The sequence below is a fragment of the Strongylocentrotus purpuratus genome, unplaced genomic scaffold (genome assembly GCF_000002235.5).
Source record: "Strongylocentrotus purpuratus isolate Spur 01 unplaced genomic scaffold, Spur_5.0 spur5_scaffold_21, whole genome shotgun sequence".
In the NCBI taxonomy this organism is placed as follows: Eukaryota; Metazoa; Echinodermata; class Echinoidea; order Camarodonta; family Strongylocentrotidae; genus Strongylocentrotus; species Strongylocentrotus purpuratus.
The window spans coordinates 14682232-14826410 of NW_022145607.1; the positions used below are offsets into that span (position 1 = coordinate 14682232).

The following is a 144179-nucleotide window of genomic DNA, read 5'->3' on the forward strand; positions in this document are numbered from 1 at the left end:
TGTCATGACTGTTCCGAGTCTTTGGTAAAACACATTGGGGAGGATACAACAATGAAAGGATTTTGAAAGATTCTGATAAAAGTTTAACAATTAAAAGATTTACATTTTAACAATTAATTTTACTCGCTATTCTGAATTTTTGTACAGGTTCGTTATTTCCCTCACACACGCTGACCTGATTCGAGGAGGTGTGTGTGTGTGTGTATGTGTGTGTGTGTGTGTGTGTGTGGGAGGGGGGGGGGTAGTTGTATTTTATTGGTTAATATTTTATAATTTATAAGGTTCGCTTTCCGCGAATTCCATGAGCTGTTGGATATTTGGAAGGGAAAAACAGGCGAGTTATGTCCGAAAACTAGACGGTGGACCATTTCAGTTACTTACTTATGGACATGAGTCTCGGGTCGTAGCCAATCATAGCTCCTTCAGGTAGTCGTCGGCCCCCATGGTAGCATCGATGCTGTCACTAATCAGCCATTCAGCTGAGCTGGGAACTCCTACCTCGCCTGATATCGAAGAAGGGCAGGGGAGAGTGGGAGAAGGAGAGTTATGCAATGGAAGAGAGAGACAGAGAGAGAGAGAGAGAGAGAAAGAGAGAGAGAGAAGGAGAGAGAGGGAGAAGCAGGGTTGGGGCGGAGGGTGTGATGATGAGAGAGGAGAGAGGGCGAGAGAGTGGGGAAGGTGTGAGAGAGTGAGATAGAGAGAGAGAGAGAGAGAGGGGAGGGTGGAGGCAGAGTAGTGTGCGAGAGTGAGAGTAAGAGTAACATAAATATAATTCAAGAGCACAGTAAGTTAATAAAACAAGTAAACAGGGAAAAGGATGAGTTCTGGTTAAACGAAAGAAAAAATGTTTTGTGTAAAACTGTCTCATTTTCAAAGGTATTGTTCTTCAAATGCCCTGAATCTTTACAAAATAACATCATTACACATACCCATTTCTGTGTGCAGCGCCGTTGGCTATAGATGTGTTTTCCAACTATATTTGGTCGATTTCTCAAAATCTTGATGATTTGAAAAAGCTCAGCAAGGACATATGTTTCCGTATATACAGATAATTTACCTTCCTCACAATTTGTTTTCTCACATTAAATTTCATGACCGGAAGTCTACATTATATGCCACTGTGCCACGTTGTATTCATCACTAAATCCTTATTGAAAAGGCTTCAAGATTATTTAATTGTTTCCAGTGCAAAATTAATCTATAGAAAATGTGGAAAGGGTTGTAATAGAGCTAATGAAGATCGAAAATGCGAAATTTAAAACATTGGTTCGAATCTTATAAGATGGGACGAGAAGAACAGACGAAAAGGGGGTGACAAAAGGAAAAGAGAAAGGGATAATTAAAGGGCTTTCAATTTGCCTTACCGCTCTTCATGAGCATCCATTCACAGATCATCTCGCGTTCAGCCTGGATGAAATAGCGTCCGTCAGTCCACACAGCAGACAATGTGCTGGTAATCACAGCCAGACCTAGAACAAGAGAAGTGCATGGTTGTTGGTACTGATATTCTGGTATTGGCGGGAAAACATGTATCGAATATTTCCACAAATTTACTCTGAATGTTGAAGACTATATGCTGGTAAACGGATTTGACAACAACAAAATATTTATGTTTAACAAGTTTAAGCAGAAAGGGAAGAGAGAGGAATTAGAAAATGATGTCTATACCTGCCGATCCTGAGAAGCCACTGATATAGGGACGTCTTGCGTCAGGTGCAGCGATGTACTCACTCTGGAGTGAGAAAAATGATAATATAGAGATAATGACTGCTATGAGGGGAATAGTTGTTTTATAGTCTCAAGGGGATGTTGCATCCTGATAATCACCCGAGGCGTGCCGAGGGGTGATACCAGGATGCAACATCCCCGAACATTTTCACACTTTAACCAAGGCGCATTCCACAAAGAACATTTTAACACGTAAACCAATGGGTATCGCAGCATCTTTTCTATTTTCAGGTAACCGGAATTTTGAGAGATCTCACTCTTGGACTATTAACCGGTTTGGGTATTTTACGTTAACTTACGGGAATGGCTAAAATCATGACTCCAATTTCGACCAATCAGATGGCTGGATTTCTAAATTAAGGTATATAATATTTGTTAGTTTCATTGTCCGACAAATCTAAGATTTAAATCTCTGGTCATGAAATCCAATTGAAGAAAAACAAAAGAATAACTGTTGTTGTTTGGGTTTCAAATCAAATTGAACAAAATCTTGCTGGGAACCAGCCATTCTGACAAGCGACTTTTGAATGGAATAGAATGTAATCTTTCGAGATGAGCTGATCTTAAATACAAACGAATAAGATGTTAACCAACTCCAGAATACCAAACAACGTCCTTTACAACCATAAATGAGTTGCAAATCTTTTATATGCGAAAGGTCCCTGTGGGCCTTTATCTCTATTTCTCCTTTGTTGTATATGGATTGTTTATATATACAAGATTTGTTTGAACAGTTAACCGAAACAAAAAGATAAACCTAGTATCTATCCCGATTTGATAATTTCAAGCTTACTGGCATAATTTGTACATCAAATATTCATACAATCATTGTAACAACGTTTATACTTAAAGTTAAATATCCAAGCCCACAAAACTGATTGAATCATTTTCATTGTTACGTTACATTTATTCTTGGGAACCTACATAAACAATTTAATGATTTCGAACTTACTTTGTCAACAATGTTCCTCATTGTACAAACGATTGATATGAAATGTAATACATTCGAATCAATCAATCATTTGTCTTAGCCTTTAATCATATGTGATATATGGTAGTGTGACCATAATTCATGGTCGAACTATTCGACCTATAAAGTTCATACACATTTCCATATCTCACAAAAATCGGTAAGATTTTGATAATCTGATACCATCAATTAAAAGAGGAACCTAAATAACCCAGATGGAGATATCATTTTTCTTTGACATTGGGTGTGGAATCTTGAAAATATTAACAAAAGATCCGCAAATTATTTGCATCCGTTCAGCAACAAAAATATTGAGAAAGATCTAGGAATTTTCATATCGAGAGAAAATGTCATCAAAATTTTTAAGTAAAAATTTACAACAATTTATTGATAATTGGCTTCCAAATTATGCAATTAACTTATATTTTGATGGATCAGTATTTTCATAAATCAGCTATTAACTCTCGTGCGCGAATTCAGGTTTCTTTTTCACTTTTCTCACTTTTTCGTCAGTTGAAGCGCATTTCGATCTGAAATCGCGATATATCCGAAATTCTTCGACAATGCATCCTTGTTGCATCAATTTGTTGTCAAAAAGTTTGCCGTCCATCTTTAAACAATTGAAATGAATATATCTATGTAGAATATGAGAAATCATGGATCGAATATTAAATTGCTAACATTTGTTTAAATCTCCACGATTTTTGATCATCCCATCATACTTACGCCGTGGGCGTCTTCACTAGGTACAATGTAGGCGTCGTAGCCATACTGTGCCATGTATTCTCGGATCTTAGCCAGCTGTGCTGTGGTGTCAACTGTAGTGTCTGGATAATTCTGTGGGAGAACATAATCAAAACGAAAAATGATTTGATATCAAAAGAATTGAAAGGATAACAATTATGATGATTATCTACTAGTAGTTTAGTAGTTTTAGTACTACTATTACTGCCGCAGCTACTGGTATAGTCTGTGAATACTTTTACTACACAAAGGAAGTCGACGACTACTACTAGTACTGACACTATACTGTACGCTGGCGGCAACTACTACTGCTGCTGCTGCTGATACTATATTATCCCATACTTCTCCACTCGCTGGGGAGCATTCCAGCCAGGCGTCATTTTTTTTACAAGCGCACACTTGCTAATCTAACCACATTAGCTTTCGCATCCTACCGGGTACCCATTTAACACCTGGATGGAGAGTGGCAAATGTAGATCAATGTCTTGCTACTACCATTACTGTTGCTTTTACTTTTAGTACTACTATAATTATTTCTACTTCTACTATCATGACTGATGCTACTACTAGTAGCACTACTACCAAAAACATTATAACCAATGGCTGGTAACTTCTTGTTATAACTAACAATTCTTTTCTAAATTTCGCTTATGCCACCGTATGCTTAATATGCAACCTCCTATAAAGTACCTTTCTCTGATTCATTTTATTCATGAGCAGTTCAGTCTGTTTTGCTCAAGTCCGAATTTGGGTAGCATAAAACTACTACGACGGCATAGCTCCAAAATTTGTCAGAACTGTAAAGTGCCCATTTTCTAATGGCACACAATTTGTTTCATGTGTAAAAAGATACATACTGAACAATATTAGATATGGAAGCACTTCGTAAAACGTATTAATAGGGTAAATGGTAAATGGTAAATTGTAAAATTTGCTCAAATGGATAAGTCGATCACCTCGATATTCAGACCCTGCATGTATAAAAGAAAGCCCCAATTAGAATAATGTGAAGGCGTTTGTTTTCTCTCAACTTGCAGATCTTCCAGATGAACAGATAAAAAAGGGGCCTATTCATTGAAGGAAAACAAAAGTTTTCAATGATATTTATCTGTGTGTGCTTTGTGCCTACCGGCGGTGAAGCAGAGCAGTCTCGTTCCCTATCACCATCAGCTCGTCTTTCTCGAGATTTGGCTCTGCCACGGACGAGAGGAACCTCATCGACGTCGAACATTGCGATCGGTTCTGCCCAGCATGGTGACAGAACTATGGATATGAGAGAGAGGGAGAGAGAGAGAGGGGGGATTGGTTTTTATAAAAGGTATAATAAGCAATCGTGTAGCCAAGGGGCATAAGCGCCGGCCCGGCAAATCCCAATCTAGAATGCCTAATAGTTCTATAATGTATATTCTTCTTCTTCTTCTTCTATGACTAGGTATGCTGACCGTATTCAGTGATATTCCGTGTATCAGAATTTAAGATCTGCTATTCATACATCTGTAATAAACAGTACGGAAAAAGTAAACAAATAAGACAAAATTTTCAGTGTAAACGGGAACGGAGACCAAACATGGAGACACAACAATACTGTCTGGCAGAGAAAAAGGTAAAAATAGATTATTATAAAATAAGTATTATGAAGGATAGTATAGTATTTATTTTCCGTTTTAAAAACAAACATATAATACAAGTATACATAGCGTTAATGAAACGGCTGGATAGCCCATATTCAGCTGTGCCAGGCACGACACTGCTGGGATTCCATGGGGTCCAGGAATCATATACATAAATAAAAAACATGACGTATAATTATTTACTAAATTAAAGGATATAAAGTAGGTACAATACACAGTTATAAATGCTTAAACTCTACAAAATGGTAGTTGTGCAATACACAGTTATAAATGCTTAAACTCTACAAAATGGTAGTTGTGTGAAAGGACTGCGAAAGTCCACCCCCCCCCTCCCGAGTCTGGAATAGGTCAATTTATTGTCAAGGTCTGGGTGATTGAGCATGTGAGTAGAACAACGTTAATTCGCGCTTAAAACTATTCAGAGTTGAGGCATTTCTTACAATTACATGGAGATTATCATAAGCAACAGCTCCTCTATACTTAAAAGTTCTTTTAAATAATCCAGTATTAGGCTTAGGCGTATAAAGTCTTCCACCAAAGCGTAAGTGGTATTCGTGCACATAGATATTAAAAAGGTCTGAATTGTTAACAGGGGTCATCTCATTAAGTGATTTAAACATACTGTATAAGTTAGCAAATGCTGATTTCTCCTGTCGTGTAACGATTCCCAGTTAAGGGCATTGCTAATTTCTGAATTGGGTATATGAGAGTCACGATTGATATGTAAAATCAAACGCCCAGCATGATTTTGGAGCTTTTGTAGTCTTTCAGTTAAATATTTGCAGGCCGAACCATATACAACATCTCCGTAGTCGAAGTGGGGAAGAACAACTGCATTATATCCTAGTTTTAATATAGATTCATTCAAGGTGCTTCTTAATCTACCAAGAAAGCTTACCATTTGTCCTATTTTTTTCACCATCTTATCAGTGTGAATTAATGCTCCATTTAATTTGCTCATCACAAATGACACCTAAGTACTTGACATTTTCCACTTGTTGAATTTTGCTCTGACAGAGGGTGACATTTAAGTTTTTTTTCTTTTGACAACATGTATCGACTACCAACAAGCATACAAATTGTTTTTTCAAAATTTACACTAAGTCTATTTTCCTTCATCCACTGGTGTAAAAGAAGTAGGTCACTGTTCAGAGTCGACTCAATTTTGCGTACTGAGGTATCGGAGGAATATATCACTGTGTCGTCTGCATATAACTTTAGACTGCTTGATTTAAGATATTTGGCAAGATCATTGAAGATAATGAAGCTCGAAAGACAGTTATTACATTTTTTGGTATACTGCTAATCTTACAGGTGTCCAGAATATAACAAAGTTAGGACGATGACCCCCCCCCCCCCCTTTTTTCGGGGGGGGGGGGGTCATGATTTATCTACTGAAGACCGAGATAATGTAAAGGATAAATGAGAGCATACTGGGTCGAATGACAGAGCTAGACCGAAATTGCTTAAATATGACTGACGAAAGTACAACAAGACCTCTTTGGGTCATGATGATATATTTTCGAAAATGTATATTATAGAAAGTTCTTCGGCATGTTTGGAGCAATTTGGACACTGCAAGCAATGTGGTTCTAAAGGTCCCCCGTCCGTGTCAACAATGTGCATCTGGGATTAATCAAGGGATTTCCTTTAAATCAGGGAAATCAGGGAACCGCCTCTTAAAGGATACTGTATACATTGCCTCGTTATTTACCCAGTATCATATGCATACAGTGTATCTAATGAATCGGTAATTAAAAAGGTTTATGGCAATAGGAGTGCTGAAAAGGAGGGGTGGGATATTGAACAACTTGGACTCCGATGTAGCCATCATGTATGCGTTCTGAGTTCGGCCATCGTGAGTTGAGTGATTTCAGTTGCCTTGTTGTTTTGTGAGGCAAACATACTTGGAATTTATGTAAGGCGCAGTGCCAGCCTTGTATTGTCTTTGGGTCTATGCACACGTGAATATAGTTGTACATGAATATTGATTTAGATTTAAAATCTGAAAATATTGTTTTTGTTTAAGTATGAACATGACCAAGGAGCGCGTACAGTAGAGTGTGGTAAACAAGACTAGTTGTTATATACGTGCACTTCATACAATGAGTTCAAAAGTCATCGTACAAAAACAAAACAAAAGTTGTATTTGCTTTCTTCAAAATAGCTAGAAGCGTGTAAAATATCTTCAAAATATTTCAATATGTTCTTTAGATTTTATGTAAACTTTCATCGCAGCCAGTGGTCAAATTTGACAATTTGTTTACAGAGTTAGAACGGAAATGTACGTTTCAAGTGTAAATTCATAAAATAAGTACAAACATAATCGTACAACGGAACTCTTTGCTCTAACACCGCCTGAAGTAATAATATGAGTTATCATGGGAATTAAGAAACCGTAAAATAAAACAGGGTGCCAGGATACACCCTAAATACCCTTGCAATGATCTTAGTGCGCGTTATCCTATCTCATTTTAAATCTTTATAGGTCGCCTAAAATACACAATAAAGAAGCCCGTATATATGGTTACCGCCCCTTTTAGTCAGGTAGCTAAGCGTCAAAATGATCAATTATCGTTACACGGCGGACAAAAGCGCCATTTTTGGTACAGGGCTTTTTAGGACCTTCTGAACGATGTTAAGGTTGGAGCCCCCAACAAAAAATGTATATAGGGGTGATTTGGGGGCGGGGGCGTCGTACCGGAGCCCCCATATCATATATCATGTAAGATCCCATTGGTTTGACTTTGTGGTTATACGACAGCCTGCTTTTGTAGAGTGCGTCCTTAGAACCTACTGCAAGATAGTGCCCCCTGGCAACAATTTCATATAAGGGTGTGGGGCGGGGGCGTCATCCTGGAGCCCCCAAATAATATATAAGGTAAAATAACATTGATTTTTTTTTTCGTGCACAAATGCAATTTCTGGTACAGAGCCTTTTAGGACCTCCTGAACGATGTTAGGGTTGGAGCCCCCAACAAAACATTTATATAGGTGTGATTTGGGGCGGGGGTGTCGTACCAGATCCCCCGTGTTAGATATCATGAAATATCACATCGGTTTGTGGTTATATTGGTACAGAGCTCTCTTAGGACCTACTGAATGAAATTAAGGAAGGAGCCCCGGCAAAACAATCACATAAGTGTGAAGAGGGTCGGGGCGTTTTTTCGGAGGCCCCACGTTGAAGTCTTGGAGGAACTCACACCACCGTTCTTTGCCTTGGATTATGTAAACTACTCACGGTGGATGCCAGTCCACATCAGAGATATGAAGTCCCTACCCGACACTATCAAGGATAAGTTTGAGAATTTTTTTTCATTGGGTCCTTTCCAAGACAAGTTACACTTTCTCTGCAATCCCATTTGATCAAGCTTATGAGCAGGAAAACAAGATTGTGAAAGGTTCTGGTAGAGCTGTTGGGCTCACAGAAAACCCTGTGGCTTTTCGTCGATGGATGCTTTCGGGACAAGAGATGTCCAGGCTGCTAAAGCAATTCGAAGAATAATACCTTTTTGATGATGACACAGAGATCCGGGAGAACTTCCAGCATCATGAGCAGGGTCTCTCAACACAGAAGACCTTCCAGCGACAGGTTGTCAGCCTCTCCGATACCATCAGACGAATGGGCAATCCCTTCTTGGATGATTTCTCAGATCTAGTAACTCTTGACAGTCGCAACTGCGTGGATGAATCAGTGGTAGCCGCATTGCACACATTGGAGGGTACAGGCAGGAAACAGTACAAGAACTTTGTCAGGAATGTGCTTGATGTTCGCAGCCACTCCATCCATGACCCAATCAAGAGAAATTCTCTAGCACTATTCAGTTAACCTAAACAGAAGGTAATATCTAAGCAGGGGAAGAAGATCAAAGTGCTTCAAAAGAACGTGGCACTCTTCGGCCAGCTGTACATATCTTCATGTATGTAGAACCGGAATGGTGACTTGGCAGAGTTCTTTGCACATGAGATACAGTCCTTCCCTCCTTCCCTCTCGGACTTTAACAAGCTTCATTTGCCCAGCACGAAGTCGGACCTGCTGAAATGTCTTGAGCAACCTGGTCAATCAGAGCCACCTTCAACCTATGACTGCAAAGTCCTGGATGGTTCCGTCATCGTACACTGTCTGCCCACTACAAGCGTCAGCTCCTTCCATGAGTATGCAGACCGGGAATTCATCACATACCTGGAGAAGCAGCTTCAGGACGCCACGAGGTTGGATGTTGTGTGGGACACATACATTCCAGATAGCTTGAAAGAATCTCCCCGGGAAAAGAGAGGCAAGGGTGCGCGCAGGAAAATATCGGGTGAGACCGAACTACCAGGCAATTGGATGGACTTTCTCTGTGACCCACTCGGCAAGAAAGACCTGTTTGCTTTTGACTTTCAAGATTGAAGATTTCAACATGCCGCCAGCCAAAGCTGTATATGTCACATCCGGGAAATCTGTGGCATCCATTGGTACTGGCATCCCCATGCAAAACTGTAATCACAAGACACCAGAGTTGTGGTTCATGTGCTACATTCTCTGAAACACTGGGGAAAGACTATCCTTGTGCGAACTGCGGACACAGATGTTGTTGTAATCCTTGCTGGCACATTCCATAATCTGATTTCAACTCAACCTTTGGCTGACATCTGTATGGCCTTTGGCATGGGCAGGAATTACAGGTTTTACCACATCAACGCCGTCTACTCGAGCCTAGGGCAGCAACAATCACGTGCATTACCCATGTTCCATGCATTTTCAGGTTGTGACACAACCTCTGCTTTCAATGGCAAGGGCAAGAAGTTAGTTTGGCAGGCCTGGCAGGTCTATAAAGACGTCACACAGACATTTGTGTCTCTAGCCGACCATCCTTTCCAGATGCTGGAACCCAACGACGACTCGTTCCTAAAGCTCGAGAGACTGACTGTTATCCTATATGACAAAACCAGTCCTTTGAACTCCGTCAACAAGACAAGACAAGAACTCTTCTGCCATAAGAATCGAGCAATGGACAAACTGCCACCCACCAAGGATGCACTACTCCAGCATGTCCGCCGTGCAGTGTATCAAGCGGGAACCTGGACGACCTGCACTCAAATACAGCCAGTGGTTCCTTCTCCAAAGAACTTTGCCTGGACCAAAGTATCAGAGTCTTGGGTACCAGTGTGGATGACAATTCCAGAGATTTCCAGATCATGTCGTAAACTTAACAGATGTTCATGCAAAGGAGGCTGCTCCAACTGCAAATGCGGCAAAGCAAATTTGGACTGCTCACCACTTTGCAAGTGCATTTGTACTCCATAGAACATTGTAAACTGTAAGTGATGTTATTATTAGACATCACTTAACATACCACATACTCTTTTTCTTTTACACTGCAATCCATGTCAACCACATGCAATAGTCTAATTTCCGTGATGTGAGATAGTCATGAAAATTAAGATTTTATTTTTTGCTGAAGCGCAAGTTTTAGTTATTAAGAACGAATGAATATTTAATAAAATGGGTGATACACTTTAAAGGTAAAGACCAGTTATGGTCAAGCGATTGCATTGTGAAAGAAACGTTGTGGAATCGATCAGAAAAGGTTGATCATCTAGCATCTAGCATCTGCACGTTTCTGGAATCATCAAAATGATAAGAAATTTGGCCCATTCTTCGTAAAGTTACAAGCACTATACACAGAAAGATGTATATGGGATTACCCTATATCTCTCACAAACCATGAGAGAAACAAATTTACCAAATATATGAATTAGTGGGCGGTTTCCCGGCAAATTTGTTATCATCATGTATTAGTCAAAACATATTCTTTCACATGAGAGCTTCCATTTCATTTTTTGAAATTGGGGCGTTTCCAATACTGGTCTTTACCTTTAACTTCAAACCAGTAAAGCAGACACTGATCCGGGGAGGTGGTGGTCAACGCGACCCCCCCCCCCCATGGGTTATACATGGTATGGGGTAAACGCTTGGAATAAGTGCTAGAAAGCATACTGCGCATATGATTTTATTTAGTTCATTTCTTCTGTGAAAAAAATCTGATGGGCTTGAACCGCCTCCCCCCCCCTCCCGCCTTCTTAAACAAATCTGGGATCCGCCCCTGGAGAGGGTGGATTTTTATTGAAAGTAGAATAAAAACGGTATATATAATAATTAAAAAATGTTTTGTTACTTTTATAATGTCCAATTATCTAAGAGTCACACATTTCAATGATTACTTTGATGAAACTGCTTGTAGCTAGTTCCATTTGTAGTATTGCAATTTATCCAAAATTGGATTAAGTTCGATCAGTGGCCTCTACACATATATTTCGTAACCATTTTAAACTTTTTATGATTCTCAGGAATGAGTGGATTTATGTCACAAATGTCGGCTAACTTGAAATTCTGTGTTTAACATGATTTTTTTCAGAAATTCTGAAAGGCTCCTAGGCTATGATTAGTTGATAGTAACGCTTAGCCACCTGACATGAGCGTGTTCTGTTGTTAGACTAATTACTGGCAACATTCTACCCCAAGAGTATGCAAAGTATTAAGGTTAAACAAAATCAACGCGGGGGGCTCCGAAACAACGCCCCGACCCTCTTCACATTTATGCGATTGTTTTGCCGGGGGCTCCTTCCTTAATATCATTCAGTAAGTCATTAGAAAGACCTGTACCAAAAAAGGCTGTCATATAACCACAAACCAATGTGATATTTCATGATATCTAACACGGGGGCTCTGGTACGACACCCCCGCCCCAAATCACACCTATATAAATGTTTTGTTGGGGGCTCCAACCCTAACATCGTTCAGTAGGTCCTAAAAGGCTCTGAACCAGAAATTGCATTTGGGCAAGAAAAAAAAATCAATGTTATTTTACCTTATATATTATTTGGGGGCTCAAGGATGACGCCCCCGCCCCACACCCTTATATGAAATTGTTGCCAGGGGGTCTTACCCTACTATCTTGCAGTAGGTCCTTAGGAAGCCCTGTACAAAAACAGGCTGTCGTATAACCACAAACCAATGTGATCTTACATGACATATAATATTGGGGCTCCGGTACGACGCCCCCGCCCCCCCCCAAATTACAACTATATAAAAAAAAATTGAGGGGACTTCAACCTTAACATCGTTCAGATGGTCCTAGAAAGCCCTGTACCAAAAATTACATTCGTACAACAACAGATCAATGTTATTTTAACTTATATTTTATTTAGGGGCTCCGGAATGACGCCCCCGCCCCTCACACCTTTAAATTATTTTCTTTGCCGAGTGCTTCTAGGCTATTATCGTTCAGTAGGTCGAAAGGAAGTCCTGTACCAAAAATGGCGCTTTTGTTCGCCGTGTAACGATAATTTCGCTAAGCCACCTGACTATTTTAGTCAACACTGAAACATAAGACCAGAAAAGTCGTGCCTGTCGCCAAAAATATATAAGTTCTCTTTTCAGTATTAAAGCTTATCTGCCGTAGTTTACAGGAGGGATAAGACTGCCCTGCAAGGTTACTAGACAGGTGGTTATCTCATCAACTCAGCTCTCAGTTAACATAAGAAAAAGAGGATCATGGGGGACCAATGGTCACCGATTAGGCATTGTTTGTTATATAGAGGGCGCAAGTAGCTACAAGTACTGCAGTGGGCCTTTAAAGCACGTTCACGAATTGAAAAGTCCTTCATGTAATATGAGATAAAATATGACCTTGTAAAGCGTGTTTGAATGGTTACAGTATATTATTACACTTCAGTCAATGCCATGTCCCATGGTGTCATTTCACAAATAAAAACGTGATGCGAAAGCGTCATGGACTCTAGAATTCACCTCTTGCTTTGAAGGTGTCACATTTAAGACAAACATTCGAGGTATATATTCACTCCCACACAGCCCCTCCACATAATATGTATAAGGTGGCCACTGTTAGACCATTAAGCAAGCATTCTATTAGAGGGACCGAAACGAAAATTGCTTTTTTATTTTGTAATCATTTCCATTTTTTATATTGAGTAAATGAAGAATTGTTGGCATCATTAGAATAAAAGAAAATGCTACTCTTTACATTTTTTTGTAATATATATGAGACATCATGATGGTTAAATGATGTGAAGGACTTGTAAATTGAGGATAAATGACCTTCAGCGCAGTGACTTCGGCCCCTGAACTTTCCAGTTACGAGGGACCACTAAGCCAACAATGCCATCACGCCTAGTTCTTTTAGGCCTATAGAAAAAGTTGTGTCAATGTTGTAAATAAATATATGAAATCCAGATATCAGCCACTGCAGCCAAAGGGTGGGCAGGTTTACGTTCTTTACACCTGCCCCCAAAACACTCGCGTGTTACGAACGTAAGCCCTCTATTAATGTGTTGTATCAACCCCCCCCCCCGAAAACGTATCGACACATCTTCACCTGTTATCAATTTAACATGGATGATTATCGGGGAAGGGTGTTCCTATCTAAACTCTTTGATACCCTTTCGCACAGTTCAACAACACAACTTAAGTGTAATTATAGGAGCAAATTGTTCTATCGACTTGTATTTACACATGAATACGTGATCTTTGCACCGCTTGATCTATCATAGAATTAAAACTGGAACACAAACCCTCTTTCTGATGATATTCAGTAAAATATGAAATCGACAGAAGTGTACTGCAGCTGTTACACATGACACGACAAGCACCGTCTTGGGTATTGTGGTCAAAGTGTAAATGACAGATTACAAGATCCTTATGTAGTAGCTGAAGTTACCTTTGTTTATCGTGTCCAAGGTTTTGACATTAATTAGAGTCATTAGACATGTTTCAATTCTTGGCACAACCTGCACCATCAGGCAAAGTTAATAGTTGAATTTTGCTATTTAATAACATCAAGTATACCTATCTAAAACTGAATAAAGATCGTTTTATTTAATGATGTTTGTAGTGCACTTGTACTTCAGTACTTGGCAGGTAATAATATTTGTTATAACCTTGATAACTATGCTTAAAATTGGTATCACCCAATCTATCTACGCATGCAAACAATTGATATAATACTTCTTGCTGAGTTGACGCCTGCGGAAAATATGAAAGATTGTAAATGTGTCGTTTATCTAGGCCTACGATTTTGTCGTGTGTATTATTATTTGTTTGAACAAAATAATTATAAGAATTCTAATACATTTGTCATGTTGATGTGTGCCCTTTTTTCAGGCGATAGGGTATTGATATTATATGTTTCATCGCTTTCCTGGCTTTATCATGTATTGAAATGACACCATCGAAACGCAACATAGGTATACCATGTATATACGTATATACCCGAGTTCTCTTTATAGATATTTCGTTCTCCTTTTTCCTTCGTTAAGCAAACGACCCCAGGGCATATCATAACTGATCGTCATCGCAATACCGAGCGGCCCGTGTGGAAAACTCCATTGGATCTCACCATGACCAATCCGCCCCTGCTAATATGAATATTCAAAACGCTGCAATAGTTCTTCTTTATCGGTTTATATTTACGCTTGCGTGGTACAAATTGTGAAAACAATATTGGCTCACAATCTTCCTTCAAAGATTGCGGTTCCCATTACTATGTTTGTGGTTTGTGGACAAGGTACACGTATGATTACGTAATTGAAGCATAACTAATGATCAGAACCAATGTGCAATGATAAAAAAGTAAACATATAATTATACTAATTAAATAGAAATGTCACGTGTTGGTTGGTTAATCACTTGACAACAATTTATGTGATTACAAATGTTAAATAAGCTTAGATTTAAGATTAATAAAAGGACAATTATGATCATTCAAATTGATACAGAACGTCCCCCCCCCTCCTAAAAGGGTCACCTGTTTGTTGTCTTTATTAAATGTTTGTGTGTGCGTTTGTGCGTTACTGTACGTTCATAGTAAGTTAGTTAGCTTATAGTTAGGTAGGTAGGTAGGTAGGTAGTTTGTTGGCTGGTTGGTTAGTTGGTTAGGTGGTCAGTCAGTTAGCTAGTTAGTTAGTTCGTTCATGTGTTTGCTTGTCCGGTAAGCTCGTTATTAAGGTGAACAAAACCGAGAAGTTTGATCAATTTTCCCTTCTTAAAACTTTCCCTTTTTGTTCCTCTTTAAGAATTTTCGGAAGGCATTTTATCAAGGGTTCCTCCGATACCCTGATATACTGTTGGACAATTATGGTTACAGATCACTAGATTAAATTAGCTAAGCGATACGATAGGGTCATTCGTATGGTACGAATAATGCGGCCGCGAAAAGTTTCAATAACGTTTTTGTGGCCTCGAAAAGGTTCAATAACGTATCCTTCATCACCATACAGTTTGTGACATGTAATCGAAGTTAAAGGAATAAGGCAGAAGTCTGTTGGCCGAGTATAAAATAACGTTCTTTTTTATGCCCCGTTATGGATGTTTCAGCCTCTAAAAGGTTCAATAACTTTTCTTCCATCACCGCGACGTTAGGAAGTGAAAGGACACAGACAGATGTTTATCGATTTATTAAATAAGCTTTACAAGAAGTTGCATCTGTTTCTCTATTTCAGGATATTCTGGCCTCTAAATAGGTTCAATAATATTGATTACAAAATGGACAAAACAGAGGTCAGTTTTTGTTTTGTTTCAATCAGCTTGACATAGATTCATATCATTTCTCCCTTTATGGACATTGTGGTCTCTAATATAGGTTTAATGACATAAGCATGAATTTCATCATTGTTACAGGAAGTTAAATGAACTGGACATAAGAAACAAAAAGAGGTCAATTGGTCAAGAAATGGACACTGCAGTCTGTAATATTGATTACAAATGGCCTCTAAAAAGTATAATAACGTTCATATCATCGCCAGTACGTTCATGGTAGTTAAAAAAAGTGAAATGATGTAGAAAGTAAGTTTATCGTTATACGAACAATATTATACAATTGTGTTTGTATTTGTTATATCGTTTTAATATATACATGTAAGTATATATATATATATATATGCAATCTATAAGATTATATTAAATTATTTCATTATCCCTCCCCTTCCCCCCTCTCTCTCTCTCTCTCTCTCTCTCTCTCACTCACTCTCTTTGGAATTCTAAAGCCCAAAATCTTAAAGATATTATACTGGAGCTGGTTTACATTACCATTAAGAACCGTTTAAATTGAGATATACTCTTAGTTCTATTTATTTGTAACTCTCAACATTGGGACCAACTTGGGAAAGCGGAGTATTAAGTCTGATCTTGATTTTCCACTTTCAGCCGATATTTGCATTCATTGTTTAAATTATATCTAGTTTATTGGTTTAGACATATCAGAGTGTAAGAAAACAATCGGGTCGAATTATCAGGAGAGGTGATCTATTTGTTTTTCAACATCTTTTAAATCCATCGCGGAAACCGATTGAAGGGCAAGAGCCATGGAAACAAATTGATACGGTTAAAGGGAAGAGCCCTTCCGATGGGATTACAGGGGTGTTGCGTTTTAATGAAATCATTGTTTTCGGCAAGTTTGATTCAACAAAAAGCACCCCAATGTATCTTTTTGTATGTGTGCTACTTGCACCAGGGAATTACAATTTCCAATGAACGTATAGACATGACTATATATTCCCCGTATGTATACGTGTTTGCGAACATGTATCTGTCGTCTGTTTCGTAATTAGCCCGCATTGATAGTTTACATGAATGTTCGTTCATATGAATGATTTTCTTTCCAGCTGTCTTTTATCTGGGTTAACATTTTGAAGAAGAAAAAAATGTACAAACTCTATGTCGTCTGTCTGTCTGTATCTCCCTCTTCCTTCCTCTTTAGTTATCGTTCTTATTTCCTAAGCTCCTCTCTTTATGATTGACTTTGCCTGTCTATTTGTAACTTTGTCGCCTGTCTGTATGTACATCTCTATACTCTCATTTCTCTATCGTCATATATTCTTTTATCATTTTCATCTCTTTACCATTTTACCATGTTTACAGTTCTCTTCAAATATTTACCTTTATCTATAAAACGTGTATCATACCTTTATGATTATTTCTTTCTTTTTCTCTCTTTCTCTCTTTCTCTTTATTTCTTTCATATAGCAATGGATCAATATATCTATATCTCGCTCTGCATTTTCAAAGATGGAATAGAGATCTAGTCATGAAGCTACATTGTCAAAGAAATGTCAGTGTCTGGAAACATTGGGAAAGTTAGATTATGTAGTACATGATAATTGTTGTATTCTACGAGAATTTGGAGTCACCCAAATAAAAAGAAGTTGATTCAGTTGTTAAGAGTGACATGCAGAGCAAACAGAAATAAACAGAAATTGGTGTTTGGGACTAGTAACACATGTGGCATGAAAGTTTGGTCCAAGATTTCAAGCTGTTTTTCATCATGTCCTAGTGAGAGCAATCCTTCAGTCAAGAGACATTTCCGCTATGATATTTTAAGACTTCCAAAAGATATTGAAATAACGAGAAAAAGCACAACATTACTTTTCACCTTTACGAATACTATAACTCAGCCTTCTCTTTAATCTACAGTATAGACTGGCGCCTCTTCCTTTTTTTTTTTTACCTGTTCACTGTTTGCTACATTTTCGGCCGACTTACGCGCCTTCATGACAACCATGGCCAAATAAATAATTAACAGCTTTTAAGAGCCTACCTGTCAGTATCGCAACGTCTGATTAACATAAATGGACAATTGCCTGGCATAGGAGCGTAAGCTGTCTCACTCTCATTGCCCCCCCCCCTTCTACCTGCCAATAGCAATTCTAGAGGGAGCTTAAGGGGGTCAAGCCTCCCCCCGGAAGATGTAGCGAGTGCGAGGCCCAACGTAGAAAGTGAATGCAAGAACCCCCTCACCCCAGCTCCCACCAAAGAGACTTTTCTTCTAGGACTGCCCCTACCCCCTCCTGCTCCGACATTTCTTACAAATATCGCCAGCCTTTCACAGTGGAGATTAGAAATCTCGGAAAGCAAAATTAAAAATAAAGTCTACATAGTATAATTTTCTGCACAGAAGTTATTAGAAAAAGCACCGATGGTAGGGTTGACATTAATTTGCAGGTCAAGAAATTCGGAATCATTCCTCCAAATTAAGAATTGTTGGCAGTTATACTCTACAAAGATTTAAATCCAGTGTATAATAATTCAAGCATATTTTCCATGGGAGAGAAAACGACAGGAAAAAAGTTCATTTCCTGGCTTGATGGAAATTTATATAACATCTGTAGAATGTGAAAAACAGCCAGGGAGGCTGTTCAGTAAAAATAAAAGGAGAAATGAAAAAAATGGTCGAAATGCAATTCGATTAAATTTAAAGTGAATTACTGTATAATTATCATTTTCTTATCTTCTCATACAGAGAAGGCCTATGGATTCACACATTCATAACATTTAGAAAACACGTTTATCATATTCACAGAAATCTTTTTAATATTTCTGTCTTTCTCGTTTCACATACGTGCTAAATTACCGGAAATTGTTATTTGTATTTGGGAATTAACAATTCACCTACGGGTATCGCGCATACTAGCATGATATAAACAAACAAACAATATATATATATATATATATATATATATATATATATATATATACATATATTTACATATAAATGCCTGTGCATTTTTATAATTGCTACACTACATCGATAACAGATACCCGTCTTCAAAATATCAATAATATATTATAATTATAAATTATAAAGTACTATAATATTATGATATATGCATAAAATTTTAAATACAATATTTAAGCACAAGGAAATACTTTATTCACAAATACATACATGTACGTTCTGAGACGTTTGCTTGCGTTTAAGAATGCCTATCTGGAAATAAGTCCAAAATAGTAGCAAACTAGAAGAAAAAAAGTTAGCTCAGTGTTCGTGTCGTACTTTAAAACAATTATTGTTGAGGCTCTGTGGGATTAAAGTGACATATGTCTAGATTTGATAAAAGAATGATGTAAAGGAGGAATTGGATATAGTTATCTTAGTTACAACTGCAATCGTCATGTAATTGTGTAATATATTATATCAGATTCAAATACCTTATCGTGAAACTTTAACTCATGGGTTTATTGCATCTGGTAGGGAATTTGTAACTTTTGATTACTTTATTAGTAAAATTCTTTCAAGGGTTATTCCAATCATGGGGAAACTCGCAAATAAGCTTAATGGCCCATTATCTCCTTTAATGACAGAAGATACATTATTTTGAGCAGATTAGTTAGGACTACTTTATTCCTACCTTTTCAAGCATTGGACATGAGACAGGTTAATTTACGAAGCTTATGCAAAAGAGGAAATGACGTATATTTAATTAAAACGTCTTGTAACCAAATTTATTGTGAAAGATATTTGTACCTATAAGTAAGAGCGAGCAGGGGGGAGAGAGAGAGAGATGGGGGGGGGGGGGGGGGGGAGAGAAAGAGAACTTTGTGTATAACGCATGTAAACGCAACGAATTTCTTCTTAGACCGATACATTTGAACCCTGTTTTCACGAAGTGACGGTAATGAGGAAAATCGCATATAATTTCACTTTTGATTTTTTTGCATTGTTGGACATCATTCACTAACATCTTGAACCTCACTTTCAGACCGTAATAACATCTAATTATGTCACTATGGTGATGACGTAAACAAGAAAATACCTAGCAAAAGGATTTCATGTTTTCACGAAGTGACGGCCAAGTACGCGCTTAACAGCCGTCAATTCGTGAAAACATCGTTTGCTCTTTTCCTGCTTTTAATATTTTCACGAAGTGACGGGCGTGAAAATTTCGCAGTTTGGAACAGTCACAGGCCATGAAAAGGTGAGTTTTTAAATATTTTTGTTAGGTAAATTAATATGGTAGACTACACTCTTTTTATTCATTCTGATTCTTTGTAAGCCATAAATAAATCCATGAGCACGGAAATGTGTGAAAATACACCGCCGTTCCACATATCGCCCCATATACCTTTTTTCATGTAAGTGAATAAATGAGTGAAGTATCATGTGATCCAAAAGTAAAAAGATCAACTTATGTCTTAACAAATATACATCTAGACTAAATAACTTGAGTGGAGAGTCTTTCTTATTTAGCTCCATACCAAATATTAATGCTATAAGGTTCTTTTTATATGTGCTTAGGTTATAAATTTGAACAAAGTTTTACAGAAAGTTAGAAAGTAGATCGAGTTTTACTTTTATTTTTGCATTAATTTACTATTTAGCTAATTATAAATTTAATTTAGAGTCTAGAACTCTAGTTACTCTACATCATCATTTTATAATTATCATTTTATGTCAGCCACTACTCATCAATCTAGAATCTAGAGGTGAGTAGATCAGGATCTAGACCAGACTGAGACCTTTCTTGTAAGGCGCGCGTGCCTGGGGTTTAAGAAACTTCAGGGCTCCAAGCCCAAGGTCAACATCAACATGGCCAAGGGCAAAGGGAGTTATGAAAATTATCATCATGCTGAGCTGGGATGTAGGCCCTCCTGGTTACATGTTAGGGAATTCAATGATTTGCCTTTCAAGGAAAGAAGGACATGAGTAAACATTTAATTAAAAAATGAAAAATGAATAAATGGTACCATCCGAAAAAAGGAATACTTTTTTGTTGAGCCTGAAGTAATCATGAGTATTCTATCTTGTGGGGAACAATGTCCACATGTTTAGCTTAGTTTCTCTCATTATCAGTACTCTGTGTCTGTTATATTCAAAGGCAGCACTGTACCCTTGGTCCCTCACCCTATACAAAAATTATTTTAAACAATTTTTCTTGATACCAGCAAATGTTGCCCAATTCCACTTCGTATTTGAAAAAATTTTCCAAGCAAGCACCATACCAGATCATGTACATGTCTCACTACCTACACTTCAGTGGTAATGAAATTGTGATGATGTTTTTGCTTTCACTTAGTTTCAGATGCAGTATATACAATTTGCACTTATATGAAGGAAGCACTGGGAAAGTACATCTACTTTTCAAGAATGCCACAGGCCAGAAACAAATCCAGGTGAGAATAGTTTCATGATCTGTTAAACAAAAATCACACTTTAGCAGCAAAGTACCAAGCACACTCACTTCGTATGTGCATTGGGGTGGTTGTTGTTTGGTAGGGGCAATTGGAAAATTCTATTTTGGGGGTAATAGGGGCAATTGAAAACTTCTGTTTGGGGTCAGTTATGCCTAGTAATTAATTTGATGTGCACAAGATAATATTGGATTCATTTCCTTACCTCTGCTTGCAAAAAAATGAAAGAAAATAACTTGTAATTATTTCTTTCATTCTACAAAATTAGATGTGTGAAGAAACTTGAAAAACTTGTCTTGAAGGGCATGCGTGAGAAACTAGACTCAATTACATTGATCGTTTTGACAATGCTTCAGTGTTTCAATACCTCAATCTTTCTTTTATACTGTTTGATTTTAAACATTTTGAATATCATAAATAAAGCAAACTCCACTCATAATTTTAATTGTGTGTACTAGTAATCGCAATGAAATGGATTGATCATAAAATCAATGAATTGATTTAAAGCAAACTGGTAACATTTTCCATTAGTTCTGAAACAATGAACTGAATGGTCGTACATGTGTCAGTTTTCTGTTACAGTATTGTAATGAACTCCTGCAAACATAAATCTTTTATATTCAAATGTATAACTCAGAAGAGCTATTTATCAGGTATACCTACCTCAATCAGTAATGCATATTAGAGTTTTCGATTCCAGTTCCATGAATCCTGATATCGTATCTTTGTATTGAAGAATTTGTTTATCTATTTTCTTTAAATGTTTGTATTCACAGGGGTTGATGCCTTAATTAGAACATGAATATAAGTTACATTTCCACAATTGGTTTTTCTCTCAAAACACAATGTTACTAGTTCACATTTAATGTTTTAATTTGTTACTTCTATAGTCATTCTCATCATAATTGTATTTGGTACTTCAAACTATCCTATAATCATACAATACAGTGCGTCCCAGAAAAAACGTAACCGAGAAGTATCGATGTTTTATCATAATTTAATCACAACCATAATTAATGAATGATACATATTTGGAAAGCTCAGAGTCTCCCCTTTCAGTTTATGCTACTCACGTGATGCATATTTTACGCATGGGTGATTAACCGCAATTTGAAGAGAGGAAACCAAAAAGTCATTTGGCGGGCAGTATCTGAATTTCAAGGAGAAAATCACATTTTTAGAAAGTTCAATTTCTGCCTTTTCATATGACACCTCAGTCAGGAAAAATGAGCCAGGAATAACAAAGTTCTGTTTTTTTAAAGGAATGCTTGCATTTCCATAATTTGATCGAACGGGTTCGTTTATACCGGCTTCTTGCCGTTGCAACGAACGGAATTGACAAAAGACTTAACTCCATTTCGTTGACGATCAGCCATGCACAAAGAAGACGAAAGACCTGATGCCTGGCTGATCTTCAACGAAATGGAGTTAAGTCTTTTGTCAATTATGTTTGTTGCTACGGCAGGTAGCCACTGAAAACGAACTCGTTTGATCAAATTATGGAAATGCAAGCATTACTTTAAACAAACAGAACTTTGTTATTCCTTGCTCAATTTTCCTGATCGAGGTATCATATAAAAGGGCAGGAATTGAAATTTCTAGAAATGTGATTTTCTCCTTGTCTTTTTTTCTTCTGTGTCTTCTCGGTCTATAAAGAACACAATACTTTCTCTATTTTTGCCTTGAAAGGTTTAGATATATATATATATATATATATATATATATATATATATTTATATTCGTATATATTTTAACAATTATGTGGCTCCGATTAGTTGTGAGCTGTCGAAGCACAGTCATATATTTTAGTTGGTGCTAATATTTCTTTTAAAAACCTCATACATTTGAAATGTTCCTCTTTGAGAATAAATTACACTGCATACATGATCGGCAATTACTTTCCTAAACGCAACATCTCTGAATAAAACGTCGCATGAAAACTTACCCAGAATACAGCATATGGATAAAAGGAGCGACTTCATTTTTGTTACCGGACTTGGAGAGGGAGGATCCAATAGTGACAACAGACGAGCAATCCCGAATCCGTTGTCTATTCAGTGGCGGATCCAGGGGGTGGGGGGGGGGGGAAGCGCCCCCTCCCCCCTTGAAAAAAAAAATCATGTAAAGACACGTGATTTTTTAGGTTGCCCCCCCCTCCCCCCTGGCGCCCAATTGGGGGGGGGGGGGGGTGCAAATTTTAAAATTTCGAGGACCAAAAAAAAAAATGTGCTCACTACCCCCCCCCCCCCCCCCCCCCCCACTGAGCGACTTTTCGGCCGGCGCGATTTTCAAATTTTCGGGAGCATAAAAAGTTGGACCCCCCCCCCCCCCCCACCCCTAAGAAATCCTGGATCCGCGCCTGTGTCTATTATTGGATTTGACGAGTTGGTGGCTTGTTAGCCTTCTGACTAGGTCAGTCGGCCATCCGCTTAACCGTGATTCGTGTCTACGCAGACTGAGCTGAGTTGAACTGTTACCACATGGTATTAGAGTTAGTGTAACACTTTAGCAGGTAACATCAAATTCTGTACAACTTTGCAGGAATTATGAATATGTCACGTATGCCATATCTGTGAAATGTAAACGTTAGCACTAAGCAGTGTCTTAGTATTCAAATTATGCAATGAAACCCGTTTACTTTCTAGACTTCACTGTCAGACACTATTGAGTGACTGACTTGCTTCTATTTTCGTTTGTAATAACATACATAAAAATGAGCTGTAAAGGGTACATGGAAATCAGTCTATTTAATTAAACGAGCGCGCTCACTAAATTTAATTTGACAACTAACGGTCGTTATTTTCCCACATAAAGACATTTTAAGCCCTTTTGTTTTGAAGGAAGTTCTAAATTAGTATCGTCTTTCGAATGCCGTTGGAATTTAATCCTTTCATATTTTGGTCTGCAATTGAGACATATAGTTCCTATAAGGGTAAAGTGTCCGCCGCCTGCGTCTAGTGCATGAATATCAGTGGGTAAAGTTTCGCAGTCAAATTAATTTATTCATGCTCATGGTTTTATTTCAGGTTACATCATACCTAAGGTTGCTTTTAATGTTCCAAATAAGACTAAGTTATGTCTCTCACACAGGCAGATTTTACCATTTATCAATATTTACCCCAAAAATGAGTTAAATTATTTGACTTTTTTCATTTGATCTTTTCGTAATGACAGAGACTTCCTTAATCATTTAAGACCCGTATGTTTATCTTCGTTGTAGCGTTATCATAGAACTCATATTATCCTTCTAACATCTGTCCAACTTACCAAAGCAATACGTCATAATTATCTATGATACAGGTGCTGCATTTTCGTGTATGTATACATTGCATATGCACACTTTGGAATCAAATAGGATGTAAACTGCAAAACTGCAAATTATATTTGAAATAGTTTTCTTTCTTTTTCTCAAAGCATTCAATCATTAGTATTTAGATGTACATGTTTATATTTGTATATATGCTATGTTTACAAATAATGTTTTGTAGCGTAGTATACATGCTGTTAGAACTGACAATATCTTATACAAGTATAGTGTTGATAGTTTTACTTAAGCATTTTTAGTTGTTCTTTAGTAAGATACAGCTATGTCTTTTTCTTTCTTTTTTAAATGTTTTAGTTGTAAGATATCTTTGTACCATTTATCTGAATTTCTTCCATGTCCCAGGTGGGGCCGTCTAAGAAATAAAGCAAACCGTTCAACTTTTCAATATTTTATGCATATCAATATGTTGTACATATTCAAACATATATAAATCAATACATGAAAGAAAATTGACAATACATTGGAAGTCAAACAACAATAGCTGCTCATATTTTGTATCGTATATAAGACACCGGAAGCCTTGGTAGGCCAATCAATGATCGAGTAACATCTTATTCATTATAATGTTGGTTTTTTATGTGTGGCAGAATCAATGTAAGATTATGAAATGCACATACCCAAGCTACAGGTAGGATGTATTTACAATATCTCATGCATGTTATTGTTATGGTTTACACAATTCTTTGTTGTACACCGGCTAGTCTGCGCTGCACATACTCTATTTTGTCACTTGCACAATATTCCATGAAGCTTTGAGCCTAACCTAGATTACTGATCAGTCTCTTGCGATTGTTGATCTGCAGCACAGGGCCTATGGAGTGCAGTTATAGACAAAGAAGTCTTCATAGTCTCATATTTCAGACACACTATTACGTATTACGACAGAAATTAATCCAACTAATACATAAAAGATCATTTAAATAATAACATGAAGGCTATCGGACGAAATTAAGAATTGAGGGTGTATAAACTACTTGAGAGAAATAAATGTTCAAAATCCTAAGGTATTTGTGAGTCTTTTTATTTTACAAGCACATTTGCATCAGGCATTTTCAAGTAGAATATTGTTCTTTAGCAAAGAACAAGAAGAATCTGTGGTCGCAATCAACAGGCAAACCATCCATTTCAACTTCACTGTGCACAAGCTACAAGCAGACCTATACCTTGTGTGGAATTTTCCAGACTCAGTATTTCAATTTCCGTTTAATATGTCCATCTTGAACAAAATGTCTTTACAATATTAAATATGGTCGTTATAGTATGACTTACTACCAACAAGGGGGAACTATATATGAAATGTCGATTATGCTCACTGACGAAAATGATACTGGGACGCACTCTGTGTCTTTGTATGACAATGAACGACCTCTTTGTTTCATTTTCCAACAATATGCATCGCCTGCATAATATTCTAATGAGTGCTAGATATATCCGTTACCATACTTTTAAGATACTTTATAATTAGCTTCTCTTCGCGAACGAAGATTTAAGAGGGTATTACTCGGTCTTCCTGGGGCCCCGTTTCACAAAGCCTTTTTTCAATGACAAATGACAAAAACCAGTGACGAATCTGTTGATAACCAATCAGAAGACAGGACTTCAGTAGCTTATAACAAAGACTGTCATTTGTCACTGATGACAAGCTTTGTTAAACGCCCCCAGTGGTCTGTGCAAGCCCGCCGGTGACTTGGACATACACATCTTGCCAGGTATATTTTGCCAGGGGTAGATCGGAGAAGATGCAGATGTTGTATTATTGTTCTGATTTTGTCAGCGCTGTCTCTTCTCAACTAGTTATTTTTTTTGTATTAGCCTCACAAGACTGAGAAACCTTGGTGAACTTACACCATTACTAAACTGATAGTTCAGCGGGTACATATTTATGTGTAATTACGAGTAAGTGCAGTTGCATATTAATACCAAACAATTCACAATCCCCTGCGATCTACGACATAAAGAAAGAAGACTTGTAGTACTGAATGGTAATTCAGTTGACGCTAAAACAATTCATCATCATAATTATTCATCATATACAATGTATATACATGTATGATTAAAAAGGGTCAATAATCTTGTTAGTTTTAAAAATATTTGGATATTTTGTGTCTTTCTCTTTATCTAAATGATACACAGACATTTACCCCCAAATATGTCATTGGTTGGTTTTCCCTGATCAAAAGTCATTTAATAATCACTTGATTCTATTGTAGAAACATGGCGACAAATGACGTCATAATGACGAAGATGAATGACGTAACTAGAGGGGCGGCAGCTCCCGTTTGAGGGTCAACGTACTTTGTCTTCATCTCCACCCATTCCTTCCCCCTTTGTGATAGCTCAGGTTTGATGACGGTATTGATTTGTTCGTTGTAAGTATTGTACCATTCGATCTGAAGAGAGAGGGAGAGAGAGAATCAAAAACGAAAGGTACTGTGACGTAATAAAGATATGATACGTGACGACAATGTGAGAAGAAAAAAATAATAATAAAGTGTAAAAGAGAAGGAAAAATGAATCATCGACACATTGGTAGACACCAGAAGAAAAGATTGAAGAGAAACAAACAATATCAGGAGACAGGCAAACAACAAACCAAAACCATTCAAAAAAGAGGAAAAGAAGAGTAAGGGGACGGAGCAAATTGAATTCGAAAAAGATAACTGCCCCTATGGAAAAAATGCTGGTAAGGGTGTCCCATCCCGCAAATGGTAAATAATTTAAATAGAATAAACACACCTCCTGTGCCTCCTTCCCCAATCCTCCATATTTGTGGTCTTTGTTCTCATTTGCATCTGAACCATCTAGTAAGAATACCCCCCCCCCTCCCCCTCTCCATGAAGCAAGAACCCCCTGGTTAATTAGGCAGACAACCAATACAGACAAACCATGCAAACAGAGAGGCCAAATAGCAAAATAGGTGATGAGCTGACATTAACTGCGACAACTGCTTCTTGGACTTTAATTCGTCAAAAGCTAAAGGGTTGGGGTTACAATTGGGTTTTAGGTTAGGGTTAGAGTTAACCAAGCGCGTAGCCAGGATTTCATTTTAGGGGGGCGGTAGTGAGCACGGGAAGCGTGCGAATCATTTACAAAGCGCTCCCTAGGGGGGGGGGGGCGTGGGTGCAGGGAGGGGGGGGGGGGGGAGAGACACACACGTACAAACATAGAGACGACAGGGGATGGAGAAAGTGATAGGGGTGTCTTACCTGCTTGGTGGTCATGAGGGTGAAATCGATCAATGTTGGCTCAAAAGGCACCATTGAGATCATCTCAAACGTCATGTAAGTGTAGTCGTTGAATTGGTGCTGAATAGTAGAAGAAAAGTATTCATGAATTAACTAGATTAGAGCAATTATGAAGATTGAAACAAAATTATGGCCTTTAGAAGATAGTAAGAGGACATACTTCCTAAAAGCAACAGCAGGAAATATACGTAAAAAGGAACACTTATCAAAGGGCAATGATAAGATAAGAAAAAGGACACTAGCAACATTACCAAGAGCAATTTATGCTCATTGACAGAGGCACTTATCAAAGGTAAAAAGGTGCATTAATTTTTTTTAAAGGGGAAGGAGCGCTTATTACAAAAGGAGATGGGGTATTTATCAAAAAGGAAAGCACTCATTAGACAAAAATAAGGGGCATGTGTCAACGTTAAAGGGGCACCTCTCGCACCTGGAAAGAAAGTATTTATAAATTAAAAAACAAAACTATATTAGAGCAGTGTTTTAACAGTGATATGGATTTATAAGTTATGGTCGTCTTGTGAAAGCGGTTTGTGACTCATATCATTTTTTTTTTTTACCAAAACAGCAAAAGGCCTATATGTTTGTTTTTTGTATTTCGAAATTCAACAACATTCCAAATTCAATTTTCGTATTTATTTTGTGGTTTTAACATTTTCTTGCCTTTTCTTTTCTTTTCATATATTTTTTTTCCTTTTTTTTTCGTTACCTTTTTTCTTCCCCTCAATGTTTTCCCCTTTCTTATCTTTACATTCCCTTCCTTTCCTTTTGTTCACCTTCTTTTTCCATATCTTTTTTTTTTCCTTTCGCTTCCTTTCAATTCATTTCCTTTCCATTTCTGCCCTTCCTTTCCTTCTCTTTTATCTTCGTTTTTTTAATGTTCTCCTGTCTTAAATTTGACTTTTGTTTTTTCAGATGCAGAATATAAATTTGATTTAACGAAAAGCTGCTTCATATACCTCTGTCGCGGCCTCCTTAGCAAACATGACATTTTCAATTCTAATTCCGAATTCTCCATCCTCGTAGTAACCAGGCTCTGAAAGCAGCAAAAGAAATTTGAAGAAAAATATCAAGTTTAGTTCATATAAGTATCTAATACCGATTCAGATGAGTTTAGATGCTACATTGTATCCTCCGTCACACTGAGAATATTTCACTATAAAATAGATTGAGAGACTTTGGCCTACCATCAATCAGTAAAACACCAAAGGTTAATGGATATTTAGTTCTTCAACGAGTTCTAGGAACATTTCTCTTTACCATACAATTTTAAAATACACATAAATTCATAGCTCAATACAAATCATTATTTATTTTCTAGAGGCCTTCAAACTTTCAAAGTTGTCAAAGTAATGTCCATCCACGACAAACTGATCATGCAGACTCACCCGGAGTCATTAAAATGACTCTGCATCGACTCCGAATCGACGGAATCCTGGCCTTCATGCTAATATGATATATTTAGCATCAATAAAAATCGAAAAATTCAGTTCTTAAAAGCTTTTAGAATGACGTTATACAAACCTACGATGGTGAACAGTTCTTCAAATTCTACTCACCATCAGAAAAGAACATGCCAGTATAAATAGGGTCGTGTCGGGAGCTGTAACCAAGACTAATACTCGCTGGACCTATGATATACAGAGAGGATATACAGATTTGTACTAAATAACGCCATGTTTTTTTCTTCCTATTTATACCTACCGTCTGAGAAGAACATGTTTTGATGAATAGGTTCGTGAGCAGCACTGTAGCCGAGATTAATGCGACCAGGACCTGGTGGGGAAAAAAGACATCAAACAAGCGATGGGCACCAATGATTTTTGCAACAAATATGAAAAGCATGATGAAGGTATTGGGCCTAGTTTTTGAATGAATCATCTATGCCCTGTGAATGATAAGTATCAGTGATTTGCAGATCTTGTAAACATGCATGCTTTGACGGCTTACGCTCTTTCGACAGTTGCTCCGTGGAAATTTCTTAAACATAACCCAAAACTAATTTGAAACCTAATTGCAACCCTAACCCTATATTTTTGAATAAATATAGGTTTTCCCGTTCAATTTTGCAGTTTGGCTATTTGGTTTAATGATAAGAGCATTCCCATCCACAATAGTTGTGATTGCCACGGCAAACTTATCGTTATTCATGCAACAAGCTCTTCAAATGAGTCGTGCATGTATATTTGTATAAGGAGCATGCAATTGAATGAATGGTCAGTCCATTTCTTTTTCTATCGTTCTACGTTGTTATCAGTGCAGACAAACAAAACATCTTCAAATGAGTCGACTGAATTAAGTAAATGAGCGTGCAATTTTAAAGGGGTGGGCATTTGAAATATCTTTTCCCTCGTGCGAATTCATCATATCCTTCCATTTTATTGTTTTCAAACGAGTCTTTCACATATAAACTGGGAGCATACCATTTAATAAATAGGCATTCAAAATAAGATGCCGATTGCCTCGGCTTTCCTTCAGTAATTTAAATGTTTTAAAGAACAAGCTTGTTTTCGATAGGGGCATTATATTTAAGAAACATGGTCCATGACCAAGTATTTTGAGTATGTACCGTATGTAGGCCTACCATGCCCATTTTTCATCAAATTGTGTTCATGATCACTTCACACTAACTATCCCCTAAAGGCCCCATATCAACATGGTGAAAATGAAGGGGAAAAAGGATGTTAACGTGAAGAATAAAAGCCGACATGTACCAGCCATGAGGTGTAAACAAAATTAAGAAAACATGCAAAATGTCATGCAATTATTTGAAATTGAAACTCCAGAATGTATAAAAAGAATATTGATGTAAACAAACAAAGAAATGAACAGTCATACTGTTTTTGTAAACATCATACAAATATGACAAGTTTCAAAATCTGATGACTTTGTATATGAAGCAGCGAGCAATCCCATGAACAAAAAAGGGATAAACATGATTAATGACACATCCAGCGTATGCGCGGTATGTTTCTTACACGCACACGAACTCGCGCACGCACACACGCACAACACACATATATACACGCACACACATACATATATATATATATATATATATATATATAGTATAGAGACAAAAGACACAAACACGCACACAGCGCATAAAAAACATACGGAATCCATGAAACCAAATGAACGAATCAATAACTTGAATTCCCCCAAAATGTAATTGATTGCCCAACAGGCTCTTCATGTCTTCTTTTTGATAATTTAAGATATCGTGAACGCGGGTGGAATGAAGATTACGAGTACAACGATAATATTCACATTTATTCTTATTACATGTTCTAAAATGTACATTACTTTACTTATTTTTTCATGTACATATATATTGATGTAATTACTTTTTCATTTATCATTCTATCACTCTTTATTTTCATGTATTTATTTACTTAGTGAGTTATTTCTCTTATACATTCATTCATTTTTGTGATCAAATCTTTTAGTCATTCATGTTATTCCAGCAATAATCTTTTTTAGTTTTGTTAGTTTTTTTTTCCTTTCCTCCTGTGTTTATCAGTATTGTTAATTTATTAAAACATGATATATGTATGGCTATCATATTAGTCTTTTTTCTGGAAACAGGTTCGAATGGGCTTTTGTGTATCAAATCAAATTTCATATCAAATCAAATCAAATTAATTCAAATCAAATGAGAACAAATCAAATCACATCACATCAATTCAAATCAATTCAAATCAATTCAAATCAAATCAAATCAAATTCAAATCAAATCAAATCAAATCAGATCGAACCAAAACAAACCAAATCGTATTAGATTGAAAAGAATCTATTCACATATTACCTTCATGGACATTAAGGAAGTGACCAATACCGTGTCCAGTACCATGGCGGTAGTCCAGACCTCCCTCCCATAGGGGCTGACGTGCATGGGCGTCAATTTCACGACCTTGGTGGATGATTAAAATGATAATAATAATAATAATAATAATAGTATGTCCATTTATATAGCGCAGCTACTATATGCATTATACTCCCCTGCATTATACAACGTATCACAAAATTACTCCGGCTGTAGCTTAGCCGCCATGATAAGCTGCTAAAGCATTCGAGGAATTTCCTCCAACCGGGTACCCACTTAATTCATCACACTGGATGGAGAGTGGAAAATAAAGATGAATGTCTTGCCAAACGACAGTGGTGGGATTCGAACCGCGAACCATGTGATCAAAGTCAGGACACGTATCAACTAGACCACGACACCTCTACAAAATGGACTATATATCATTAGGATTTAAGGCAGTATAGAAGAATTATTGGGCCAAATTACCAGTATTTTATAAATGTAATCAATAGGCTGTTCCTTATGGCATTGTGTTTATGACTTTTTATAGATTAAAGTTAACAACTGAACATAGAATGACGATGTTGCATTAAATTTATGCAAAGTCGGGCAGCCCTGGATCTAAACGTAAAGCACATCACATAGAGGGCTCAATCTGGACATTGTTTCACAAATCTTCTTGTCAATAAAAAATGCAAAATTTCTATGACTTATTTGCTCTCAATCTATCACATGCAGCGATTCAGGTAGCATATAGCAGTGATTGCAATTTGTTATTGTTTATGAAACAGGGCCCTGGGTGAGGAACTCTTTTACTAGGGACTTTTAGATTGAGTGGACGAGAACACGACGAACGCCGACTGACCATGCGTGTCAACGTACTCAACTGCCCATGTTGACTACAATTAGAAATCTTTTAGATTTCACTCGACGGTATACATGCATGCAGGAAGTAACACTATGAACATGACAGACAAGAAAGAGGACAAAATATACAGTTCCTCATTCTACCCTCAACAATAGGCCATTTTCGTAATGTAACCAAATTTAATGCATAGGTAGATCTAGCCATAATGTTTGTCCAACCTGGCAACAACTAATGTATGCAGTTCGGACTATGTCTATTGAAATACTATTATTCTTATCAGGTGAATGAAATAATCTGTATTTAGGCACTTCACAAAGACTTTTGCATTAAATTTGGTTACATTACGAAAATGGCCTATTGCTGTGGTAGAACATCCCTTCACTGCTATATAAAAATGTGTAGAACAGGTGAATATGCATGTGACACCTGTTCTACACATTTGTACATAATAGCAGGGAAGGGATGTTCCTTTGTCTACCTGAGGAACTGTATATTTTATGCGCACGCGGCATATATACTAGTACCGTACTAGATTTAGGAAAATCAAGGTTGACGCATTCTCTATCGCCGACCGAGACGACGTGACGCATGCGCAGTGCCTTAAAATGACGTCACACGTTGCAGTCAAAGCTGTTAACGTGCAAATCTAAAAGTCCCTAATGCCAACTTACCATACACTCCCGTCCTGAAAGTGGCCAAGACCAAATTAATATGACCCATGAGTACCCTCGTATAGGCTTCCTACAACATCATTAAATAATGAGAAGGAGACAAGAAGATAAAATAAGATTGAACATCAAATCAGTGTATAAACTTCTTATAATATCATTCACAAATAGGAAGAGTACAAAAGAATAGGCAAAACATACGTTTATATAGCAGTGCATAGGCGTAAACAAGACCATGAAGTACAAGAGAAGGAGGTATTACAAAAAGATGCTTTATTATAATCAAATTGATCGAAGAATGAAAACATTTCGACCAATGCTCGAAAAAGTTGTACGGATCTTATCTCAAAACCTAGTTTTTGCCAACGATTAGTGATAATCAGACACGAGTTCTCGTTTCGCACCATACATCGCGTCTAAGGTGCCCAAGTAGGCCTACAAATAAAATGCATCCGTCCCCAAAATGATACCAGCTTAAAATAGAAATAATTCTGCCAAGGAAGTATTTTTAACTCACCTTCATAAAATTTGTTGGTTCTCCAAAGTGGAAAGAACGTGTGATGTCACAGGTTCCCTGACTGCAAAGAAGGTGAATAAAAAAAATTGAAACTATCAGCATCTACAGGCCTTTCACCGGGGCATCGCTGGAGGGGTGTAGAGTCGGAAGTCGCCCCCTTCTAGGTATTATGTAGGCAAATTATGTAATTCGCAAATCTTTCTTCCACGAAATGCAACTAACGGTCTTTTTTTAAATTAAATGTACACACCTATCTTGTCAACAAATTTGGTCCGAACAACCCCCCCCCCCCCCTATTTGCAAATGGTGACACCTTGTGACAATGACCTAACAAAAACAATTTTGATATCAGATAAGATGTCTCTACATCATCGAGTTTTCACAAGTCTGGGGAACATTTTGTGAAGGAGCAGAGCGGCCGAGCAATGACGTGTGTGTGTGGAGGGGGGGGGGGGGGCTGTTCCCTGCCTGTTGACGTCCCTGGATTTACTTACAGGTACTGTCCACCAGAATCAAGTAGGAAGATTCCTTGGTTTGTGATTGGTATATCAGTCTCATTAGATGACCTGTAAGGGAGGTAGAAAACAAATCAACCTATAATCTTGGAAAATAACAAAACAGGAGGCACAATTATTTCCCCTATCCACAGGGTTCTTTATTTAGAAATCTCATATAACAGTAACAAATAAATGTTAATATTTATATACACAATGGTGAAAACGGCCAAAACAAATTGGGACAGAGAAATACAAAAATGACAAAATGAAAATGTTGGTACATGTGATCTATCCGTTTCTTTCTTATTACTATATCTTATTATTTTTTTATTCTGGACTCCACACATTCAAATGGGACTACGTGTCTACGTCTGTGTATTCGATTCCAGCTGAAGAGTTTGTAATCTCGCAATTGTTTAAAAATATTTGAAACTATAATACCTTTGGTTTTGTCTCAAGGCGCACTTTTGTTTATTCAATTTGATGTTTATTAATATGTGAGGTTTAAGGGGTACTATAAAGAGGGACGAAAGAGGGGCGAGAGAATGGAAGGGGGTAATATGGTTAACGATATAAGGCCACGATTGCGGTGAAAGGAAAAGACAAAATATTAAACAGACGAGGGAAATACAAAAATCTAAACAAATGTCTTATGATTGCATCAGTGAATCCATGGTATCATTTTGTTCTTACGTATAATGAATAACGGCTCCGTTCGCCCCAAATGATGAGATCGTTCCAAAACTGAGACCCTTGTTGGTTGGGTGTACGCTGAAACAAAATAAAAAGTAAAGTGATGTATAACAAATTAAACTCATTCATTGTCTCATGAGCCATCTATGCATTCCACATAAACCTTCGTCATTCTACCAGACCGGCTCCAAACCGACGCCAGACACACCGACCGATTTTTAGCCATGTAGTGTTCGTTTGATCGGTGTGTTGTGGGTCTGATGGCAGTATCATCGGTGTGACTTGGTTATTACAAAACCTTTTACCGAAATACATTATATCTACAATAGGCCTACATTATTAAATGCAACAAAAATAATGATTGCAAGTTTTAATATTAGCAATGTTCGGTTACATTATTATCAACTCTGTTTCATTTCGGAGGTATTATTTTCAAATTTCACTCTAGGAAAAATATAGGATTAACTTTGTCGTCATAACAAATATGTTTTTTTAAAGATTTTGAGTATCTAAAATGGTATTCAATTTGAGAAATAAAGACATGAATGTACCTGCGAAAATATATTGCCTGTTGTTCAACGATGAGCTCGCTAAGAACGCTTTTATCTCCAACTGCGGGGTCCTGTTGTAAATTGTAATGAAGAGAAATGAACACATTAATACACTGTTAGAACGGTGTTTAAAATATCACTGTTTAAAAGAATGTTGTTTAAAAAAGTAAACAACGTTGTTCAAAATCGAAAAATCAGTGCTCGATTGACTTAAACAACTATGTATTAAAAGACAAAAATATTTAATTAAACAGAGTTGTTTAAAAAGTCCCGGGGGCGTCGTTGATATTTTCTCGATACGCGATTGCTATTTGCGCACACACATGCGATATGCACAAAGTACGTACATAATACATGCATGCAAGCATGCAGTGCTAGTGTGTGCAGTGCAGTGCAGACGAAAATGGCGGAACAAGGGCAAGGCGACGACTTGGTTCTTTTCGGCTTCGCCGATGGGTTTTAGGTGAAGTTATAGAGACAAATAATAATGTTGTCTGTCACTGCCATGAATATGATGAACAAATGTTGAAGTAAATTGGCAACAAGCTCTGCATGTTGCAGTGTATAAATCGTTGTGATTATTGCAGGAGTGGTTCCAGTAGGTCATTTCACAAATTCAAACAACCAGATAATAACCATTAAACAGTTAAACCATTTAAGCAACTCCTTTTAAACAACCCAGTTGTGCAGTAATACTGAATAAACAACGGTTGCTTAGTAATTTAAACATTATTGTTTAAAATCTAAACAACTTGCTTTAAACAACCGAGTTGTGCAATTTTATTACTAAACAACTGTTGTTTAAAAGGTTTTCTAATTTTTAAACAACTAAGTGTTCAAAATGTAAACAACCTTAATTTGTTTAATTTTTAAACAACGTTGAGCGATTCACCGGTTAACTCGGGGTTGTTTAAAATTTTAAACAACTTGTTTATTTTTTTTCTAACAGTGTAATGCAATATAATAAAACAATAATATAGCCCGGTGCACATTGCACGACTAGAGAAATGGTAATTAGATTAGTTGTAGAAATCTATTTTTTTTAAGTTTTATGATGATTTTTTTTTGATTTTATTGATTTTATTTCGATTATTAAGATTTAACAGGTTCATATCAAATACTGTTGTGAATTCTTCCAAAATCAGATAGCAGTCGGCTACTCCCACCCCTCCCCCCTCTCTCTCTCTCTTCTCCCTCCCCCACGCACGTCGAGTGGTAAATACCCACCCCCAAAAAAGTGTTTGAAATCAGGCCAGAAAAAAAGACATTTGGCTACCTCCCGCACCATTTTCCGAGTAAAACCGGTGCCAACCCATTATATTCCAATGCCTGCCCCTTACAGTTTATGGACAGGGAAACACAATTGCAACAAAACCTGATAGGATTCCGGTTTTCTAGGTACTTTTCAGGACAAACAAGAGTGTCAGAACAAAATTCGATATAATATACTTACGTCTAAGCTATCCATGGTCTCCTGCAACCATCCACCAAGCTCACACAGAGAGATAGAATCAAGACGCTGTAAAAAGAAGAAGATTGGGCGATTGATTCATTGATTGATTGGTTGACAGTATCGTTGAATAATATGTCTAATGGTTGGTTGATTGATTTAATAGTTGACTGACTGGTTGGTTGAAAGATTGCCTATTAGTTTAATTGACTGACTATTTATTGATTAGTTGATTGATTGATCGATCGAGTGATTGACTGATTGATTGTTTAATTGATTGATTATTTGATTGACTGATTGATTGGCTATTTGTTTGCTTTGAATTGTTGTTTGGTTGATTAGTTGTTGATTGATTGATTGGGTTTTTCCAAAATGTTTATTAAGACTTTAAAAAAATTTACGTTGTTTTGCTGTTTTTGTTTTAATGATATCAATAAAATCGTTCATTAAGGAGCGCTTACCCAAACAAAATAAGAATGTGAACAAAATATATAATTCGCATTAAGTTACTGAGGTTGAAGGGATCCTTTGAAAGAGCCGAGACAGTTAAATTCTCTGATGAAAAGTGGAATATTGTTCCATGTTTTCCGAAGCCACTATAAAACGTTTTACGATTAATGAGATCCTAGATTTGGGGATAATTAGCTCATATTTGTAAGTAATGTTGTTGAGCGTAGGGGTGAAGGTGTTAATTAATTTTGTTCAGCTTTGCTTTGGTCTGTCTTACATGTGCTTCCTTCATTCCAGCCACTTCGGTCGGGTTCTTCTGTGACTTGATAAGGAGGATAGGTGACGCCTCAATGTAAGCCTTGTCCTGAAACACATCAACAAAAAATAGATGGAAATTAGGATGGGATAGACACATGAGCAAAAGGTGACAGGATAATAATAGTAATACAAGTTGCAATTCATATAGCGCCCTTCCACTTGATGATAAGTGCATAAATATGCCATCCACGAATCAGTGTTAGTGTGTGAATAAACAATTAGTGACACCGTGAATTCGATGAAAATACATGATTATAGATATTTTAAAAAAATTAAATTTTGTATGAATTGTTCTATATACTGTTGGTAATGATTTCAGTTGAGGAGGGAGTCTGTTCCAGAGTTCATATTAAATGCACTTACCATCCACTCTCTAATAGGAGTCAATTTTATTATCATTATTGTTGAGTAGAAGTAGTAGTACTAGTAGTAGTAGTTGTAGTAGTAGTAGTAGTAGTAATAGTAGTAGTAGTAGTAGTAGTAGTAGTAGTAGTAGTACATGTAGTAGTGGTAGTGGTAGTTGTAGTAGTAGTAGTAGTAGTAGTAGTAGTAGTAGTAATTTTAGTAGTAGTAGTAGAAGTAGTATAGTAGTAGTAGTAGTAGTAGCAGTAGTAGTATTTTACGATTACACATATTAGTATTATAACTATTAACATTAATGATTAGGCCTATCATAATAAAATTATTATTATTATCACTAATATTATTCGCAATAATAATTTTTATTTTTTAAAATAATTATTACGATCATTATCGTACCTCTGGAATTGAGGTGTAGATGAAATAACTTGAAATGTCGCTGAACCAGATCTTTTCGTTATCACCATTAGCTAGGGTAGGCAGCTCCGTGGCAAACAGATCGTAGTCCTTCACAGTAGCGCATACTATAGGGCAAACAGATAGATGCCAAATTGTCATTAAATCATAATACGGGTGCTGTTTGAGATTTAGAAGGAACTGGTTAGTATCAAGATACATCATATGACACATTATTAAGAACGAAATGAACCTTGTGGATTCCTATACAAAAAACAACATTCGTGCGGATCAGGGTAGTCCTTCTAAAAAATGGTAACTAATTATCAAACTAACTAACTATCTAACCAACCAGCTAACTAACTAAATAAATAGATCAACTGAAGAACAACAAATCTATAATTAAATGTATGATTTTGAAGCAAAAATGGTACAGGAATATACAACTTTCATTGGCTGGGGTAATCATAACATGAAGTTCCAACCTTCGATAAAGATTGGCAAGTTTAATTCTGTAAATAAGAGAGGGGGATCACACGGTGCATTGTATGGTAAATTTATAACATTGTTTTACTTTGCGTTTAACGTGCGATTATAAAATACGCTTACAAAACAGTAGTAATATTACACAGAACACGGTCGCGAAGGCTTTCGAAACTCAACTCAATGCAATTCCAGTAGCATTATTATTATTAATGACGTATTCCATAATCCGAACATGATTTTATATGGGATATACAATTGGGTTGTGAATAGGCCTTGAGGTGATTTGCCGAAAGGCTCTGCGATCATTTAAAAGTCTCAGTTCTATGTGAATATTATCTTAAGCTATGGTCACAAATCAGAGCGGCGACCGACCGATTAGTAGCCTGCTCGGTCGCCGCTGGAATTTAGGCATCGCCCAGCGATTTTTTGGGGGAGAAGTTGAGCAGGCTGTAGAGCCCCAGCGATGCCTGGGCGGCGCCCTGTCGATTTCCCGTCGGTCGCCGGTCGATTTTAGGTCAAAACTGGGCGAAATCGCGGAGCTTTTCCGCGCATTGTCCCGGCAGTGACCGACCGGTGACCCACCGATTCCCTAGCAGTCTCCCACCGGTCGCCGGCTGATTTTAAAGATATTGCACGGCGGCCGGCCAGTGATCGACGGGGCTCCAAAATACGCTCGGTGCCCGGCCGTTCACCGCCCGAGCACCGAACTAATATAGCGTTCGCCGCCGAGCGATTTAGGTCCAAAATCGAAGCCGCTAGGTCAAAGACCGCCGACCGATTTCGGACTCGCCGCCCAGTGACCTACGGATCTCCAAGTGGCGACCGAGCGGCGACTGCTCGACAGCCTTTGACCTAGCGGCTTCGATTTTTGACCTACATCGCTTGACGGTGAACGCTCGACTAGGTCGTCGCCCGGGCGGCGACCGCCCGGTCACCGAGCGTAGTCTGGGCGGCGAGTGAAAATGAGCAGGCGCCGCCCGAATTTTAACTCCGCGCTTAAACTTCAGCAGCGACCGACCGATGCCTTAAAAACAAGCGGTGCCTGGGCGGCCGCCGCTCGGTGGCCGGGCAAAATTGGCCCAAAACTCGCCGCTCTGCCGCCGGGCAGGCTACTTTTGGGTAATGTGACCATAGCAAAACGGTCACACAGGGAGGTATTCCGAGTAAGAGTACAGCTCCCCCCCCAAAAAAAAAAAAAAAAAAATGAAAAAAAATGAAGAAAAAAAATGAAAAAAATAAAAATAAATAAATAAATAAAACAAAATGAAAAAAATAAAATAATAATAATAATAATAATAATAATAAAATAAAATTAAAAATAAATAAATAAATAAATAAATAAATAAATAAAATAAATACACAAAATATTAAATTAAAAAAATAACAATTCCTCTTCAAGTCTTACTGTCAGTGCCGCAACTGTCAACGTTCAAGTGTGTCCGGACTGCAGAAACGGCATCAATTCTTCCAGCTTTGTCATAAGCGTAGAGCCTACAGAACGAATTTTGATTAAACACATGACATAATTATAACATACTTTTTGTTTTAAAGTACCATGAGCGCAGAGAATGAACGGGCCCTGTTTTTACTACAACTCTACAACTATTGAGAAGAAGAAACAAAAGGGGAGCTATCTCTCTTTTTCTCTCTTTCTCTCCCACTCTCTCTGTCTCTCTTTCTTATTTTCTCGTTTTATCTCTTTGTTATGTTAAGCCATATCAGGACAATTATCCCCGGAAAACTACCCCCCCCCTTTCAAGGACAAGGGGGTAATTTTCCTCGGGGGTGGTTGTCCACGGGGACCGGTAATTTTCCACGGGGGGATTTTCCGGGGGGGGGGGTAATCGTCCTTGGGGGGATTGTCCCGCTGGTAATTGCCCGGGAGGTAATTGTCCCGCTGGTAATTGTCCGGGAGGTAATTGCCCAGGGGGTAATAAAACCGACATTTTGCAATGAAATAAACACAAACTGACAACTATGCGATGTATCTTGCGAGGTCCCCTCCCAGTGGCTTATACTAAAAAACTTTAGAAATCTATATTTTCCCTGAAGAACATTTCCAATCATACCTTTACTCTAAACAAAATGCAACTATGTTTGTATACAACCCTTCTATTCTGTCAACACAAAATAAGAAAATGAAAGGTTATGAATAGTTATGTACTGAGTAGATTGGAGAGGAGTTCGCAGTATACGTCACAGTGTTGCCAATTTGTTTTTCACAGATGACAACTTCAACATTTCATAACTTTCCTATTTTTAATTGGAAATTTCTCAAACATTCACTAATAATACTATTTAATACTATTCCCTATTGTAGTATTTGTCGTAGGGTTATATAACCGTTATAGTTTTCATCGGTAGACTCTATTTATCATATGAATATAACCATTTTTTTCTTTTTAGCATTCAAAAAATGATAATAAATTTACTTACCTGACGTCGTTCAATTCAACGACGGCGTATGCAATGAACATAGGATTGTAGGGGATATCCTCCCCACGCATGTTGAATAGCCCTAGAGAAACGGGGGACAAAAGTAGGGGGAAAAAGCAAGAGAAAATATAAAAAGCCTGGTGTAAATAAATACGTCAATTAAAGTTCGGAAACTTTGGTGTTAAAGATAAAAGCATGTACCTCACTGTTTACCCTCTCTAAATGTAAGAGAGTGGAAATCCATTCTTTTAGGGGTCATATTAGAATCTTTCTTTTTGGGGGAATGGAAATCCACGCCAACAAAATTGTTGAATGCCATGTACAAGGAATAAATGCAAACCACTATTTAGGTCGGAGTGGATTCCACTATAGTCTGGAGTGGAGTCAAGTCTAACTCCTTTAACAAAATCGTTTTCCACTCCTCCCCAAATTCGCGAGAAAAAAAAATTGGTGACATAATTTCAGTTAAAATTTAGCATAGTGTGAAAGAGGATATCATTCAAGACACATTTTTGTCAAATTCCCACCCCCCCCCCTCCCCAAAAAATAAAATAAAAAATAAATAGATAAATAAAAAAAAAACATATAAACAAAATACATAATTCAGATTTTGTGTTGTAGCCTACGCAAAACACCTTAACTTTGTATTATTTCGTGAATATTTGAGTTCAAACACATTTTTTTTTTAATCCTTGCAGAAATGTGCCTTAAATGAAACCCTCTTTCACATTTATGATACAATTTAAATAAAATTTGACCATCAATCTAGGGGGCTCCCAACTCTTTAGAGGGGCTTTAAACGGGGATCTGCCACTTTCAAACGATCCCTTAAAACATACTTCTTCCCTCAGTAATTTAATATGAGTTTAATATTTATCTTCACATTCTGTTATTTTGCAAGCGCTTTGGTCCATTTTGTTGATAGCGCTCTTAAAAGACGGTTACGAATTAAGTGTGGCATATGTGTGAGACCACCAACGAAAACCTTTGTTGGCATTGAATAATAGGAATAAATTGAATTGAGAGAATCCGTTCAGATTCCTAACTCGGTTTCTTTCTTTTGACAAACTCAGAGGTCGTCAACAAAAAATAACATCGATGTACATACAAAAAATAGCATTTAATGTTGTACTGCCTGTTGTCCTTGGGGTGCTTTAAAGATTACACGACCGCGAAGACTTTCGAAAAATCAAGTCAATAGTGATTTCCATATCTTATTGTACATCCCATATAAATTATATTCAGATTACGTAATTAATTACGTAAGGAATCGGACGAGGCTTTGGAAACCGGTTTAAATAAGTCTATTTTTCGAAAGGCGTTGCGATCATGGGGCATTGCGATCATGGGGCATATCGTATAAATGTGGATACACGTGAATTACTTACACGCGACTTCATCAAGTTTGGGGACGATGAGTTTAGTAGCTCCAGCTCTAGTCATCTCCGCCCTGATATCCGTTATCTTATCTTCCCACGACATCCCTGAAACACGTAGAGAAAGACATGGCAGTTTAGATATTAGTACATACATTAATAAGATGTTAAAGAGTAGTTTTACAACCCAACCTATTTATAATCAATGAGTAAAATGTTTGTAACGGAGAATTATGTGTCCAGCAAAATTTGGACATTTTTTGTTACCCAACTTGAGCAGTATGTTGATAATTTCAAGTAATTATTCTTCATTTTGACCGTAGTTGGACATTACACTGGTTGAGTAAAAATATTTTCAAAAAAAGGTCCAGAGTTGGAAGGACATATAGTTGCCATCCCGCTGTGCAAATCATTATCCAATATTTGTAGAGTGCACCGGTCCTAATGGTGGCCGTTGATCCTGCACAACTAGCGTAACAACGACTACCAAAAGACAATATTTCCTTCATAGTAATGAAGAAATCGAATCGCGATTATTTGGCTGAGCGTTTTGCGTGCGAACAAAGGGAGATAACAGCGCTTTCATCCCGAACATGAACGGTGGCCGAAAAAAGGGGAAATTCGATTTGCGATCCAAATCTCACTAAATTTTGTGTGTGTATATCTTTGCCTCTAGGCGCGTCAAATATTGCGCCAGCCGCTGACACAGTCGTGCGCCATGCAACTGACGGAACGTGTATTACCAGAGTACTCTGTATCAAGGACAAGTAGGGGCATGTCCGGGTAGCCGGGCTGTGTGCCGAGAGCATTCCAGGTCAAATCCACGAGGTTGGCTGCTGCGTTAGCTACCATAGTCAGGTTACGACCAGACTCTTCCAGCGAACTCAAGTAACTCTGAACCGTGCCTGGTTAATGAGAGGAGGAGAAGAAGGAGAAGAGAAAATCAAAATGAAGGTGTTCTACTGGTTGGAAGATACATGGTCTAGCGACAATTGCTCTGTGGTCAATATTGTGCACTAATTGAGTATGTTCATTTCAAACCCTTGACCAATCACTATCCGGAACCAAGCCCAAAGTCCAATTTCAACCATAAACCTTTGACATCCTTGCCAAATTAGTATCGTTGCACAGAAGGCCCCGGAGATGACAGTTGTTATCGCTGGGAAAGTTAGAAATAATCTATAATAATGAAGGAAATAATATTTTCCATCTTTAAGAGAGGACTCAAAATGAATATCATGGATTATCGTTCTCAAAAACTAATGCAAGAAGTTTATTTCCCTTCATTTTATTTATTCAACCATTTAAAAATCCCACATAAAATATAATTGTATACAAAGTAATACAGGTTAGGAGCCCAACAGAAGCAAAAGTTTGTAAACAGGGCCCCTTGAGTGAAAGCACACAACAATTAATTTCAAACTTTGTAGGCTACAAGATATCTTATGAAAACGAAAGAAACCTCCCACGAGAAAGAAGGGTTCAAAGTTATATTATGTGATAGATTATCGTTTCAAATGTGAACGTTACTACCTTTAAGCCTAAAATGTTTCTACAAGCAAAACCTTCATCAATTTCTCTCAAACTACATAGCACGCAAAAGATTGTGTAAAAAGCAAGGTTTTTAGTACAAAATGCACTTTGTGATAGATTATCGTGTCAAGAGTAATCGCATTTCCCCATAGTTGTATAGTAAGCAAATAACTACCGTTGCTGAAGGTGATGGGATAAAATAACACTTCCGAGGCGATCTGGATGTAGCTATCTTTCCGAAGCGAAGATGAGGAAAGATAGCGTATACATTCTGATCGACGAGGAAGTGATAGTTTGCCATCGCCTGAAACCAAAAGGTGATTATTTGCTTTATATTCCACATACATCTAAAACAATTTAACTACAAAAAGAAAAGGACGTGTATGCATCTACATGAAAGACACCAGGCCCAAACTACACCAAAAAAGTTAAAAGTTTAACCCAACCCCTTGAGGGTACGATGCGCGCATGTGTTTGCTTTAATTGAGCTCATTGGTAATGCGCGCTTAATTACGCATGTTTTAGTGTGCTTTTGGATAATCTTCAGTGAAAGTGCGTTGCCCTGTGTAGATAGTACCTCTTTCTTCAGTGAAAGTGCGTTGCACTGTGTAGATAGTAGTACTATCTACACAGTGTAACGAACTTTTTGCTTCTCCCATCAATAATGGGCGAACTATCTTTCATCACGTGATTTACTTTTGACGATTCGTAGAGCAAGATTGGAATATAATAAAAACTATTTCAGTGTTGTCAACTTCAAATTGTTTTACAGGATAGGCTACTAGAGCGTTAATTCATGTAACAACAAAACAATTTCGTGTTTTAGTTTGAGAGTTTATGAACCTCGTGATTGATTAGAAACTTCGAGGATAATCATTGTTTTTCCCATTTTGGGGTAAGACTAAAAAGTGCCCAGGTGTATACCTTAAAAAAATATATACAGTACATGGGATATTTTTTCATGTGTGTTCCGAGTCTTTGGTAAAACACATTAGGGAGGATAAAACAATGAAAGGATTCTGAAAGATTCTGAATAAAACTTTAACAATTAAAACATTTACTATAATTCAATTTGCTCGCTATTCTAAATTGTGTATAGGTTCGTACTTTTTCCACATATAATTATGCTGACCTGATTCGGGGAGGTGGGGAGGGGGTCGTAGTTGTATTTCATTTGTTAATATCTTATCATTTGTTAGGTTCGCTTTTCCGCTAAGTCCATGATGTTTGGAAGGGGATAAGAAGACGAGTTGTGTCCAAAGTCTAGACGGAGGACTATTTCAGTTACTTACTTATGGACATGAGTCTCGGGTCGTAGCCAATCATAGCTCCTTCGGGTAAGTCGGCCCCCATGGTAGCATCGATGCTGTCACTAATCAGCCATTCAGTTGTGCTGGGAACTCCTACCTCGCCTGATATCGAAGAAGGACAGGGGAGAGTGGGAGAAGGAGAGTTATGCAATGAAAGAGAGATACAGAGAGAGAAAGAGAGAAAAAGAGAGAGAGAAAGAAGGAGAGAGACAGAGGAGAAGCAGGGTTGGGGCGGAGGGTGTTAGGATGAGAGGAGAGAGGGTGAGAGAGAGTGGGAAAGGGTGAGAGAGTGCGAGAGAGATATGAGATAGAGAGAGAGAGAGAGAGAGAGATAGAGAGAGAGGGGGGAGGGTAAGGGGCAGAGTAGTATGTGAAAGTGAGAGTAAGAGTAACATAAATACTAATTCAAGAGCACAGTAAGTTCATAAAACAAGTAAACAGGGAAAAGGATGAGTTCTGGTTAAAAGTGAAAGAAAAAATGTTTTGTAAGCTGTCTCATTTTTATTGTATAAAATTAGAAAGGGATTGTTCTTCAAATGCCGTTGGCTATAGATGTGTGTTCCAACTATATTTGGTCGATTTTTCAAAATCTTGATGATTTGAAAAATACCTCAGCAAGGACATAACTTATGTTTCCATATAATATTATACAGATAATTTACCTTTCTCACAATTTGTTTTCTCACATTAAATTTCATGACCGGAAGTCTACTTTATATGCTACTCAAATAATATCCCTGTGCCACGTTTTTTTTTATTACGAAATAGTTATTGAAAAGGCTTCAAGATTATTTAATTGTTTCCAGTCCAAGATTAATTTACACCAATGTGGAAAGGGTTGTAATAGAGCTAATCAAGACTGAAAACGCAAAGTTTTAACATTTAAAACATTGGTTCGAATCTTATAAGATGGGACGAGAAGAACAGACGAGAAGGGGCTTGCAATAGGAAAAGAGGAAGGAATCATTAAAGGGCTCTCAATTTGCCTTACCGCTCTTCATGAGCATCCAGTCACAGATCATCTCCCGTTCAGCTTGGATGAAATAGCGTCCGTCAGTCCACACAGCAGCCAGCGTGCTGGTAACCACAGCCAGACCTAGAATAAGAAAAGAGCATGGGTGGAGGTACTGATATTCTGGTATTGGCGGGAAAACATGTATCGAATAGTTTACTAGTTTAAGAAATGTACTCTGAATGTTGAAGACTACACGCTGGTAACCGGATTCGACAACAAAAAACATATTAAACATATTAACTAGTTTAAGCAGAAGGGGGGGGGGGGGGGATTAGAGTATGGTTTCTTACCTGCCGATCCTGAGAAGCCACTGATATAGGGACGTCTTGCGTCAGGTGCAGCGATGTACTCACTCTGGAGGGAGAAAGATGATTATATTTGTTAGTTTCATTTTCCGGAAAAATCTAAACAAAATTAGATTGTATTAAACCTCTGGTCATGACATTCAATTAAAGAAAAAAAAATGTTGTAAGTTTGGGTTTTAAATCATATACAATTGCACAAAATCTTGCTAGAAACCAGCCATTCTGACAAGCGACTTGGAAGGAATATAATATAATCTTTCGAGATGAGCTGCTCTTACATACAAACGAATAAGATGTTAACCAACTCCAGAATACCAAACAACGTCCTTTACAACCATAAATGAGTTGCAAATCTTTTATATGCGAAAGGTCTCTGTGGGCCTAAATCTCTATTTCTCCTTTTTTGTATATGGATTGTCATACAAGATTTATTTGATCAGATAACAGAAATGAAAGAATGAACCTAGTACCTGACCTATCCCGCTCTGATACGTCCAAGCTTACTGGCTCGATGAACGCGTGATGTGTACTTCAAATATTCATAAAATCATTGTAACAACGTCTATACTTAAAGTCAAATCTCCAACCCCACAAAACTGATTGGATCATTTTCATTGTTACGTTATATTTATTCTCGGGATCCTACATAAACAATTTCATGATTTCGAACTTACTTTGTCAACAATGTTCCTCATTGTACAAACGATTGATATGAAATCTAATACATTCGAATCAATCAATCAATAGCCTTTAATCATAGGTGATATATGGTAGTGTGACCATAATTCATGGTCGAACTATTCGACCTATAAAGTTAATACACATTTCCATATCTCACAAAAGTCGGTAAGATTTTGATAATCTGATACCATCAATTAAAAGAGGAACCTAAATAACCCGGATGAAGATATCATTTTTCTTTGACATTGGGTGTGGAATCTTGAAAATATTGACAAAAGATCCGCAAATTATTTGCATCCGCTCAACAACAAAAAATATTGACAAAGGTCTAGGATTTTCATATCGAGAGAAAATGTCATTAAAATTGTAAGTAAAAATTGACAACAATTGATTGGTTGATAATTGGCTTCAAAATTCTGCAACTAACTTATATTTTGATGGATCAATATTTTCATAAATCAGCTGTAAACTCTCGTGCGCGAATTTAGGTCTCTTTTTTAAAGACTCTTTCGTCAGTTACAGCGCATTTCGATCTGACATCGCGATATATCCGAAATTCTTCGACAATAAATTCTTGTTGCACCAATTTGTTGTCAAAAAGTTTGCCGTCCATCTTTAAACAATTGAAATGAATAGATCTATGTAGAATATGAGAAATCATGGATCGAATATTAAATTGCTAACATTTGTTTAAATCTCCACGATTTTTGATCATTCCATCATACTTACGCCGTGGGCGTCTTCACTAGGTACAATGTAGGCGTCGTAGCCATACTGTGTCATGTATTCTCTGATCTTAGCCAGCTGTGCTGTGGTGTCAACTATAGTGTCTGGATAATCCTGTGGGAGAACATAATCAAAACGAAAAATGATTTAATATTAAAAGAAATGAAAGGATAACAATTAAAATGATTATCTATTAGTAGTTGAGTACCTGTAGTACTACAATTGCTGCCGCTGCTTCTGGTACAGTCTGTGAATACCTTTACTAAACAAAGGAAGTCGACGACTAATACTAGTACTGACACTAATACTACTGTACGTCGATGGCAACTACTACTGCTGCTGCTGCTGCTACTATTATACCATACTTCTGGTGCTGATGCTATTCATATTACTACTATATTACTACTAAGATTACTATTACTGTTATTACTATTAAAATTAATGTTATAAATACCATTCTTATAATTTGTGTATTAATATATTATTAATATTACTATTATTATAACAATTACTATAACTATTGATATTAGCACTACTATTACTATCTCTACTACTACCATTACTGTTGCTTTTACTTTTAGTACTACTATTATTATTTCTACTTTTACTACCCTGACTGATTCTACTATTAGTATTACTACTACCCCAAACATTCTAACTAACAATTCTTTTCTGAATTTCGATTATGCCACAGTATGCCTAATATGCCACTTTCTAAGTACCTTTCTCTGTTTCATTTTATTCATGAGCAGTTCAGTTTGTCTGTGTTGTTCAAGTCCACATTTTGGTAACCTAAAACTACTACGGCGGCATAGTACCAACATTTGTCAGAATTGAAAAGTGCCCTTTCTCTAATGGCACAACATTTGGTTCATGTGTAAAATGATGCATACTGAACTATAATAGAAATAGGGGCACTTCATAAAACGAATATAGGGTATTTTGTTAAGGTAAATTTTCATTGGAAAATGTGCTCAAATGGATAAGTCGAGCACCTAGATATTCGGACCCTGCATGTATAAAAGAAAGCCCCAACTAGAATTATGTGAAGGCGTTTTTTTTTTCTTCTCAACTTGCAGATCTTCCAGATGGACAGATAAAAATAGGGGCTTAATCATTGAAGGAAAACAAAAGTTTTCAATGATTTTTTTCTGTGTTTGCTTTGATACATACCGGCGGTGAAGCAGAACAGTCTCGTTCACCAACAGCTCGCCTTTCTCGAGATTTGGCTCTGCCACGGACGAGAGAAACCTCATCGACGTCGTACATTGCGATCGGTTCTGCCCAGCATGGTGACAGAACTATGGATATGAGAGAGAGAGGGAGAGAGAGAGAGAGAGAGAGAGAGAGAGATAATGAGAGAGAGAGAGAGATAATGGGAGAGAGGGAGAGAGATAGTGAGACAGAGAGAGAGAGAGAGGGGGGGGGGGGGAGCGTAGCCTATCCAAGGGGCACACGCCCCTGCCCGGCAAATCCCAATCTAGAATACCTTAGGCCTAAAACGTATATGCCACTAAGTGATAGTGCCCTAAAGCATTCATACTCCGAAGCAGGCGCGTACGCAGGATTTTTTCAAGGGGGGGGGGGGGGGTTAACATTTATAAATCGGGCCGAAAATTTCGCTAACGACTCAGCCAGCCGCTGGATAAGCGGGGGGGGGGGGGGTGGAAGAGGACACTTTTTTTTGGTCCCAACAAAAATCGCAACGACTCAGCCGAACGCTGAATAAGCGGGGACGGGGGGGGGGGGGGGGGGGGGGGGGGGTAAGGTCATCTTTTTAGGTCAGCCATGGGAATGATTTTTTATTTATTTTTTATTTTTTTATTTTTTAATATTAAAAAGGGGGTTTTAGGGGGTGATGGGGGGGGGGGGGGGGTTACACAAAAAAAATACCAACGGGGGGATTTAACCCCCAAACTCCCCCGCCCCCCTGTGTACACGCCTGCTCCGAAGTCACCTCAACTGTGACGGCCCTTGTCCTTTTCTTTTTCTTTTTTCTTTTTCTTCTTCCTTTTCTCTTTTTCTTTTTTTCTTCTTCTCCTTCTTCTTAGACGACCATAATCAAATATCTGCTACTCATAACTTAAGTTTGTAATAACGAGTAAGGAAGAAACAAACACAAATAGAACAATTTGTCAGTGAAGACGGGAAAGGAGACAAAATATGGAGACAAAACAGGTTATTACAATGTTATGAAGATAACCTCCGCCCCCCTTTTTTTTCTTCCAAAAAATCTAAAAATTCAACGAAAGTGCTTTAATATTACTGGCAAAGGTTCAACAAGTCCTCTGTGGGTCATGATGATATAAACTCTGTTTCGTTGACAATCAACCGTAGACGAAAAACTTCATGCATGGCTGATTGTCAACGAAACGGAGTTAAGTCTTTTGTCAATTCTGCTTGTTACTACGGCAGGCAGCCAGTAAAAACGAATTCGTTAGATAAAATTATGGAAATGCAACCACTAATATAAACAAACATAACTTTGTCATTCCTTGCTCATTTTTCCTGATTGAGGTGTCATATGAAAGGGTAGAAACTAAACTTTCTAGAAATGGGATTTTCTTTTTGAAATTCAGATACCGTCCGCCAAATGACTTTTTGGTTTCCTCTCTTCAAATTGATTTGAATCACTCATGCGTGAAATATGAATTATATGAGTTTCATCAAATGAAAGAGGAGGATCTGAGCTTTACAAATGTGTGTCATTTATCAATTAGAATTGTGATTAAGTTATTATAAACCTTACACAATTATCGGTTTCGGTTTTTTGGGACGCACTGTATATACGAAAATGGATAGTATAGAAAGCCCTTTGGCATGTTTGGAGTAAGTTGACACAGCAAGCATTCTGGTTCTAAAGGTCCCCCGTACGTATAAACAATTCGGAATTCTGTCAACTTTGAGGTGATCGCGTTTAGTTGAGCTTTCCGCCATATTTGCTAAGGCCTTTGTGAAGTCCAATACTTTGGGCATCTGGGATTAATCAAGGTATTTCCTTTAAATCAGGGAACCGCCCCTTAAAGGATACTCTATACATTGCCTCGTTATTTACCCAATAGCATAGCATAGGCAATTAGGCATATCTAACGAATCGGTAAATTGGAGGTTTATGGCAATATAAGAGTGCTAAAAAGGAGGGGTGGGACAACTTGGGCTCCCATATAGCCATGTATGCGTTCAGCCATCTTGAGATGAGTGATTTCAGTTGCTTTGTTGTTTTGCGATGTAAATATACGTGGAATTTATGTAAGGAGCATTACTAGCCCTGTATTGTCTCTGGGCCTATGCACACAAAGAATATAGTTGTACATGAATATTGATTTAGATGTACGTAAGATATGAACATATTGTTTTTAAGTATGAACATGACTACGGAGCGCGTACAGAAGAGTGTGGTAAACAAGTAGTTGTTACGAGCACATTCATAAAATGAGTTCACAAGTCATCGTACAAGAACAAAACAGAAGTTTTGTTCACTTTCTTCAAAATAGCTAGATGATTATAGTAAAACTATCGTGTGAAATATCTTCAAAATATTTCAATATGGTCTTTAAATTTTAAGTTAACTTTCATCGCAGCCAGTGGCCAAATTTGACAATTTGTTTACAGAGTTAGAATCGAAAATGTACGTTTCAAGTGTAAATTCATAAAATAAGTACAAACATAACCGTACAACGGAACTCTTTGCTCGAACAACGCCTGAAATAACAATAGTTTTAATGAGAACTAAAACACTGTTAAATAAAACAGGGTGGAAGGATATACCCTGAATACTCTGGCAATGATATCAGTGCGCGTTATCCTATCTAAGTTTAAATCTTTAGAGATCGCCTAAAATAAACAGAAAAAATTCTGTATATATGGTATCCGCCCCTTTTAGTCAACACTAAAACAAAACACCAGACAAGTCGTGCCTGTCGCCAAATATATAAGTTCTCTTTTCAGTATTAAAGCACGTTTACGAATTGTCAAGTCCTTCATGTTATATCAGATAAAAGATGACCCTGTACAGCGTGTTTGAATGGCTACAGTATATTACACTTCAGTCACTGTCATGTGCCATTGCGTCATTTCACAAATAAAAACATGAGTTGAACGCGTTGCGTGAATACTAGTGTCATGGACTCTAGAATTCACCTCTTGCTTTGAAGGTGTCACATTTAAGACAAACATTCGAGGTTTATATTCACTCCCACATTGCCCCTCCACACAATATGAATAAGGTGGCCACTGTAAGGTTGGACCATGAAGCAAGCATTCTAAACATCAAAATATATCAAATGAGGGACCGAAACGAAAATTCCTTTTAATTTTCATTTTATATATTGAGTATATTAAGAATTGTTGGGATCATAAGAGTAAACAAAATGCTACTTTACACATTACTTTCTAAAAAGATACATGGTTAGAGCTTCGGTGTTGGTGTTCGAAAAATGAGTATTGTTTGTGTTTATTTAAAATCCTGAAAAACAAGCAAAACCCCTTTGCACAATAAATGAGTACAAGGCTTCACATGCACATCAACCGAGAGACCCACAACCTCAAAGCCTACAATATGTGAAGGGCTTGTAAATTGAGGAAAAATGTCCTTCAGCGCATTGACTTCGGCCCCAAACTTCCCAGTTACGAGGGAACTTGTCTACCACTAAGCCAATAATGCCATCACGCCTAGTCCTTTTTATGCCTATAGAAAAAGTTGTGTCAATGTTATAAATAAATATATGAAATCCAGATCGGCATTGCATGATAGCAGCCAAAGGGCGGGCAGGTTTACGTTCTTTACACCTGCCCCCCCCCCCCCCCAAAAAAAAAAACACAAGTAATCGCATGCTACGAGCGTAAGCCATCTATTAATGCGTTGTCTCAACCCCCCCCCCCCCCCCCTCCCGGAAACGTATCAACACGTCTCCACCTGTTATCAATTTAACATGGATGATTAGTCGGGGAAGGGTGTTCCTATCTAAACTCATTGATACCCTTCCGCACGATTCAACAACACCACTTATTGTAATTATAGGAGTGAATTGTTCTATCGAATTGTATTTACACATGAATACGTGATCTTTGCACCGATTGATCTATCATAGAATTAAAAATGGGACACAAACCCTCTTTCTGATGATATTTAGTAAATTATTAAATCTAAAGAAGTGTAATACAACTGTTAAACATGACACGACACGCACCGTCTCGTGTATAGTGGGCAACATATCAATGAAAGATTACAAGACCATTATGACAAAGCTCAAGTTACCTTTGATTATTGTGTCCAATGATTTGACATTAAACCATCAAGCAAAGTTAATAGTTGATCTTTGCTGTTTAATAACATCAAGTATACCTATCTAAAACGCATGAAACGTCGTTTTATTTAATGATGTTTGTAGTCCACTTGTACTTCAATACTTGGCACATATTTATATTTGTTAGAATCTTGATAACCATGCTTAGCATTTGTATCACCCAATCTATCAAAATGCAAACAAGTGATACCTTACTTCTTGCTGAGTTGACGTCTGCGGAAAATATGAAAGATTGTAAATGTGTCGAATGTCTAGGCCTACGATTTTGTTGTGTTTATTACTATTTGGTTGAACAAAAGAATTATAAGATTTATAATACAGTTGTCATATTGATGTGTGCCTTTGTATCAGGCGATAGGGTATTGATAATATATATTCCTCGGGTCGTTAGTGGCATGATTTCTTGTGACTATAGTGTCCGATCATTAATAAAAATGCAAAAGCTCTAGCGCAGTTTTGACAAGAAAAAACAATCTTTGGATGAGAGGTGTCTCTTCAACCGTTTCTCTTGTGTTAAAGATGGTTACCCGCAAGGTCACCATAGCTCACCTGATACACTACCTGAGTGGGTTCTTACGGATTACCCGCTGCAATAAGGGAGTTTACAGATAGCACATGGTACAAATGACCCGAAATATCCACAGATCTTTTACACATGGAGAATTTCCACTTTGAGCATCTTAGAATAAGAACTGCCAAAGTCCTAGATGTGCTTCATGAATACCTTTTGTTTGACCTCTTGAAAATATTACTTCCACCTGCGTATCATAGAATGTACCGTGGTGAATAAATGAATAATGTTACATAACTTTCATGAGCGCATATCCAGTATTTACCTCTGTGGGTTTTACCATTTTGGTACAAATGACCTTTATCTGCCCATGCGCAGATTGTATCTGTAAACTCCCTTATTATCTGGTGTCAGCCGATCATTAAAGCGCCTTTTTGCTCCCCTATTGCGTTTGACCTGGCACAGTTATCGAACACAATACCCCCACTCTCAAACATAACACACACCCACGCACACAATGTTTATGAGACATGTATATAAATTGAAAACATCTGTGAGCGCTGTTGTAATTGTTTACTTAACTCAGACCTCATTTATCATGAAAATATGATTGACGTGTTTTTCAGAGACCTGGCTATATCATGTAAGGGACACCATCGAAACACAACAGAGGTATATCATGTATATAATTAAATACTCGAGTTCTCTTAATAGATGTGCTGTTCTCTGTTCTCCTTTGTTGATCAAACGACCCAATGCCATATCTTGACCTATACCGTCACAGCATTACCGAGCAGCCGTGTGAACAAAATCCATTGGATCTCATAATGGCCAATTCGCCCCTGCTAATATGGATATTCAAAACGCTGCAATTGTTCATATTTATTGGTTTATAATTACGCGTGCGTGGTACATAATTTTCGCTCACAAACTTCCTTCAAATTATAAGCTTGCGATTCTCATTACCATGTTTGTGGTACGACATGGTACACGCATGATTACGTCATTGAAGCAAAATTAAGGACCAGAACCAAATTGCAATGATAAAGAACAGCAAACAAATTAATAATACTAATTAAACATAAATGTCACGTCGTCGATAGGTTAAACACATGACAACAAATTATATGATTACAAATGACAGTTATGATCATTCCTCCGATACCCCGAGATACTGTTAGACATTTATGGCTACATATCACTAGTTTAAATTAGCTAAGCGATACGATAGGGTCATTCGTATGGTACGAGTAATGCAGTCGCGAAAAGGTTCAATAACGTTTCTTGTGGCCTCGAAAAGGTTCAATTACGTATCCTTCATCACCATAAAGTTTGTGACAGGTAATCGAAGTTAAAGGAACAAGGCAAAAGTCTTTTGGCCGAAATAGTGAACAACGTTAATTTTTGTTCTTCTTTATATATGCCCCGTTATGGATGTTTCAGCCTCTAAAGGGTTCATTAACTTTTCTTCCATCACCGCGACGTTAGGAAGTTTAAGGACACAGACAGATTTTTATCGATTTATTAAATAAGCTTTACAAGAAGCTGCATCTGTTTCTCTATTTCAGGATATTCTGGCCTCTAATAGGTTCAATAAAATTGTTTAAAAAAATAGACAAAACTGAGGTCAGTTGGTCTTTTTATGTAAATTCAGCTTGACATAGATTCATATCATTTCATCCTTTATGGACATGGTGGCCTCTAATGGTTCAGTGACATAAGCGTGAAGTTCATGATTGTTACAGGAAGTTAAATGAACTGAACATAAGAAACAAGAAGGGGGTCAATTGGTCAAAAGAATGGACACTGCAGTTTGTAATATTTATTACAAATGGCCTGTAAAAAGTTGAATAACGTTCCTGTCATCGCCATTACGTTCGTGACAGTTATTAAAGGAAGTGAAATAATGTAGAAAGTAAGTTTATCGTAATACGGACAATTATATAATTATTTTTGTATTTGTTGTATCATTTTAATATATGTATATATGCAATCTATAAGATAGATAGGATGATTTCACCCCCCCCCCTCTCACCCCCTCCCCCTCTCTCTCTCTCTTTCTCTGGAATTCTAAAGCCGAAAATCCTAATATTATTATACTGGAGCTGGTTAACATTACCATGAATAAACGTTTAAATTGAGTTATACTTATAGTCATAGTTCCATTTCTATATTTTATTTTTTCTCTCTCCAACTGGGAAAGAGGGGGTATTGAGTATGATCTTGACTTTCCACTTCCAGCCGATATTTGCATTCATTGTCTGAATTTTTGATAAGATAAATTATATCTAGTATTGAAATGGGTTGATACATATCAGAGTGTAAGAATACAAGCGGGTCGAATTATCAGGAGAGGTGATCTCTTTGTTTTTCGACATCTTTTAAATCCATCGCGGAAACCGATTGAAGGGCAAGAGCTATGGAAACAACTTTATACGATTAAAGGGAAGAGCCCTGCCGATGGAACTACAGAGGTGTTGCATTAATGAAATTATTGTTCGAAACAACAAAAAGCACCCCAGTGTATCTTTTTGTTTGTGTGCAAAACATATACTTACACCAGGGCATTACAATTTTCAATGGCCGTATAGACATGACTATATTCCCCGCATGCATACGTGTTTGCGAACATGTATCTGTCGTCTGTTTTGTAATTTGCCCACATTGATATAGTTTACCTGCATGTTTGTTCATATAAATGATTTTATTTCCACCTGCCTTTCTATCTGGGTTAACTTTTTGAAGAAATAATTATATGTCGCCTGTCTGTCTGTATCTCCCTCTTCCTTCCTCTTTAGTTATCGTTATTATTTCCTAAGCTCCTCTCTTTATGATTGACTTTGCCTGTCTATTTGTAACTTTGTCGCCTGCCTGTCTGTACATATCTATACTCTCATTTCTCTATCGTAATATATTCTTTCATCATTTTCATCTCTTTACCATTTTACCATGTTAAAATTCCTTTCAAATATTTACCTTATATAAAACGTGTATGATATACCTCTCTGTTTTTTCTCTCTCTTTCTCTTTTTTCTCTCTTTCTCTTTGTTTCTTTATTTCTTTCATATATATAAGGATCAAAATAATTATCTATATCTCGCTCTGCATTTTTAAAGATAAGATTGTCAAAGAAATTCAATGTCTGGAAACATTGGGAAAGTTTGATTGCATGGTTCATAATGGTTGTTTTATACTACAAGAATTTGGAATCAACCAAATGAAAAGAAGTTGATTAAGTTGCAGAGCAGACATAAATAAACAGAAATGGGTGTTTAGGACTAGACACACATGTGGCATGAAAGTTTGGTCCAAGATTTTCAACTGCTTCTCATCATATTCTAGTAAGAGCAATCATTCAGTCAAGAGACAGTTCTGCTATGATATTTAAAGACTTCTAAAAGACATTGAAATAAGGAGAGAGAGCACACAGTAACTTTTTAGCTTTAAGAATACCATAACTCAACCTTCTTTCTTTAATCTGGAGTACACACTCTGTCACACTGGCACCTCTTTCTTTGTTTTTACCTGTTCACTGTTTGCTACATTTCCGGCCGACTTACGCGCCTTCATGGCAACCATGGACAAATTAATGATTCACAGCGTTTAAGAGCCTACCTGTCAGTATCGCAACGTCTGAGTAACAACTGCCTAACAAAGTGAACCGTGAACTGTCTCACTCCCCTTACCCCCCCCCCCCCCCCCCCCACCCCCACCTGCCAGTAGCAGTTATTGAGAGAGTTTGAGGGTACTGTCAAGCCTCCCACTCCAGAATTAAACATGTTGCGAGTTCGAGGCACAGTGTAGAAAACGAATGCAAGAAAAGCACCGAAAGTAGTGTTGGCATTAATTTGCAGGTCAAGACAATCGGAATTATTCCTCCAAGCTAGGAATTGTTGGCGGTTATACTCTACAAAGATTTAAATCCAGTGTATGATAATTAATGCACATTTTTCATGGGAGAGAAAATGACAGGAAAAAAGTTTACTTCCTGGCCTGATGGAAATCTATATGTACATCTTTAGAACGTGAAAAACAGCCAGGGAGGCTGTTCAGTAAAAATAAAAGGAGAAATGAAAAATAATGTCGAAGTGCAATTCGATTAAACTTAAGTGAATTACCTTATAATACCTAATACCTAATACCTAATAATACAAAAGTATTATAAGATTATGATATATGCATGAAATTTTAAATACAATAAGCACAAGGAAATGCTTTATTTATGAACACATACATGTACGTTTTGATACGTTTGCTAGCGTTAAGGAAGGCCTATCAGGAAATAAGTCCAAAATAGTAGCTAACTAAAAAAAAAAAATAGTTAGCTCAGTGTACGTGTCGTACTTTTAAACAATTTGTGAAGCTCTGAGGGCTTCAAGTGACATATGTCTAGATTTGATAGAAGAATTATGTAAAGGGGGTAAATCGTTATAGTTATCTCAGTTACAACTGCAATCGTCATGTAATTTTGTGATATATTATATCAGACCCAATATCTTATCAAGAAACTTTAACTCATGGGTTTATTGCATCTAGTAGGGAATTCTGAACTTTTGCTTACTTTATTACTTAAATTCTCTCAAAGGTTATTCCAATCATGGGAATACTCGTAAATAAGCTTAATGACCCCTTATCTCCTTTAATGAAAGAAGATGAATTATCTTGAGCAGATTACTGCTTTACTCCTGCTTTTTCAAGTGTGGGTAAACATAGGACACGATAATAAACATGAAACGGTTTAATTTACGAAGCTTATGCAAGAGAGGAAATGACGTATATTTAATAAAAATGTCTTGTGACCAAATGGATTATGAAAGATATTTTTAATTATATAAGTAAGATCGATCGAGAGAGAGAGAGAGAGAGAGAGATAGTTAGGGGGACAGAAAGAGAACTATATGTATAATGCATGTAAACGCAATTAATTTCCGTTTGGACCATACATTTGAATTGAATTGAATTGAATTGAACTATGTTAGGGCATGTGAGGGCAAGTCCGAGCCATATCGTCTTATACGTTTAATAACGACCACATCTAAGATTTAGTGATTAGATAACTGTATCAAACTGATATTCCTAGTAGAGCTTGGGTCAGACAAAGAGCCAGGTAAACTAGTATTCCACCATGTCTACGTCAGTTTATATTCTCGGTTCTACTCAATTATACAACTCTATAATACTTCACAATGTACGGGACGTAATCAGCGCTCAAAATACACGGGGGCGATGGGCGATTCGCCCCCGTGAGCTCCATAATCGCCCCCATCATGTTGTCCACGGGGGCGATTGCAAAATTAAAAATCGCCCCCGTGGAATTATAAAATAAAGATTCTCAGCGAATGGAATAATATTGAAAAGGATGCAATTCATAATTGTACTCTATAATTCTCACTTAACATATTCTCTCTCTCTCTCTCTCTCTCTCTCTCTCTCTCCTGTCTTGCATAAAGAAAATATGAAAAAAATATTTTGCCTTGATTAAGAAAAATTGAAAATGTTATCAGTATTAAACAGGGAGAAGGAAAGGGGAGGAAATTAATCAAAACAAACACTGAAGAATCCAATTCAGTGTTCTTTCGTGATGCATAAGAATGAAAGTACATTAAAAGGTGAAATAATAAATTGAAGTGCGATGATAAATCAATTCTTTGACGTTGATTGATTGAATAAAAAATAATGAAACAATATGGTCTGAGGGTCATTATATCTTCGAATATTAGAAAGTTCCATCCACCATCGTGTTGTTGAACAATATTTGCAATTTAATTTTAATGCGGTGACATGTCGGTTACGAGTAGAAGGTCATATCAGGCTTCTATATTTTATAATACTATCAACAGATATCTGGATATAGACACTTCGTCACATCAAGCTACGAGAAAGTATATCATCATCTCACAGAATTCTACTCGAACACCGCATGGAAATTCTTTTCACCCTTTTTTTTCTTCTTCTTCTCTTTTGGTCCCATTTAGCTCTCCTTTTTTCCTTTTCCTTCCTTCTCTTTCTTTTTTTTTTTTAGCGGGGGCGGGGGAGGCAAAGGCCTTTTGCCCCACCCCCATCCGCAACTTGTTGGCGGGAAAATTGCAACTGCATGATATCCCCCTTCTTTTCTTTACTTCTTCCTCAATTTTCCTTCCCTTTATCTCCTCTTTTCCTTTTTCTTTCCATTTCCTTCCTTCCTTCTCTCTTATTTTGTTTTATTGGGGGGAGGCATCAGCCTGGGAGGCAAGGCCCTTTCGCCCCCCCCCGATCTCCTTCTTCCCCCTTTTCTTTTCTTCTTCCTCTTCTTTCTTTCCCTTTCTCTCCTCTTTCCCTTTCCCTCTTTTCCTTCTCTCTCTCTCTCTCTCTCTCTCTCTCTCTCTCTCTTTTGGGGAAGGGAGAGGGGGGGGGGGCAAAGCCCGCTCACCCCCGCTGGAGGAAATTAATCAAAACAAACACTGAAGAATCCAATTCAGTGTTCTTTCGTGATGCATAAGAATGAAAGTACATTAAAAGGTGAAATAATAAATTGAAGTGCGATGATAAATCAATTCTTTGACGTTGATTGATTGAATAAAAAATAATGAAACAATATGGTCTGAGGGTCATATATCTTCGAATATTAGAAAGTTCCATCCACCATCGTGTTGTTGAACAATATTTGCAATTTAATTTTAATGCGGTGACATGTCGGTTACGAGCAGAAGGTCATATCAGGCTTCTATATTTTATAATACTATCAACAGATATCTGGATATAGACACTTCGTCACATCAAGCTACGAGAAAGTATATCATCATCTCACAGAATTCTACTCGAACACCGCATGGAAATTCTTTTCACCCTTTTTTTTCTTCTTCTTCTTTTTTGGTCCCATTTAGCTCTCCTTTTTTCCTTTTCCTTCCTTCTCTCTCTTTTTTTTTTTAGCGGGGGCGGGGGAGGCAAAGGCCTTTTGCCCCACCCCCATCCGCAACTTGTTGGCGGGAAAATTGCAACTGCATGATATCCCCCTTCTTTTCTTTACTTCTTCCTCAATTTTCCTTCCCTTTATCTCCTCTTTTCCTTTTTCTTTCCATTTCCTTCCTTCCTTCTCTCTTATTTTGTTTTATTGGGGGGAGGCATCAGCCTGGGAGGCAAGGCCCTTTCGCCCCCCCCCCGATCTCCTTCTTCCCCCTTTTCTTTTCTTCTTCCTCTTCTTTCTTTCCCTTTCTCTCCTCTTTCCCTTTCCCTCTTTTCCTTCTCTCTCTCTCTCTCTCTCTCTCTCTCTCTTTTGGGGAAGGGAGAGGGGGGGGGGGGGGCAAAGCCCGCTCACCCCCGCTGGAGGAAATTAATCAAAACAAACACTGAAGAATCCAATTCAGTGTTCTTTCGTGATGCATAAGAATGAAAGTACATTAAAAGGTGAAATAATAAATTGAAGTGCGATGATAAATCAATTCTTTGACGTTGATTGATTGAATAAAAAATAATGAAACAATATGGTCTGAGGGTCATATATCTTCGAATATTAGAAAGTTCCATCCACCATCGTGTTGTTGAACAATATTTGCAATTTAATTTTAATGCGGTGACATGTCGGTTACGAGCAGAAGGTCATATCAGGCTTCTATATTTTATAATACTATCAACAGATATCTGGATATAGACACTTCGTCACATCAAGCTACGAGAAAGTATATCATCATCTCACAGAATTCTACTCGAACACCGCATGGAAATTCTTTTCACCCTTTTTTTTCTTCTTCTTCTTTTTTGGTCCCATTTAGCTCTCCTTTTTTCCTTTTCCTTCCTTCTCTCTCTTTTTTTTTTTAGCGGGGGCGGGGGAGGCAAAGGCCTTTTTCCCCACCCCCATCCGCAACTTGTTGGCGGGAAAATTGCAACTGCATGATATCCCCCTTCTTTTCTTTACTTCTTCCTCAATTTTCCTTCCCTTTATCTCCTCTTTTCCTTTTTCTTTCCATTTCCTTCCTTCCTTCTCTCTTATTTTGTTTTATTGGGGGGAGGCATCAGCCTGGGAGGCAAGGCCCTTTCGCCCCCCCCCGATCTCCTTCTTCCCCCTTTTCTTTTCTTCTTCCTCTTCTTTCTTTCCCTTTCTCTCCTCTTTCCCTTTCCCTCTTTTCCTTCTCTCTCTCTCTCTCTCTCTCTCTCTCTCTCTCTCTCTCTCTTTTGGGGAAGGGAGGGGGGGGGGGGCAAGGCCCGCTCACCCCCGCTGGATCCGCGCCTGCATCTACCTTATATCTACTAACGTTAGACCCTAATAATGGATCTAGAAGATTGATTGACCTGGTCTCAGTGACGGGTAAAATTTTTATGTTCTCAATTACCTGGTCTAACCATGAAAACCGTCTAATGTTACTTTAGATTTTCAAACAGTAACAGTTACGACCTAAATTAGGCCTAAGGCCAAGGGCTGTACTCTACATTTTAATAACAATTTAACGTTAACGTTAGACTTAACTTAAACTGTTATTTCTCTGTGATACAAGTGGGAAAGGAACACTTCTTTTTTCAAAAAAAAGAAAGAAGAAATTTCCCCCTTTTTCCCCCCTTCTTTTTTCCCAAGGGGGGTGGGGGGCGGGGTGGACCCCCTCCCCCCTTGATCCGCCACTGATCACGGAGATAAAATTATAAAGCTATGTAACAAGTAAATTTCTAAGAGGGAGAATGCCGACTTAAATAAATGATAATGATAAAATACCAAGGAATTTAGGAGTTTCATCCAAAGAAATTTGTATTAAAATAAGAGCCCCCGTCAGCACTAAAAGAGCCCCCGTGAGAAGGTTCACGGGGGTTATTTTTTTTGGAAGATCCCCCGTGGACAAAAATTTAATTTAAGCCCTGGACGTAACCCTCAGCGTGGTCGTGACTGTCTGCTAGGTGTGGGGTAGTTCGGGCAATCATAATCTTCAAATCCTCTGCATAACATTATTACTCAATTTCTAGGTTTTAAAAACAATATCCATGTACTAACAGTGAAACCGCAGAGCTGCCTATGATATTTGATCTGACCAGACGCTAAAGGAGTCCCAGGCACCCCATTTCCTCCATCCCTTTTTTCAGCCTTTGATCAAGTGTATATGACCACAGTAACGTCACGACTTATAGCTCATAGGGACTAAAAGTTTAAAGCCTAGGGCATTGACTGTGAGGAAAAAATTGTACTTAGTTTTTTGTTTTCAAGAATATGTAAAGCCCACATGTCCGTAACACCTTTGCAAACAATTTGCTTTCAGCGAATATGAGGTGGAAGGTTATAACCTTTTACACTTGCTGGAAAGGAGAGCCGAAAACTCCGTAGTAGGTTACAAGAACGTGGACAAAATATCAACATTTAATCCAACAAATGTAATAATGCAAGGGGGAATACATTATCCATAATTCTCCATACACAGAAATCTCGCAAAACCTTTGAAAAAACTCTCAGAATGTATACATTCTGTTTATAATATTGTTGTTAAGCACAACGTAATTCCAATAACCTGTTATTAATGAATGAATACAATTCTTAGAATCCATTCTGCGTCCATTACTTGTTGATGGGCAAGCATCGGACAAGCTTTCAGGTTGTTAAGAACAACCTTTGTTTAAAAGTATGCATAGCATTTGAAGAAGTTAGTAAACAGGACTATTGAAAATAAATATGAGAATGCGGTATATAGATATATGAGACATTACTCTGATTACGATCAAACAAACAGTGTTTGATGTCCCATCACTGGTACGATAATTATATTATCGTAAGTACGTTTTCTCATAATGCATAAGTGAAACAAAGGTGTCGTGTTCTTCAGGAAATCATTAATAGGCGTTGATAAATCCTGGCACGTAGAGCTGCTAATCAAGTGCCCCTCAAAACTAAAGGATTTCCCGCCTTTTATGATGACTTATCCATATCCGTCGTGATTCGTCATATTGCTCTCCTCTATGAAGCGCTCAAGCAGTCAAGCTTCACAACAACAACAGAACCCAACACATAAACTTGAACACGCATTAATGAAAATGTTTGAGCTCTGCAGGAAGGATATCATAATTCTTTTGTCTGAACTCTGAACGTCAGGTTAACCATTTTGTCGTTTATGCTGTTCGTAGGGAAGGGAGACACCGGTGAGAGATATTCATCGATATCGAGAAGTAGTAAGAACACTTGACGAAGCACCACCGTCAAACCTGCTACAGTACTCACATAATAGAAGGAAAAACCTCTCTATAAAGAACACAATTTTTTCTCTATTTTTTGCCTTGAAAGGATAAATATATATATTTTGTAGTTTGTAGATATATGTGTGTGAAATATATTCGTATATATTTTCACAATTATGTGGCTCCAATTAGTCGCGAGCTGTCGAAGCCCATGCAGTGAAATATTATATGTTTAATATTTATTTAAAAAATCTCAAGATTTTGAATTGTTCCTCTTTGAGACTATATCACACTGCATACATGATCGGCAATTACTGCCCTAAACGCAACATCTCTGAATAAAACGTCTCATGAAAACTTACCCAGAATACAGCATATGGATAAGAGGAGCGACTTCATTTTTGTTACTGGACTTCGAGAGGGAGGATCCAATAATGGCAACAGACGAGCAATACGTACCGAATCCGTTGTCTAATATTGGATTTTGCACCTTGCGCACTTACAACACGAGTTGGTGGCTTGTTAGCCTTCTGACTAGGTCAATCGGGCAATCCGATTAATCGTGAGTCGTGTCTACGCCGACTGAGTTGAACTGAGTTAGTGAACCCCTTTTGCAGCCAACCTGTACAACTTCGCAGGAATTATGAAAACATGAATGTCACGTATGCCATTAGTATTCCTATAGTATTCAAATTATGTAAGGAAACCCGTTTACTTTCTAGACTTCACTATCAGACATTTTGAGTGACTGACTTGCTTCTATTTTCATTGGTAATAACATACATACAATGAGCTGTAAATGGTACATACAAGTCTATTTAATTAAACGAGCACGCTCGCTAAATTCCATTTGACGAAGAACGGTCATTATTTTCCCACAAAAAGACATTTTACTAAAGCCCTTTTGTTTTGAAAGAAGTTCTAAATTAGTATTGTCTTTCAAATGCCGTTGGAATTTAACCCTTTCATTTTTTGGCCTGCAACTGTGACATAGTTCCTATAAAGTTATAGTGTCAGCCGTCTGCGTCTAGTGCATGAATTTACCGTGAAAAGGGTGCATTAATGAAAATGTAAAGGGGCACTTATTAGCAAGGAAACGGACATTTATACATGTATAAAGAGCGGGAGGGCACTCATTAGAAAGGACAGTGGTCAGATGTCCAAGTAAAAGGCGATATTTACCAGATTTGAAAAGGGAGACATATTTTTCTTATTCATTTATTCATTATTTATATGTTTCACATATCTTGAAAACATTGCTCATTCATTACACAAATTGGGTGTCAACGTGGTCCTTTACAAAGGTAGATTTAAAAAGAATATATAAGTATACAAATGAAACGAAGCATGCGGAGGAAAACAGTATCAAATTTTATTTCGCAAAAGTTATTAAAAAACAATAGAATAAATAAAGAGGTTGGGCGCAAAAAAAGAAAGAAGGGTGGGGTTATCTGCCTTTGAACCTTTTTGGTGTATTATTGTTCTACCTCCAAATCCTCGTTTACTGTTATCATTACTAATGTAGTCTCTTAAATTTTGCAATAATCCGTTGCCTACGGGATCCGGGTAGTCCTTAAAGGGATCCGGTAACTTTGTCTTAGATCCTTTAGAAATAATACTTGATTTAGCTCATGCTGCAATGATAATTATTAACCTTTAGGTCAGTCAGCAACTCCATGACTTTTACAACCCGATCGCCTGTCTGATTATCAAGATATTTATGATTGGAATTACAAATTTTGAAAACCGTTCGCCGATCGGTTTTCACAACACTACAGTCTATTGGGGAAAACGAGTATGGTAAAACCGGTCACTCAAAGATTTTTACTTTTTTGAGGCACTTCTTGATCATTTTGAAGTGCGATTTTTTTTAGGGCTTCAATATTACACCATAATTATCACAGACACTCGTAACATGTAGGACCGTGTATTTCAGATTTAACATTGTTAAACGATCCCTTTAAGCCTGTGGGAATAAGATAATTCAGTATTCAGTGGGTAAAGTTTCGCAGTCAAATTAATTTATTTATGTATGTTTATGATGTTACTTCAGGTTACATCATACCTAAATGATACCGAGTTGTTTTTCATGTTCCAGGAAATACTAGGTAATGTCTCACACACAGGCAAATTATTTTATCACTATTTATTCATTGCATTCTATAGCTTTTTTCGTTTTATCTTTTGGTAATGGCAGACACTATATTATTCATTTAAGACCCGTATGTTTATCTTCGTTGACCGGTAGCGTTATCATATAACCCATATTAGCCTTCTAACATCTGTCCAACTTATCAAAGCAATACGTAATAATTATATTGATACAGGTGCTGTATTTCCGTGTATGTGTACATTGCATGTGCACACTTTGGAATCAAATACATGTAGGATGTAAACTGCAAAACTGCAAATTATATCTAAAATATTTTTTTCTTCCTGAAAGCATTAGAGCCTTAGGTTTTACATGTTCATGTAGATATTTCATATTTGATAGTTGTTTACACTTTTATACAATTATAGAGTTGATAGTTTTACCTCCGTCTTATGTTGTCATTGTTGTTCAGTTGATGAAATCTTGCCTTCAATTTACGTGTGTTGTTTGCTACCAAACAACCTTTCTTCAGTAACAAGTGTTTTTCATTTTTGTCTTCAAATATCTTTGTACCATTTTATCTAAATTTTTTCCATGCCCCAAGTGGGGCCGTTTAAGAAATAAAACAAGCCTTTCAACCTTTCAATATGTTATTTCATGTGTTGATTTATACATATTCAAACATGTATAAATCAATACATGAAAGAACATCGACATTTCATTGAAAGTCGAACAACACTAGCTGCTCATATTATGTATCGTATATAAGGCACTGGAAGCCTTGGACGACAAAGGAGTTCATAGTCCTACTTGTTCATCAGTGTTGCATCAATGACCAAGTTACAGCTAGTTCATTATATATATTTTGTTTTATGTCTGGCAGAATACACGTATCATTATCCAATTCACATACCCAATCTACAGGTAGAATGTATTTACAATATCTCATGCATTTTATTGTTGTACCGGCTAGTCTGCGCTGCACAGACTCTATTTTGTCACTTGCACAAAATTCCATTAAGCTTTGAGCTTAGCCTAAATTACGGACAAGTCTCTTGTTGTTGTTGAGCTGCAACACAGAGCCTATGAAGTGCAGTTATAGACAATGAAGTCTTCATAATCTCATATTTCAGACACTTTATTCCATATTACGACATAAATTTATGATCTGTTCCTGATAACTACCACAAAACCATGTACAGAACATGGTATTCCTACCATTTTTTTTCCATGAAGGAAAACAATTATTCATTATACATTACTCTCCTTCTAGCATGAACTGAGACGACCCAAATCCCCCCTCTCTCTCTCTCTCTCTCTCTCTCTCTCTCCCCTATGGGGACATGTGTATGAGACCGCGTTATGGGGACTTGGACTTGCCGTGGGTTATTAAAGCAATCTCAACGTAGGATATGTAAAGCCATTCGAGGCGAAACTATATATCATTATATATCATTTGAAATACGAAATACATTCAAATAAAAACAAAATTAGTCTGTCTGTACCAGACCGTGGTGCGCGGACATTTGTCCCCGTAGCCCGGTATATATCCCCATAGCCCGGTATATATCAATGTCCCCATAGCCCGGTATATATCAATGTCCCCATAGCCCGGTATATATATATGTCCCCATAACCGGTGTATATAAATATACCCTATCAAGCCCAAGCTATTATGGTCGAAGGGCAGGGACGGCCTAGCGACTTCCAAAGTGGGGGGGGGGGGGGCACCAAGAAAAAAGGGCACTTTCTAGAAAAAGAGCATGTGTCAGTACAACAAAATAATCATCAGAGGTGAAAATAGGGCATTTCTTACAACTTCAATGGGAGGCACTCACCAGGGATGAAAAAAGTAATTCATGAGAATAGGAAAATTGGCATTTGTCGATGGAAAAAGGGCCCCCATCAGATTTTGATAGGGGCATTTAAGGTGAAAAGGGCATTTATGAAAAGGGGATAGGTAGGTCCCTTATTAGAAAGGAAAAGGGGCACGTATCATTGGTAAAAAGGGAATTATCAAAGGTAAAAAGAGGCACTTATCGCACCTGAAAATAGGCAAAGACCAGATATAAAAAGGGGCACTTATGTGAATAAAAAAGGGGCACTTATAATAAAGGAAAATGTGCATTATTTTGTTGAAAGAAAATGGGCACCGATCAGATTTTAAAAGGGGCATTTATCGGAGGTGAAGCGGGCACTTATCTGAAGTTAAAAGGAGTAACTCCTCGTACCTGAAAAAGGTCATTTACCAGAGATGAAAAGGGGCATTTATGATAAGGTGAAGGGGCTCTTTTTTAATGGGGGCGCTTATTAGAAAGGTAAAGGGGAACATGTGAAAATATTTGCGCCTATCCGAGTTAAAATGGGGGTAGCTATTTAAAGGGGGAAACTCTTACAAAGGAAAAGGGGCACTTGTCACAGTAACAGAGGCACCTCTCAGATTTGAATAGGGCAATTATCCAAGATGAAGAGGGCACTTATCAAAAGTGAAAAAGGGCACTTCTCGTACCTGAAAAGGAGCACTTACTATAGAGATTAAGAAGGGCACTTATTAGAATGGAAAATTGACACTTTTTGCAAAGGAAAATGGGAACTTGTCGAAGGAAAAGTGGCACGTGTGAAAATAAAAGGGGCACTTATCACAGATGAAAAGGGGAAGGGTCAATTTGACAAATTAATAGGGACACTTGTCAGGTAAGAGGGGCACTATTCCTATGTAAAAAAGGGGCACTTTTTACAAAGTTAAAGGGGCACTTTTCCTATGTAAAAAGGGGCACTTTTCGGGTGCTTGAAAAAGTGGAGGCACTAATGAAATTGAATGACGATCGTTTGGAAATGTATGGGCAAACCTGTAATTATATACAAATATCGTGCGCATACTCCAGTGGCGTACCCGGGGGGGGGGGGCTGGGGAAAAAACGTGTAAAAACACTTTAATTTTACCTGTTTTTGGAGATGGACCCCCCCCCCACCCCTTGCGCTCAAGGGGGGGGGGTGCAATTTTTCAAATTTTCGAGGACCAAAAAAAGAATTGTGCTCACTACCCCCCCCCCCCCCCCCCCGTGGTGCGCGGACAATTTTGTCCCCGTAGCCCGGTATATATCAATGTCCCCATAGCCCGGTTTATATCAATGTCCCCATTATATCAATGTCCCCATAGCACGGTATATATCAATGTCCCCATAGCCCGGTATATATCAATGTCCCCATAGCCCGGTATATATATATGTCCCCATAACCGGTGTATATAAAAAATACCCTATCAAGCCCAAGCTATTATGGTCGAAGGGCAGGGACGGCCGAGCGACTTCCGAAGTGGGGGGGGGGGGGGCACCAAGGAAAAAGGGCACTTTCTAGAAAAAGAGCATGTGTCAGTACAACAAAATAATTATCAGAGGTGAAAATAGGGCATTTCTTACAACTTCAATAGGAGGCACTCACCAGGGATGAAAAAAGTCATTCATGAGAATAGGAAAATTGGCATCTGTCGACGGAAAAGGGGCCCCCATCATATTTTGATAGGGGCATTTAAGGTGAAAAGGGCATTTATGAAAAGGGGATAGGTCCCTTATTAGAAAGGAAAAGGGGCACGTATCATTGGTAAAAAGGAAATTATCAAAGGTGAAAAGAGGCACTTATCGCACCTGAAAATGGGCAATGACCAGATATAAAAAGGGGCACTTATGTGAATAAAAAAGGGGCACTTATAATAAAGGAAAATGTGCATTATTTTGTTGAAAGAAAATGGGCACCGATCAGATTTTAAAAGGGGCATTTATCGGAGGTGAAGCGGGCACTTATCTGAAGTTAAAAGGAGTAACTCCTCGTACCTGAAAAAGGTCATTTACCAGAGATGAAAAGGGGCATTTATGATAAGGTGAAGGGGCTCTTTTTTAATGGGGGCGCTTATTAGAAAGGTAAAGGGGAACATGTGAAAATATTTGCGCCTATCCGAGTTAAAATGGGGGTAGCTATTTAAAGGGGGAAACTCTTACAAAGGAAAAGGGGCACTTGTCACAGTAACAGAGGCACCTCTCAGATTTGAATAGGGCAATTATCCAAGATGAAGAGGGCACTTATCAAAAGTGAAAAAGGGCACTTCTCGTACCTGAAAAGGAGCACTTACTATAGAGATTAAGAAGGGCACTTATTAGAATGGAAAATTGACACTTTTTGCAAAGGAAAATGGGAACTTGTCGAAGGAAAAGTGGCACGTGTGAAAATAAAAGGGGCACTTATCACAGATGAAAAGGGGAAGGGTCAATTTGACAAATTAATAGGGACACTTGTCAGGTAAGAGGGGCACTATTCCTATGTAAAAAAGGGGCACTTTTTACAAAGTTAAAGGGGCACTTTTCCTATGTAAAAAGGGGCACTTTTCGGGTGCTTGAAAAAGTGGAGGCACTAATGAAATTGAATGACGATCGTTTGGAAATGTATGGGCAAACCTGTAATTATATACAAATATCGTGCGCATACTCCAGTGGCGTACCCGGGGGGGGGGGGCTGGGGAAAAAACGTGTAAAAACACTTTAATTTTACCTGTTTTTGGAGATGGACCCCCCCCCCCCACCCCTTGCGCTCAAGGGGGGGGGGGGTGCAATTTTTCAAATTTTCGAGGACCAAAAAAAGAATTGTGCTCACTACCCCCCCCCCCCCCCCCCCCCCCCCCCCGTGGTGCGCGGACAATTTTGTCCCCGTAGCCCGGTATATATCAATGTCCCCATAGCCCGGTTTATATCAATGTCCCCATTATATCAATGTCCCCATAGCACGGTATATATCAATGTCCCCATAGCCCGGTATATATCAATGTCCCCATAGCCCGGTATATATATATGTCCCCATAACCGGTGTATATAAAAAATACCCTATCAAGCCCAAGCTATTATGGTCGAAGGGCAGGGACGGCCGAGCGACTTCCGAAGTGGGGGGGGGGGCACCAAGGAAAAAGGGCACTTTCTAGAAAAAGAGCATGTGTCAGTACAACAAAATAATTATCAGAGGTGAAAATAGGGCATTTCTTACAACTTCAATAGGAGGCACTCACCAGGGATGAAAAAAGTCATTCATGAGAATAGGAAAATTGGCATCTGTCGACGGAAAAGGGGCCCCCATCATATTTTGATAGGGGCATTTAAGGTGAAAAGGGCATTTATGAAAAGGGGATAGGTCCCTTATTAGAAAGGAAAAGGGGCACGTATCATTGGTAAAAAGGAAATTATCAAAGGTGAAAAGAGGCACTTATCGCACCTGAAAATGGGCAATGACCAGATATAAAAAGGGGCACTTATGTGAATAAAAAAGGGGCACTTATAATAAAGGAAAATGTGCATTATTTTGTTGAAAGAAAATGGGCACTGATCAGATTTTAAAGGGGCATTTATCGGAGGTGAAACGGGCACTTATCTGAAGTTAAAAGGAGTAACTCCTCGTATCTGAAAAAGGTCATTTACCAGAGATGAAAAGGGGCATTTATGATAAGGTGAAGGGGCTCTTTTTTAATGTGGGCGCTTATTAGAAAGGTAAGGGGAACATGTGAATATTTGCGCATATCCGAGTTAAAATGGGGGTAGCTATTTAAAGGGGGAAACTCTTACAAAGGAAAAGGGGCACTTGTCACAGTAACAGAGTCACCTCTCAGATTTGAATAGGGCAATTATCCAAGATGAAGGGGGCACTTATCAAAAGTGAAAAAGGGCACTTCTCGTACCTGAAAAGGAGCACTTACTATAAAGGTTAAGAAGGGCACTTATTAGAATGGAAAATTGACACTTTTTGCAAAGGAAAATGGGAACTTGTCGAAGGAAAAGTGGCACGTGTGAAAATAAAAGGGGCACTTATCACAGGTGAAAAGGGGAAGGGTCAATTTGACTAATTAATAGGGACACTTGTCAAGTAAAAGAGACACTATTCCTTTGTAAAAAGGGGCTATTTTTACACAGTTAAAGGGGCACTTTTCGGGTGCTTGAAAAAGTGGGTGCACTAATGAAATTGAATGACGATCTTTTGAAAAATGGATGGGAAAACCTATGATTATATACAGCTACCGTGCGCATACCCCAGTGGCGGATCCAGGGGAGGGGGGGGGGGGGCCTGGGAAAAAAACGTTTCTTTGGAAATGCCCCCCCCCCCTGGCGCTCAAGGGGGGGGGGTGCAATTTTTCAAATTTTCAAGGACCAAAAAAAAAAAAAGGCAGTGCTCACTACCCCCCCCCCCCAGAAATGTTCAGATTATAGAATCACGTTGCAAGAACACCGACGGAACCCTGAATGGTATCAGTTATTAAGGAATAACCACAATGCAATCTCAATGGGATTCCAGCGGGGAAATTTGAGCTCAGAAATGTTCCTAACATCGCCTTGCTGGGAAGGTCGCCACGTAGATCCTATATTTTGGCAGTAATCCGGAGTAATGGATATGCGGTATAAGTAGACAGTGGGGCATAGCCACCATACGCTCTTTAAACTAGAAACCCCCAAAAGAGCAATATTTCATAAGTGTATACGTAAGTTATGTTTTAATGTCATTCTTTATACGCCTACGCACAGGTTTTAAATGATCCGTGCCTTCAAAACATTCGATGATTTGTATTCAGTTACATGCAGCATGGATAAAGAATATCTACATGATCTAGATAAAAGAGTTATGAATGACCCCCCCCCCTCCCCGGGAGGGGAGAAAAGGGGAAGGCATAACAATTTGTTATGGATGGCTAGGGGTTGCCAGGGGGATAGGTCTTGATAAGGGGATATAACGTGTAAATGTTACCTTATTTGGTTCCAGGGTTTTAATTAGATATGAACAGAGAATGGGACTAGTGTCGGAAGGGGAGAAGGGGAGGGCATAGCAATGTTTTATGGATGACAAAGAGAAACCAAGCTGGGGGATATGTCTGGATAAGGGGATATAAAGTGTCAATGTTGCCTCCTTGGTTTTGGGTTTAATGATACCAATGTCAACATATTATTTACGTTTAGAATTGTGGATTAATAAGCTAAAGGGATGCCAGTAAAGTGTCAGATTTTCCCCAAAATGTTACCTCCTTGGTTGTAGGGTTTTATTAGAGGGGATAACAATGTGTTATGGATGGCAAGGTGTAACCAAGGGGGGGGGGGGGGGGGTAGATTACGGGATATAAAGCAGTATAGTTATGTTACCTCCTTGGTTTTGGTTATTTTTTTATTATAATGAACAGAGAATGGGACTAGAAGTATCAGGAGGGGAGAAAAGGGAAGGGCACAACAATGTTTTATTGATGGCAAAGGGTAGCCAGGGGGAAGGATATGTCTGGATAAGGGGATATAAAGTGTAAATGTTACCTCCTTGGTTGCAGGGTTTTAATTAGATACGAACAGAGAATGGGACTAGTGTCGGGAGGGGAGAAGGGGGGGGGGGCATTACAATGTGTCATGTATGGCAAAGCAGTATGTATTACCTCCTTGGTTTAAAAAAATAAAAAAATAACAGAGAATGGGACTAGGATCGGAAGGGGGAAAAGGGGAGGGCATAACAATGTTTTATGGATGGCAAGGGGTAACCAAGGAGGTGGGGGAAGGTCTAGATAAGGGATTTAAAACATTTTATATTTCCTCCTTGGTTTTTAGGAATTTTAATCAGATATGAACAGAGAATGGTACTTCTGCTGGGAGGTGAGAAAATGGGAAGGCATAACAATGGGGGGGGGGGGGGGGTGATAAAATATCTGAACTGAAAAGGTCGCCACGTAGATCCTACTAGATATTTCGGCAGTAATCTGGAGTAATAACGGATTTGTGTTATGAGTAGCCACCATACGCCATGTAATCTGGAAACCCCCCAAAGATCACTATTTCATATTTGTATACATATGTTTTAATTTCATGCTTTATACGAATACGCAAAGTTTGTCAAAGCAGCATGGATAAAGATCATCTACATGATCTAGAGAAATAGTTTTGAATGACTAACCCCCCCCCCCTCCCCGCTTGTGAGGAGTGTGGGGGGGGGGGGGTAACGCATATTTTAAAACATCAGAATGGCCTGGAAAGTCAACGAGCATTTTTCAGTTCTTAACATGTACCAACCTGGTTAAAACTTACTCAAGAAACCATACAATGGTTGGCAAAGAGGGGCCCGCTTATAGTCTCTTCAGGGGACACGGCAGCAAGGCCCCGTTGAGCCATTGAAATATTGTTGTCCAGAAATGTTAAAATTATCATATGCACGTCGCAAGAACGCCAACGGAACCCTAAATGATATAAAGAATACCAACATTGCAATATCTATGGGATTCACACAACATAGCAAAATGTGTTAAATATAATAAGTTATAATATCTCCACATCTTTAAGCACAATACATCTCCACTCCCTGGGGAGCAATCCTTCCAAGCGGCTCTTGGGCATTAAGAAGATAGTTCTCATGAAGGCTTTCACCTCCTACCGGGTCCCGATTTATATACCTGAATAGAGAGAAACAATAATTATGGATAAAATGTCAAGCTGAAGGGCAACAAGGCAATGGGAAGGGTTCGAACTCGAGCTCCTATTAATCGGAAAGCGTGCGCTCTACCAATCTTGACAAACAAATGTGCATAGCGCGAAATCCTGAATATACTGATCGACGTTCATGATCAAATATAAAATAGTAATCATATATATACAAAATGTCCCCATACCCCTGTCTAATACTGCATTAACTACAGTGCCCTCTTGTTTTGGAGTTGCAAAGTGCTAAAATAACGTAGGCATTGTAATAATTACTAAAGCCAATATTAGTTAACTATAAGTAATGATTAAAAGCTATGTTTCAATTTATATAGCGCCTAATATGGATGATAAGCGCTTTACAATGATATCATTAGCCCGGCCGCGCGTTTCCGTTTTACACCCTGCCCTAGGCTTTTCGTCAAGAAATTACACGAAACATGCTGTATCCGAAGTCTAAGTTTGTTTATATCGACGTCAAGAATAGCGAAGCCAAAGCTTATGTACAATTTCAATTGGGGATGCGAGGGTCTTCTTGTTCAAGACGGTTTTCCCGATATATTATTGTTTTGTTATCGCTGGGCTAAATTTTGCGAGCTGATCACGCATCCTCACGCTCTTAGAGTATTGCGTATTAATGGATAAAAATAAATGATACGACTAGGAAGATCAACTAGTATAGAGAGTTAGCTAGCGCTACGTGACGTTTTCAGAGTTCTGGTGGTGTGCAGAGCGCCGAGGCAAGATGTGGACGACTAGACTCCGAATACCAGTCGGTTTGTAAAATTTTATTGGAGAAAAGCCTAGGGCAGGGTGTAAAACGGAAACGCGCAGCCCGGCCATAGGAAACAATGCAAACCGGCACACATTTTGTGCACCATCACAACTCCCTGCGGAGCAATCCTCCTAAGCGACTCATGGGCACTAAAGTGCTAAAATAACGTAGGCATTGTAATAATTACTAAAGCCAATATTAGTTAACTATAATAAGTTATGATTAAAAGTTATATTTCGAGTTATAAAGCGCCAAATTTGGATGATTAGCGCTTTACAATGATATTATTAGCCCGGTCATAGGAAAAAATGCAAATTAGCACACATTGTGCGCATCATCTCAACTCCCTGGGGAGCAATCCTCCTAAGCGGCTCATGGGCATTTAGAAAATCTTTTACATGAGGGTTCTTGCCTCCTACAGGGTCCTCATTTATACACCTGAGTATAGAGCATCAATAATATTATTGTGGAAAAGATGTTTTGCTGAAGGGAAAAAAGGCGGTGGGAAGGGTTCGAACTCAGAATCCTATTATCGGAAAGCATGCGCTTTACCAATCTTGACAAGCCACATGCACATGAATGTGCATATAGCGAATTCCTGAACATACTTGTACAGCAAGTCGGTCAGAAGACCCCCTTGATCGACGTTCATGATCACAAATAAAATACTAATCATAATATATATACAAATAATGTCCCCATAGCCCTGTCTAATACTGGTTATCACAGTGTCCTCTTGTTTCAGAGTTGCAAAGTGCTTAAATAACGTAGGCATTGTAATAATTACTAAAGCCAATATTAGTTAACTATAATAACTATAATAAGTTATGATTAAAAGTTATATTTCGAGTTATATAGCGCCAATTTTGATGATTAGCGCTTCACAATGATATTATTAGCCCGGTCATAGGAAACAATGCAAACCAGCACACATTGTGTGCACCATCTCAACTCCCTGGGGAGCAATCCTCCTAAGCGGCTCATGGGCATTGAGAAGATCTTGTACATGAGGGGTCTTACCTCCTACAGGGTATTCATTTATACACCCGAGTATAGAGCATCAATAATTGTGGAAAATGATGTTTTGCTGAAGGAAAAAAAGGCAGTGGGAAGGTTTTTGAACTCAGAATCCTATGATCGGAAAGCATGCGCTCTACCAATCTTGACAAGCCACATGCACATGAATGTGCATATAGCACGAATTCCTGAATATACTTGTACAGGAAGGCGGTCAGAAGACCCCCTTGATCGACGTTCATGATCACAAATAAAATACTAATCATATATATTCAACTAATGTCCCCATAGCCCTGTCTAATCGTGGTTACTACAGTGTCCTCTTGTTTCGGAGTTGCAAAGTGCTAAAATAACGTAGGCATTGTAATAATTACTAAAGCCAATATTAGTTAACTATAATAACTATAATAAGTTATGATTAAAAGTTATATTTCGAGTTATATAGCGCCAATTTTGGATGATTAGCGCTTTACAATGATATTATTAGCCCGGTCATAGGAAACAATGCAATCCAGCGCACATTGTTTGCACCATCTCAACTCCCTGGGGAGCAATCCTCCTAAGCGGCTCATGGGCATTGAGAAGATCTTTTACATGAGGGCTTTCACTCCTACAGGGTCCTCATTTATACACCTGAGTATAGAGCATCAATAATATTATTGTGGAAAAGTGGTTTTGCTGAAGGAAAAAAAGGCAGTGGGAAGGGTTCGAACTCGGGCTCCTATTATCGGAAAGCATGCGCTCTACCAATCTTGACAAGCCACATGCGCATGAATGTGCATATAGCGCGAATTCCTGAATATAATTGTACAGGAAGTCGGTCAGATGACCCCCTTGATCGACGTTCATGATCACAAATAAAATACTAATCATATGTCCCCATAGCCCTGTCTAATCGTGGTTACTACAGTGTCCTCTTGTTTCGGAGATGCAAAGTGCTAAAATAATGTAGGCATTGTAATAATTACTAAAGCCAATATTAGTTAACTATAATAACTATAATAAGTTATGATTAAAAGTTATATTTCGAGTTATATAGCGCCAATTGTGGATGATTAGCGCTTTACAATGATATTATTAGCCCGGTCATAGGAAACAATGCAAGCCAGCGTACATTGTGTGCACCATCTCAACTCCCTCGGGAGCAATCCTCCTAAGCGGCTCATGGGCATTGAGAAGATCTTTTACATGAGGGCTTTCACCTCCTACAGGGTCCTCATTTATACACCTGAGTATAGAGCATCAATAATATTATTGTGGAAAAGTTGTTTTGCTGAAGGACAAAAAGACAGTTGGAAGGGTTCGAACTCGGGCTCCTATTATCGGAAAGCATTCGCTCTACCAATCTTGACAAGCCACAAGCATATGAATGTGCATATAGATCGACTTCCAGAACATACTTGTACAGGAAGTCGGTCAGATGACCCCCTTGATCGACGTTCATGATCACAAATAAAATACTAATCATATAAATAATGTCCCCATAGCCCTGTCTAATCGTGGTTACTACAGTGTCCTCTTGTTTCGGAGTTGCAAAGTGCTAAAATAACGTAGGCATTGTAATAATTACTAAAGCCAATATTAGTTAACTATAATAACTATAATAAGTTATGATTAAAAGTTATATTTCGAGTTATATAGCGCCAATTTTGGATGATTAGCGCTTTACAATGATATAATTAGCCCGGTCGTAGGAAACATTGCAAGCCATTGCACATTGTGTGCACCATCTCAACTCCCTGAGGAGCAATCCTCCTAAGCCGCTCATGGGCATTGAGAAGATCTTTTACATGAGGGGTCTTACCTCCTACAGGCTATTCATTTATACACCCGAGTATAGAGCATCAATAATATTATTGTGGAAAAGTTGTTTTGCTGAAGGAAAAAAAGGCAGTGGAAAGGGTTAGAACTCGGGCTCCTATTATCGGAAAGCATGCGCTCTACCAATCTTGACAAGCCACATGCACATGAATGTGCATATAGCGCGAATTCCTAAATGTAATTGTACAGGAAGTCGGACAGATGACCCCCTTGATCGACGTTCATGATCACAAATAAAATACTAATCATATATATATATATATACAAATAATGTCCCCATAGCCCTGTCTAATCGTGGTCAGCGTCCTCTTGTTTCGGAGTTGCAAAGTGCTAAAATAACGTAGGCATTGTAATAATTACTAAAGCAAATATTAGTTAACTATAATAACTATAATAAGTTATGATTAAAAGTTATTTTTCGAGTTATATAGCGCCTAATATGGATGTTAAGCGCTTTACAATGATATATTAGCCCGGTCATAGGAAACATTGCAAGCCAGCGCACATTGTGTGCACCATCTCAACTCCCTCGGGAGCAATCCTCCTAAGCGGCTCATTGGCATTGTGAAGATCTTTTACATGAAGGTTTTCACCTCCTACAGGGTATTCATTTATACACCCCAGTATAGAGCTTCAATAATTGTTGATAAATTGTTTTGATGAAGGTCAAAAAGGCAGTGGGAAGGGTTCGAACTCGGGCTCCTATTATCGGAAAGCATGCGCTCTACCAATCTTGGCAAGCCACATGCATATGAATGTGCATATAACGCGAATTCCTGAATATAATTGTACAGGAAGTCGGACAGATGACCCCCTTGATCGACGTTCATGATCACAAATAAAATACTAATCATATAAAAATACAAATAATGTCCCCATAGCCCTGTCTAATCGTGGTTACTACAGTGTCCACTTTTTTCGGAGATGCAAAGTGCTAAAATAATGTAGGCATTGTAATAATTACTAAAGCCAATATTAGTTAACTATAATAACTATAATAAGTTATGATTAAAAGTTATATTTCGAGTTATATAGCGCCAATTTCGGATGAGTAGCGCTTTACAATGATATTATTAGCCCTGTTATAGGAAACAATGCAAGCCAGCGCACATTGTGTGCACCATCTCAACTCCCTGGGGATCAATCCTCCTAAGCGGCTCATGGGCATTGAGAAGATCTTTTACATGAGGGCTTTCACCTCCTACAGGGTCCTCATTTATACACCTGAGTATAGAGCATCAATAATTGTGGAAAAGTTGTTTTGCTGAAGGACAAAAAGACAGTTGGAAGGGTTCGAACTCGGGCTCCTATTATCGGAAAGCATGCGCTCTACCAATCTTGGCAAGCCACATGCATATAAATGTGCATATAGCGCGAATTCCTGAATATACTTGTACAGGAAGTCGGACAGAATGATGACCCCCTTGATCGACGTTCATGATCACAAATAAAATACTAATCATATATATACAAATAATGTCCCCATAGCCCTGTCTAATCGTGGTTACTACAGTGTCCTCTTGTTTCGGAGATGCAAAGTGCTAAAATAATGTAGGCATTGTAATAATTACTAAAGCCAATATTAGTTAACTATAATAACTATAATAAGTTATGATTAAAAGTTATATTTCGAGTTATATAGCGCCAATTTTGGATGATTAGCGCATTACAATGATATTATTAGCCCGGTCATAGGAAAAAATGCAAATTAGCACACATTGTGCGCACCATCTCAACTCCCTGGGGAGCAATCCTCCTAAGCGGCTCATGGGCATTTAGAAAATCTTTTACATGAGGGTTCTTGCCTCCTACAGGGTCCTCATTTATACACCTGAGTATAGAGCATCAATAATATTATTGTGGAAAAGATGTTTTGCTGAAGGGAAAAAAGGCGGTGGGAAGGGTTCGAACTCAGAATCCTATTATCGGAAAGCATGCGCTTTACCAATCTTGACAAGCCACATGCACATGAATGTGCATATAGCGAATTCCTGAACATACTTGTACAGGAAGTCGGTCAGAAGACCCCCTTGATCGACGTTCATGATCACAAATAAAATACTAATCATAATATATATACAAATAATGTCCCCATAGCCCTGTCTAATCTGGTTACTACAGTGTCCTCTTGTTTCGGAGTTGCAAAGTGCTTAAATAACGTAGGCATTGTAATAATTACTAAAGCCAATATTAGTTAACTATAATAACTATAATAAGTTATGATTAAAAGTTATATTTCGAGTTATATAGCGCCAATTTTTGATGATTAGCGCTTTACAATGATATTATTAGCCCGGTCATAGGAAACAATGCAAGCCAGCACACATTGTGTGCACCATCTCAACTCCCTGGGGAGCAATCCTCCTAAGCGGCTCATGGGCATTGAGAAGATCTTGTACATGAGGGGTCTTACCTCCTACAGGGTATTCATTTATACACCCGAGTATAGAGCATCAATAATTGTGGAAAATGATGTTTTGCTGAAGGAAAAAAAGGCAGTGGGAAGGTTTTGAACTCAGAATCCTATTATCGGAAAGCATGCGCTCTACCAATCTTGACAAGCCACATGCACATGAATGTGCATATAGCACGAATTCCTGAATATACTTGTACAGGAAGGCGGTCAGAAGACCCCCTTGATCGACGTTCATGATCACAAATAAAATACTAATCATATATATTCAACTAATGTCCCCATAGCCCTGTCTAATCGTGGTTACTACAGTGTCCTCTTGTTTCGGAGTTGCAAAGTGCTAAAATAACGTAGGCATTGTAATAATTACTAAAGCCAATATTAGTTAACTATAATAACTATAATAAGTTATGATTAAAAGTTATATTTCGAGTTATATAGCGCCAATTTGGATGATTAGCGCTTTACAATGATATTATTAGCCCGGTCATAGGAAACAATGCAATCCAGCGCACATTGTTTGCACCATCTCAACTCCCTGGGGAGCAATCCTCCTAAGCGGCTCATGGGCATTGAGAAGATCTTTTACATGAGGGCTTTCACTCCTACAGGGTCCTCATTTATACACCTGAGTATAGAGCATCAATAATATTATTGTGGAAAAGTGTTTTGCTGAAGGAAAAAAAGGCAGTGGGAAGGGTTCGAACTCGGGCTCCTATTATCGGAAAGCATGCGCTCTACCAATCTTGACAAGCCACATGCGCATGAATGTGCATATAGCGCGAATTCCTGAATATAATTGTACAGGAAGTCGGTCAGATGACCCCCTTGATCGACGTTCATGATCACAAATAAAATACTAATCATATGTCCCCATAGCCCTGTCTAATCGTGGTTACTACAGTGTCCTCTTGTTTCGGAGATGCAAAGTGCTAAAATAATGTAGGCATTGTAATAATTACTAAAGCCAATATTAGTTAACTATAATAACTATAATAAGTTATGATTAAAAGTTATATTTCGAGTTATATAGCGCCAATTGTGGATGATTAGCGCTTTACAATGATATTATTAGCCCGGTCATAGGAAACAATGCAAGCCAGCGCACATTGTGTGCACCATCTCAACTCCCTCGGGAGCAATCCTCCTAAGCGGCTCATGGGCATTGAGAAGATCTTTTACATGAGGGCTTTCACCTCCTACAGGGTCCTCATTTATACACCTGAGTATAGAGCATCAATAATATTATTGTGGAAAAGTTGTTTTGCTGAAGGACAAAAAGACAGTTGGAAGGGTTCGAACTCGGGCTCCTATTATCGGAAAGCATGCGCTCTACCAATCTTGACAAGCCACAAGCATATGAATGTGCATATAGATCGACTTCCAGAACATACTTGTACAGGAAGTCGGTCAGATGACCCCCTTGATCGACGTTCATGATCACAAATAAAATACTAATCATATAAATAATGTCCCCATAGCCCTGTCTAATCGTGGTTACTACAGTGTCCTCTTGTTTCGGAGTTGCAAAGTGCTAAAATAACGTAGGCATTGTAATAATTACTAAAGCCAATATTAGTTAACTATAATAACTATAATAAGTTATGATTAAAAGTTATATTTCGAGTTATATAGCGCCAATTTGGATGATTAGCGCTTTACAATGATATAATTAGCCCGGTCGTAGGAAACATTGCAAGCCAGCGCACATTGTGTGCACCATCTCAACTCCCTGAGGAGCAATCCTCCTAAGCCGCTCATGGGCATTGAGAAGATCTTTTACATGAGGGGTCTTACCTCCTACAGGGTATTCATTTATACACCCGAGTATAGAGCATCAATAATATTGTGGAAAAGTTGTTTTGCTGAAGGAAAAAAAGGCAGTGGAAAGGGTTCGAACTCGGGCTCCTATTATCGGAAAGCATGCGCTCTACCAATCTTGACAAGCCACATGCACATGAATGTGCATATAGCGCGAATTCCTAAATGTAATTGTACAGGAAGTCGGACAGATGACCCCCTTGATCGACGTTCATGATCACAAATAAAATACTAATCATATATATATATATACAAATAATGTCCCCATAGCCCTGTCTAATCGTGGTCAGTGTCCTCTTGTTTCGGAGTTGCAAAGTGCTAAAATAACGTAGGCATTGTAATAATTACTAAAGCAAATATTAGTTAACTATAATAACTATAATAAGTTATGATTAAAAGTTATTTTTCGAGTTATATAGCGCCTAATATGGATGTTAAGCGCTTTACAATGATATATTAGCCCGGTCATAGGAAACATTGCAAGCCAGCGCACATTGTGTGCACCATCTCAACTCCCTCGGGAGCAATCCTCCTAAGCGGCTCATGGGCATTGTGAAGATCTTTTACATGAAGGTTTTCACCTCCTACAGGGTATTCATTTATACACCCCAGTATAGAGCTTCAATAATTGTTGATAAATTGTTTTGATGAAGGTCAAAAAGGCAGTGGGAAGGGTTCGAACTCGGGCTCCTATTATCGGAAAGCATGCGCTCTACCAATCTTGGCAAGCCACATGCATATGAATGTGCATATAGCGCGAATTCCTGAATATAATTGTACAGGAAGTCGGACAGATGACCCCCTTGATCGACGTTCATGATCACAAATAAAATACTAATCATATAAAAATACAAATAATGTCCCCATAGCCCTGTCTAATCGTGGTTACTACAGTGTCCACTTTTTTCGGAGATGCAAAGTGCTAAAATAATGTAGGCATTGTAATAATTACTAAAGCCAATATTAGTTAACTATAATAACTATAATAAGTTATGATTAAAAGTTATATTTCGAGTTATATAGCGCCAATTTCGGATGAGTAGCGCTTTACAATGATATTATTAGCCCGGTCATAGGAAACAATGCAAGCCAGCGCACATTGTGTGCACCATCTCAACTCCCTGGGGAGCAATCCTCCTAAGCGGCTCATGGGCATTGAGAAGATCTTTTACATGAGGGCTTTCACCTCCTACAGGGTCCTCATTTATACACCTGAGTATAGAGCATCAATAATTGTGGAAAAGTTGTTTTGCTGAAGGACAAAAAGACAGTTGGAAGGGTTCGAACTCGGGCTCCTATTATCGGAAAGCATGCGCTCTACCAATCTTGGCAAGCCACATGCATATAAATGTGCATATAGCGCGAATTCCTGAATATACTTGTACAGGAAGTCGGACAGAATGATGACCCCCTTGATCGACGTTCATGATCACAAATAAAATACTAATCATATATATACAAATAATGTCCCCATAGCCCTGTCTAATCGTGGTTACTACAGTGTCCTCTTGTTTCGGAGATGCAAAGTGCTAAAATAATGTAGGCATTGTAATAATTACTAAAGCCAATATTAGTTAACTATAATAACTATAATAAGTTATGATTAAAAGTTATATTTCGAGTTATATAGCGCCAATTTTGGATGATTAGCGCATTACAATGATATTATTAGCCCGGTCATAGGAAACAATGCAAGCCAGCGCACATTGTGTGCACCATCTCAACTCCCTGGGGAGCAATCCTCCTAAGCGGCTCATGGGCATTGAGAAGATCTTTTACATGAGGGGTCTTACCTCCTACAGGGTATTCATTTATACTCCCGAGTATAGAGCATCAATAATTGTAGAAAAGTTGTTTTGCTGAAGGACAAAAAGACAGTGGGAAGGGTTCGAACTCGGGCTCCTATTATCGGAAAGCATGCGCTCTACCAATCTTGAAAAGCCACATGCACATGAATGTGCATATAGCGCGAATTCCTGAACATACTTGTACAGGAAGTCGGTCAGATGACCCCCTTGATCGACGTTCATGATCACAAATAAAATACTATTCATATTATATACAAATAATGTTCCCATAGCCCTGTCTAATCGTGGTTACTACAGTGTCCTCTTGTTTCGGATTTCCAAAGTGCTAAAATAACGTAGGCATTGTAATAATTACTAAAGCCAATATTAGTTAACTATAATAACTATAATAAGTTATGATTAAATTTATAAAGTTATATTTCAAGTTATATAGCGCCATTTTGATGATTAGCGCTTTACAATGATATTATAAGCCCGGTCATAGGAAACAATGCAAGCCAGCGCACATTGTGTGCACCATCTCAACTCCCTGGGGAGCAATCCTCCTAAGCGGCTCATGGGAATTGAGAAGATCTTTTACATGAGGGCTTTCACCTCCTACAGGGTCCTCATTAATTTATACACCTGAGTATAGAGCATCAATAATTGTGGAAAAGTTGTTTTGCTGAAGGTCAAAAAGGCAGTGGGAATGGTTCGAACTCGGGCTCCTATTATCGGAAAGCATGCGCTCTACCAATCTTGGCAAGCCACATGCATATGAATGTGCATATAGCGCGAATTCCTGAATATATACTTGTACAGGAAGTCGGTCAGATGACCCCCTTGATCGACGTTCATGATCACAAATAAAATACTAATCATATATATACAAATAATGTCCCCATAGCCCTGTCTAATCGTGGTTACTACAGTGTCCTCTTGTTTCGGAGTTGCAAAGTGCTAAAATAATGTAGGCATTGTAATAATTACTAAAGCCAATATTAGTTAACTATAATAACTATAATAATTTATGATTAAAAGTTATATTTCAAGTTATATAGCGCCAATTTTGGATGATTAGCGCTTTACAATGATATTATTAGCCCGGTCATAGGAAACAATGCAAGCCAGCGCACATTGTGTGCACCATCTCAACTCCCTGGGGAGCAATCCTCCTAACCGGCTCATGGGCATTGAGAAGATCTTTTACATGAGGGCTTTCACCTCCTACAGGGTATTCATTTATACACCCGAGTATAGAGCATCAATAATTGTTGAAAATTGTTTTGATGAAGGACAAAAAGACAGTGGGAAGGGTTCGAACTCGGGCTCCTATTATCGGAAAGCATGCGCTCTACCAATCTTGACAAGCCACATGCACATGAATGTGCATATAGCGCGAATTCCTGAACATACTTGTACAGGAAGTCGGTCAGATGACCCCCTTGATCGACGTTCATGATCACAAATAAAATACTAATCATATATATACAAATAATGTCCCCATAGCCCTGTCTAATCGTGGTTACTACAGTGTCCTCTTGTTTCGGAGTTGCAAAGTGCTAAAATAACGTAGGCATTGTAATAATTACTAAAGCCAATATTAGTTAACTATAATAACTATAATAAGTTATGATTAAAAGTTATTTTTCGAGTTATATAGCGCCTAATATGGATGATAGCGCTTTACAATGATATATTAGCCCGGTCATAGGAAACATTGCAAGCCAGCGCACATTGTGTGCACCATCTCAACTCCCTGGGGAGCATCCTCCTAAGCGGCTCATGGGCATTGAGAAGATCTTTTACATGAGGGCTTTCACCTCCTACAGGGTATTCATTTATACTCCCGAGTATAGAGCATCAATAATTGTAGAAAAGTTGTTTTGCTGAAGGACAAAAAGACAGTGGGAAGGGTTCGAACTCGGGCTCCTATTATCGGAAAGCATGCGCTCTACCAATCTTGAAAAGCCACATGCACATGAATGTGCATATAGCGCGAATTCCTGAACATACTTGTACAGGAAGTCGGTCAGATGACCCCCTTGATCGACGTTCATGATCACAAATAAAATACTATTCATATATATACAAATAATGTCCCCATAGCCCTGTCTAATCGTGGTTACTACAGTGTCCTCTTGTTTCGGAGTTGCAAAGTGCTAAAATAACGTAGGCATTGTAATAATTACTAAAGCCAATATTAGTTAACTATAATAACTATAATAAGTTATGATTAAAAGTTATATTTCGAGTTATATAGCGCCTATTTTTGATGATTAGCGCTTTACAATGATATTATTAGCCCGGTCATAGGAAACAATGCAAGCCAGCACACATTGTGTGCACCATCTCAACTCCCCGGGAGCAATCCTCCTAAGCCGCTCATGGGCATTGAGAAGATCTTTTACATGAGAGGTCTTACCTCCTACAGGGTATTCATTTATACACCCGAGTATAGAGCATCAATAATTGTGGAAAAGTTGTTTTGCTGAAGGACAAAAAGACAGTTGGAAGGGTTCGAACTCGGGCTCCTATTATCGGAAAGCATGCGCTCTACCAATCTTGACAAGCCACATGCACATGAATGTGCATATAGCGCGAATTCCTGAACATACTTGTACAGGAAGTCGGTCAGATGACCCCCTTGATCGACGTTCATGATCACAAATAAAATACTAATCATATATATACAAATAATGTCCCCATAGCCCTGTCTAATCGTGGTTACTACAGTGTCCTCTTGTTTCGGAGTTGCAAAGTGCTAAAATAACGTAGGCATTGTAATAATTACTAAAGCCAATATTAGTTAACTATAATAACTATAATAAGTTATGATTAAAAGTTATTTTTCGAGTTATATAGCGCATAATTTGGATGATTAGCGCTTTACAATGATATATTAGCCCGGTCATAGGAAACATTGCAAGCCAGCGCACATTGTGTGCACCATCTCAACTCCCTCGGGAGCAATCCTCCTAAGCGGCTCATGGGCATTGAGAAGATCTTTTACATGAGGGGTCTTACCTCCTACAGGGTATTCATTTATACTCCCGAGTATAGAGCATCAATAATTGTAGAAAAGTTGTTTTGCTGAAGGACAAAAAGACAGTGGGAAGGGTTCGAACTCGGGCTCCTATTATCGGAAAGCATGCGCTCTACCAATCTTGAAAAGCCACATGCACATGAATGTGCATATAGCGCGAATTCCTGAACATACTTGTACAGGAAGTCGGTCAGATGACCCCCTTGATCGACGTTCATGATCACAAATAAAATACTATTCATATATATACAAATAATGTCCCCATAGCCCTGTCTAATCGTGGTTACTACAGTGTCCTCTTGTTTCGGAGTTGCAAAGTGCTAAAATAACGTAGGCATTGTAATAATTACTAAAGCCAATATTAGTTAACTATAATAACTATAATAAGTTATGATTAAAAGTTATATTTCGAGTTATATAGCGCCTATTTTGGATGATTAGCGCTTTACAATGATATTATTAGCCCGGTCATAGGAAACAATGCAAGCCAGCGCACATTGTGTGCACCATCTCAACTCCCTCGGGAGCAATCCTCCTAAGCGGCTCATGGGCATTGAGAAGATCTTTTACATGAGGGCTTTCACCTCCTACAGGGTATTCATTTATACACCCGAGTATAGAGCATCAATAATTGTGGAAAAGTTGTTTTGCTGAAGGACAAAAAGACAGTTGGAAGGGTTCGAACTCGGGCTCCTATTATCGGAAAGCATGCGCTCTACCAATCTTGAAAAGCCACATGCACATGAATGTGCATATAGCGCGACTTCCTGAACATACTTGTACAGGAAGTCGGTCAGATGACCCCCTTGATCGACGTTCATGATCACAAATAAAATACTAATCATATATATACAAATAATGTCCCCATAGCCCTGTCTAATCGTGGTTACTACAGTGTCCTCTTGTTTCGGAGTTGCAAAGTGCTAAAATAACGTAGGCATTGTAATAATTACTAAAGCCAATATTAGTTAACTATAATAACTATAATAAGTTATGATTAAAAGTTATATTTCGAGTTATATAGCGCCAATTTGGATGATAAGCGCTTTACAATGATATATTAGCCCGGTCATAGGAAACATTGCAAGCCAGCGCACATTGTGTGCACCATCTCAACTCCCTGGGGAGCATTCCTCCTAAGCGGCTCATGGGCATTGAGAAGATCTTTTACATGAGGGCTTTCACCTCCTACAGGGTATTCATTTATACTCCCGAGTATAGAGCATCAATAATTGTAGAAAAGTTGTTTTGCTGAAGGACAAAAAGACAGTGGGAAGGGTTCGAACTCGGGCTCCTATTATCGGAAAGCATGCGCTCTACCAATCTTGAAAAGCCACATGCACATGAATGTGCATATAGCGCGAATTCCTGAATATAATTGTACAGGAAGTCGGTCAGATGACCCCCTTGATCGACGTTCATGATCACAAATAAAATACTAATCATATATATACAAATAATGTCCCCATAGCCCTGTCTAATCGTGGTTACTACAGTGTCCTCTTGTTTCGGAGTTGCAAAGTGCTAAAATAACGTAGGCATTGTAATAATTACTAAAGCCAATATTAGTTAACTATAATAACTATAATAAGTTATGATTAAAAGTTATTTTTCGAGTTATATAGCGCCAATTTGGATGATAAGCGCTTTACAATGATATATTAGCCCGGTCATAGGAAACATTGCAAGCCAGCGCACATTGTGTGCACCATCTCAACTCCCTCGGGAGCAATCCTCCTAAGCGGCTCATGGGCATTGAGAAGATCTTTTACATGAGGGGTCTTACCTCCTACAGGGTATTCATTTATACTCCCGAGTATAGAGCATCAATAATTGTAGAAAAGTTGTTTTGCTGAAGGACAAAAAGACAGTGGGAAGGGTTCGAACTCGGGCTCCTATTATCGGAAAGCATGCGCTCTACCAATCTTGAAAAGCCACATGCACATGAATGTGCATATAGCGCGAATTCCTGAACATACTTGTACAGGAAGTCGGTCAGATGACCCCCTTGATCGACGTTCATGATCACAAATAAAATACTATTCATATATATACAAAAAATGTCCCCATAGCCCTGTCTAATCGTGGTTACTACAGTGTCCTCTTGTTTCGGAGTTGCAAAGTGCTAAAATAACGTAGGCATTGTAATAATTACTAAAGCCAATATTAGTTAACTATAATAACTATAATAAGTTATGATTAAAAGTTATTTTTCGAGTTATATAGCGCATAATATGGATGATTAGCGCTTTACAATGATATATTAGCCCGGTCATAGGAAACATTGCAAGCCAGCGCACATTGTGTGCACCATCTCAACTCCCTCGGGAGCAATCCTCCTAAGCGGCTCATGGGCATTGAGAAGATCTTTTACATGAGGGCTTTCACCTCCTACAGGGTATTCATTTATACTCCCGAGTATAGAGCATCAATAATTGTAGAAAAGTTGTTTTGCTGAAGGACAAAAAGACAGTGGGAAGGGTTCGAACTCGGGCTCCTATTATCGGAAAGCATGCGCTCTACCAATCTTGAAAAGCCACATGCACATGAATGTGCATATAGCGCGAATTCCTGAATATAATTGTACAGGAAGTCGGTCAGATGACCCCCTTGATCGACGTTCATGATCACAAATAAAATACTAATCATATATATACAAATAATGTCCCCATAGCCCTGTCTAATCGTGGTTACTACAGTGTCCTCTTGTTTCGGAGTTGCAAAGTGCTAAAATAACGTAGGCATTGTAATAATTACTAAAGCCAATATTAGTTAACTATAATAACTATAATAAGTTATGATTAAAAGTTATTTTTCGAGTTATATAGCGCCTAATTTGGATGATAAGCGCTTTACAATGATATATTAGCCCGGTCATAGGAAACATTGCAAGCCAGCGCACATTGTGTGCACCATCTCAACTCCCTCGGGAGCAATCCTCCTAAGCGGCTCATGGGCATTGAGAAGATCTTTTACATGAGGGGTCTTACCTCCTACAGGGTATTCATTTATACTCCCGAGTATAGAGCATCAATAATTGTAGAAAAGTTGTTTTGCTGAAGGACAAAAAGACAGTGGGAAGGGTTCGAACTCGGGCTCCTATTATCGGAAAGCATGCGCTCTACCAATCTTGAAAAGCCACATGCACATGAATGTGCATATAGCGCGAATTCCTGAACATACTTGTACAGGAAGTCGGTCAGATGACCCCCTTGATCGACGTTCATGATCACAAATAAAATACTATTCATATATATACAAATAATGTCCCCATAGCCCTGTCTAATCGTGGTTACTACAGTGTCCTCTTGTTTCGGAGTTGCAAAGTGCTAAAATAACGTAGGCATTGTAATAATTACTAAAGCCAATATTAGTTAACTATAATAACTATAATAAGTTATGATTAAAAGTTATATTTCAAGTTATATAGCGCCTATTTTTGATGATTAGCGCTTTACAATGATATTATTAGCCGGTCATAGGAAACAATGCAAGCCAGCGCACATTGTGTGCACCATCTCAACTCCCTGGGGAGCAATCCTCCTAAGCGGCTCATGGGCATTGAGAAGATCTTTTACATGAGGGGTCTTACCTCCTACAGGGTATTCATTTATACTCCCGAGTATAGAGCATCAATAATTGTAGAAAAGTTGTTTTGCTGAAGGACAAAAAGACAGTGGGAAGGGTTCGAACTCGGGCTCCTATTATCGGAAAGCATGCGCTCTACCAATCTTGAAAAGCCACATGCACATGAATGTGCATATAGCGCGAATTCCTGAATATACTTGTACAGGAAGTCGGTCAGATGACCCCCTTGATCGACGTTCATGATCACAAATAAAATACTAATCATATATATACAAATAATGTCCCCATAGCCCTGTCTAATCGTGGTTACTACAGTGTCCTCTTGTTTCGGAGATGCAAAGTGCTAAAATAATGTAGGCATTGTAATAATTACTAAAGCCAATATTAGTTAACTATAATAACTATAATAAGTTATGATTAAAAGTTATATTTCGAGTTATATAGCGCCAATTTTGGATGATTAGCGCTTTACAATGATATTATTAGCCCGGTCATAGGAAACAATGCAAGCCAGCGCACATTGTGTGCACCATCTCAACTCCCTGAGGAGCAATCCTCCTAAGCCGCTCATGGGCATTGAGAAGATCTTTTACATGAGGGGTCTTACCTCCTACAGGGTATTCATTTTTATACACCCGAGTATCAATAATTGTGGAAAAGTTGTTTTGCTGAAGGACAAAAAGACAGTGGGAAGGGTTCGAACTCGGGCTCCTATTATCGGAAAGCATGCGCTCTACCAATCTTGACAAACTGTCATTCAATTCAATTCAATTCAATAATGGTTTTTATTAAAAAAAACAATGCCTCGCAGCCAAAATGCTGAATTGTGCATGTTTACATGTATACATGAGCTTCATTACATAACATTATATTTCATTTGTTACAATCATTCGTTCAAACAGTATTGGTAACATTTAAGAGTATTCATGTGTAGCATTTAAAACCAATCACTATATATTATTTACATTTTTAAAATCTATTAAACTTCACAAGAGTAATAACAACAATTAATTAAAAGCAATACAATACATAACATACAAATAAGTAAAAGCTAATACTGAAATGATTGCACCTGTGTCGTTAACATTAAAAGTCAGCAAAATGTTGCTCTATGTTGCCTGTTCATCAACGGTAAGTACATAATTATGAATTGATGTCTCATGAACATGAATGTGCATATAGCGCGAATTCCTGAACATACTTGTACAGGAAGTCGGTCAGATGACCCCCTTGATCGACGTTCATGATCACAAATAAAATACTAATCATATATATACAAATAATGTCCCCATAGCCCTGTCTAATCGTGGTTACTACAGTGTCCTCTTGTTTCGGAGTTGCAAAGTGCTAAAATAACGTAGGCATTGTAATAATTACTAAAGCCAATATTAGTTAACTATAATAACTATAATAAGTTATGATTAAAAGTTATTTTTCGAGTTATATAGCGCCTAATATGGATGATAAGCGCTTTACAATGATATATTAGCCCGGTCATAGGAAACATTGCAAGCCAGCACATTGTGTGCACCATCTCAACTCCCTCGGGAGCAATCCTCCTAAGCGGCTCATGGGCATTGAGAAGATCTTTTACATGAGGGGTCTTACCTCCTACAGGGTATTCATTTATACTCCCGAGTATAGAGCATCAATAATTGTAGAAAAGTTGTTTTGCTGAAGGACAAAAAGACAGTGGGAAGGGTTCGAACTCGGGCTCCTATTATCGGAAAGCATGCGCTCTACCAATCTTGAAAAGCCACATGCACATGAATGTGCATATAGCGCGAATTCCTGAATATACTTGTACAGGAAGTCGGTCAGATGACCCCCTTGATCGACGTTCATGATCACAAATAAAATACTAATCATATATATACAAATAATGTCCCCATAGCCCTGTCTAATCGTGGTTACTACAGTGTCCTCTTGTTTCGGAGATGCAAAGTGCTAAAATAACGTAGGCATTGTAATAATTTCTAAAGCCAATATTAGTTAACTATAATAACTATAATAAGTTATGATTAAAAGTTATATTTCGAGTTATATAGCGCCAATTTTGGATGATTAGCGCTTTACAATGATATTATTAGCCCGGTCATAGGAAACAATGCAAGCCAGCGCACATTGTGTGCACCATCTCAACTCCCCGAGGAGCAATCCTCCTAAGCCGCTCATGGGCATTGAGAAGATCTTTTACATGAGAGGTCTTACCTCCTACAGGGTATTCATTTATACATCCGAGTATAGAGCATCAATAATTGAGAAAAAGTTGTTTTGCTGAAGGACAAAAAGACAGTTGGAAGGGTTCGAACTCGGGCTCCTATTATCGGAAAGCATGCGCTCTACCAATCTTGACAAGCCACATGCACATGAATGTGCATATAGCGCGAATTCCTGAACATACTTGTACAGGAAGTCGGTCAGATGACCCCCTTGATCGACGTTCATGATCACAAATAAAATACTAATCATATATATACAAATAATGTCCCCATAGCCCTGTCTAATCGTGGTTACTACAGTGTCCTCTTGTTTCGGAGTTGCAAAGTGCTAAAATAACGTAGGCATTGTAATAATTACTAAAGCCAATATTAGTTAACTATAATAACTATAATAAGTTATGATTAAAAGTTATTTTTCGAGTTATATAGCGCCAATTTGGATGATAAGCGCTTTACAATGATATATTAGCCCGGTCATAGGAAACATTGCAAGCCAGCGCACATTGTGTGCACCATCTCAACTCCCTGGGGAGCAATCCTCCTAAGCGGCTCATGGGCATTGAGAAGATCTTTTACATGAGGGCTTTCACCTCCTACAGGGTATTCATTTATACACCCCAGTATAGAGCATCAATAATTGTTGAAAAGTTGTTTTGATGAAGGACAAAAAGACAGTGGGAAGGGTTCGAACTCGGGCTCCTATTATCGGAAAGCATGCGCTCTACCAATCTTGGCAAGCCACATGCATATATGAATGTGCATATAGCGCGAATTCCTGAATATACTTGTACAGGAAGTCGGTCAGATGACCCCCTTGATCGACGTTCATGATCACAAATAAAATACTAATCATATATATACAAATAATGTCCCCATAGCCCTGTCTAATCGTGGTTACTACAGTGTCCTCTTGTTTCGGAGTTGCAAAGTGCTAAAATAACGTAGGCATTGTAATAATTACTAAAGCCAATATTAGTTAACTATAATAACTATAATAAGTTATGATTAAAAGTTATTTTTCGAGTTATATAGCGCTTAAAATGGATGATAAGCGCTTTACAATGATATTATTAGCCCGGTCATAGGAAACAATGCAAGCCAGCGACATTGTGTGCACCATCTCAACTCCCTCGGGAGCAATCCTCCTAAGCGGCTCATGGGCATTGAGAAGATCTTTTACATGAGGGGTCTTACCTGGGTATTCATTTATACTCCCGAGTATAGAGCATCAATAATTGTAGAAAAGTTGTTTTGCTGAAGGACAAAAAGACAGTGGGAAGGGTTCGAACTCGGGCTCCTATTATCGGAAAGCATGCGCTCTACCAATCTTGAAAAGCCACATGCACATGAATGTGCATATAGCGCGAATTCCTGAACATACTTGTACAGGAAGTCGGTCAGATGACCCCCTTGATCGACGTTCATGATCACAAATAAAATACTATTCATATATATACAAATAATGTCCCCATAGCCCTGTCTAATCGTGGTTACTACAGTGTCCTCTTGTTTCGGAGTTGCAAAGTGCTAAAATAACGTAGGCATTGTAATAATTACTAAAGCCAATATTAGTTAACTATAATAACTATAATAATGTATGATTAAAAGTTATATTTCAAGTTATATAGCGCCAATTTTGGATGATAAGCGCTTTACAATGATATATTAGCCCGGTCATAGGAAACATTGCAAGCCAGCGCACATTGTGTGCACCATCTCAACTCCCTCGGGAGCAATCCTCCTAAGCGGCTCATGGGCATTGAGAAGATCTTTTACATGAAGGCTTTCACCTCCTACAGGGTATTCATTTATACACCCCAGTATAGAGCTTCAATAATTGTTGATAAATTGTTTTGATGAAGGTCAAAAAGGCAGTGGGAATGGTTCGAACTCGGGCTCCTATTATCGGAAAGCATGCGCTCTACCAATCTTGGCAAGCCACATGCATATGAATGTGCATATAGCGCGAATTCCTGAATATATTTGTACAGGAAGTCGGACAGATGACCCCCTTGATCGACGTTCATGATCACAAATAAAATACTAATCATAATATACAAATAATGTCCCCATAGCCCTGTCTAATCGTGGTTACTACAGTGTCCTCTTGTTTCGGAGATGCAAAGTGCTAAAATAATGTAGGCATTACTAAAGCCAATATAAGTTAACTATAATAACTATAATAAGTTATGATTAAAAGTTATATTTCGAGTTATATAGCGCCAATTTTGGATGATAGCGCTTTACAATGATAATATTAGCCCGGTCATAGGAAACAATGCAAGCCAGCGCACATTGTGTGCACCATCTCAACTCCCTGGGGAGCAATCCTCCTAAGCGGCTCATGGGCATTGAGAAGATCTTTTACATGAGGGGTCTTACCTGGGTATTCATTTATACTCCCGAGTATAGAGCATCAATAATTGTAGAAAAGTTGTTTTGCTGAAGGACAAAAAGACAGTGGGAAGGGTTCGAACTCGGGCTCCTATTATCGGAAAGCATGCGCTCTACCAATCTTGAAAAGCCACATGCACATGAATGTGCATATAGCGCGAATTCCTGAACATACTTGTACAGGAAGTCGGTCAGATGACCCCCTTGATCGACGTTCATGATCACAAATAAAATACTATTCATATATATACAAATAATGTCCCCATAGCCCTGTCTAATCGTGGTTACTACAGTGTCCTCTTGTTTCGGAGTTGCAAAGTGCTAAAATAACGTAGGCATTGTAATAATTACTAAAGCCAATATTAGTTAACTATAATAACTATAATAATGTATGATTAAAAGTTATATTTCAAGTTATATAGCGCCAATTTTGGATGATAAGCGCTTTACAATGATATATTAGCCCGGTCATAGGAAACATTGCAAGCCAGCGCACATTGTGTGCACCATCTCAACTCCCTCGGGAGCAATCCTCCTAAGCGGCTCATGGGCATTGAGAAGATCTTTTACATGAAGGCTTTCACCTCCTACAGGGTATTCATTTATACACCCCAGTATAGAGCTTCAATAATTGTTGATAAATTGTTTTGATGAAGGTCAAAAAGGCAGTGGGAAGGGTTCGAACTCGGGCTCCTATTATCGGAAAGCATGCGCTCTACCAATCTTGGCAAGCCACATGCATATGAATGTGCATATAGCGCGAATTCCTGAATATACTTGTACAGGAAGTCGGACAGATGACCCCCTTGATCGACGTTCATGATCACAAATAAAATACTAATCATAATATACAAATAATGTCCCCATAGCCCTGTCTAATCGTGGTTACTACAGTGTCCTCTTGTTTCGGAGATGCAAAGTGCTAAAATAATGTAGGCATTGTAATAATTACTAAAGCCAATATTAGTTAACTATAATAACTATAATAAGTTATGATTAAAAGTTATATTTCGAGTTATATAGCGCCAATTTTTGATGATAGCGCTTTACAATGATAATATTAGCCCGGTCATAGGAAACAATGCAAGCCAGCGCACATTGTGTGCACCATCTCAACTCCCTGGGGAGCAATCCTCCTAAGCGGCTCATGGGCATTGAGAAGATCTTTTACATGAGGGGTCTTACCTGGGTATTCATTTATACTCCCGAGTATAGAGCATCAATAATTGTAGAAAAGTTGTTTTGCTGAAGGACAAAAAGACAGTGGGAAGGGTTCGAACTCGGGCTCCTATTATCGGAAAGCATGCGCTCTACCAATCTTGAAAAGCCACATGCACATGAATGTGCATATAGCGCGAATTCCTGAACATACTTGTACAGGAAGTCGGTCAGATGACCCCCTTGATCGACGTTCATGATCACAAATAAAATACTATTCATATATATACAAATAATGTCCCCATAGCCCTGTCTAATCGTGGTTACTACAGTGTCCTCTTGTTTCGGAGTTGCAAAGTGCTAAAATACGTAGGCATTGTAATAATTACTAAAGCCAATATTAGTTAACTATAATAACTATAATAAGTAATGATTAAAAGTTATATTTCAAGTTATATAGCGCCAATTTTGGATGATTAGCGCTTTACAATGATATTATTAGCCCGGTCATAGGAAACAATGCAAGCCAGCGCACATTGTGTGCACCATCTCAACTCCCTGGGGAGCAATCCTCCTAAGCGGCTCATGGGCATTGAGAAGATCTTTTACATGAGGGGTCTTACCTGGGTATTCATTTATACTCCCGAGTATAGAGCATCAATAATTGTAGAAAAGTTGTTTTGCTGAAGGACAAAAAGACAGTGGGAAGGGTTCGAACTCGGGCTCCTATTATCGGAAAGCATGCGCTCTACCAATCTTGAAAAGCCACATGCACATGAATGTGCATATAGCGCGAATTCCTGAACATACTTGTACAGGAAGTCGGTCAGATGACCCCCTTGATCGACGTTCATGATCACAAATAAAATACTTTTTATATATATACAAATAATGTCCCCATAGCCCTGTCTAATCGTGGTTACTACAGTGTCCTCTTGTTTCGGAGTTGCAAAGTGCTAAAATAACGTAGGCATTGTAATAATTACTAAAGCCAATATTAGTTAACTATAATAACTATAATAATTTATGATTAAAAGTTATATTTCAAGTTATATAGCGCCAATTTTGGATGATTAGCGCTTTACAATGATATTATTAGCCCGGTCATAGGAAACAATGCAAGCCAGCGCACATTGTGTGCACCATCTCAACTCCCTGTGGAGCAATCCTCCTAAGCGGCTCATGGGCATTGAGAAGATCTTTTACATGAGGGGTCTTACCTCCTACAGGGTATTCATTTATACTCCCGAGTATAGAGCATCAATAATTGTAGAAAAGTTGTTTTGCTGAAGGACGAAAAGACAGTGGGAAGGGTTCGAACTCGGGCTCCTATTATCGGAAAGCATGCGCTCTACCAATCTTGAAAAGCCACATGCACATGAATGTGCATATAGCGCGAATTCCTGAACATACTTGTACAGGAAGTCGGTCAGATGACCCCCTTGATCGACGTTCATGATCACAAATAAAATACTAATCATATAACAAATAATGTCCCCATAGCCCTGTCTAATCGTGGTTACTACAGTGTCCTCTTGTTTCGGAGATGCAAAGTGCTAAAATAATGTAGGCATTGTAATAATTACTAAAGCCAATATTAGTTAACTATAATAACTATAATAAGTTATGATTAAAAGTTATATTTCGAGTTATATAGCGCCAATTTTTGATGATTAGCGCTTTACAATGATATTATTAGCCCGGTCATAGGAAATAATGCAAGCCAGCGCACATTGTGTGCACCATCTCAACTCCCTGGGGAGCAATCCTCCTAAGCGGCTCATGGGCATTGAGAAGATCTTTTACATGAGGGGTCTTACCTGGGTATTCATTTATACTCCCGAGTATAGAGCATCAATAATTTGTAGAAAAGTTGTTTTGCTGAAGGACAAAAAGACAGTGGGAAGGGTTCGAACTCGGGCTCCTATTATCGGAAAGCATGCGCTCTACCAATCTTGAAAAGCCACATGCACATGAATGTGCATATAGCGCGAATTCCTGAACATACTTGTACAGGAAGTCGGTCAGATGACCCCCTTGATCGACGTTCATGATCACAAATAAAATACTATTCATATATATACAAATAATGTCCCCATAGCCCTGTCTAATCGTGGTTACTACAGTGTCCTCTTGTTTCGGAGTTGCAAAGTGCTAAAATAACGTAGGCATTGTAATAATTACTAAAGCCAATATTAGTTAACTATAATAACTATAATCAGTTATGATTAAAAGTTATATTTCAAGTTATATAGCGCCAATTTTGGATGATTAGCGCTTTACAATGATATTATTAGCCCGGTCATAGGAAACATTTCAAGCCAGCGCACATTGTGTGCACCATCTCAACTCCCTGGGGAACAATCCTCCTAAGCGGCTCATGGGCATTGAGAAGATCTTTTACATGAGGGGTCTTACCTGGGTATTCATTTATACTCCCGAGTATAGAGCATCAATAATTGTAGAAAAGTTGTTTTGCTGAAGGACAAAAAGACAGTGGGAAGGGTTCGAACTCGGGCTCCTATTATCGGAAAGCATGCGCTCTACCAATCTTGACAAGCCACATGCACATGAATGTGCATATAGCGCGAATTCCTGAACATACTTGTACAGGAAGTCGGTCAGATGACCCCCTTGATCGACGTTCATGATCACAAATAAAATGCTATTCATATATATACAAATAATGTCCCCATAGCCCTGTCTAATCGTGGTTACTACAGTGTCCTCTTGTTTCGGAGTTGCAAAGTGCTAAAATAACGTAGGCATTGTAATTATTAGAGAAGCCAATAATAAGTTATGAATAAAAGTTATGAATAATACTCATGTTTCGATTTATATAGCGCCTAATATGGATGATAACCAATTCTAAGCGCTCTACAATGATATTGTTAGCCCGGTCATAGGACACAATGGAAAACAGCACACATTGTGTGCACCATCTCAACTTTCTGGGGAGCAATCCTCCTAAGCGGCTCATGGGCATTGAGAAGATATTTTACATGAGGGCTTTCACCTCCTACAAGGTCCTCATTTATACACCTGAGTATAGAGCATCAATAATATTATTGTGGAAAACTTGTTTTGCTGAAGGAAAAAAAGGCAGTGGGAAGGGTTCGAACTCAGAATCCTATTATCGGAAAGCATGCGCTCTACCAATCTTGACAAGCCACATGCACATTAATGTGCATATGGCGCAAAATCTGAATATACTAGCACAGGACGTCGGTCAGATGACCCCCTTCATCGACGTTCATGATCACAAATAAAATAGTAATCATAATATAATTATACAAATATTGTCCCCATAGCCCTGTCTAATACTGGTTACTACAGTGTCCTCTTGTTTCGGAGTTGCAAAGTGCTAAAATAACGTAGGCATTGTAATAATTTCTAAAGCCAATATTAGTTAACTATAATAACTATAATAAGTTATGATTAAAAGTTATATTTCGAGTTATAAAGCACCAAATTTGGATGATTAGCGTTTTACAATGATATTATTAGCCCGGTCATAGGAAACAATGCAAACCAGCACACATTATGTGCACCATCTCAACTCCCCGAGGAGTAATCCTCCTAAGCCGCTCATGGACATTGAGAGGATCTTTTACATGACGGCTTTTACCTCATACCGGGTCTTCATTCATACACCCCAGTATAAAGCATCAATAATATTATTGTGGATAAATTGTTTTGATGAAGGACAAAAAGGCAGTGGGAAGGGTTCGAACTCGGGATCCTATTATCGGAAAGCGTGCGCTCTACCAATCTTGACAAGCCACATGCACATGAATGTGCATATAGCGCGAATTCCTGAATATACTTGTACAGGAAGTCGGTCAGATGACCCCCTTGATCGACGTTCATGATCACAAATGAAATAGTCATCATATATTTACAAATATTGTCCCCATAGTCCTGTCTAATACTGGTTACAACAGTGCCCTCTTGTTTCGGAGTTGCAAAGTGCTAAAATAACCTAGGCATTGTAATAATAACTAAAACTAATATTTGTTAACTATAATAAGTTATGATTAAAAGTTATGTTTCGATTTATATAGCGCCTAATATGGATGATACGCGCTTTACAATGATATTATTAGCCCGGTCATAGAAAACAACGCAAACCAGCACACATTGTGTGCACCATCTCAACTCCCTGGGGAGCAATCCTTCCAAGCGGCTCATGGGCATTGAGAAGATCGTTCACATAAAGGCTTTCACCTTCTACCGGTTCCCCATTTATACACCTGAGAGCAGCAATAATTATTGTAGCCTATCTGATATGCGTCGAGCTCTATGGCAAGTGCACTAATCGCGTTTAAGGAGACTGACATCGGCTGACGCCCGCGCGGATGTCAGTCTCCATAAACGCGATTAGCCACTATATGCCCTTTCAGCTAGAAACCCCCAATATCTCATATTTTCAGACATATTTATACATAGTTTTAATTTAATGCTTTATACGTATACGCATGATGATGTTGAATATATATAACAAGTTCCAATTGGTTTCACGAAGTTACGTCTTTAGCTAGTCTAGCCTAGCTGGAAAATTTGGGTCTTTGGGGGCGTCTGGCGGCTACACCCCACCACTTAAAAAGTTTGGCACAGTCATTCGTTTGTCCTTTAGATATAAATAACAAGTTCCAATTGGTTTCACAAAGTTACCTTTTCAGCTAGCCTAGCCGGGAAAGGTCGGATCAACATCATCCTCATCATGGTCACCATCTTCATCACCCTCACCATCACCATCATATTCTTCCTCATCACCACTACCATTTTCATCCTCAATATCATCATTATCATCACTATCATAATCATTCTTCATATTTCATCATGCCGACATGTTAGTCATAATAAACCAAAGTAGAGAACATGAATGTGCTGAATTTAATATAAAAAGGTTTATTTTGTACGTTTACATGAACTAAAGTTAGATTTTCAAATACACACATCAATTTGTATCTGGTTAGTTCACGAGTATGTAAGTACTAATAAGCCTATGATATTAATTCCATCCATGATAAAATGCCTTACTAAGAGTTCTGGTGTTGGCGGAGGCATAACAACTGTGAACAAGAACGTTGTGGCCCGAATTCACAAAGCAAGGTTTAGCTCAGACCAAGGTTTAAGTTTAAACCTCCTTTTGTTTCGCCAAACCTCCTTTTGTTATTTACAAGGTTTATAAATAACAAAAGGAGGTTTGGCGAAACAAAAGGAGGTTTAAACTTAAACCTTGGTCTGAGCTAAACCTTGCTTTGTGAATTCGGGCCTGTATGTTTAGCTAGATCATTGCAAAAAGCTGGACATTAAACATAACGATTGCTGAGTATGTAAAGTTTGTCTTGCCCCATGTTGTATGAGTTTGTACTTTGTTGGTATTATATTGACAAATGTATTTCGAAAATACTGAAATATGGTTTACTTAGTACAATTACCCGGTAAAGATTAAACTATGTGTTTGTACTACATTTTTATTCTGACATTTTGAACATATATTTATACAAACATTTTCAAGGAGAGATCAATTCAATACACATGCAGTACCAGGGTTGCCAACTTTGAGCCAGAGGTGAGAGTGAGACACTGCGAGGGAGCTAAGCGACTGAGCGGGGGAGGGTGTGGGAGAGGGTGGGAGGGGTGTGTCCCCCTCCTACGGTAGGGAGCTTTTTGCAATTTTGGACTTGAAATTGTGCAATCTGGTGCATATCTAGATATGAAATTGAGGCTTAAGATTAACTATATCTGGGTAAGGGTGTTTATGATTTGATCGACCAGAAATTTGTAATATATTTTTCACGAAGAAAACAAATAATTGACATATGCACCCCAATACACACACATGCAAATATTATTGTATTTAGTGTCATATGCAGTTCCAACATAAACCATATATGCAACATTATGTATGATCCAACAACATACAGCCAAGAATGAGTCCCGAGGGAGCGAAGCAACATAGGGCTGGGGCAGAGCCAGAGGGGGAGGGGGTTACCTCCCTCCCACGGTAAGGAAGATTTTGCATATATACTTGACATGGTGCAATTTGGTGCACGTCATGCCATACATGTGTCAAACGTGAAACAGGAGTTTTCAACAGGAACTGTATTTATCTCCACAGGTCAATCACCAAATAAACTGCACACAGATTGTGATTGAACAATGGTGCAAGCAAATACTAAACAAAATATCTAGGACTTATAAAACTTATAGCTAATATGTAATTTTCATTGTCAATTTTCGAGAACTTGTTCGTGTCAAACCTGAAAGAAATGTTGTCCATACAATATCTTTATGTCAAAACTCCAACATTGTAGTAACATTATGCTAAATCAAATTAAACACATTTAACCCTTACTGTACTGGGGGGGGGGGGGGCCTGGGAGGCACCCCCCCTCGACATTTTCGGAGATTGCGCCGCAACCGCTTGGAATTTTGAATTGTCGTTTCATGACTTTTTTTCCTCAAGTCTTACGCACATTTTGATACAATTTTCGTCAAAATCGGATATACCTGTAACGCGTTACATTACAATTAGTATGCGCATGTCATCAAAAAAAAAAAAAAAAATAAAATCCATCAAAATTTGCATAGACCAAATAAATTGTCATTATTAATCACATTTAAATAACTTTTTTGTGTTAGAAAAGAAGTTTCATATGAATAATGAGTTTCAACATTCAAAAAGTGGAGTTTGACACGTTTTCTGTAAAATGCATAAAATTAGCGCATTTTGCATAATTAATTAGGCTAACAAAAAAAATTTGCATATTCGGAAAAAACTAATTATACCATCTTGTTCCTTACGTAAATATCTACAAACATGCAAATTTTCGTGTTCATCGGACAATCGACGGCCAAGATCATAGGGGGGGGGGGCCTCCCAGGCCCCCCCCCCCCCCCCCCCAGTCAGTGGGTGCTCAAAATAGCCCAGTACAGTAAGGGTTAATGGCTGCTGTGTAGTTTAAGGAAGGGATGATTTCTACACACACGTTTTTCATTTGTAGAATCCAAATACCGGTAACAGGTGTTCGACCTGACATTTTATTTGAATATTGAATTCGTCCCCATCCATCTACGAGAAAATATTCAGACGATGTAAATGGTGGACATTCCCTTGAGAGGGGTAGTACAATTTTGGTAGAGCTAAGCTTTAGTTACCATAAAACAACAACACTACAATCTAATAGTTATTATTTCACCATGCTTGAAAGTTATAGAAAATTACGAAGACTATGGAAAAAAAATAACCTGTTATCATTCAAAAAGAGCCATTGAAACACAAGAAGGCGCTCTAAAAAAAACATTGGTTTGAACCATTTTTCATACAAAGTTATGCTTGTGATGTTGTGTTGAAATAATGATGATATAAAGAAATCATCAACAACTTTTTAAAAACCTCTTTTAAAAATGTTTGAAAAGTGTAAGCATTTTATTAATTTTTAGAAAAATCATCTTATAAATTTGGGGCCCAAATTTATTCTGACTGGATATATTTATTGATATTTCAGCTGTTTCAAAATTTCAAATTTTACACTTGATTTTCATTATCTCACAAACAAATTATTTTGTGTAGCACCCACTTTACCAAAACTGAACTACCTCTTTAAGCGATAGGAATTTAAACAAAAAGTGACAATGCTTTCCATTTACTGAAACTTATGGAAAACATACATTTCAATAACATTCAATATGGCCTTGATCATGTTGGTAATGGCTGTCTGTTAGGATCATGCACACCCCTGCTGTAATGTACATGAATTCTGTGGTGCTAGTGGCGACTAATCAAACGAAAGTCCACTCTACTGCTTTCCGCTTGAGGGAAACATCATTACTGGTTGTGCCATAGCAGGTTCTTTCATGGTTTTGAATAGATGGAATCCATTTGCATACCCACTTCAGTATTGATGTCCTTTCTCTGACGCATTGGGGTGATAAACTGTGTGGTTGACCCTATATCCATCGATACCTATAGGGCAAAAGAAAGAAAATGGGCATATCAGTGGCAATTATCAATGCATAAAGATAATACAAATGGTTGGGACTAATCTTCCAATTTGTCTTTTAGACGAAAAAGATTGACCCTGATAAGCACTCTATCAACAACAAAAACATATGCAAACTGGGAAAGGTAAGGCCGATATTCATTTAATCCTAAGAATCGTAAGGGGTTGAGGAGCAAGAGATCATCTTCAGTTGAAAATAATGACTCCGCTATCAAGCCAAAATTAACATGCACTGAATTAATCTGTAAACTCAACTTTGATGGTAATTCATCAACCAGATCCTGAGAAATCATAATTACAAGCTATTTTAGAATGATTACTGTAACCTTGACCTTTGACCTCATGACCCCAAGATTGTACCACTACATTGGCTTCATAAAATTCAGGTACCAGGTGTGATTAAAATCTGACATTCATTTCTTGAGTTTTTACAAATAAAGGCCATTTCGCACCTATAAATTCTGTGACCTTGAACTTTTACCTCATGACCCCAAAATGGTAAGGTACGTAAGTCCCCTAAGATACATTCAGGTACCAAGTTTGATTGAAATCTGATATTCAGTTCTTGAGATTTTGCCATTATAAACAGTCTTAGCATGTATTTATAATATACCGGCAGTCATATGACCTTGACCTTTTGAACTTGTGTCCCCAAATTCTGACCAAATATTTTCCCCTCAAGAGACATACAGGTACAAAACTTGATGATATTTTGTCTAAATAATGTGATCACAGTAATACAATATGTTTGTAAATATATATAAGCCCTGAGACATTTTATCTAAAGGCCTCCAAAATCCAAAAGATACACATATTACTGGTAATGTGTCAACTGGTTCTTATGATATTGTACACCTTAGCAGTTATCATAAAGCCTTGTGACCTTTTATTCCATGATCCGAATATCAATCATATCATTGTCACCCACAATGTGGGAACATACCAAGTTACAAATTGATCCATCAACAGGTGCTCTAAGATATCACAAGACTCTTCATGGGACAAAATCTCTCAAGGGTCCCGACACATGTGATGAGATATATCTGGCAAAATCTTACCCAACATTTAAGGATGTTTCACAGCCTCTTCACATTGACATGCATCCTGATGCTAAGCTGGTCTAAGTGCTGGTCTAAGTATGTGGTTGTTCAAACTGCCTCTCAATCAAATGCTGCACAGGTATGGTACTGTAGTAAACAAATACATGTAAGAAGACAATAATACAAAAATATCAAAACATACACAAAATGGCGTTCTGCATTTATGCATTGCTATCATAAACATAAATTATATTTCCTCTAAGCTATCAAGAAGTATCGGTGAGTTGTATAAATTTAAAAAACTTTTCACATCTCAAGATATTGTGCTATATTTATAACGCGATTATATTAACACATTTAAATTATTGCAATGAAATATGGGGAAATACATACAAAGCTCATTAAAAATGATTCTTGCTCCAGAAACGTGCCATACGTATAATATCAAACAGTAAAATTTGATACCCACTCACTTCCCCTTGTTGTAAAGTTAAAAACTCTTTCCTTGTTTCATCTGGTAAAACTGAATATATTAATTGTTATGTTTAAATTTCATAGGGGTATCCTCCCTGAAGTATTTGATAATATGTTTAAGACTAATATTTTTTTCATACATATCCCACAAATCAATCTGTCATCAACTCATCTTCAGCTCAATCGGTAAGGACAGCGTGTTACTAATAGGACTTTGGATTTGACGTGAGGGTTTGAATCTCAGTTTATTCAGTTTTTTGCCTTTATAAATAGTGGGGCAAAGCAATAAATAATCGAAGTCCAATTGTTTGTGACCTCTTTTTATGTATGAAAGTGAGTTCATACTGGAATCTGGGCTCGCTGGGGTACGAAAAAATAAGACCCGGCCTGAAACGACCTAGCCGATTGGCCTTCCTAACATCACAATAAAAGAATTTGCTGAAAATGATGACATTCTGGGAGAAACGAGTCACTGTGTATGGCACCAAGTGATGTGAGGATGATAAGATGCATTTCAGTGTTTTCACAAAATCAAGGAGGGGTACAATTTGTGAAAATCTTACCCTGCATTTGGAGAGGTTTCACAGCCTCTTCACATTGACATGCATCCTGATGCTAAGCTGGTCTAAGTGCTGGTCTAAGTATGTGGTTGTTCAAACAGCCTCACGATCAAATGCTGCACAGGTTTGTTACTGTAGTAAAGAAATAAGAAGACATTTATACATAATAACACAAAAATATATACACAAAATGGCATTCTGCATTCATTGCTATCTTAATATGAGCACTGGTTTCTCTTACAGCACGGAAAGATCAAGATGTTAATTTGACACATGTTCATTGGCTATTACACTGAATTTTAGTTTTTCTAGAAGAATTAATCATGTGTAACCATGTGTCAAAAAACCGTATACACGTCATACAGTAATTTGTTGTAAAATCTGACACAAATTATTGCTGTATTAACCAGGAAAGCAGAGTTCTTTTTCAATGAAACTTTCACACATCATACGGACATATCTAACAATAGGTGAATAGGTGAATAGGTGAACAGTTCATACTGGAATCTGGGCTCGCTGGGGTACGAAAAAATAAGACGCGGCCTGGAACGACCTAGCCGATTGGCCTTCCTAACAACACAATAAAAGAATTTGCTGAAAATGATGACATTCTGGGAGAAACGAGTCACTGTGTATGGCACCAAGTGATGTGAGGATGATAAGATGCATTTCAGTGTTTTCACAAAATCAAGGAGGGGTACAATTTGTGAAAATCTTACCCTGCATTTGGAGAGGTTTCACAGCCTCTTCACATTGACATGCATCCTGATGCTAAGCTGGTCTAAGTGCTGGTCTAAGTATGTGGTTGTTCAAACAGCCTCACGATCAAATGCTGCACAGGTTTGTTACTGTAGTAAAGAAATAAGAAGACATTTATACATAATAACACAAAAATATATACACAAAATGGCATTCTGCATTCATTGCTATCTTAATATGAGCACTGGTTTCTCTTACAGCACGGAAAGATCAAGATGTTAATTTGACACATGTTCATTGGCTATTACACTGAATTTTAGTTTTTCTAGAAGAATTAATCATGTGTAACCATGTGTCAAATAAACCGTATACACGTCATACAGTAATTTGTTGTAAAATCTGACACAAATTATTGCTGTATTAACCAGGAAAGCAGAGTTCTTTTTCAATGAAACTTTCACACATCATACGGACATATCTAACAATAGGTGAATAGGTGAATAGGTGAACAGTTCATACTGGAATCTGGGCTCGCTGGGGTACGAAAAAATAAGACGCGGCCTGGAACGACCTAGCCGATTGGCCTTCCTAACAACACAATAAAAGAATTTGCTGAAAATGATGACATTCTGGGAGAAACGAGTCACTGTGTATGGCACCAAGTGATGTGAGGATGATAAGATGCATTTCAGTGTTTTCACAAAATCAAGGAGGGGTACAATTTGTGAAAATCTTACCCTGCATTTGGAGAGGTTTCACAGCCTCTTCACATTGACATGCATCCTGATGCTAAGCTGGTCTAAGTGCTGGTCTAAGTATGTGGTTGTTCAAACAGCCTCACGATCAAATGCTGCACAGGTTTGTTACTGTAGTAAAGAAATAAGAAGACATTTATACATAATAACACAAAAATATATACACAAAATGGCATTCTGCATTCATTGCTATCTTAATATGAGCACTGGTTTCTCTTACAGCACGGAAAGATCAAGATGTTAATTTGACACATGTTCATTGGCTATTACACTGAATTTTAGTTTTTCTAGAAGAATTAATCATGTGTAACCATGTGTCAAATAAACCGTATACACGTCATACAGTAATTTGTTGTAAAATCTGACACAAATTATTGCTGTATTAACCAGGAAAGCAGAGTTCTTTTTCAATGAAACTTTCACACATCATACGGACATATCTAACAATAGGTGAATAGGTGAATAGGTGAACAGTTCATACTGGAATCTGGGCTCGCTGGGGTACGAAAAAATAAGACGCGGCCTAGAACGACCTAGCCGATTGGCCTTCCTAACATCACAATAAAAGAATTTGCTGAAAATGATGACATTCTGGGAGAAACGAGTCACTGTGTATGGCACCAAGTGATGTGAGGATGATAAGATGCATTTCAGTGTTTTCCACAAAATCAAGGAGGGGTACAATTTTTGAAAATCTTACCCTGCATTTGGAGAGGTTTCACAGCCTCTTCACATTGACATGCATAACAAAAAAAAATATACACAAAATGGCATTCTGCATTCATTGCTATCTTAATATCAGCACTGGTTTCTCTTACAGCACAGAAAGATCAAGATGTTAATTTGACACATGTTTATTGGCTATTACAATGCTGTCTTTCTATTTCAATTTAGTTTTTCTAGAAGAATTAATCATGTGTACCATGCGTCAAATAAACCGCATACACGTCATACAATAATTTGTTGTAAAATCTGACACAAGTTATTGCTGTTTTAACCAGGAAAGCAGAGTTCTTTTTCAATGAAACTTTCATACATCATTCGGGCATATCTAACAATGATTTTGGCATGGGATGAAAGACTCAAATGTCATTTTGGGCGATACCTGACAATTTCCAGGTGCACACCACTTGAGTCAAATCTTGTCAGTATACCAGGTCTCTACTTTTAACGGAAACACCACCCGTAATCAGGCGCGCCGGAAGCAGTTTGGGATTGGGGGGGCAAACATTCCAGGGGCTCACATTCCAGGGGCAGTGACGTAATGAGAAAAATTGTTCGGAAGGGGGGGGGGAGACGAAAAATCTGCATCACCACCAGTCTTACACGTTACATGCAGGTCCCGCGGAACGTTTTTCAAAGTGGATCAGGTAGATCGTAAATTGGCGTGGGGTCCAGGGCATGAGCCTCGGCAGGGGGTCAAGGGGCTGAGCCCCCGGAAGCTCAGGGGTTTTAGGTATTTAATTACGGTTATATGAGCATCCAGGGGCCCTCTGTAAGGCAATTGACGTGTTCCAAGGGGGGGGGGGAGCCCCCAGAAGCTCAGAGGTTTAATATTTAACTACGGTCAGATGAGCATCCAGGGGCCGTCTTAGGGCCCTTGGTGTGGTCCAGGGGGCAGAGCCCCCGGAAGCTCAGGGGTTTTAGGTATTTAATTACGGTCAGATGAGCATCCAGGGGCCCGCCTTAGGGCCCTTGGTGGGGTCCAGGGGGCAGAGCCCCCGGAAGCTCAGGGGTTTTAGGTATTTAATTAAGGTCAGATGAGCATCCAGGGGCCGCCTTAGGGCCCCTGGTGGGGCCCAGGGGGCAAAGCCCGGGAAGCTCAGGGGTTTGAGGTATTTAATAACGGTCACATGAGCATCCAGGGGCCCGCCTTAGGGCCCTTGGTGGGGTCCAGGGGGCAGAGCCCCCTGAAGCTCAGGGGTTTTAGGTATTTAATTAAGGTCAGATGAGCATCCAGGGGGCCGCCTTAGGGCCCTTGGTGAGGTCCAGGGGCAAAGCCCCGGAAGCTCAGGGGTTTTAGGTATTTAATAACGGTCAGATGGGCATCCAGGGGCCCGCCCTAGGGTTCTTGGTGGGGTTCCAGGGGGCAGAGCTTCCGGAAGCTCAGGGGTTTTAGGTATTTAATTACGGTCAGATGAGCATCCAGGGGCCCGCCTCCTTGTTGGGGTCCAGGGGGCAGAGCCCCTGGAAGCTCGGGGGTTTTAGGTATTTAATTACGGTCAGATGAGCATCCAGGGGCCGTCTTAGGGCCCTTGGTGTGGTCCAGGGGGCAGAGCCCCCGGAAGCTCAGGGGTTTTAGGTATTTAATTACGGTCAGATGAGCATCCAGGGGCCCGCCTTAGGGCCCTTGGTGGGGTCCAGGGGGCAGAGCCCCCGGAAGCTCAGGGGTTTTAGGTATTTAATTAAGGTCAGATGAGCATCCAGGGGCCGCCTTAGGGCCCCTGGTGGGGCCCAGGGGGCAAAGCCCGGGAAGCTCAGGGGTTTGAGGTATTTAATAACGGTCACATGAGCATCCAGGGGCCCGCCTTAGGGCCCTTGGTGGGGTCCAGGGGGCAGAGCCCCCTGAAGCTCAGGGGTTTTAGGTATTTAATTAAGGTCAGATGAGCATCCAGGGGGCCGCCTTAGGGCCCTTGGTGAGGTCCAGGGGCAAAGCCCCGGAAGCTCAGGGGTTTTAGGTATTTAATAACGGTCAGATGGGCATCCAGGGGCCCGCCCTAGGGTTCTTGGTGGGGTTCCAGGGGGCAGAGCTTCCGGAAGCTCAGGGGTTTTAGGTATTTAATTACGGTCAGATGAGCATCCAGGGGCCCGCCTCCTTGTTGGGGTCCAGGGGGCAGAGCCCCTGGAAGCTCGGGGGTTTTAGGTATTTAATTACGGTCAGATGAGCATCCAGGGGCCCGCCTTCGGTCCCTTGGTGGGGTCCGGGGGCAGAGCCCCCGTAAGCTCTGGGGTTTTAAGCATTTAATTACGGTCAGATGAGCATTTTTTATACCTTATTTGTGACATTGGCAGGTCACTTTTTTTTCTTCTCCGTCTTTCTTTCTTTTTCTCTTTAACATACTTTTTCAAAAAGGAGGGGGGGGGGGGGGGGGGGGGGGGAGGTCGAGCTCAGCCACTTTGCAGACCATGACATAAAGGCTTCTAAATAAGCGTATTTCGCCTGACTGTAATTTGGGAATTTCTTATTTTCCAACAAACGCATAAAAAGGTATGACTTACAAGAAAAATGGAGAAAAAATGCCGGAAAATCATGTCACAACATCAACATTTGTAAATCACTTGTTTCAAATAAGAAATACATCACCCCCCCCCCCCCCCCCCATCAGTACGCCAGCGTTCAGTGGCTCATGTCTTCTCACCCCTATAACAAAAAAAACGGACACGCTTTCCCATTCTCGCACAATATGTCCACGATATGCGCGTATCGCTATTATAGAGATCTCCATTGATAAATACCGTATAGGTGGCATGCGCAATGTTTATGAAATTTAATTCCTGTGAACTTTCCTTTTTCTTTGAATGGAATTGTATACAGATGATTGTATATGTGATTTAATTTAGGTTTTTATTATTGTTACGTTCTTTTGGATTAAAAATACAAACCATGTTTACTCCTTTACTGTTTGTTTTTGTTTTTTTGGAGGGGGGGGGGGCGTTTTGGGGGGGGGGGGCAAAAATGCGTTTTGCCCCCCCCCCCCCCACTTTTTTGACTGGGGGGGCAACTGCCCCCCCTGCCCCCCCACTTCCGGCGCCTATGCCCGTAATCAATAATCTTACAAATGAGTTTTAATCACGGAAGTGGTTTACGGTACACCATGTGTAAAGTCCTCGAGGGACTGAGGAAAGTAGATAGAAAATAGAAGTGAGATGGAAAGGCGAGAAAGTTTTCTTTCAAATGATTTTAGTAGTCCAGTCCATTCCACTAATAAGTTCAGAAAAAATAGTTTCCAGACTAATTGTATAATTTGAATACCCATTACAATACTACAGTAATTGTTCATGGGTCTGCAGATAGAGACTAGTCCATTGTCTAGGATGTACGCATCTACCATGCTTTGAATGTATTGGCGCACACACAATGTACGTTTACTTTGGGCGCTTGCCTTTACCAAACTATCTAGCCTTAGCTTGGCAAAGGGGTACGTGTTTCTCAAAAATGGGCCATTTTAGCTTTTTTCCATTCCCAGGGTTTTCAAGGTCCAAATTGAAATTAAGCAAACTCCCATATGAGCTTAGATTTAGGTTTCCGAGATATCAGGGGCCATATTACATAATTTGTATAGTACTGTATGGTACTGTAGATCTATACATCCACGTCCATGGAATTGTTGTTATAACTTAAGCGATTTACATGTTGTGTTGGGACGTATGTGATGCTGGCCTGGATCAACCTTACCTTAAAGGGCAATGAAACTGTGGCTTTCGGTTATTATTATTATTATTATTATTATTGTTTAGAGGGTGAACAGACATTTGATTTAATACATAACTTGGCAATTTTGGCCTCCTGGATCCAATAAATCCTTACGTGAACATAGTAACATACCCACATTATACTAATTCTTATGGCGGCAAAAAATGATGGGATAGGCCAAGTTCTTGTAAATTACCTGACATGCTTTGCAATCTCTGACGTACATGTACTGTATGTGCCAATGGTCGAACAGAAAGCTTTTCACTGATTTCGAAGCATCTACAACAAGTATTCAGATTTCAGACGATGGTTTCTTCAAGCATGTACATTGTAGTTGTACAGTGTCAGCCAAGCCCGAGGGCAAATTTTTTAATCAATTGCATGACGCGCAAAATCAGGTCTACAGTACGAGTGGCTTAGTAAAGTGTGCGCCTTATGCCCAGGGGTGGGGGGGGGGGGGGATGCACTCAGTCATAGATTCAGACCTAATGTAATAGTATAAGACGGGTATGTGCTGCTACTGCCTGCTAGTACAGTTAACCTTTTAGTTCTACAACCATGCGCGTAGCCAGGTGGGGGCGGTCGCCCCAAAAAAAACACCGTCCAAAAAAAAAAAAAAAAAAAAAAAAAGAAGAAAGGAAGAGGACGTAGGAAGAAAAAGGATTAAGAGTCGAGAACGGTACAACAAATTGTGTTCTTTCTTTAATAATCTAATTAAAAACGTCAAAGCTTCCGCGCTATGCGCAGAGGAAGGGGAGCTTGATTCAAACAATGATTAAGAGTTGAGCCGAGGACGGTACAACCAATCTTCTTCTTTCTCTAATGAAACGTCAAAAGAAACTGAATTTAGATAAGGATTAAGAGTCGAGTACGGTCCAACGAATCGTCTTCTTTCTCTAATAATTTAATGAAACGTCAAAGCTGCACCCATCCCCCTAGGGAGCCGCTACGCGGGCTTCGCGTGCTCACTAAAATGAAATCCTGGCTACGCGCTTGTCTACAACGGCTAGTGCAACACGGTAACTGCAAGTTTAGCTAGACTAGATCTAGAGACTAGTAGTAGTTCTAGATGGATCTACATCTAGTCTAGTATTGTTTAGTAGTCTATTCCTGTTTTCGACGCCTTTGGCGTCGGCGTCGGAGCTTCCTGGCCATGGACAGATGGAGTTCTAGATCTATAAAGAATTTAGATCGACAAATCTATCGCTTTCATATGGCCCCTCCTTCATATTTACCGCAGCAGCAGTCTTTCAGTTTGGTCGTTTCTAAATCTAATTCACCACAAAAAAAACACTAAAATAATAATATTAATAACTCATAAGACTATAAGAGCCAAAAGCAAAGGCAAAGGAAAAGAGGCCATGCATTGTTAACGATAGATTTGTAGGCCTAGAGGCTAGAGTCTAGATCTAGACTATATCTAGTTCTAATTTATCCTCCTAGTCTATGATAAACTAACAACACAGGGTAAAGTACATACCAGCCTTCGTCCAGCTCGTCGAGTAAGCTGCCTCGACATCGACGTCGACAGCAATCATGTCGATCCTGCAAAAATGTGCATGCATTCACGACACCGTTTGGCGTCCAGTCTAGTAGCTAGCTAGAGCCGCGAGTCGACCAGCCCGGCTGGCCGGCCCGGCCAAGGAGGCGCGCATCGCAGTCGGATATCCTGGTCGCTCGATCAAGCGAAAATCAATACTGTACGAAAATGTTAGAGTTTTCCTAACGTAACCCTAGCCAGCTAGCTAACCCTAGGCAGCTAACCCTAGATTGTTCATATTTCAACGCAAGTTGGCGCTTTTTGCCTTTGAAATCGAGAGTCCGTCATGATCTTTGGGAAGATCAATACTATTTTGTAAACTTTATTTAAAAACAGGAAAATGCGTTTCCAGTAAAATTTCCAGCGGATTTAAATTACAATTTACTCCTGCTAACTTGGTATAAAAGGGCAATCAATAAATCCAAGAATTGGAGCCGTCAGAAAGGGATTGTGTTACGGGGACATATACGAGTCCCCGTAACGCGGCAAGTCCCCGTAGCACGGGGATATACCGACAGAATGTCCGCGTAGCACTAGTTTTACATAAATATATATATATATATATATCTATATATATATATATATATCGCTTCTTCTAGATGACAAAGTTTACCTTATACTCCATATTAAACAGAAGTTCAGTTTGAAGAAGCTCCAACATTGCAAGCAGGCAACAGCGACCTTACACGATACTTTTGAAATGGTCATCTATTCTTATAACGCAAGCAAGTATATCTACTTTAATATTGTTTTTAGCTAATGATCTTTTTAACCAAGAACCAAAGTGATTTAATACCAAGGCATTACTTTGTGAGCGAAGTAATGTAATTTCTTGAGCAGCAATACATTTGACAATAATCCAACTATAAAATACATCAAAGATCAAATACATTATGCCATGAAGGCTATCGGACGACATCAAAAATTGATGGTGTATAACTACTTGAGAGAAATCAGTTTCATAATCCTAGTGAACATTCGAAAGGAAGAACTGGGTGATCTTCGGTCCATTTTTTTTTTACCAACGCACATAAACTGAAACATGTATTTGATGCTTTATATTAGGTTTAAATTTGTCGTCCTCAAAGTTATGAGCTGTGAAGGGAACTTTTTGTTGGTTAGGTTTCTGGATTTTTGCTTTGCCAGACCACCAGGTAACATTCATTATTTTCATAATAACTTTATGTTTAAGGTAGTGTATTACTTTTGCAACCAACATTAAAATATGTATATTGTTGTAGTAATTAGGAATATATCACGTATATCCTATCTGTGAAATGTAAACGTTAGCAGTGTCCTAGTATTCAAATTATGCAAGGAAACCCGTTTACCCCTCCCCCCACCCCCACTCCGAGAACGGACGGACCCCATGCGTGTTACCAAAATGTCCGGTAAAGGGTACTTTTCGTGCGACAAAGTCCGGCCCGAGATTTGTAAAAAAAAAAAGGAGGTGTAATAACTTTTTTACCCAGAGATTTCTTTAAAAAGGGGGTGTTTTTTTCTCTCATCTCTTTGGACTCCTGAGAAATTATTCCGAATTTAGGGGGGTACATTGAGCATTTTTCATGATTTAGGGGGGTCTCCAAGGCAGGAAAAGCCCGCGAAAAGCCCGCGAAAGGGGGGTTCGGAAATGTTGGCAGTCCTCAGATAGGGGGTGCTTTCAAAAAGAGGGAACAAGCATATGCGTACCCTAAATAACACTGAGTGGGGAGGGGGGCGGGCCCGTTTACCTTCTAGACTTCACTGTCGAACACTATTGAGTGGCTGACTGACTTCTTTCCTCGTGGTAATAACATTCGCTATAAAGGGTATTTAAGCCACACGGTCTACATCAATAACTCAGTTCTTGTAATGGCCAAAAATAATCTCAATATAAAAGTGCACTTCGCTTAGCCTGAACATTAAAAGATGGAGAAATTAATTAGTTTCCATACTTAAGAAAGGTGATAGCAAGTTTTCGTTTATTATAACTTTACCTAGGAGGTTTAATACAAAGTATATACAATACCTCATGCCAGGGGCGGATCCACGTAGCGATTTTTCCGGCCTGGCCCCCGCCCCCCCCCCCCCCCCCCCCACACCCAGCCCCCTAAAACGATTAAAAAAAAATAGGATAATAACGTAAAGTTAACCTTTATAAAACAAAAAACAAAAGCGCCCCCCTCCCGCTTATTCGCCGGCCGGCTGAGACGGCACTAAATGTTGTATTAAGATTTGGCTACCCCCCCCCCCCCCCTTGACGCCGGCTGGATCCGCTGACGGGTCAACAACAAAAATAAAGAATACAAAAATCAAAAAAATCTCACGAATTAGGTCCAAAAAAAAATAGTGGTCTCAACCCCCCCCCCCCCCCCGCCGCTTATTAACCAACGGCTGAGTCGCAACTAATATTTTCTCACGGATTGCCCCCCCCCCCCCCCCCCCCCCCCCCCTCTTCCCGCCGGCTGGATCCGCCACTGCCTCATGCATGTTTTGTTATGCTGTACCAAAAACAAATTGTACGTCGGCTAGTCCGCGCTGCACAGACTCTATTTTGTCACTTGCACAAAATTCCATTAAAGATAAACTTGAGTTCTGGTAATGCGATTTCATTGTGAAAGAAAAGGTGTGGAATGGATCAGAAAAATTGACCATATAGCATGTAAGTAATGGTGTGTAATCTTCTGGAGTCATCAAAATCATCATAAATTTGGCAGAGTCTCGGTAAAGTAACAATCACTTACACATAAAGATGTATATGGGACAACACACATGGTGTCGGGGCTAGTACTACGCTGATTTCCTTATCTTTCTATGCTCATTACTCAGCCAGTATACATTTTCTTCCAAAATTGTTTGGCACATGACATTTATTTGTAATCTTGAACATTCAGTGTAAGTTTCGTTAGATTCTGTGAGAATTCATTTTCTTTTTTTTACCAGAACTCAAGTTTATCTTTAAGCTTTGAGCCTAGCCAAGATTACTGATTAGTCTCTTGCCGTTGTTGAGCTGCAACACAGGGCCTATGGAGTGAGTGCACTATGAAACTTCAGCGTTTTCTTGTTATATTTCGTTGATGAGGGCCTTTTTAGAGCAATCCTCTTTGCAAGAGTTTTTTCAACTACGGTATTCTTTAAATAATGAGACAGCTCCACATAACAAAAACTCGTTTATCTTTACCAGGACTCACCTTTATATCCAACAAAAAATAATTAGCAGACATTTCCAGACAAAGCATCTCGAATTTCCTACTTAGAAAGAACCATAAAGATCGGTTTACTGATTTTGTCCATTAAACAAGACATTAGAGGTTGTGTTCGAATCAATATGAAAGTGCACTTAGCTTAGCCTGAACATGAAAGAGGGAGAAATTAATTAGTTTCCACACTCAGGCATGGTGATAACAAGTTTTCGTTAATGATTACTTTACCTTGGAGTTTGTATAGTTTGTTTAGGCACTTGACATGTAATGGCAGGACACCACTTCATATTTTTCTGTTTTGTTTTTCCCTTTCCTTTTTACTTTCAAATATGAAAACAAATCTTTCATTAATCATCTTTCGTTTATTCTAATTTTGATTATCTATAAATATTGTACATTATTACCGAAACTGGTTTAGATGTCATTATTTTGATTAACATTACCATTCAGCGAATCATTACTTGAGGTAAGAGATATGATATAGAGAAAGAAATATTCCCTGATTTCAACAGGCTCCTCCCTTTTTGTCAGGTGACATTTATTTGTAGCAAGAGGATGTTCAAACCGATCAAGAGATCCATCATTAATAACAGGCTTGTCGAATTATTGTTCACCATTCTATATATTCGACTTCCATTTCCAAGTTAGATACTATACAACGGCAACATGTTCCCTGAACGGATTACATCGGCTGTTAAGGTATTTTTAAGCCTTTTTATTTTACAAGCACATTTGCATCAGGCATTTTCAAGTAATAATTTGTTTTGTAACACAGAACAGGAAGAATCTATGATCGCAATCGACGGGCAAACCATCCATGTCAACTTTACTGTGTACTGTAAAAATACACCAAAAAAAAAGGTTACAAATTCATGTACTGCACACTGAAATGGGTATATGGAACTACACAAACAAAGTTCAGTTCAGTTCGTTTTATTCAAAAGCACACAAAGCATGATATAATCTGTTACATGAAAAAGAGACTGGTAATAGTACATCAATCAACATATTCTAACTTGATTACATCATAAACTGAATGATTTTAGGACCCCCTTTAGAGGCTAAGCTTGTGAGCGGGGCCCTATAGTAAACAAAATACATACATTTACAGTAAAAAGAATGTCAGCTTTTTCTTGTTATATTTCGTTTAAGAGGGCATTTTAAGAGCGATACTATTTTTGCAGGAGATGTTTCAACTAGGGTATTCTTTCAATAATTATACACAAGTAATGACGAAGCTCCACAAAGAAATCTTCCATCTTTACCAGGACTCACCCTTATTTCCAACAAGTAATAATTAGCAGATATTTCCAGACAAAGCATCTCGAATTTTCCTATTTAGAAAGTATCATAAGAGATCAGATTATTGGTTTTGTCCATTAAACAAGACATTATAGGTTGTGTTCGATTCAATATGAAAGTGCACGTCGCTTAGCCTGAACATGAAAGAGAGAGAAATTAATTAGTTGCCATACTCAAGAAAGGTGATACAAAATGTTCGTTTATAATCACTTTACCAAGGAGGTTGTATAGTTTGTTTAGGTACTTGACTTGTAATGGCAGGACACCACTTCATCTTTTTTGTCTCTGTCGCTTTCTGTTTCTTTTTTCCCTTTACTTTTTACTTTCAAATATGAAAACAAATATTTCGTCAATCATCTTTTCTTTATAATTATTGTTTACCTAGAAATCGTGTACATCATTACCGAAACTGGTTTAGGTATTATCATTTCCATTAGCATTACGATCCAGCGAATCACTACTTGAAGTGATAGATATGATAAAGAAAACAATTATTCTCTGATTTCAACAGGCTCCGCCTATTTCTTCAGGTAACATTTATTTGCAGCAAGAGGACGAGTATTAGGATCAAGAGCTCCATTTATAATAACAGGCTATCTTGTCGACTTGTTGTAAACCATCCTATATATTCTGCGTCCATTTCAAATTATATTTGGGAGTATTCGACGGCAAAATGTTTCCTGAACGTTTTACACCGACTGTTAAGGTATTTTTAAGCCTTTTTATTTTACAAGCACATTTGCATCAGGCATTTTCAAGTAATTGGTTTTGTAACGAAGAACAGGAAGAATCTGTTATCGCAATCAGCGGGCAAACCATCCATGTCAACTACACTGGGCACAAGCAACAAGCGGACCAATACCTTGTTTGGAATACTCCAGACTCAAAATTTCAACTTCCGTTTAATATGTCCATCTTGAGCAACATGCCTTTAAAATCTGGACGTTATAAATTGACTTACTACCAACAAGCGGGAAATATAACTGAAATGTCGATTATGCTTACTGACAAAAATGATACTGGGACGCACACTGTGTATATGTATGAACGTGGACGACCTCTTTGTTTAATTTTCCAACTGAATTTAATAATCAAAGAGACAAAGCCTATTTGCGAAACATTCTTCGACAAGAAACATGGGAGATTACAGATGTCGTGCCAATGGTTGCAGGTGAACGATGGGGACCGAGCAAGACTTTTCGCAGGGGATCAGGTGTTGTATGAACATGAAACTTCTGGGATGAATTTGGATGGTCAATATAATATAACCAACAAATATAGCATATATATTCGTCCTGAAAAGCTAAATGATGGAAGCACTGTTCCAACCATGTGTGAAGTTATTTATAGTAAAACAAACAGGAGCAAAGCATGCCGGTTTAGTACAGCACCTGGCGATTTGGTTCAGAGCAATTTAACTAAATCCGAGAATGCAACATTTAATTGCTGTAATACATCGTGGGTCATTGTTGATGGCAGCTCCCTAAAAAGGATTATTTCTACTAAGAACATTACTGCAAGTTTTCTCATTTTTCTCTGCGGTGAAGAGGGAGATGACTCAAATATGCTTGTAATAAAAAGCATACGGTATCTGAATGTTGACATACAGGAAAATTTTTCCATTTCCATTTTAACGAACGCATCTGGAGACGCAAATGCTCCCAACTATTCTAGCGACGGTTCTCAATGTCAAATTCTTACCGTTTACATGGATATTTTTTTAAAAGGACGTTCTCTATCCACTACCGTTACACCAGCGACGTCAATTACAACAAGTTCGGATGAGTATACCAAAATCAGTAATTATGCACATTTCGATGAGAACAGCAATGGAAGTGTTCAAAATATCTTGATTACCATTGTTGTGATTACAGGTTTTGCTTTTGCATTGAGCATAGGTGTTCATTTCCGCAATTACCTGCGCGAAATCCGAAGAATAGAGCGATGTGACCTTAGAAGCCAGAGGAACATCAATTCCCGAATGAATTCAGCTACAAACCTTGGTAGCACCGTTGTAGAATCTGTTGAAATGACCGCGTCATCTGGGGTCTCTCGACCGAGCCGAGATGTCTCCTCATTCCAAACATCAAACAGGGAAGAACCTGATCCGAATCGAGCAACCATGCCCCCATCAGTCTCCTGTTCGGAAAATCAAACGAGCGTCCCGATACTTCCTGCAAGGCAGGAGTTGATGTGCAGGCCTTTTGCCCATACGAAGCACACGGTCAAAGAACAATCTCTTACTGCAGGAGAGTGTCCACCCACTACTGATTACTCTGAACATCATTATGAGCACACTGCAAGTGCAGTCGTTCCAAGCGCACCTAGCCTAGACAATACTTATTGGTCTTTAGATGATGTCGAAGGTGGTACTGCAAATACAAAGGCAACCGATTCTCAAGTTTCAAACCTACTACATTATCACCAGAAAGGCCCATTCGACCCATATTCAGTAAGCAAGGCGTGCTCATCTTCAGCAGGTACTCCAAAGACATCACCAGAACTTCCTTTAACCGACATGAGACCTAATCAAAGAGCAGAGGTGGAACAACTTTACGCCAAACCAGACATGAGCCGAAAGACTAAGATAATTACGCCCTCGGAGTCGGCTTATGATGACCCGAGGCAACCTGGTGAAGACTTCTGGCAAAGGGTTCGAACTCAAAAGTATGACCTATAGGCATCTGTCTTGAACAATGTTGCCATTCATGCTGACTTATCAACAGGGTATGATGTCAGTGGAGTCTTTAATATTCATTATACACGTTGTACACGAGGCGTTGGTTGCGTGACGTAGGTCTGCGTCAGTGTATGGTAACGCTTTTCATGCGTGAAGCGAGAGTGATATGGTATTTGTTTTTTGGTATTTATTTCATTCTTCATAAAACAAAAAAACATATAAATACATACAGAGTATTTATTTAAAAAATGAAATTTGAAATACATAAATACATGTAAAAGGGTAACATTACAGATAATATGATTACAATTAACAAGGAAATTAGTTAAGAAAGCAAATTTATGTCAGATGTGGGGTCAACAAAAAGGGCATCTAGCCTTGTTGAACGTTGACCCCTAGAGAAAGTACGTAATTAACATCACATTAAGAATAAAAAGAAAGCAGGTGGAACAGTATTATCTGAAAATTGTATGCAAACATTACAAGATAAGCTTTCATTTACTGTTCAATGGGATTGTCTTGAAAAGCTGAATCACCTCATAAATCAATAAGGCCAATAACGCAACGTTATCGTTGCAAACGCCTTCATGTTTATGAATAAATTGCAAACTCTCGTAGACATGAATTATATTACTAGCGTGTCATAAAAAAGGGGAATAATATACAAAACTCAATATGATGAATCTTGCAATGATGGATAATAATTATTGTCACACATTATTATTGTAAAATGTTCAGAGTTATTTATCCAGCTCATTAATTATTTGTAATTAGTAGCCTGTTAGGAATGTAACGTATGATAATGTTGGATATAGATAAGATATGAATTTTAGATTTGTTTGAAAATGTTTGAGACTCAGCTCTCAAAAGAGGATTCAGTTTGAATAACATATTTATTCAAGTTATGTTCGTGGATTTTTAAGTATTGTGTGAATACAATATGAAATATGTTTGGTAAATAAGCATGATTAATACGCTTAAATAAATCAAACTTGAGTGCCTTTAGATAAAAGATAAAAAGAGACAAATGTTTCCTTGGATTTATGAGAGAAAATGACAACAATTTTTTCATTATCAATGAAAAAGAAATAGTTTGACTATTGACTAGAGGAGTTCTGTATTTTCAAGATATTTTAAAATGTGGTGTAATAAGAGACGCCACTGAAGAAAAGCATTGCAACCAATCCATGTCCAGTCTAGTGGTTTAAAACCTTTTTTGAAAACGCAAATACTTCATTCATATTCAAATAAAACTTACGCTGTAGTTGATGAAATACGCTACAAATCACTCTCTCACCATAAGTCATTATAATCTGTATCGAAATATTTGATTCTATCGTTGAAAATCTATTAAACCATTTACATCTAATTTTCAAATGGTGTATTTGCAGATTAGAGTTGTCATAATCAAATTTAAAGGTGATATATAGACACATATACGGCAAAAAGTTAGGATATCAATCATGGCATATATGTAATTATTTGTAATATTTGTAATTATATCTTTTTTCCTCTCCTAATCACTCCTTTTTTGGGGGAATGATTTTTTTTTTAAACCGTGTGGTTAGGACTTTTTCTGTTGATGTTGTTTATCTTTTTTTCATTAATACTCTTATTATATTTTTTTTTCGGGGGGTGGGGGAGAATTCCAGCAAGAGTACTTGGTTCAATATTATTCTTAGTTTGATTTAAAACCATTATGTGGCACATAAATATATAAAATTTTCTGTAATTTCAATCTTTAATCATATTGTATGTATACTTAATCTAGGCCAATAGGGCCATCGTGGAAAGCAGTTTTTTTCACTGACAATGCTACCCTGTAAAAATAAATCCACAAGTAAATATCACAATATTTAAAAAATAAACATAATATAAAATTGTGAAGGCCTGTTGAAATATATATTTGATGCTGTGTCATAAATGTATGTAACCTTGGATGTTTTAATAGTGCATGTAAATAAATAGAATAATAAGCATATAAATAAATAAATTAGCATCTATTGTGTAGGCCTAGTGAACAGGAAAAGCATTGACTAGCTTTTGCAATGTATAGGCTTCATTAACAGAATGTACATGTATATACTTCATTGTCGAACCGTAGGTCTATGTTACCTTTCACATTTTAATAATGCATATAAATAAATAGATAAATGAATTGATAAATGAATTATACATAAATGAATAAATATATGTCATAAAATATTGTGTAGGCCTACTAAATGTACAAAATATACCCCCTGAAAAAATACACCAAGAAGAAAAAACTACAAATGACGCAAGATATTCTTCAACTTTTCTGTACCAGCAATTGAAAATTGATTCCTTGAATATAAGAAGAAACAGACACACTCTTTAAATGATGTACACAATCTCAAATCGCAGTTGTCGTAATTACTTGCCATATATATTTGAATTTAAGCGGTGGAACTATAATATAACAAACTGAACATACAACTTTTCATTACCGAAATTAGAAATATGTTTTGAGAAAAAGAGTTCACCTACCATGGTGCTAAAGGTTAGAACTCAATCTCAGCAGAGTTCAAAGGTGCTTTATCATAATTATGTGATTTTCAAACGTAACCTAAATAAGTACATGGAATGGAAGAGACATTACTGAGTGAAGTTATTTCGTGTTTTCCCACTCATATCACCTACATGTATTTTCGTGTAAATATTTTATCCATTATTATTATTTTGTATATATGTAATCTTAATGACGAATGTCCTCGGGCTGAGGAAGGCCCCTGTGCTGAAATAAAAGAAATGAAATAAAATGAATTGCTGTGCTGTAGTTTTATGTAACCTTGGTAATTTGATTAATGCATGCAAATAAATGAATGAATAAATAAATACAAATTACAGCTGATGCCTGACTCATGATGTGTACATTATTAGAATTCTGGAGAAAAAAATAGCATCCAAAATCCTTTACGTACACATACAGCGTTAACAAAAAAAAAGGGGGGGGGGGAGGTATCACACAAACAGTCTTAAAAATATATTCGTGAAATCGAGGACCCATCGTGTTTCTTACTGACTCATATAAATGCTCATTTCTGGGTTTTATTGTACATATTAAATGATTCGATCACTTGGAAAACGGCACTGAGGCTCGACAGATGTATACCATAAAAACATGAAGTGGGTTATTACTTTCTATACTCAAAGAAAACTTTATGACCGTTAGTGATTGTTTAAAGACTCCTACCTTGGGACTCTCTGATCCATTATTAAAAGTAAATGTCTTGTGATCACAAGACACTTTTTAATTTGTTTTAGCTTTTGATGTTCACGTATGAAAACAGATCTTTAGTGAAAGTACTTTCTTGCCATTTGATCTTTTCCAGGGTTACTTTAACCAATTTCGAACAACTATTATAATTGATTGTATCGGTTGATAAGTACTAAAGTTGATAAAATTGTGAAATTAAAATACAACATTAAGATATCAGATACAATATGTAAAGAATCCACAAAGAGAAGGGTTTCGGTTTAATGGGTTTTCGCAAAACGGTGGTACTAGTTAGCAACCGAATTAAAATTCCCTTTAATATATCTAATTTGTTATCTCGGCTAAAATAATGTTTTTTAAAATGTGGTAAAAACCGTTTGGCCACTCCCTTCTCACACAATAAGCTGACTGTGTTTGGAAGGAGAGGTATAGGAGGAATGAGATAGCCTTCAGTGCGAGAAATGTAATGGCATTTGTATATTCTGATTATTCATGATATTTAATTTCTTTTTTTAGGCGTAATACCAAAAAACATCAGTAAAGAAAGAATATGTTACAAATAATCACAGAGATTCATTCAATTTAAGCATAATCATCATATTCATCATATCAATATTCAGATATCATGTAAGGACCTCATACTGAATAAAAAGGAGAATTGATAGATGAACAATTAATGACCACGGAGAGTCTCTTATTTACATCAATTTATCATTTTTAAGATAAGAGGGTCGTGAGAGTATTATTCCTATGTCTGTGACAGAACAAAACGATTAATGTGATATAAAACTTTCGGTTTCAGGGTAAGATATGTTAAGTGTGCCATTGTGAATCAAACTCCGCCCAGTTTGAGAATTGATAAATGCTTATGACAATCAAAACATGGGCAGGTCGATTGCACAGAACGAGGCGATTTCCATCAGACGCCATTTTATGCATTTCACTTTCGTTTGCATTAATATTGGGCTCATCTGTTATATCATTCCAGTTCACTGTGTTTACCTTTTCAATAACGTCCATACCGTGTTACCCTTTAAAAGCTTTAATATTCCATTTACTCGTCATCTATTTCTCTAGAGGTTAACAGACTTTGCATGTAACACTCTCCACCCTTAGATATTCGACGGTTATTTCGATTGTGACCAGACGTTTGTTCGGGCGAAAGTTATACTGCTAAAAGACCGATATGTGGAGAAGGCAAAGTTTCCTCAAATGGAAGGTACTGATATTTTCTTTGATTCTAAACACATTTGTTCGACAAACTTCGCCTGAAGATAGTCAGTGTGAATACAAATTTAAATCAGTCGAGGTACTGAATGGTCAAGATGCATCCGTCAGATTTCATCTGAAAAGTCCCTTACTGGAAAACCAAACACTTATGTGGGTGGCACCGCATACATCATGGAGTATGAACTGCAACAGTTCTCTGCAATGTACAAGTAATGAGTCGTCTATCAGTACACGTTATAAGTTGACTGAATTGTTCAAGAACTACACGTTTGAAGTACTGATTAGACCTGCCCAAGATGACGATTCTGGACAACACTTCATCGTTCTTTATGAAGGGACTGACAACAAGTGTACACTACTGATACTTTATTTGACCGTTATCGAAAGCAGTAATAGCACCTGCACCACGCGTCTCGACAGAAAGAAAGGGAAGATTCAACTGTTTTGTCAGTGGACACAGATCAGTAACAACGAGCATGCAGAGTTCCTAGCTGGAAATCATTTTTTACTTGAAGATCGGGCTCCAGACCGTATGCTCGACGACAATCTTAACCTGACCCACGAATCCAGTGTTTATATCGACATTGAAGATATGGTTGATGTCGACTATGTTTGTGTTGTTTTTCATGGAAAAAGCAATGAAAGCAAAAGATGTAATTTCCTCACACCGCAACGCCATTCGGTAAAGTACAATCAAAGTGTGGAAACAAAGCTTAATTGTTGCGTTACGAGTGAGAACACTTCAGTTGCATGGTGGAACAATGCTAGTGGCGAGGTACTGCCGTATAGTCTCCAAACTATGGGAATTCTATTCCTATGTCTTGAATATAATAATTCCCCGATGTCAAAGATCAACAGGATTGAGGTTTTAGACTTGACAGAGTTCGAAGGTAGACACACTTTAACTTTAGCTAAATCCTCCAGCATGAGCAAACAACATATCGATTCGACTGACGAACTACGATGTCAAACCATCAGCGTGAATAGTACACTTGATCCACGGGCAACTACAGATGGGCCACCTGAAGGGAAAGGTTTCCTCTCGACAAGTAACTATATGCATTCGAAACAGTCGACAAATCAAAGCGACAACACAGATTTGGATGATAGTAATGTGATGCTTATATCAGTAGCAGCCGTTGCGACGTGTTTAGCTGTCAGCATTGCCATCAACTGTATCGGACTATGCTACTACAACTTTTCACGAAAAAATGCATATCTTGTGAGAGAGCATAGTTCAACTTATGCTCTAACGAGTTTAGCTGCAGCGGAAGACAACGTTGATGATTCAAGATCTCATGAAATGACGACCTTTTCACGGCACCCGCCTCGACCCAGCATGGACACCAATGTCCGTTCAGCAACAATTGACACCAACCTTTTGGATCGAGAGGGGATACAGTCCAGTAACGAAGATCGAGCTAACCCTCGAACCCGCCAGGTAGTTTGTGACATGGAAGAGTCCAATCCTATCGTCGAAGGCCCAGTTCAAGGAGATGGTACACGAGATATGTGCTATGACGAAAGCGTTGGAAAGCGAGTTGTCGATCATCCAGTCTCGGTGACACCGGATATAGACAGCGCGTATTCATCAGTGGCTGACGTCAAAGGCGCTACAAACTTTACCAAGAAAACAAACCAATTTTCGATGCTGTCGACCTTTCTATGTCCACTTCAATCATCCGAAGACCACGATGGAGATGGTCTCGATGTTACCAAGATCGAAACCTCACCTTCCCTAACCTACAAAGCTCGGAGCTCCAGAGGTGATTCTGTAATAAGAAGCACTAATCAACCTGCAGCAGAGTTGGAAGTCATGTATGCCCAACCAGACATGACCCGGAAAACCAAGAATATGGGAAAACTGTCTGCAACCGTCCTGCAAAGTTCCCAATATCCCAATCGTGTACCAGATCAACTGTGTGGAAAGGGTTCAAGTGATCTGACAGAAGATCTTCGCCAAAGCAATATATCTCCACTTGATCACTTCTACTCACCTATACCAACTGATGACCACACAGGCCGCATGTACGGCGATGATGATTTGGCCCATACAAGGGAGTCTACATGTGGTGCCGAACTGTACATGAATTCATGTGTCCATAGATTTGAATAAATACACACTTCAATAGGATAGGATATGCAATTTATGTCATATCTATTAAAAAAAAAATAAAAAAAAAGTTTGTATCCTTTCATGAGCGAGTAGAAGTAGTAGTAGAAGTCTATATATAGATGATAAATGATTATATCAAATGCGTAAATCCTTTTTTTTTAATAGAAGCATATTTATCCATTACAACATTGTATAAGAGTAAATATAATATGTAGTGATATATAAATTAATTGTATTATCAATTGAGGAAGTATATTCCAATAATCAAAAGACTTGTAAGACAATAAAATTGTAATCTTAGTTGACATGGCCTTGGACATGATATTTTCGCTTGTTATTCAGTTTCGAAAGAAGGATTATCTATGAAAATGCTCTATCAAATTTGAAACAGCCGAGTGGAATTACTTTTTCCTTCAAGCTAAACTTAGCCACACCTACTTTTCCAATAATGAATATGCATGAACAGTCTTCAAAGAGTTGGCGTGTAGCACAGACTTCAGAGGCAATATAAAACAAAAAGAATGTCGTGAATATTTAACGATTGGTAAGACGTGACGTACTATCACGAATTAGAGGTTATGGAATGGGAAGTGGGAATCTATAAATACAATATGAATGGAGCTAGGATAATGTGAACCGTTTTACTGGTCCCAGGCCTCTGAAGCAATTTAAATCCTGAACATGATTCTATTACAACTTGCATTTTACCCTCTACACTAACGCATGAAGATATAATATGTGTACAGTATCATTTGTATAGCACATATTATTTTGTACAGATGTCTTGTCCAACTTTCTGTATTCTTTGCTTGACCTCTTTCTTTATTACAATTTTTTTCTCTCTTTCCCTCTTTATAGTTATGTTACATAGATTATGATATGCAATTTATACGTATATGTGTATTGTTATGGCGACCTTATCACAAGCCTCGCGCTGTTCGGAAGTTCGGCCCTTTCATCTATTGTAAATTATATATTCACTATATGTTCATTTTATATAAGAAGGAAATGGATATATATATATATTTGTTTTAATTGACTGGTGGGTGGTATCATAATTGAGAAGTTATACAAATCATTACTGGGATTGGGATGATAAAGATGATCGTTAGGCATTTGTGAAAATTGATTATTTGTGAGAAAGCTTGCGTAAACATGTTTACCTAAGTATGCAATTCCTTCTCAAAAAATGGCGATGGGTAAATTGATGTATACGATGGTAGCGAGAGTAGCTGTATAAGTTGAGTTGGTTTTTGATATAACATGTTTTTTAATGTGATTTATTTTACTTCTATTGATACTTGATCATTATCATCATCATCACGATTATCACCATCTTTCAATGTGAGGCGAAATGTATCATTTGGTTGTGTCCAATGATGGAAGGTTAATGGACGATCTACCTAACAATTTCAAGTTATAAGTTTATTGTTCTGTTTCGGTTGTATTAAGCTTTGCTATGATTAATTGATATGATGAATAAATCAATAACAATAATATTATCCAATTGACGTGTCTTTCCGGGATTGTGTGCATGTGTGTGTGTCTTTAATTAAATGTCCCTTATCCTGATTAATACATATAATTCAAACAGTTTTGATTTTATAATGGACAATTTTTAAAATGTACACGTAAACCACCACTAGTTTGTATACAACACCTTAAACACCGACATGTGCAATGAACATGAACATGTTAAATTAATTAATTAATGATGACCATAGCATTTTCGATTTCCTATGTAGCAACAACTATTAATCGATCATTTAATAATAGGGATTAGCTGTTTTATCATCCACCACTCCCAAACACAATTTTTTTTTTTTTTTTTTAAATAGTTATTTTTTTATTGATTCCAAACAATACAAATTAATTTGAGAAATAAAGTACAGTTGTTTTTCCTGGACATGAATTCAAAACATGTATATTACATGAATTGTACAATTGATGAAAACAAGAATGAAATCAGTTGTATCATAAAACAAAACAACCCCATCCAACCAAAACACACTACTACCCCCCCCCCTCCCCACCATGCGACACACAGACCACCCGACCACACTTAGACCACACTCTGTTCCTAGCCCCCTTCAGAATACCCCAAATTGGAGCGACAGACAAACAGAAACAATATATTTAAAACATTTTAAAACAAAATCATTTAAACGAGGCTACAATAGCCACAATAGTCCAGTCCAGTCCAGTAGTCCATACACGCACGCGCGCACACACACACACACACACACACACGCACACACACTCAGATTATTGGGGGTAAACTCATGCTTAACATATTTCAATATATAATACCGCAGGCCAGCTCACCAACAAATTTATATCTTATAAAGTTCCTTCATGTTACGAAGATACTGTTCATTTAAGTGTGCTACTTCCTCGTCATCCGCTAAAGTGGATATCCATGAAAAGGAAAATATACATTTTAGCTCCTAACATTTGCCAGACTTTAATAATTAATTAGAGCGAAGGAGGTTTTTCGAGGATCAAGATAACTTACAAGCAACAACCGAATGAATTTGAATACAACATTGCTATATTATACTCGAGTTTTATTAGTTTGTTGATACCAATGTTTTGAAAAAGCTGAATTCAAAACTCAGTAGTTTTTTTAGATCAAATTAATCATCCGGTCATAGTAAAAGATAAAGAAAAGGGAAACCTGTTAAAAGGGGAAGATCAAAAATTAATTGTGAACATTTGGTTCATTGATGGTGTTCACAAAGGTTTGTATAAAAAGCTTGTGATTCTGAAATTTGTGCAGACCAATACAAACTGTCTCAATGCAATTTCATCGCAGATGGCGTGCATCTGAATCCATGACAGGTTGAGGTATATTCAAGGGCACAAAAGCACCTCGAAACTCATGATGTTATTTCTCATCCATTTCATATGTTTGCACATGATCTAATAAGCACATTGTACACATTTGTAACTGATATGTTTTCACCAATAGAATGCAGGAAGTATTTGCAATATATATTAATATATGAGTGCCTCTATGAGTAAATAATAAATATAATTCCAACAAATGACGTTTACAACAGAAATTTGAGAATCATGTACATGAAATGAAATGCATCAAAACTGTTTGGAAAAAGACAATGCATTATGAGAACTTGATAATATTTTTGTGATGGAATTGAGGAAGGGAATTACGTTTAAATTGTTGGGAGGCATAACTCTTGTGGCATGATTTGTGTACGTTCCTGGATTAGATTCTAGAGCAATCGGGAAACCACAAGGATGTGATACTGAGCTTCACTAAGATTCATAAATAAATAAAATTAGAAATAAATAAATAAATTAATACAATTCGAGGAAACAGTTTGATGTCACCTTCGGTTTAATAATAAGGACACCACGAGCGTTTTGTATGAAGGTAAATCGAACGTGGCGTCACTAATATACTAACTCCTTTCAAGGAAACATCCTATCTCATCTATGCCTGAAATTATTCCAATGATAAAATGAGATACGCCTAGTTAGCGTTGAAGGCGGTTGTATTGAATAAAACCGCCTGTATCGCTGACGACACTCCGCCCTTGAAAACACTAATCGATTTGATTCGCCCATTTCTTCATCTGGCTAGGTTACAGTGCTTCATTCCCGCCAATTAAGTTCCCGCCCCCACTTGTCATCATTTCATCAATCATTTACAGTACTCTATTTCTCTGTCTCCATTTTCTGTTTTGTTTTTAATATGATCGAAAGTAAGTGGAGCAAGAATTTTCTAAGCTACTCTCTACTGAAAAATAAAACTTGTAGATATTATTGAACTTCCTCAATTATATTATTGTGATTGCGGTGACTTAAATACACGACACGTACTTCATACGAGTGGACCGTGTGTGTAACGACTAAGATATCGATTGTATTGACAGTGGACTCTTACAAAATGTCTCCAAATATTGTGTATTTCACTAGGCGAATGATTTTGTCGTTTCTTATTTTGCCTATTATTTTCCACGTCACCTTGTCTGATGACAAGCTATATTGGTGCAAGAAGAAGTGATCGAAGTTTGGAGCGGACAGAATATTTCCATAAGTTTTGATTTGGAAGATCCATTGCTACACGTTCAAACGTTGATGTGGAGAAAGGGAGAATCAATATGGATAAATCCACACGATCAACCTTTAGAATACGACGGTTATGGAGATTTCGAAGTTGATCGTTACAGATTGACTGAAGTCAGTAACGTTACCTTTGATTTGACTATTGAATACGCGGAGCAGAATGATTCAGGACATCATGTTGTTACAGTTAACCAAGGTGGCCAGCCACTCTGCCTAGCTTTCCTGCTGAATTTAACCGTCGAAACTCCAGAACCGATATGTTCAACACAACTCAACAATGAAAGCAGAAAATTACAAATGTCTTGTGAATGGCTGCAAATGAACGAAGGAGATCGAGCACACTTTGAAGTAGACAACGAAATCCTGTATGAACATGAGATTCCGGAACTGAATTTTAACGGTTCCTTTAATATGATGCATCAATTCAGCGTATACGTTGGTCTTGAAAAGATACTTAGGGAAATCACGGTACCTAAGAAGTGTATTGTTACTCACAGGAAAGGAAAAGCGAGAGAAGTGTGTGAATTCCCCGTGGTCGCACCTCATCCTATTGAATATACGCATGGTGAAAATGTGGACTTTGAATGTTGCGTGGCCAAGCCAAGCAAACCCATCTTACTAGTATACGACGGTGATGGCAATGAATTATCTGTCGATTCTAAACGGAATTACAATGCAAGCAAAGCTGGAGACGCTGATTGTATCCTTTTCTTCCCCTGCGGTTCAAACGAAGCACCGTCAGAGATTACTATTCTGAACATGAACAGTTTTTATGTTAAAAAGCACGCAAAATACGAAAGTTTAACGGTACCGCTACGTGTTGCAGACCCAAAGCTTATTTACGTTAACAATTCAATAGAAGATGAGCTATGTGAAGTCATCACGGTGAATTTTACAAGACTTGATTCGACGTTAAACAATCAGGAGGGGTTCTCTCCAGAAAGTATGATCGACCAATCATGTATCCATACTAAGGAACCAGTACCAAGCAGTTCTCCATGTTATCCATGTAACCAAGGCGGTATAACGGCAGAACACCGAGCTATATTCATAGCAGTGGCTACAATAGCAGCATTGGGGCTTGGGTGCGTCGTTGGTTCTTGCATTACAAAATATTATTGCAGGTATAATATCCCCGATAAAGACAAGTATCATGTCAGAAGGGATATGGGAAATGGTCCTCAGAGAGGTTCAACGACAACGGATGACGATAATGCAGAAGCTCTAGCAATGACCTTCACAGCTCAAACACCCAAACAAAATACAGATCCCAGGTCCACGATTGCGCGTAACCAGCACCCAACAGATAAAGAAGAGCCTTTTCTTAGACAAGGTGCAATGGGGACATTTCCTGGACCGCTAGGTGGACCACTAAACGTGCCTTCGCAAGGAAAAATGGTGAAACATGACAATGACGGTCCGGGTGTTCGAAATGCGTGCACGGCAAGTGCCAAGACACAGTGGCCAGACAGCACTTATTGTTCAATGGACGATGTTGAAGGCATCCCTTCGAGTGCACATAGCCATGGATCTCACAGTATTAACCAGTCACGTCTATCATCGGGTCAAGAGAAGACATCAAGAGACGACTTTATGGCTACAACTCACTAATTCCAGACTTGGATGCACTTTATGCAAAGCCCGACATGAGCCAGAAAACCCAGAACATGGCCTCTGTGAAGTCAGATTATGATGACCCAAGGATTCCTTTAGATGACTACTTTCAAAGCATTCTCGTTCCGGAGGATAGCCTACATCCACGTGCACTGAGCACCGATCAAGATTATTATGCCTACGACAACAACCTAGCAAGTCCTACCGATGAATCGACAAGTGGCGGTGATTTGTATATGAATACGCTTTGATTTGAACAAGAAGTACGGTTGCAAATGCTGTCATGTTTTCCTTGAAAAATAATTCAGAGACAAAATACTCCGGCAGTGATTTTTAAACCAAAGAGAAAGCTTGATCCTGCCATATATATATATATATTAGGGGGGATTCTAAGGTCATTCTAACATACCATCAAGACAATAAGTGATGGCACAGATTAACATAACAAGTTTCACATTCAGAATATCTGCCTCTAATATTGACGTTACCTCGTATTAATACTCTATTTGTAAATTACATTTAACTTATCTATTTTTTACCAATCTTTTGGTTTACTGATCTAATCAGGTTATACATCGTGATAGAAAAATTCCACCTCTGTATTAAAATGTTGGAAATATCTATCATAAGGGTTAAATTAGTTTTGTCGACCATGTTGACTTTCTTGCTGAATTACACTACTAAAATATTTTTAATCCCCTGGTTAATTCTAGAAAATTTAAGGGGAGATTTCTTTTATTGGTTTTAAGATGCAATTTAGTTGAATAGAGAAAGAATATGTTTTCTGACGAAGATGCGTACCATATGCGAATTGGGTATATTTTAATGCTAATTATAAACCGAAAGTAATTTAGGGTGATATGCACGATTTTAACCATGCTCCTATTGTTCTGATGGTTCTCGAAACCTCACTCTTTAATGGCAAGCCTTTTGTAGGTTCAGGTTTGAAAGTAACAAAACACATCTGGTTTTAAAGATGACAGGAAATTAACAACCATTAAAACATAGTTTGAAAAAGTCAGGGTAGTGAGTCAAGTGAGAGCAACTTTGGACAATAGTATTTAATTTCTCCACAGTGCCTTCTTGTGAATCACCGTTTCTCTCAAAGATGAACAAAAACGGGAAAAATGGATTAGCACTTTCACTCACCAACACGATCACGGAAATAGTGTGAAGGGTTTAATTTTCTAAACAACGGCTCATTCTCTTGGGTGGTCATTCCCTTCGTTGCCTTATGAGTGACACTGTCTATCTTTGCCCTTCACCCATTGGCTATTGTCACTTCTAGGTTTGGCCATTGTGGTTTGAAGGCCGGTCAAAGTAGCAGACTTTGTGAAGCCCCTCCTCTTTTACGCGGGTATGTTGTCTCTGCTTTCATCATTCCAAACCGACCATGATAATCAAACAGTGGCTTTTATATAGCTAGTTTCACAATACCTCCTGAAACGTTGAATAAGAGCTCTATCATTTAGTAATTCTGAATTAGTTTTATGTTAACGGACTTTATACCGCCGCTACTTTTAGAAGAAAAAAACTTCAATTACTAGCGTTTACTCTCAACTAACAGCATAACACTTCTTCAAAATGATCGCCATGTCTCGAGGAAGCTTCGCTGTTGTTGAACGGACATTATTTGTGGTCTTTTTTATTTTGCAATCTTTTATCCAACTGACTTTTACTCAAGATGATATTTTATGGTGTAACCAGCAACAGCAAGATTCAAGGCATGAGGTGAATGGACAAAATATTTCTCTCAGGTTTAACCTGAAAGAGACAAGTGGTATTCCTCAGTCACTTGTGTGGACAAGGGGAGAGTTAGTATGTGAAAAACTAAAGAATCGTACTTTGGAATGCATTACCAACGCATCTCTTGATAACAGTCGTTACACGTTGAGTCAGATCAACGGGACCCAGTTCGAGATGACCATTGTGTTTATTGAGCAAAACGATTCGGGACAGCACGTCGTCACAATTTCTCAGGAGTCACAACCACTATGTACCATTGTTATCCTGAACTTAACCATTGAAGGTACAGCACCTATTTGTTCTACACTCTTCAATAGACCAAGCGGTAAATTACAGATGTCATGCCAGTGGTTGCAGGTGAACAAAGGAAATCGAGCACAACTCGTGGCAGGAAAGCAGGTGCTATTTGAATATGAAACGCTTCGGATGAACTACAAAGATGATTTTGATTTATCAAATAAATTAATTGCATACGTTGCTCTAGAAAACATATTTAACGAAGAGATCATGCCGAGTAGGTGTGCTATATCAAATGACAGAGGGGTCATAGATGGAACATGTACATTTCCTACAATACAATCACTTTTCATTGGAAAAGAACAAAATCAAAGTGCTTTTGTTGACCGTTGCAAGGTCAAAGACTCAAAAGTAGCATCCTGTTGGTACGGTACTGGTGGTAATCTACTCCCATTCAATTATTCTAACGAGATTTCTTTGGTAAACATCAAGCAAATCGTTCTTGTCGGTGGAAACGAAACAAATCATTATCAAGACATTGTCAATGAACAAATACAAGAAGATGTTAAATGCAATTCTTCTGAAGGGGTAAACAGCTCCATCATCATCGTATATTGTGAAATGTATCCGTGAAGGCTTCATCAAATGAGAAAGACATTGAAACTCATACGACAGTGCTCTATTCAGTAGTGGGATTATCAGCATTTGCATTGATTTTCAGCATTTGTGGTTGTTGCGCCAAATGTCACCAAAACCTTCGCATAAAAAGTGAGATGAGTCACAACATTGGCATAGTTAATAGTAATACGACAGCAGTGATTGATGAAGGTGCAGAGTCTGTAGATATGACTGTCCTATCGACACACCCTTATCAACTTGATAGGGTTCCTGAGTTTCCCCAGTCTGCACCCCATCAGCGCCAACTAGACAAGAATGACAGTTGCACCAAGCAAGGGGTTTTGTCGTTATGTCCTGACCAGCGAGACAGGCCTCCATCCCTGCCTTCACGGCGTAATTTGGTAGCGTTGGATAAGAAATGTACCGTTCATCGTAAAAATCTCTGTGATAAAAACACTGTCGAAATGCGTACATGGGACACTGTTAATGAAGCGACCACCATCGGACAGCACAAGGCGGATGCAGTCCTTCCTACAGCATCAAACCGGGACAGTACATATTGTACAGTCGATGATATCCAGGAGAATTTGATGGCTACCAATGTCAAACGCTCAGATTCAACACGTGTCTCATGTTCCGTTACAACGACTGAGGATCATGGGGGGCAGCACGATTCTTTTAACATGAAGGAACCAGCTTCACGACCAGTTGATCCCAAGGGAGGCGATTCGTTGAATGATAACACTAACGAGGGGCTTATAACAAACACAGACTCCCTCTACGCTAAACCTGACATGAGCCAAAAGACAAATAGGATGATGCCTCTGGAGTCGGAATATGACGACCCAAGGGTCCCTGGGGAAGAATTCTTTCAAAGCATCCTCGACAAGAAGAATAGCCACGAGCCACATGCCTTGGAAGATTGTCACATTTACGGTAACAGCGCTAACGCTCAATCTTTTGGATCGACTAAAGGTGGCGATGTGAAAGGAAAGACCCGGGTAGCACTTGTCAGTGAATGATCGTGTCTAACTCTCAGTATCTTTCTTTTTTTGTTGAGGTAACGTTGTTTTCATTCTTATACCGATTTCAGACCGATTTTACAATGTGAAGCACATATAAAATGATAGTGTAATCCTTTTCTTATGCTAATATTATGAACAGATTTGATTGTTTTAAGACTTTTCTTCCTTTCCGCTATACCTGTATTATTCATCAGTATCATAATCCATCAACAGATTAATCACAACAGGCAGTTAACAGATGTTAAGGTGTTAATGCTTATGTTCTAATAGTCTAGTTCTGCATGGAATGGTCAAAAACAATATTTAAAAAATTAATTTAAATCATTGGCATGTTTATGTACTGGAGGGTATGCAACCTTTGAGCACGATGACACATTTTCTGGCTTTCGTTTGCATCTTTTAAGGAAGTGATTTGTCTTTAAAATCTCCCCTCCCCATATGAGAGTAAACTTTACACCAAGGTTTTTGTATCGTAGAGTGGTACTTACAACATTGAATAGGCCATTTGGCACAACAGATGAAATAACAATCGATGTGTATGATCTGTGTTACCATTCTCACAAAGAAGCTCTATTCGAATACAAAAAGGATTATGCCAAAATTTGTCATTTATATTGTTGTTATTTTGAAATTACATATTAAGAAAGGTAGTAAAAGATTGATTAATTTGGTGGCAAGTTTATCAATTCTGAAAAAGACTCGAGACGATTTCGGTTTTGTGATAAGATGTCCTAAGTTTCTTTTACTGCAGAACTAGAAAGCTTTAGACCTCAAGATTTAAGAAAATTAATCAAATAAATTATGTTATGTTATTATTACCACAAGATGATTTATTGCTTTAAGTGTAGTAGATAGTCTCTCAAAAGATTCCACTTCAGACTCCGGAAAGGAAAACAAAATTCATGCTTTGATTCTGATCTTCAAGAAACTTAATCAATTCTGTTTTGAGAACACACTATGGTCAAGTGCTCTTTATTTTAATTACGCAATGCACGGCAAAAGGACTGGCAAGACGAGGTGCATTTATGTTTATTCTACCTGGAGATTCCGCTGTCCGGTAGAAGCTCGAGGTTATCAGATCTTGCGAGATTCGATGACAGTTTAGTCCGTAGTTATCAAGATTATGTGGAATTTGTTTCTTCAACGTTTCAAATAACATCTCCCATCTTTCAAAATGTTTCTAATGCCTGGTAGCCTCCTCTTGAAAACATTATCATTCTTTTTTGTGTGCAAGCTCTGATCAACCAGTCATTTGCTGAAGAGTTGTGTAATTACCAATGGGAAACAGTTCATGCTGTCGAGTATCAAAACATTTCGGTTCTTTTCCATCTTAAGGAACCATTATCCGTAAACGATACATTTAATTGGATCGAGACGGCATCGACATCTGGTGAGATGTGCTTAAGATACAAGTTGAAAAACAGATTCAACCAAACGGATTTTGAACTAATTATTCATCATGCTGAAGAGAAGGATTCGGGAACTCATCATATTATACTTTTTAATGGCACAACTGTTATCTGTACAGCTTTGATACTGGAATTGACTGTCGTTAGTGGAAGTCCAAAACTGTACAACATATTTGCGCAGAGAGAATCAGACTCTGCAGATGACATGTGAATGGTTGCAAGGCAGCATTGGTGATCTGACACAATTTTTGGCGGAAAATCGGGTTTTGTATAAACATGAGGTGACAACGGTGAATTTTCCGAATCGTTATACATTGCCTCATAAATTCAGTGTGTTTCCTGATATCCAAGACGTGATACGTAACAAGGGAGTGCCAAGCAAGTGTGTAATATCTAATGAAAGAATGAATGTGCGCAAGACGTGCGCTTTTCCTCCTATTGAACATCACACCATTCAATACAACCAAGATGTTTTAATATTTGATTGTTGCGTTAAACACGGGAGCATTCCTCTTTCATGGTGGGACAACGCTGACACCAGTCTGTCAAAAATCAGTGCCGTGAAATCGTACATAATAACTGAAGGCGAGTTCGTAGTTTTTCTTTGTGTGGAAGATGTTTCGGCATCTTTGATGAAACTCCATCGCATGATCACTTTACATTTTCAAGAAAGGCGCTACATTTTAGTTTCAGCTGATTGTCATGAAAAGTCAAGGAGACGAATCCACAGACAACGCAAGACGTCTAACGATCACTGTTAATGGTTCAGGTGTTGCTTCTTCTATTTTTTGAAATTTCAAGATAATGACTCCTCGTCAAATTGTGTCGTGAATGAAGTGACGAATACGACTGGCACTGCAATTGATGACGGAACTAGTGCCGAGAATACCCCTTTTCCATGCGTTAAGACAAAGCTCAAATTGATAACTCATCAATGGACAAAGTTACAGGGCCAACATCAGATGTGGAAACATTGTACGCCAAACCTGACATAAACCGGAAGACCAAGAAGCTAGTCGGCGTCCAAAATCAATCTCTTGAATCAGTCCCTGAATTAGACAAGGGTCACTTGTTTGGATGTCGGCCATGTGGAGAAAGAATAGTGCCCAGACATTCTCCTTCCAACTGGAAGTTTAGATGACCCATCTCTCCTTAATAGTGATCACATTTACAGCAACAGCGATGCAAATACTATCGATTCATCTATAAATGATGACGATTTATACATGAACACATCTGTCCACTCATTTAATCAATAGAGAAAATTCTAAGATGTCTGTTTTTATCATTTGAGTCAACATAATGTATTTGGTTTAGTAGTCTTTTTTCACAAATTGATATTTTAAACAGATGGATGATGGATGCACATGTTGTAATTATATAAAAAGAAGAAATATGAAGGAAAAAATAATAAATACAATTAATGTCTGCATTACAGTCTTCAGCGTCAATGGCGTGTGAAGCTGATGAAATATTATAATTTGTGATATATAACGACATAGGATATATTACATTTTAATATTAGGTCATATGATATAGCCATTAACAAACTTTTTCGATAACAGACGCGGTAATCTGCTTGATGCTACTGTTCCACCATTGAATGTACTACGCAATCAAACACAATCATTAGCAAGCTTAAAAATGACAAGTAGATAAAACTCCTTCAAACAAAATACAATACAAAATATATATCTACTGAGAGAAATAAATACCAACAGAGAGGGATAGTGACATGAAACTCAAACACATAGCTCCGTTAGTCTCATTTGACAACGCCCCCTATCGTCAGATTCAGCAGCCTAACATGTTAGCCTATGGAATTTTACCCCCAAAATCGTTAAAAATTCATTTTTTTGTTTAAACAAAAAGCACATCCACTTGACGTACGTTATCACTAGCTTTTTCATTGGAACACTCATGTCCCATTGACTTTTGAAAGTTCACCCACCGTAATTTGATCAAAATAGGTTGCAAGCTCGCCATTGCCTATAATACACGTGAAACAAGTCGAACTTTGGACTCAGTTTGCCAAGTGATTTTTAGATTATAGGTCAAGCACACGAAGGATAAGAAGCATGAATTATCATAGATCACTTCTGCTTGGTTCATTATGTCCATTTCATCCAACCCACCACCGTCATTTTTCCATTTAGTAAAAGCAAACATTTTGCCGAGGTAAGCAAAAACATGAATATTCATGATCACCATGGACTATTAAATTATTTACAGAGGGGTGCAATTGTGCACCACATCAAACTCCCCTACTTTAAGTCAAGGATTTCATTGTATTATGTAGTTTGGTAGGTTTATTTTAATAACTGTTTAATCATCAGATATCAATGATAGTTTAAAGATATGGAAAATGTTCTTGTATTTTATATTTAGCAAAGCAATCTCACATAGAAATTCACTACCAAGTGTCGTCTAATCCGCGATTGTCGTCTGCTATATACGTCCAGCGAGCAAAAATAAGACAACCGGAGCAATATGATAGCGGAAAACAATAAATTAGACTCAAACAGGAGTACAATTAAAACCAGTCGAAAGAGATAGAGAGGAGGCAGAGAGGTACGCAATGTTTTGTTATTATTAACAAATTTTTTTTTTCAATAATACTACTCTCTTTAAAACAAAATTACTCATTGATAACATTTTTAATACGATGTAGGCATGTCTATTATAAGAATTGGGATTGCTAGAAATATTTAATACTTATAAAAGCCTTTCCATTAGAAAAGTAAATCATCTAAATCATATGAATTTTAATTATTTCATAGAATATTAAAGATCTGAGGGATCTAATGGCAGGGGAGTTTTTTCGGGCGCGTATCGGACGAGGCGGAAAAATCATCTCGAGCAAGCCGAGGAGGGCCAACATGATTTCTTAAATCATATTACGGAAATAATTGTTTTAAACATTTCGGGGGATGTTAAGCTCCTAATGCCGCTTGAATGCAGATACAGTATGCTTCTAGGTATATCGTATGATTCGAGATGAGAGAAAATTAACCAATAAATCTCACCTTTAAAGCAATTCAACATGCTTCTTTGTAAATGAACACACATTACATGTACCAACAATAATGTTGACCTGATTGAGAAAGATTAGAGCCCAAGATGATTCGTGTTAGTCTTTTTGCTTGAACTTTGTGTAGCTTTTTAGTTGTATCTTCTTCTTTTTTTTTCTTCTTTTTTTACTTACGCCATTGGAGAACCAGTTTCACATTTCTTTAAGTCTTGCATGATGATCATGATAATGATACATTTATCATTGTTCATATTATTTTCAGCATCATTTGATAGGATGATAATTTAAGTTTTAATATTTTGTTTGACATGTACTAAATGATTGACAGATGATATACATAAGGGGTTGGAAATGAATTTCCCTTCAAATGTTTGGTATTTTATAGACAGAAAAATGTAAATAAGACCTGCAATTTTCCATCTATGATGCAACATACGATTCGGAACGAACAAACTGAACAGTTCGTACTTGAGCGTTGCGTCCCAAGTAAGCATATTCCCCGTACGTGGTGGTACAGTGCTGATGAAGAACTGCTGTCTCTCCACTTTACACACAAGTACCTTTTTTCTAATGTGTATCGCATCTTTTTGTTTTACGTAGAAGAGGATGACAAATCATTGACAAACGTTATCGTGCATAGCATGGACAAATTTCTTTGGGACAGCCGGTTTAGCAATGTTTCGTTTCTTGCGGAATCTAGTAACAACACACAACGGCAATCACATTCAACAGAAAATCCGCGATGCAACACTCTGACTGTGACCGTCAACGTCACAGCTTTTACATTAATTTCTACCTCTACTTCTACTTCTACTTCTACATCTACTTCTACTACTACTAATAGGCCTAGTCCCCCGTTTACCAACATGGCAACTTGGGTCTCCATAACCGGAGTAGCATCGGCACTTGGATTCATCATTGGTATTTGTTTTACAAAACTGTATGGCATGTGTAGAGAAAAATGTGAGACCTTGGGTCTTCGAAGTAGTTCAAAGACTGTAATAGGTGACGATAATATGGAATCCCACGAAATGGCGAGTATTTTGACCCAAACATCTTAACACTGTGAAGCTTCTCTACCCCATGGGGCTGTCTCAAATCAATCACTAGTAGATGGGTCACTATTTGATGATCCGCAGTGTGATTTCCTGCATTCCAGTCGGCGCAGTCAGTCACGCCTTCCCGCCTCTCGGGCAATGGTAAAGAAAGAGGGCTACTCTACATCACATCTCACAAACATCAGCAGTGCTAACTTTGCCTCTTCAAGAGTTCTTGGTAATTCTGGACAAATATATGAAAAATCTGAAGCAATTCTTCACAATGATGAAGGGAGCCGCAAGATACACGCTCCAAGTACAGCCATTGAAGGTGGGCCATCTCTGGAAATCACTTATTGTTCTCTGGATGATGCTGATGGCGCCACGACACCCATGAAACGGACCCTCCGATTTAGTGGCCACAAGAATTGTAAGAGTCCATCAAGTATCAGTGAGGGGACTCTATCACCTGTTACACCTCCATCGCTCTGCAGCATCGAGAGGTGTTACCAATCAGCCTGACCAATTCGGAGACAGAGCTCATATGGGTGATGACTGGAGAAATATGAGGATAGCATTGAATCAGACAAGTCGTGTTGCAGAAAGTGATGTTGACTCAGATGTCGTCGTTGATGGTCCTATCTACGGGAACAGTGCGAGCATTCTCAATCTTAATTACGAGTTCCCTGGAGAAGATGCTTTGCATGCGACATCGTCTGGTAGCCAATTTAATCATTAAAGACAGTGCGTGGCTACATGGATACATGATTTAAACTGCTTTTTTCTCTGCAGTGCAAAGTAAGATCACTCAAAGATTATTGTCCTCGCTATTGAAAGTGTTGATCTACGCAAACATCCACATATACAAAAGTTCAATATTGTTGGTACGTATCGAAGTCGCGAGACCTGTATACAGTTCAATAGAAGAACAATAGTGTAAAGTCATCGTGGTGAATGATAAAAGTCTTGATCTGACGTCAAATAATCAGGATGGCATCTCTACAAAAAAAATGTGTGATCTAACAAAACTGAGTCCCTACTCAGGGGACGTAAAATGCTCATAATAAGTTATCAGTATCTGAAGGAAGCTTTAAGAAAGCGGTGTCCATGGAAACGTATCTTATACAATACTAGTAGTATCAAGAATAGCCCATGGTGTAAGCATTATATATCTTACAGAAGGCCTTAAATATACAGATTTGGAAGACAACATCAATGACAAAAGTAATAATATTGATGTCAAGGATTTAGGCCTACACTGTGAAGGAAAATATCTGGAATCAATTATAAACAAGTTATGATGTAAACATGAATAGGTTTGTACTGTCAAGTTTTGAAAAGACCAACAAATAAAAGAAATTGACTCAATTTTGCAGAAGGTCACATTCACTGCACACGGAAATGGGTTTATGGGACTACACAAAGAAAAGTTTGTATCACTGTGACACTTAAGATTTTTCTTGTCATAATTCGTCTACGAAGTCATTTTGTAGAGCAATCCTTTTTGCAGGAGATGTTTCAATTAGGGTATTC

The 144179-nt window shown here is 38.2% G+C and overlaps 2 protein-coding genes and 1 long non-coding RNA gene across 5 annotated transcripts; all 3 read right to left on the reverse strand.

Moving 5' to 3' along the window:
* Positions 1-411: 411 nt before the first annotated feature.
* On the reverse strand, positions 412-23112 carry LOC115927872 (xaa-Pro aminopeptidase 2-like). Its single transcript, XM_030994171.1, has 6 exons — positions 22986-23112; positions 4572-4705; positions 3425-3535; positions 1669-1732; positions 1365-1469; positions 412-503 (listed from the first exon to the last, which is right to left on the reverse strand). The coding sequence occupies exons 1-6, from the start codon at positions 23020-23022 to the stop codon at positions 412-414; spliced, it is 543 nt and encodes a 180-aa protein (XP_030850031.1). The 5' UTR covers positions 23023-23112.
* A 1625-nt stretch (positions 23113-24737) lies between these two features.
* LOC589972 (xaa-Pro aminopeptidase 1) lies at positions 24738-64573 on the reverse strand. Of its 2 annotated transcripts, none has more exons than XM_030995054.1 (23): positions 64356-64573; positions 49228-49355; positions 48058-48168; positions 46633-46696; positions 46319-46423; positions 45310-45429; positions 43228-43389; positions 42497-42592; positions 41109-41190; positions 40078-40163; positions 38190-38314; positions 37390-37476; positions 36666-36731; positions 35213-35283; positions 34662-34739; positions 33966-34037; positions 33472-33532; positions 32958-33027; positions 31419-31523; positions 29170-29241; positions 28570-28646; positions 27572-27670; positions 24738-26755 (listed from the first exon to the last, which is right to left on the reverse strand). In XM_030995054.1, exons 1-23 carry the CDS (start codon positions 64390-64392, stop codon positions 26567-26569), a joined length of 2163 nt encoding a protein of 720 aa, XP_030850914.1. In that variant the 5' UTR covers positions 64393-64573; the 3' UTR covers positions 24738-26566. The 2 variants fall into 2 exon arrangements, with proteins under 2 accessions (XP_030850914.1, XP_030850915.1); XM_030995055.1 differs by lacking the exon at positions 29170-29241 and adding an exon at positions 29315-29386.
* A 39021-nt stretch (positions 64574-103594) lies between these two features.
* On the reverse strand, positions 103595-114290 carry LOC115928227. 2 transcript variants are annotated; one of them, XR_004065955.1, is made up of 6 exons: positions 114030-114290; positions 108118-108246; positions 107401-107529; positions 106685-106813; positions 105666-105794; positions 103595-104570 (listed from the first exon to the last, which is right to left on the reverse strand). It is a non-coding gene; the product is annotated as an uncharacterized LOC115928227 (long non-coding RNA). The 2 variants fall into 2 exon arrangements; XR_004065956.1 differs by lacking the exon at positions 114030-114290 and adding an exon at positions 108836-108881.
* Positions 114291-144179: the final 29889 nt, after the last annotated feature.

What these genes read in the sequence shown, in the direction of transcription:
- LOC115927872 (XM_030994171.1), bottom strand. Translation starts at nt 23,022, where the DNA reads ATGAAGTCGCTCCTTTTATCCATATGCTGTATTCTGG. An exon ending in CTAGTGAAGACGCCCACGGC is followed by an intron (nt 1,733 to 3,424) that starts GTAAGTATGATG and finishes TTCTCACTCCAG; the next exon opens with AGTGAGTACATCGCTGCACC. An exon ending in TGGCTTCTCAGGATCGGCAG is followed by an intron (nt 1,470 to 1,668) that starts GTATAGACATCA and finishes CTCTTGTTCTAG; the next exon opens with GTCTGGCTGTGATTACCAGC.
- LOC589972 (XM_030995054.1), bottom strand. Translation starts at nt 64,392, where the DNA reads ATGAAGTCGCTCCTCTTATCCATATGCTGTATTCTGG. An exon ending in GTTGAATTGAACGACGTCAG is followed by an intron (nt 40,164 to 41,108) that starts GTAAGTAAATTT and finishes TTCGTTCTGTAG; the next exon opens with GCTCTACGCTTATGACAAAG. An exon ending in TGGCATGTTCTTTTCTGATG is followed by an intron (nt 28,647 to 29,169) that starts GTGAGTAGAATT and finishes TGCTGCTTTCAG; the next exon opens with AGCCTGGTTACTACGAGGAT.